General features: G+C 39.2%; 8 protein-coding genes, 1 long non-coding RNA gene and 1 pseudogene across 10 annotated transcripts; 2 read left to right on the top strand and 8 right to left on the bottom strand.

Moving 5' to 3' along the window:
• Positions 1 to 4,553: 4,553 nt before the first annotated feature.
• LOC131332373 (uncharacterized) lies at positions 4,554 to 16,618 on the bottom strand. Its single transcript, XM_058366562.1, has 6 exons — positions 15,728 to 16,618; positions 11,030 to 11,132; positions 9,882 to 9,937; positions 6,942 to 7,106; positions 5,070 to 5,183; positions 4,554 to 4,981 (listed from the first exon to the last, which is right to left on the bottom strand). Exons 1-6 carry the CDS (start codon positions 16,433 to 16,435, stop codon positions 4,889 to 4,891), a joined length of 1,239 nt encoding a protein of 412 aa, XP_058222545.1. The 5' UTR covers positions 16,436 to 16,618; the 3' UTR covers positions 4,554 to 4,888.
• Positions 16,619 to 21,187: 4,569 nt separating this feature from the next.
• LOC131332371 (uncharacterized) lies at positions 21,188 to 47,517 on the bottom strand. Its single transcript, XM_058366557.1, has 9 exons — positions 47,347 to 47,517; positions 46,682 to 46,821; positions 42,817 to 42,923; positions 41,489 to 41,554; positions 39,733 to 39,815; positions 24,910 to 25,020; positions 22,747 to 22,793; positions 21,631 to 21,709; positions 21,188 to 21,532 (listed from the first exon to the last, which is right to left on the bottom strand). The coding sequence occupies exons 1-9, from the start codon at positions 47,419 to 47,421 to the stop codon at positions 21,446 to 21,448; spliced, it is 795 nt and encodes a 264-aa protein (XP_058222540.1). The 5' UTR covers positions 47,422 to 47,517; the 3' UTR covers positions 21,188 to 21,445.
• A 23,548-nt stretch (positions 47,518 to 71,065) lies between these two features.
• LOC131332372 (uncharacterized) lies at positions 71,066 to 73,893 on the bottom strand. Of its 2 annotated transcripts, none has more exons than XM_058366561.1 (2): positions 73,571 to 73,893; positions 71,066 to 71,625 (listed from the first exon to the last, which is right to left on the bottom strand). In XM_058366561.1, the coding sequence occupies exon 2, from the start codon at positions 71,622 to 71,624 to the stop codon at positions 71,193 to 71,195; it is 432 nt and encodes a 143-aa protein (XP_058222544.1). In that variant the 5' UTR covers position 71,625; positions 73,571 to 73,893; the 3' UTR covers positions 71,066 to 71,192. The 2 variants fall into 2 exon arrangements, with proteins under 2 accessions (XP_058222544.1, XP_058222543.1); XM_058366560.1 differs by lacking the exon at positions 73,571 to 73,893 and adding an exon at positions 72,562 to 72,727.
• Positions 73,894 to 77,271: 3,378 nt separating this feature from the next.
• Positions 77,272 to 92,715, bottom strand: LOC131332370 (zeta-carotene desaturase, chloroplastic/chromoplastic). Its single transcript, XM_058366556.1, has 14 exons — positions 92,151 to 92,715; positions 91,426 to 91,550; positions 89,533 to 89,667; positions 87,971 to 88,043; positions 87,705 to 87,778; positions 84,123 to 84,227; positions 83,770 to 84,014; positions 83,567 to 83,654; positions 80,821 to 80,863; positions 80,583 to 80,739; positions 80,288 to 80,416; positions 79,794 to 79,866; positions 78,229 to 78,393; positions 77,272 to 77,740 (listed from the first exon to the last, which is right to left on the bottom strand). Exons 1-14 carry the CDS (start codon positions 92,347 to 92,349, stop codon positions 77,561 to 77,563), a joined length of 1,791 nt encoding a protein of 596 aa, XP_058222539.1. The 5' UTR covers positions 92,350 to 92,715; the 3' UTR covers positions 77,272 to 77,560.
• A 5,717-nt stretch (positions 92,716 to 98,432) lies between these two features.
• Positions 98,433 to 99,859, bottom strand: LOC131332898 (uncharacterized mitochondrial protein AtMg00810-like; annotated as a pseudogene).
• A 2,465-nt stretch (positions 99,860 to 102,324) lies between these two features.
• Positions 102,325 to 106,535, top strand: LOC131332369 (uncharacterized). The gene is made up of 3 exons (XR_009201659.1): positions 102,325 to 102,352; positions 105,613 to 105,677; positions 106,401 to 106,535. It is a non-coding gene; the product is annotated as an uncharacterized LOC131332369 (long non-coding RNA).
• Positions 106,536 to 109,299: 2,764 nt separating this feature from the next.
• On the bottom strand, positions 109,300 to 110,379 carry LOC131332897 (uncharacterized). Its single transcript, XM_058367210.1, has 2 exons — positions 110,014 to 110,379; positions 109,300 to 109,914 (listed from the first exon to the last, which is right to left on the bottom strand). The coding sequence occupies exons 1-2, from the start codon at positions 110,377 to 110,379 to the stop codon at positions 109,300 to 109,302; spliced, it is 981 nt and encodes a 326-aa protein (XP_058223193.1).
• Positions 110,380 to 112,753: 2,374 nt separating this feature from the next.
• Positions 112,754 to 128,055, bottom strand: LOC131332367 (aminopeptidase M1). The gene is made up of 19 exons (XM_058366555.1): positions 127,702 to 128,055; positions 127,454 to 127,590; positions 126,575 to 126,677; positions 121,690 to 121,876; positions 121,514 to 121,607; positions 121,198 to 121,351; positions 121,002 to 121,106; positions 120,812 to 120,928; positions 120,606 to 120,719; positions 118,536 to 118,718; positions 118,082 to 118,379; positions 117,877 to 117,998; positions 117,686 to 117,783; positions 115,843 to 116,020; positions 115,642 to 115,756; positions 115,491 to 115,558; positions 115,296 to 115,370; positions 113,312 to 113,389; positions 112,754 to 113,136 (listed from the first exon to the last, which is right to left on the bottom strand). The coding sequence occupies exons 1-19, from the start codon at positions 127,921 to 127,923 to the stop codon at positions 112,954 to 112,956; spliced, it is 2,631 nt and encodes an 876-aa protein (XP_058222538.1). The 5' UTR covers positions 127,924 to 128,055; the 3' UTR covers positions 112,754 to 112,953.
• A 4,696-nt stretch (positions 128,056 to 132,751) lies between these two features.
• Positions 132,752 to 134,036, top strand: LOC131332896 (uncharacterized). Its single transcript, XM_058367209.1, has 3 exons — positions 132,752 to 132,846; positions 132,931 to 133,335; positions 133,535 to 134,036. Exons 1-3 carry the CDS (start codon positions 132,752 to 132,754, stop codon positions 134,034 to 134,036), a joined length of 1,002 nt encoding a protein of 333 aa, XP_058223192.1.
• A 256-nt stretch (positions 134,037 to 134,292) lies between these two features.
• Positions 134,293 to 135,358, bottom strand: LOC131332895 (uncharacterized). The gene is made up of 3 exons (XM_058367207.1): positions 135,062 to 135,358; positions 134,877 to 134,961; positions 134,293 to 134,735 (listed from the first exon to the last, which is right to left on the bottom strand). The coding sequence occupies exons 1-3, from the start codon at positions 135,356 to 135,358 to the stop codon at positions 134,293 to 134,295; spliced, it is 825 nt and encodes a 274-aa protein (XP_058223190.1).
• Between the last annotated feature and the right edge of the window lie 8,821 nt (positions 135,359 to 144,179).

Raw genomic sequence — 144,179 nt, 5'->3', positions numbered from 1 at the left:
TCTGAACTCTAGCAGGCGGCTGTTTGTAACGGGAATCCTCTTTAAACCAGAACTTTACCCAATCATGCACAGTAACGTTTGAAGCCTCGCTTGCACAATAAATTTTTTTTATATGCCAAAAATAAGTACTTGCAACTTGGAGGAAGAAGCGGCACATTCTTTTTGTCAACACCAGTGAGTTCTCTAGCAGAAGGCACAACCTCGTCATAGAAGATTCCATCAATTGAAAGTCCCCCAGTTAGGCGTAGGTCCCATAGGGAAATAGACACCTCTCCGATTGGTACGTGTAGACTATTTGTTGAGGGACACCAAAGCTCACAAAATGAGCGAATAAGGTTTGTGTTGCGAACATAAGTAAATAAGGATGCAAAGACAGCGTCATATATCTTTGCGCTAGTTAGCATGTCTTTATTCCATGCAAGCACATCTTCTAACCACTCCCAATATCCATCAATGAAAGAAATTTCCCCAAACTGAGGAGTCGTGTTACCCCATTTAGCATCTCCATTGATGATTCGATCGCCTAACAAAAGGAAGTGCTCAGAATCATTGTTCTTCTTGTGTAGAGATGATCGCAGTAATAGTGCATCGTTGGAGATAAAAGTGGACTTCCCATGATTAAATAGTTCTCGAGATGATTCAGTATACCATCGTGAGAGATGGTGTGAATCGGGAGAAAGATCCCAATCTAGTGCAAGAGCTCCAATGGCTGGATCATGAACCCAGAGGTCAACTTGAGTTGCTGGGGCAGCGCCTTCGTAACTGATGGACATAAATTGATGATCATCTATCGAATGATCGTTGAACAAGGCCATCTCTTCACGGAGCAGAGCTCGAAGAAACTGCGGAGCAAAGCTCGAAGAAGCTACGGAGCAGAGCTCGAAGAAATAACAGCAACGGAGCCTTAAAGCTCGAAGAACCGGCGGAGCAGAGCTCGAAGATGCTGCGGAGCAGAGCTCGAAGATGCTGTGCAGCAGAGCTCGAAGAAACGGCGGAGCAGAGCTCGAAGATGCTGCGGAGCAGAGCTCGAAGAAACTGCGGACCAGAGCTTGAAGATGCTGCGGAGCAGAGCTCGAAGAATTAACAGCAACGGAACCTTAAAGCTCGAAGAGGGCAATAGCTGCGGAGTTTAAAACTCGAAGAGACAGTGGTCACGGAGCTTGAAACTCGAAGAAGCAAGCTGCGAAGCACCAAATCTGCAAAAGAAAGACACACGGGAAATTCAGAACATTGTTAAAGGTTAAAGCAGCGTTCAAAGAAAGTAACAGTGTACAAATTCCATGTCAGGCAAATAATTGGGAGTACTGAAAGTGCCTGCGAGGTTTGAAACGTGGAGGCCCGAACCGTTCTGTGTCCAACGCAAAGATTTTCAAAAAACCTGAAGGAGGATATTTGTTAACATTAAATAGGTCCTACAGATCCTTGAACAAATATAGGGTCTGTTCACCTGTTAACAAAGCAAGGCAAAAGCAAGGTACATACTATTGTGAAGTTATGCATGACAACTTACTGTTTCTATTGAAGGAGAAAAGATACAGTTTGTATTGCGCAAAGCAAACATGGGAGAGCAAGATTCAGTGAGTTAAGCTAATTGGAGTATCAAGACTTCAAATTCTGAATTGTCAAAATTAAAGGAGCAACACATCGTTAAAAGAAAGGGGCGCTTGCAAATATTAAAAGACAGCGCATGCTTCCATCGTAATCAAGTCAGGACTTTCAAAAAAAAATATTCGCGATCATGTGGATGTCAAGTCCATATATACTGAATAAATTGCAGTCATTAAAATATGTTTTGATCACTTGAAAACTCATGCCTAGAAGTGACCAAGTCAGGGGAAACAAAATTGGTATTGGCCAAAAGCTAAAGACGAGCACATGCCATGATAAGAAAACGAGGTTTTTGTTTGCCATGCATTCGGTGGAACAAAGCAAGTCAAAAATACAGTGGACAAAATTATTACCAATTGTCCTACTGTGTGTGTGCAAAATTATTAGCTGCATGAGTACATATCTAGTATTTTTGGCTAAGTCACAGTCAGGAGGTCAAGTGCCAGAAGCAAAGTAATTTTAAGCCGAGTGCGCTAAATCGAAACGCACAAGGGATTAAAACAGGGCAACAATGCTCTATTCTGGTCATTCCGAGAAAAAAAAAAAAAAAAAGGACTGGTACCTTCTAATGGGACCAAGTCGATCTCTGAGCGTCTGCAAAAGGACTCACAATCCAAAGATTTTGGTACCTACAAAATAGGAGGCAAAAAAAAAGGATTATGGGTCCGGAAAATCACAAAACGGATAAAGTCATGATATCGTATGCTAAAAAAAAAAAAAACAACAGTGCAAGCGAAACCATGCAAAACCAAAGACCGGAGGACCCATTGGTCGGAGACTATCCTACTACTCCCGCAAAGTTATGAGTTGCACAAGTACATGCCTAGTTTGGACTGGTCATGATCAAAAAGATGAAGGAAAAGCTCTCTGTTGCATGTGCAAAAAAAAATATGGGCCATATATCACAAAAGGAAGGTGCTGGAAAAAGTTCAGAGCAAAGCCATGCTCGTGACGATACAATAAAAAGTACAAGAAGCCAAAGACAGAGAAGAGGGCTTACTGTGTTGACTCAGAAATTCCTTCTTGAAGTATGCACTCGGTTGTGGGGATTTGGTGGTGTTATTCTCCTTAATTTATAGGGCCAGTTCAAGCACACAAAAGGAAATTAAGATCTTGTCAAAGTTCACAAGTTTCCTAATTGAAATTAATTTCTGTCCAAGTAAAAGAAGAGTGAGGCGGTGAAAGGTTAGATGGGATTTGGCTTCGCTAGGTCGTCCCGAACATGAGTTTCTCTGAGTTTGACTCATCAACATGAATTCATTGTGGGTTTGATTCATTGGGCTATCAAATTTTAGTCCACAAATAAGTTGGGCTATCAAAATTTTATCCGCTAAAAAAATTCAAAGTCGTGCAAGACTATGCATGGAGTTTAAGTTCGGCCTACGAGTTCAACTTTTGAAATTCAACTTGACACCAAATGTCAAGCAAAAAAAAACCTCTATTGCCGCGTACACAAATTTTCGGCATCAAATCAAGTCAAGTCAACATTTCGAGACCTACTCACTTTCATACATGAGCAAGTCTCGAGGGGGCATCTGTAGGCATGTGAAATTTCTAGCCTATCACAAATCGCCACGTGTTGCTAGGGCATACAAATTGGCCAATCAAATGTCGCCAAGTGCTTATAAGTCAAAGTCAAAGTTTCATGGACGGGCCAATCAAGTGATGCCAAGTGTCAGTGGTCAAAAGTCAGAGACATGTAAATGGACCAATCAAATGGTGCCACGTGTCAAAATGACACAGTTATTATTTTATCAAGTCCGGCCAATCAAATTAGGGTAATTGGTAAATAATAATATATCTCTTTATATATAATTACCTTTTCTAAAATAAAAAGAAAGGAAAGATAATTATCAAATTATTATTATTCCTTTTTCAATAAAGGAAATAATTAAAGAGATCAATATGGAAGGTTAGGGTTGGAGTCTCCACCCAAACCCTTATAAATAGAGGTGTTTCCTCTCATATTTTTTCCATCTGCACATTGAAGCAAAAAGCTCCAGAGCTCTGAAGATCGAAGCCTTCAAATCCTTCAGAATTCTTCAAGTGTGCATCCAACAAGAAGGTTCTTCGAATCGAAGCCTCGAAGAACATTCAATCCAAGTTATCAACTTCTTTGCAAATCACGGAGAAGATTCCGCCGTTTGATTCGAGATCAAGCACAAAGCCCTCGTTTCAACAATCGAAGAGAAGAATCAGAAGACTTTATTTTCTTTGATTAGAAAATAGATCAGAGATTGTAAACCCTAATATCATACATCAATAAAATTGACTCTTGTTCAACATTTTTCCGTCTTTTTCGCAGACTCGAAATTTGTGTTCAACAATCAGGCATCAACAATTTTGATGGTGCCCAGACCCTATAATGCACTTGGGGATATTTGTGTGTTCTCTAGAACCCATGGGATTAGGCGATGAAATATAAGGACAACTATGCCCAAGGACACCTTTCTGGTATCACTATCCTATTATTGATGAAATTCAACAATTCCAAAACCCGTATTTGGGAGGTAGGATATTGGAAATGCTTTCGCGGCCAAATACTCCTATAGTCAGTAGTTGGACGAAAACACACGAGATGCGTAAACAATATGCCAGAACGAGACTCTCGAGTTCCTAACAAGATGGAGGAGTGAGGACAATTGTTAGAGCCTGCAACGACACCTAAAGAAACATCTGACAATCGGAGTGACTGATTTAATCATCGTCATTAAAAAAAAAAAAGGTTAAAGATAATTGGTTTTCAGCTCTTAAGATGCAAAAGGAAAAAGTCGTCCTACGGTGACAGAAGCTCATGAATTGCTGCCATTGTTTTATCCTCAGAAGAAAATAAAAGAAGATAAAAACCCAGACTTTCGCATCTGAAATAAATGTCAACTCTGTGATTCATCTCAAAACTAGAGTCACATTCCCCATTCTAAAGATAAACAAGGATAGTGATAATGAAAAGAGACCATAGTCCAAATGTTCTGGCTGTAAGCAGAAATGATACTCCTACAAGAAAATAAAAAGTACAGACAAAACCAGTAAGGTACAGAAGCGCACTCACTATGAACTTTCGTGGGCCAAAAATGAGGTACAATTACAATTAAAAGAGACATAGGTTTCGATTCATAATGAACACTATTTCCTGGTGAGTATACAAAAAATTACATTGTAATCAACCTGGCAGAAGTGAGCAATATACAGGGTTTCCACTTCTTACCAAGCCTACTTCTGATCCTAAAAGCAGTTTTTGGCCATACACCTCTTCCTGAAAACCCGTAAGCAAGCAACTAAATCACAGAGGCCGCAAGAGTGGGTAATCTTCAAGCAGTTCTCGCTCCGACAATGTGTCATTTTCATTCTGGGGAGTCCACAAAACCTCAACAGCCTGCATGGAAATCAATTTGATTTAGACAGGGAAGAAAAACACAATCCAGGTGTAACATGAGTCTGGGATTATATAGATCGATTCTCACAAGTGTTCTGCTTGCAGGGATAGAGGCAAGCTTTTGCAAGGCTTCTTTCAAGTCTCGACTGCCATTTACAGCAGGCAGTTTATGCACTCCTTGAGCAGCCACCAAGATTGTTATCTGAAATTTGTTTATCTCCCAAATGATAATTAGAAAGTAACCCTAACTTAAAAAAAACAAAAACAAAAACAAAACAAGACAAAACCTTGGTAGCTGAAAAGAGGAAAAAATTCAATTCTACCACAGAATTATCTAAATCTCTAATGCAAAATATTCTACACAGTAAAAGCAGTAATGGTCCAGTATCTTTAGTGTACACGCCATGTAAAAACCCTAAATGAGGTAGGTTGCCCCACTAAGAACGCAGGCATGGTTTTGAGGACTCGCAGACACCAGGAAAAAGAATGAAAACAAACCTATGAAACCCTAAAAGCTTCATATCTTAAGAAATGTGAAGATTGCAGAGCCCTAAAAGCCTTGGGTCAAAGAAGTTTTTCAATAGACGTGTTTGATCCGAAGTCCTCATTTTGTGAATTTTGTTCAAAGCACATGAAGGCATTGTGCATAGAAAAGTTTTGTTTAGAACGTGTTGTGTATATACTGACTATTATGTATACAACTAACATTTTATAAATGCAATGAAGTCCTGCTTTGGAAATAGGTTGTGTTATGATTTGAATTCAAAAGAGAATGCGATAAAGGCTAATTTACATAACCTAGCCCACTGACTTTGAAAATTAAACAAACACTTTGGGACATGCTATAAAGCAGAAAGGTGTACAAACAAATTGGGCTGGAGGGAGTATAATGCAAAAAAAAGAAAAAGAAAAAGAAAAATCAGTATCACTATCACTATCACATAAGCCAATGCCCTACTAGAAACATGCCATGACTGAAAATTATTGGTAGGAGTTGTTAAGGGGGGAAAACAAAATCAGGAGTTGAGATGCATTTATCAATGCTCACGGATCCAGTAAATATGAAAGAACAAGCTTTGAAAAACAGCATATACAGAAGGGAAAATAAGGAATAACGGTACTTTTTTGTTATTTAAAAACAGAATCTACATAAGCTTTGAAAATAAGGAATAACGCTACTAGTACAACAAGCAATTTGCAACAGGGACAACGTCCAGCTTAAAATCCATTGTCGAACGAGAGAGGCCTCCAATACTAATATACTAACTCGGAGGTCCTATTTTACAAGTCTGGGACAAGCTCTAACAATCCCACATATGAGCAGATCCGAGTACTATTTTACCAATGTAGAACAAGCTCTAACAATGCCACAAATGAGCCGGCCCACCTCACACAAGGTTCAGTAAACATAAGAGTCAGACATAATTTGAGATATAAGATGGTGCACATGTGAAGGAAATAATCATTGCAAAACGAATGTCTAGCCCAAGGCCACTTGAACCCTAGCTTTGACACTATGTTCCAGTATTAACTCAATGATGAAGGGATCAAAAGGTTCGTATACTAGTTTGGGAGGTGTTATTTACTAAAGTGGGAAGAAATCTAACATTCCTACGCATGCAACTCACACACGTGGGGAGGTAAATGGTGGATCCATAATATAGGTATCATAATGAACCAAAAGTTCATGCATGGTGCATTAAAAGGGGATTCGGGGGAAACAATAGTCTTTCCTAACTCTAATATTACATGAAAGCCCATCAAACTCACACCAAACTTGCTAATGAGTGGAGAGGTCATCATGCTCAAATATAAACTTGAGAGGTGCTATTCTTACAAAGATAGTTTAAGCTAACAATAACAATAAACTGGAACGAGTTTAGGTTCTTTTATGAATTGACCTCACTGACCAAGTCAATATCAAGGAATTCCAGAAGAACCATCTCCAAGTCGTACTTACCACAATATACTCGTTGCTGAATCCACTAGCTCTTTGGTTTGTTGTGCTTTTCCTTTTTATGTTGTTCACATTGACTAATGTCTCTTCGTCAAATTTACCACGTTCTTCAATTGAAAGTTGATTGAACCGCTTCTCACCTTCATCTATGCTTCGTTTTACATCCACCTGCACCGCATGTGATTAGCACATGATGCATGTGTATTATTGTGTAATGTGTTCAATACTCCTGATGCATGTGTAAGCAAAAATTTGCAGTCCTGGGAGAATAGAATAACAGATCAAAATGAATGTTTGAGAAAGATTAAAGGGAAAATTTCATTTCAGCCAATGAACTTTCAGCCAAATGCTCATAAGCACCAATACTTCACTTTATTTCAATTAGACACATGTAGATTACAAAACCCCTTGAATTCAGCACCCGCCGTTAAATGCCATCCAGATGAAATGGCACTATTTTCACATGAATTGACATTTTTTACCTTACATTTCTTTATTTTAAGGAAACACCCCCTCCTCTCTCACACGCACAACTCCCCTCTTCGTGCCTCTCTCTCCTCCTCCTCCTCCAAACATCACCATACTCCAAACCCCTCCAAATACCCCATCACAATCAAATCCTAACAACAAACCCACCTCAACCCCGAACCCAAGACCAAAAGATAAATTTGAAGAAGGAGAAGGGAGAGGGAGGGCGGATTGGTTAATTTGAATTGATTACAGCAAATCCTTTCAATTTAATTTAGGATTTTTTTATTTTAGATAGAGAGAGGGTTGGACTGATCCTTGCAAACTTTAGGGTTTTTGGTTGGAGTGAGGAAAATGGAGAGAATAAAGCTATATATGTTGGAAAATGTAATGAATTCGGGCAATTTGATGTAGGTGTACTTTGCCCATGCGATGTGGGACTTCGCTCATCATATGCTCTTCAATATGTGGAATTTAGAAATAAGACTATGTCAGTAGACAGAGAGATAAGCAAAAAAGGAGGAGATTCTCTTAAAAACCATCAGAACCCGGGAAATAAGTACCACAAGAAAAAACTAAGAAATTCTTTGCTACTTGCAAGAAAATCAACCTCAGCTTTGGCGTGTCTAGAATTCCTATGTATGGCATTGTCCTCTTCCCTTATCAAATCTACAGCCTCAATACACAACGTAGGTTCAAACTCCTTTGACCTCTACCTATAGCACTGCATCTTTTCTAGACAGGAATAGCACCCAGCAATCATAGAAAAGAACATGTAATTACGTAAACTTCCAAACCATGCCAAGTCTATCAATTCACAAGCATCCAGGGTTACCTGTAGCTGAATGATATACATGAATACTTATACTGTGCCACCAATCCAAAGGATTAAAAGGATAAAAAGCAGCAGAAAGAAAATGAAGCAGCTGAATTATGAAAAATTGCAATATCAAACTACTCGCGGAAACATCGAGAATATTCTCATGACTTCCCAAACAGTTGAAAAGATGTGTCATCAACGTTCTTCTGTCAATTTATCTCCGTTGAATTAAATAATACTAGAGAAAAGTAACATAAACAAAATAAGGAGGGGGAAAAGGGGGGAAGTCTGCCAGGGCAAGGGGTGTATCTATAAAACTGCAGTATTAAGTGGAAGAAGGCAGACGTGCTCACAACATTTAATCCAGTTACGTTCATACAAGGGAAAAGCGAAGCATCGTTTCAGACTTCTCAAGGCTAGGATCTACCTTAACATTTTTTTTTTGATCAGCAAAGAAAGGAACTGCCTCAACTTGATAACAGGCTTCCAAGGATTTTGAGGGTCCCCACGTCACGTCATTTTGGAGAAAATATGTCCTATTCCAAATTAAGTTACCATTTTGACTCATCATTTCGTTCCCCTTTCCAGACCTGAAGACTGTCAACGAAACACCTCATTTTACCCCAAAACATCAATCCCCTTGAACCATCAGAAACTTACACAAAGAAGAATGCGCATAACAAAGACTGACAAAACCATTCGACCAAAAACCAACGTCTCCATCAACCATGACGTCGTGATTTACACAAGACAATCCTGTATTCTCACAAACCACTCTATTAGAGTGCATTCCAACAATCCCAGTTCATTGGAAGATGCTTTTACTGAAACGTATTTAAACACCAATCCCTCTTACACAACTTCCAATTCCGTTCCACCAAGTCAAAAGTTAGCTAAGAATGAACCAATGTATTTGCTTTCATTAGGTAATGCCTACCAAGGAGATTAATCTCATTACCAATCATATAAACTTTGACCTACCTAACTATCTCGAGGAACCCCTCTACTCCAAAATTCAAATATGGCCTTGCAAGGGAAGCAGAAAGGGCATAGAACAAGAAGTAAATAGTCAGAAACCGCATAGATCAAAGACAACAGACATCGCCATAGCATCAATGGGAATTACAAACAACATACCAAACAGTTTATTTGAGTTACATCCTGCCAGGCATAGATAATTATTTGATGTATATCGACAATAATTAAGAGTTCATTTTCACCTTGGATACTTCCAAGCATTTCATATGTAGCAATGCTAAATCAGGAATAGAGTAACTCCTAGTTTTTGATCAGCACAGACATGCAAGTACAAATCAAATGCATTTTAGTAGGTCAGTACCATGCCACCATGTTGTCAAATGAGTATGTCAGCATCAGTGGACAACCATAAGCAACCCAACATGTCCATATGGACCATATGTTTCTTTAGAAAGCTAGGGAACAATTTTTTTTTTTATACATATATCAGCTATAAAAATCCAAAAAAAAAAAAAAAATGATGGGAGGGTTTGCTAGTTAAGAGATTGAAAATAGACAAATAGTACTTCAAAACCTTGTAGTTAGATGGTTTTGAAATCTTGACAGACTATTAAAATAAAAAAATCTGGAACTGACTACAAAGTTAAAAATGCCAAAAAGGAATGGTGTTTACTTACAGATGAATAACCAGATATACAATAGTCAGGATGCCGAAGCAAAGCAAGTGTTGTCTCTGCAACAACAGTGAAATAATAAGAACCACCTTGTTGGGGCAATCAATTAAGAGAATATAAGTGGCTTGACATATTACATCTTGTAACAAAAATTGATGAAGCCAAACAAGAAAACTAAAGACAAAAACCCATTGAGATTATGTTGTCACACACAATTCAGTGTTGCTATTGTTACCCTTCAACTCATCTGAAAGGTTAAGTGGTCCGATAGAGGGTCAACGAGCGTTCTCATTTGTGACTAAACGTTCCTCCATATGTGGGTATGGTACAAACACATTCAATCTTTGAAAAGCATGGATACCAATATAGGACAGACAAGAAAATCTTTAAAAAGTAGAGTATGGTCGTGGTGAGGATAAGTTTGATTGTAAAATACTTTTACGATTTTATAAAATTGTATTACACGTAAGAACATGAACGGTGCGAAACAGAATTATTTTTCTTATGTCAAAATGCTAATCTTCGGACAATGGGCATTACTTTAGGCCTTAGGGTGCATTTGGTAATGTTCTTGCTTTCTGTTTCTATTTTTACTTTTTTCAAAACAAACGACAAAACATCTATGGTAATTTGTTTTTGTTGTTTATTCGCTCTACACATTTATATAATTTCCATAAATCGTGAAAACAAATAAAAGGTGTTTTGCCTTGCTTCAAAAACAAGGATCGACAGGTCCAAGAGGTAAAACATGCTAATTTCAAAGACAACCTCTCTCTGAAAACGATGCAAACGCCCTCCCCATCTTATATGGTACTCTCTCTGACGATATCCATAAGCAAACCTTCTTTGAGTGTAATTTTTTGTTGAACAACCCATTCTGAGTGTAATTTTTTACCTATCCAAAGAAATAACTAATCTTGTGAAGAATTTTGTTATAACATTTCTACCAAATCACATGCAAGAAACTACAGTATGTGCATAATACATTTTCTTGTATAACAGAAGAAGATGAAAAGAGGTTATATGTAAATTAAACTAAGGCTTGACAGAACCTTTCCAACTTCTATTAAACATCTGTCTCCAAATTACCACACGCACAGAACATGTTAAACTTCAATAACTACAACAGCAGCACTTTTAAGAAGTTTTACCTGTCAATACATAACTCAAACCCTCTGTAGTGGATGTATCAGCACTTTCCGCAATCTTATTCAGATCCCTTTGAAGTGACCGCCCCATACCCAACAACCCAACCTAAAAACAGACAAATGTAAGATGGATTTCAAAGAAATGGCGCTGTTAATTTTAAACATATTGCGATACTGCAAACAAATGATAGTGCTGTCAACACAAGTTATATTTCATAATTTACAGATATTGACTACATCGAAAACATTCAAGCGTTGTCCAATACAGAAACTAACATACTAGAATTCCTCAATAACTGGTAGCCAATATGGCTGAGGAAAGCTGAAAACACTAGGCAGTACCCAAACAAAGGAATAATTCCAAAGTCCAGACTCTAACCTTCCTTCAATACAAAATAACAAGCCCTCAAAACTTTTATTTACGAAACCAATCCCTATAAGAACTGTTATTTCATTCATTTAACCACTACCCTGCTAGGGTTTCCAAATAGGACGTCTGAGATCTGTGAATGACCGAGGAAGATTGTAGAGGTCTAAGGAGGAGTGAAACAGAATACGAAAGGGAGAAACAAAATGCAAATAGTGAAGAAAAATGCAAACAAAGACTTGAACCTAAGAACTCTCACAACCTGAGCTCTAATACCATGTTAAGTTACCAGCAATTTCAAAAGCTTAAGCCCTTGTTCGGTTGCAAACTTGAATTTTTTTTTCCAACTCAAAAAAAACTCATTATCTCTACTTCCAATCATCCCTCAAATTTCTCTCTCCACTCTCCAATCATTATTCTCATCTCTCTATCTCTCTCCACTCATTACTCCTATCTACAATTATTACCCTAATTTCTCTCTCCACTCATTACTCCTATCTACAATTATTACCCCAATTTCTCTCTCCACTCATTACTCAAAAATTTTCAAAACACCATCCAAACAAGGCATAAGCTATTAGGAAATGGGTCCAACAATGTGTATCAAGCTATTCAACATTTTTAAGTCTAGTGAGTCTATGGAAAGCACAAACAGAGGCCGGAGAACGAAGAAGAGAAACAGAGATCGATCTACAGCAGCTATAGTTCTGGTATACGTAGATCTACAGGTGCTTGGAGGGACGTCAACTATACATCTGGGGAGGAGAAGACATAGGGCTGCTACTCCGGAGACCTTCACCGGCTTTCATACCATGTCAACAGAGAGAGTATTACTAAAGAGCTTGTCTACATGATGAACAATGAGGTTACATCTACTAATCTTAACAAAAACCCTAGTAAGGTAAAAAGACTATACTATCCCTGGTATAAAAGATGGATAACAAGACATCATTGAACCTCTAATTTCAAGTCTCCCAAACTTATTGAATAAAAAAGAACTTCAAGAACAAGCTAAGTAAAATTTGAAATACCTACTCCTAATAAGAAACAAAATAACTTAACTCCAAAAGACTTCTTTGAGGGCATGAGGACCTTGGGCTTCCCTTGAGGTTTATAAAAGGGGTAACTATGCTCCATCAACGGTTGCACCATCAGGTAATCCATGCAAACAAATTTCTTCCAACTCTTTCTCCCTAGACACACACATGCCCTAAAAAAAAAATCACACTCCAACCAAGGATGAAGGCAGGATTCCTCCAAAAGAAAATCACCTTTAAGAAATTGATAACCTCTTACATAAGCGCTATAAAAGCTAATAAAACACCATCAATCATTTGATGGCTTAATCTTATTTAGATTATGCTTGGGTTGTGGTTAGGGGGAGAAGATGAAAAACCCTATATACGTTTTCAACGCATACCATATTATCCATCACCAATTGGGTAGCGGTTAGTATTTCATCACATATACCCATATATGTTCTCCATAGGGTTTTATAGATTACGGAAAATCAATTCTTGCTTGTGAAATCAATGGTTCTTTGAAATTCACTCCCGCAATATCATTTCTTCAACGAGAAACTTTTTGGTATACCGGGGATACCAATACCCTTGGTATCCCCTCCGGTCTATTTCTTATTTTCTAGCCATTTTCCGATCACACTTGGATGATCGATTCTGTTCATTTTGTAGAGTTTGGCGAGAACCTGAAACATACCAAAAATCATGTTCATCGTATTTTTGTAGATACACATGATCGGCACACGTGAAAATTGAAGAAAACCCAAACTAGATCCAAAACTACACTGAATTAGAACCCAGTTTTAATTTTTTTTGCAATTTTACTTGTGCCGATCTCGTATCTATTAAAATCCGGTGAACATGATTTTTGATATGAATAAGGTTCTTGTTGAACTCTACAAAATGAACGGAGCCGATCAACCAAATGTGATCGGAAAATGACCGAAAATTTGAAAACAGGCCGGAGGGGATACCAAGGGTGTTGGTATCCCTGGTATACAAAAAAGTTTCTCTTCTTCAACTCCAACATGTTCTATTGTCACATTTTTCTCAGCCAATAACGTTTCTATATCACCCTCACCACCAATCGACGCAAGAAGCAATACTCATCTGCATTGCTACTCACCATTCACCAATAGCTCACTCGCAAGAGAAAGATAATGCAGATTTATGAAATATGCAGAGTAAACAAATCAAATCCCAGCAAGAAGCACTACGTGTCTAAATTGGTACTCATACACTTTCAAGTAAAAAAGTACTGGTAATCAAAATAACTAACATTTATGGCAATAAAAAGCTAATAATGCCACTGAAGGTGATTTATTTCAAAACTTTGATTTTATATTGTAAGTGAAATAGTTGATCTTCAAAGTTTTGAATCTAGAATTGAACACCGACAAGATAAATAGATACCAGCAACAGCAAGTTAAGAAATACAGTCCAACCAAATCAAATTTTATTAAAGCTAGCAATTGGCAAACAACTATGCAAACTAATTCAATCAACTAGGAGATATAGGAGGTAATCGGCCTGAGAAGTATTTATGGTGAGCATTATCCTGCGGGAGAGAATTCTTGCTGGAATTCAATCTTAGTCCAATAAGCTTTTGTCCTATGGTGGGATAATGCAGCTGATCAATTATGTTCTATGGAGTATCCAAGTATGTTGGAGCTTCATATTTATCATGCATCAGAAGATTCTCATAGATGCTGAAGGTATGCTTAGGGTTGTCCTGTGGAAGGGGTCTACGTTAGCCAAACCAGGAGGCAGGAACCAAAGTTCAGTGGGAAGGCTACATGGGTGTCCCAAAAACGGATGGTCGCCTTTGGTTTAGACTGTTGAAAGACTGGAACAGAGCTTCTTTGATGAGACATTTGTGGGCAATATGCAACAAACCTGAAATATATGGGTTAGGTGGGTTCTTTACTTCTTTTGTATGTCATAAGACAGCACTGTGTTTGGCATATGGATATTCCAAGATGCTTCGTGGGCGATAAATAAGATTCTCAGACTTAGAAGGCTTGTCAGCACCTTATTACCTATGACATCGGGGACAACCAATCTACTTTTCTATGTCTACATAACTTGCACCCCTCAGGTCCATTATATGTCAGATATGGGAATAGGGTTGTATATAATATGGGCAGGTCTCTCATTGCTAAGGTATCTTCAATCATTGATAATGCTTGGTGGAAATGGACTAGAAGCAGAAACCAAGTCACTGAGGAAATAATTGACCAAACATCTTCAAGTTTGGTTCCTCAAGTGGAAAGGGAAGACAGAGTTGAATGGATACCTTCAGCTTCAGGTACATATTCCTTGAAGTCTGCTTGGGAGGCAAGTAGAACAGTAAGACCAATGGTACCATGGTATATAGAGGTGGTGTTTTCAAAGCATGTCCAAAGATGGTGCTTCGTAGTGAGAATGGTTGTTCTGGGAAAACTTACAACAAGAGATAGACTAGTTGTCTGGGGAATCACTGCATATGGGTTGCTCTCTGTGTTCACAGGGCATGAAGACTCACATCTTCTTTGAATGCCCTTTTCCTAATTGGCTATTGGAAGGTGAGGTGGTTAGGAGGCCTCGAACTCTGTCGGTTGAGAATGGTTGGATCCATCAGCATTGCAAAGGCTCTAGGGCGAGTCACACAGTGGTAAAGCTGGCCTCCCTTACAGCTGCTGTAAATCAAACTTAGGCGAGAAAGGATTATGAGAACTTTCCAAAGTAAGAGTCTTAATGCTGAGAGAGCCTTGGCAATGATTGGGATGGACTTGAGGGCTTGTATGGCTGCTGGGAGTAATGTTTCACCAAATGCATGGAATATGTAGATTAGAGACTCTTGGGCATTGCACAGCAGGTTCTTGGATGCAAGTCCCCAGGCTGGGCTGCTTTTGTACTCTGGGCATGTAGTAAGTAGTGGCTTAGTTGCTGGTGTTTTGGGTTTGATTGCGTGTCTTTTGTGTTGTCTGTTGTTGTGCTTAGCATTTGCTTGTATTGATCTTTTCCTTGAATGGTTGGGCTCTCAAGGATATTCCCCTTGGCCTTTAGTTTTGGAGTTTTTCGTTGAACGGTTCTGCTATCCACAACTCACTGGGTGCTAAAAAGGTAAAGACTTACAATGCACTTTTTCACAAATATCAATATACCTACAGAGACATCTAAACACCTCTTACAGATTTCGATGCACTTTTTGCCCATTAATCACGTCCCGCTGGGAGGTGATTAGAATTTTCCTTTTATTGAATAAGAACAAACCAACAAGAAAATACTGATAAAATCAAGCAATTAGGTCATGCTCAAGAAACAGTACAGTACCTGCAGCTTGAGAACACTTGTATTCTCAGTAGCAGTGAGAACACTCCCCTCAGACCTGTCCGACAAAAACCCCGAAACCAAAATAAATGCGGCGAAACCCGCCAAAACAAACAAGAAACTCGACCCAGCACCCACCCCAACACCCACTGCCGGCCCCAAAAAAAACCCACCACCTCCACCACTGAACCCAAACGGGGAAGGCGCATAATAGGAAAAAGAATCAGAAAAACCCCGGCGTGGGCCCGCCTCCCGCGTCGTGTAGCTCCTCGACGACGATGAAGAGGACGAAGACGACGACCGAGAGGACGAAAAGGACTTTCCGCCCATCCTCCCACCAGAAGCGGCCAAGGCTGAATTGACGGGATCGTACATGAGCAGCAAGCCCACCAGAACCGCGGCCACGGCGGGCTTGCGGAGGGCTTTCAGAATCGAATTGGAAACAATTTCAAAGTGGTTGTTAGCAGTAGCACGTTGTTTATCCGAAAACAATTGTATAGAACTACTCGTCTTGTTTGAGACGTCGTTATTATTAGCCGGGAACAAGAAGGAGCATTTGACGGTTAGTTTAGAAGAGGCGGTGGTGCGAAATTTGGCTGGAATCTTTGAGGGTTGGAGAGGGGGCGATGAGGGGCGAATTGGGTATGGGTGCAATAGAGGAGGAGTGCATTTGATGGTATTTGTTTGGAGCAAGAAAGGGGTCGTCGCCATGGATTTTGGAAACTGAATCCTTCCTTGGGTTGTTGTGAGATTGGGTTTTGGTTTGCAGAGGATTTGAGGTTGAGATGGGTGAGGATGGGAATGGGAATGGGAATGGGAATATGAATATGAATGTGGAAGGAACCAGAGAAGGAAGGAAGATCTCTCACCTGGGTGTGGCCCCAAGACAGGCTCTGGCCAATCATCTAGCCGTTATTTTCTGGCTTAATAACATCTTGTTCCCTTAAATTATCGCTTTCTTTTTTGTTTAAATTACTCCCTAAGCTATGAAATCGTACACTTTTAGGGATTGTTCCGTTAAATAATTCAAATGGTTTATTTTTTGGTTTTTATTTAAATTTTTTTTTTGCATTTATTAGTTTTTTGTCAACTTTTTGTAGATTAATCCTTCTTCATGACAGGAGGAATTTAAAAAGTATAAAGTTATGATCGAAATCTAAATTATTTTGAATAAAAACAAAAAAATTAGCTTATTTTTATCTTTATTCAAAAAATTTAACTTTCGATCGTAACTTTTCAACTTGGGCCCTTATTCATCTTCGGTCGCTTAATTGCTATTAAAGATATTAGAATATTTTCTGAATGTTATTTCCCTGCAAACATGGATGAGAATGTCTAGATTAATTATTTCCCCGCAAACATGGATGAGAATGTCTAGATTAATATTCCATCCGTCCCAATTTAAGCATCCAGTACGGTTCTACGTGTCATTTTTATTTACTTATATCTTTCAATGTATATTGCTAAAAATATACAATATGAATCTTATTTGATAGATCTCAATTATTTCTATAAAGCAATGATTTTAAAAATATAAAACATAATATATGTTGAGAGATATAAGAGCATCCGCAATGGGAATAATCAAAATCGACAACCAAAATGTGTCACGTCAGCATTTGATTATCCATTTAGTTCATAATCAAACCTAACAAACTTGATCTCCACATTGGTTATTTTTGTATCTCTATAAAAAAAAAACCCCCCATAATATGCACCTATGTCCAATTGCAAACGAGTTCCAATCACGCACCCGACCACACCAAATTAGACGATTCTAATATGAGGTGTTTTTTAATTTTTTAGTTATGAATTTGGTTATTGAGTTTGATTATTGAGTTTTGGTTATTGGTAAAAGTTGTTAAGTTTGGTTATTCAAAGGTCAAAATTTGATCAGTTGCTAAGAGGTTGCTAAGTTTAGTTATTACAATGTGAGCATTTTTTTGAGCAAATATTACTAACTTTAGCAACCTTTTGGTTTTGATTATTACATTGTGGATAAGTCATTGAAAATGACACATAAAATCATAGTGGACATTTAAATTGGGAGGGAGGGAATATTTGTAGACCTGCATTTCTACTAAAATAAGACACTAGGACAGTTTTGATGGTGCAGAGGTACGTATGTAGAGGTATTAACGGGGATAAAAGAGAGGGGCTGAGCCATAAATGACTATCCCTCCAGATGAAGATCTCATCTTGGAGGTAAGAAAACGAGATTAACAACCAGAAATCTTATACTCCCTTTGTTCCATATTGAGAGTCCACCATGAAAAGTCGTATTATTTTTCAAATCAAAAAATCAACTACTTCCGTGTATAATATTTTGAATTTTTTGGTACCAAATTAAAGTACTAATCGAGATCTTTAATACAGTGGGAAATTTTTTTGAAAAATTATGCACGGAAGTTATTAATTTTTTGATTTGAAAAGAAATAAGAAAAAGAAAGTGAGACTATCATTGTGAAACGAAGGTAGTATTAAAAAAAAGAAGTCCTTACAAACGAAATGAAGATCTAAGCTCAAAGTACAATAACTTACAGACTTTCTAAAAAGGAGTAGAGAGAGAAAGTAGAAGGCTAAAGTATGATATAAAATACTCAAACGTACTTTCTATTTATAGAAAATATCCCAAGAGTTTCCCTAGGTTTTCCTTGGAAAACGTCAAACTTGGTAGTCTCAGGCAGGTCAAGCTCTGTCAATACAAAATGGTTTTTTATCAAATTTGGCATTTTAGCTTCTATAGAGGGTAAAACTTATACAGACATGTGTCACGTGGTTCGAAACACCACATGGCATGCCACTCGGGAGGACACATGGGATGAATTCCGAGGTGACAAGTAGAATCACAATGGCGGGACATGTGCCCGAGCTACCAAGCCCGGGTGGCCAAGAAATCGGGTGCCCAAGGATGTGCCAAAATCGGGTGGCCTAGCTTGGGTGACCGAGGGCATGCCAAGCCCGAAGGTACCCCTATCCGCATAACCACCCACAATATGTGACGGCTTACATCAACAAAGTCGAGTTGACGCGAGCTTTCAGCGATGGAGGGGCATTCACAAGCATTATGCCGACATCAACTTTTCAAAAGTTGGGGTTACCCACGAGAAGTCTAGTAAAATAACCCATCACAATAGCGGGCTTCACGGGAGACAAGAAGCAGTCTCTCGGCCATGTCACTGTAGATCTGACAGTGGGGGACATTTGCTCGGCCACAAAGTTTCATGTGATCAAAGGGCTGACCAACTACCATGTTATACTGGGGAGGTCCAACACATGGTCGTTCCTTCGAGCTAACGTCAATGCTTGAAGGGGATTTATGGAGGAAATATAGTGATGGTTAGAGCGTCGAAAAACGCCTTTCGCAGGCCATGAAGCCCATTACCTTGATGCGGTTTTCTTCCCCAACTCACAGAAGGAGGGACGATGATAACCGCAAAGTTTGTCGGTGTAAAGATGCTGCGCTGGGGGCAACATACTCCATAATTAAGCCGCAGATGGAAAACATGTTCCCCGATGCATTAGCCATGATGGGGGCAAATATCAAAGTGCCATAAAAAGAGGTCCTTGGTAAGTATCACCAAGAGGACAGACGGGCCCGTGTGTGTTTGGCGCGAATTATCCCGAGGATGAAACAAAGATTGGCTTGCTCCCATTGCAAAACCAACGAAAACCGGGGAGGAGATCTTATCGCTCTCAACTCTCTCACAATATTGCCTCATCCATGGTGATCTCTACTACCACAGGTCCCAAGGATGGATGAGTCGATTTTGGGACCGATAGAGACGGAGGTAAAACCGAGGCAAGTCCATGAAGACATGCAGTTAAGGGGAGATAGCACTTTATCGAAGGGTCCAAGTGTCCAACACCATGGCTATTGCTGGCCCGAAATGGCCGTGAGCCTTGGCCTGTCCATGATTTATGGTTTTGCCGCGAAGGACAGGCCACGAAGCAATGACCGCAAAGCTAAAGCCACGAGCCATGGCACCATGTTGGGAAATTCTAAGGACAATTTTCCACTGAATCTACATGGGGAGCTATGATGCAAAGGGGTGAGAAAATTCCTCGGGCTCCTATTTGTCTGGTTCCATAGGAATGTTCCTAAATGGGCTTTTATACACTAGTTGGCTTATTTGGGGAAATTGGCAACTAAGGAGAGACTCAGGAGGCGGGGTTAGTATATTGATGCAGGATTTGTGTTATGTTCTCAGAGCGAGGAGTCTCTGTAGCTTATATGGAACTACATAAGCAGATTTAGTATTCAAAGAAGACCAGGGGTTTGGACTTATGAACTTAACAGGGCTTCTGGGTACTGCCATGTTAACTCCTTCAGAATCAATATGTACTAGATCTCCCTGCTGTAGCTCTTTATCAGGTTTGGTTAGACAGGAATGCTAGGATATTTGGGAGAAGCACAACACACTCAGGGGCTGATATCAGCTGTTGAAATCAATGTGAGATTAAGAGCTAGTCCTTGGAAGATGTTTTTCAAAAGAGAGAAACTTATTTACCGCTCCTCGCAATCTCAGCCGTTCAAAAGTGTTTTGGACGATCCGGATTAAAAACAATCTATTAACGGTAATAGATAAAACTACCGTTAATAGATTGTTTTTAATCCGAATCATCCACAACACTTTTGGAAGGCCAAGATTGAGCGCCATAAACCTTATTCATGGCTCATTCGTGAATAAGATTTTCTCTTTCCGAAAATAAGAGGATCAAACCTAGCCAATCTGTTGATTGTTTGCTTGTATTGTTCTAGTAGGGAGTCTAGTTCTGTATGTTGCAAGACGTGTAAGTCCTACCCCTTTGTGATGTTTGCTACTTGCATTTGCTTCTTGTCACAAAATGATTCATTTACCAAAAGAAGGAAAACTATAATTTCTTATGCTAAATAAAATTAAGAAGTACTAAATGTGAACCAAAAATCTTCCGCAAAATGAAAATAAACAAAAATCATTTTAATAGACATATAAAACTTTTTTTTCCCCGCAAAATACAATGTATCAATGAGTTCTTTCAATTTATGAAAAGTTTAAACTTTTTTTTAGCAACAATTCATATCCTTCAAATTCTCATTATGCAAATGGAACAATCTTTTTGGAACGGAAGAAGTACTTCCCAAGTCTTCGTTGAAAGCTCTACTAATGACAATTCCCATGGTGAAGGAGGCAGATTAGGTTTTCCAGGGAATGCTACTGTCTTTCCTTTCATCCTTCCTGTTTTCTGAACTTGATCTTTTTCATTTTTCCTCCCCGTTATGCAAGGTTGGTGACCCTTGGTCCTCTCTGATACAATTTCTCTTTGGCAATCAAGAAAAAAATCTCAATCCTAGTTGTAGTTGCTGAACGGGTGAATATGGCACTAATATTTCACTACTCCTGATAGACCTCCTAACCAACTTGAGACCAGACATTTTTCTTGTACATTTAGTCTAATCGACAAACAACCACAAATCAAAACAAGTGCAAGAACATATTGCCAGTAGGTACTTGCATATATATATTTCCATGACACGATATTCACAATATTGTCTGCTACAGAATTCTATAAAGGAGATCCACAAGGTTATAGCCAAGTAATTCTAAAATAGCAGCAGTCACTAATATGAGTCTGAAAACTGCGAAGAATCAGTGTCAACTTGGAATTGTTGATCTTCTGCAGTATCAAGTATTAACTTGGTCTTGTGAAACTTCCAGGAAGTAAGGGGGGAGACAATTATTACCGATGCACTAGAAAGCTTGGTGTAAATATCTGGCCAATTGCTTGAAGGGCGGAAATGTCCCAACTCTCGGCGTGCCTAACAATCTGTTGAGTACATGGAGTGCATAAGCAATCACCCAAATCCGAGTGAATGTTCTTGAATAAAACAGAGACCGAAGCAAGGGTGGATTCATATTTCTTACTCTGAAATTGTCATCTAATTCGTATACCGTACTCCCATTAACTGAAATAAGTGGCCTCCATGGAAGTCTGAGAAAGGTCCTGCCAATTGAATTTGACAAAATTGAGGGTCTCTCTCACCACGACCTATAGAGTTGTGGTTAAGGAATATATAGGGCAAAATTAGAGATTATTTTAATGCCTATTTGACAAATTTCAAAAATATTTTAAATTATACCAATACACTTTTCACCTTTTTAACTGCAAAATTTTCTGTACAAGTTGAATTCTTCTATCAATTGGTGATGCACACAAATATGAATAGTTCCACAACAGAATAAAGATTTCAACTACATTGATCAAACATTCGTATGCTCCAAGCAGTACCCTTTTGCTATTACCATTGATCAATCATTTCAAATAACAAATGATTTTTTTTCTCTCCTTTGCCTTCCCCTTTTGTGTATTTCATCGTCTTACCTCATTCAATGACTCTAACTTCACGTGTATCCTAGCATCTGATACATGCAATGTGCAACCTAAGCATGTAAAAAAGGTCTCGTTTGTTAACTATAAAAAGAAAAAAGGAGAGTTGGACTAGCTAACGAAAAAGAAAACAAGAAAATCATTCTGTCAAAGTCCTTAAAACATGAAATGAGATATGAGAATACTCCACCAAGTGTTCCTATAATCTAATTCTCTTGGCAACAACTGTGCATAATTTTCTTACTCAGCTATGTTGTGGTACTTTTAGCCTTACTGTCATTCACCAGAAAAAAGTCTCTTACTATAACAGAAACTAGACAAATATAACTTAACTAAGCTACATCAAGTAAAATTGATGTCGAAATATTCAGCTACTTAATCAGGAATATTATGGACTTGTTTCAATCTTAAATATGTTCCTTCATCAAAAGCACGAATGTTAGAGCAAGCCTTCCAACTGTTCTGCATTAGCACATTTCCTTTGCATCTTTGCACGTTCAAAGTAATTTCATCGACGTTTTGGTGTTTCATCAAAACCAACATGTAGAACAACCCACCAACTTATCACCTTATAGCCCCATAAAATTATATAGAAATAGGCAACATGAAGCTGATCTCAAATCAGAAAATAGACTCCAGAACTAGTTACGCACCTTAGTTTCCAGGTTGCTGATACAAAACTTGTTTCAGAATTGCAATCCTGCATATGGAAATGCCCATTGTTAGGCATGATAACGAGCTAGTACTGCATCTGTTCAAGCAAATAACAGCTTTCATAAATAAGACATACACGCCCAGAATGTGCAGAAAAAAAGGTATGCATTGGAAGAGCTCAGCTTTCATACAAGTCCATGGAATGTACTTCAAGAAAAACTTCAGCACAAGAACAAAAGGCAATGAGATGATTGCCCTTCGTCTTATTCAAAAACCTGTCTTGAAAACAAGCTGACTTTTTTCCTTCCAGATCACCCAAAAACTGCGTAAATACTCACCACCCATTGCTTTTATCATCATCCATCACGCTTGGAGTCACATCAAAGGATAACTAAGTCGTCAGTCAAGGAGATTATCTCCTTCCAGATCATAAGGATTGTTTACCATCAGAATGTTTGTCCAGTAGATGTTGAGGCCACCAGTCAGTTTGTTATAATGTGCAACACCTGACCAAATGAACCCATCAACCTTTCCACTTAAATTAGATCTCAACCAAATGAACATTACTTGCCAATTTCTGCATTCATTAATAGCTTTACAGAAAGCTGTTAATGCACCCTCGACTGTTGAAATAGTATAGTTCAACAATGGTCATGATATAACAAGAGCAAGAACGTCGTCTTCCAGAAGAATAAGATGAGGGGGTTGTGAAGTGAAGTCCCACATTGCTCGATCAAATTTTGAAAATCCGAACCGTTCAATGTGTGCAGAACGTAATTTTAAGAGTCCCCGCAAGAAATCAGCAAAAAAAATGACCGGGAAGGGCGTCATCCGAGCAGTTTTTTTTGAACCGTTCAATGAAAACTGCTCGGATGAAGCCCTTCCCGGTCATTTTTTTTTGCTGATTTCTCACGGGGACCCTTAAAATCACGTTCTGATCACTTTGAGCGGCTCGGATCATCGAAATTCAATCGGGAAGGGGAGTCCTGCATTTCAATAAAATGAGGGATCCCTCACCGGAACCTAACTCTATATATATATATATCGGGATGGTTCAAGAGACACCCAAAAAAACACCTAAAAAAATACCCAAAATCTTAATCTCATAGTTTCTGATCAAATTTTTATGATCCGAACAGTTCAATGTGTGCAGAATGTGATTTTAAGGGTGCCCGCGAGAAATTAGCAAAAAAAATGACCGGGAAAGGCTTCATTTGAGCAGTTTTTATTTGAACCGTTCAATAAAAAACTGTTCGGATCAAGCCCTTCCCGGTCATTTTTTTTGCTGATTTCTCACAAGTACCCTTAAAATCATGTTCTGATCACATTGAGCGGCTCGGATCATCAAAATTTGATCGGGAACTACGAGGTGTTTTTTTAGGTGTTTTTTTGGGTGTCGCCGGAACCGCCCCGTATATATATATATATATATATATATATATATATATATATATAGGGGCCGGTTCCCCTCACCCATTTGCAGCTGCTAGTTGTTGTGCTAAAGTTTTTTTTGTAACTGATACTTTACAATGAGATCGCAACAAATGCACCCTCTTTGGCATTGGTGTTGTAAGAGGGTGGTTATGACCCTCGACAAATTCGGAGACAACAAACTTTTCCCTTGACTGGTATTTCACAACAAACAGCTTTGCACCGCAATCCTCTCTAGTTATCCCTTGACGCCGTTCAGTGGGTTCAGTATTTTTTTGGACCCTCGCACCTTCTTTGCAACAAACATACTCCTTCCTAATGATTTAACCGTCCCTGCTCCTCTTGGTAGAATGCATTCATGTACCAAATCCAGATTCTTTAGCATAATTGTTGTAAAAATTATGAACGTCCTCTAAATTGTTAAACTGTTGTGCAATTTTTGGTATCAAATCATATTTAATTTGAGGACTGTAAAATACTTCAGAAGAATTAGCAGATGATTCACACGGTTGAGATGCTTACGGTGAGAATAGGTCTATATCTTCCAAACGCTGCATTCTAAAAACCAAAAGAGAAAACACTAACTAAAAACACCATGTTAAGAGAAAAATAACAGTATGTTTATTTTCCAATCAATCAATATGCATATATATAACCCTAATTTTGTGTGAATAAACCCCAATTTCACAAACCCTAACCCTAATTTCTGTATCATCGAATGAGAGAGAGACCTTGGTGGTGGTCGGGCGTCGATCTTCTTCTGGTTCAATCTCCAGTCTTCGTCGTTCTCTTCTCTCTTTGTCTGGAACGTGAAATGAGAAAGGGGGAAGGAGGGCTGCGGCCTGCGCGTTTTGACCCGTGTTGGATCTTGACTCGGAATAAATTTTTTGAAAAAGTAACTACACTATGCTGTGAAGAACTTTATGAAGAGTTTAGAAAATATATATGGAATTGAGTCCTGAAGAGTTTGAAGCAAGATGGGTAGATGTAGAAAAAGCTAACTTATCCAGCAATGAATGTTTACATGCTGTGTACAAAATTCGTGAGAGATGGATTCATGTACATATGAAACACATTTTCTCTCCCCACATAACTAGTAGTCAAAGAAGTATGATTCCCCAAATAATTCTCTGTGGGATTTTGTGACCTGATTTGATAGGGCACTTTCACGTGTACGGCTTGACGAATTGAATTTGGATCATAAAGATCTCAATGAGAAGCCACTCTTGAAAACATTGTGGGTCATGGAGTCAACAATGAGTGAATTGTATACACAGACAATATTTTACAAGTTTTAAGACGAACTCTTTCAAAATATGACGTCTACGATAACACATGAGAATGAACATCGCTGTTTGTGCAATGTTCAAAGGGTAAAGGAGAGTGGTTCGATGGTTCGTGAGGTTTTCGTAGAGAAGTCATCAAACTATGTCAGTTGCAGTTGTAAAAAATTCGAATGTGATGGAATTTCATGTCGGCACATGTTGGCGTACTTCACTAGAATGCAGATTCTAGATCTCCCTAATTAGTACATGTTGAAGAGGTCGACTAAATCAGCAAAAACTAAGTGAGTTATAGATGATTTGGGTGGGGGCGTGAAAGAAATATGTAACACTTCTTTGTATGTGAGGGGCAATAGTCTCTTCCAATTTGCTTCTAATGTAATTGACGACGTAGTATTAACTAAAGACGAAACTCAACTTTAGCGAGAAAATTTGGAATCAACTTGAAAGAAGCTACTTTTCATGAAGCTTGGAAGGGAAGAAGGCGAAGGGAGTGTTATCCAAGTGCCTATTCTTCTTGAACATAGTTTTACAGAACCACTTCAAGTTAGGGCAAAGGGTTGTGATAAACGATTGAAGGGAGAAAAAGAAAAGGCTGCCAAGAATAGGCGTTGTAATGGTTGTGGGTTAACAAGACAGTTGCATGACAAAAGAAATTGTTCAAAACTTCTCAACATTTAGTGCATGCATCTAAATATCTTCATTTATAAATTAAATGTAGATGGAAAATTGCCAAAAAAGGGGAGTGGAACAAGTAACTGAAGAAGCTTACAGGATCACAAGGGCATTTATAGCAGTACTGGCTAGGGTTTTTGGCATGAGGGCCAGACTTGGTGGGGATGCACAGACCAAATCCACAAGGGCATTTATAGCAGTACTGGCTAGGGTTTTTGGCATGAGGGCCAGACTTGGTGGGGATGCACAAACCAAATCCGCAATCACAAGGCCTCCTCAGCCATCCATATGTGGCATTTGAAAAAGCGGAAGCCATTCAACTGTACATGATATTCCAATGCTACATCTGGATGGCCGAGGAGGCCTTGTGCTTGCAGAAGCCATGTCCATTGTACAATTGACATGGCTTCCACTTTTTCAATCGACACTTTACGATAAAATAGCAACAAATGCACCCTCTTTGATCATTTTTTCACAACAGCCAGTTTTGCACCACAACTCTCTCTAGTTATCCCCTGATGCCGCATAGTGGGTTTATAATTTTTTTCAGTATTTTTTTGGACCTTCACCCATTCTTTGCAACAAACGTACTCCTTCCTAATAATTTCACCGTCCCTACTCCTCTTGCTAGAATGCATTCGTGTACCAAATCCAAATTCTTTAGCATAACTGTTGTAAAAATTATGAACGTCCTCTAAATTGTGAAATTGTAGTGCAATTTTCGGTATCAAGTCAATTTTAACTTGAGGAGTGTAAAGTAGTTTAGAAAAATTAGCAGATGACCTTAGCACAAAGAAGTGTAGAACCCGAACCAATGTTACACAAAAGGTCCTTCTAGCTGAGGGAGTCTCCTCTGTTTTCCACCCCGCTACAGCCCCTAAGTTGTCCGATCCAGGGACTCCCACAATTTCTTATTTCTTCCGCAATCACCTCATAGAAAGGTTGCTCTTGGATCTTGGGGCCAATGTTAACCTTATGCCATAGTCTATGTATGACCAATTTGGGCTAGGGGAGTTGAAGTCCACCTCGGTGAATTTGCAGCTAGCTACCAATCCATTAAGGTCCCGAAGGGTATCATAGAGGATGTGTTGGTCAAGGTTGACCAATTTTCTCTTTCTTGCAGACTTTATCATCCTTGATACAAAGCCTGGCCAAACGTGTACACAATCAACCACCATCATTCTTGGCTGTCCTTTCTTGGCTACGGCCAATGCGGTGATGGATATGTTTTTTGCAAATATGAATGTTAGGCTTAACATTTACAACTCCTTCAAGCACCCTTCCACGGATGAACAATGAGGTGGTGGAGGAAGCCCGTCCCAACATTCTCACCAAGGACCCTTAGAGGCGTGTTTGGCCAATTATGGCCATGAAGAGTACGATTTAGGGCAAAACATTGTGGAGGTCGACTTTTAGTGCTTGATTCTGCACCTCCAACATGGCAAGCAATGTTTGAGCCATTGCCAGCCTTGGCGCACGAGCCTGCGCTTCCTTCCATCGAAGAGCCTCCAAAACTTGAGTTGAAGCCACTTCTGCCAATGAAGATTACGACTTTGGGAAAACCTTTGTGGTTGTCAACTTTTAGTGCTTGAGCCATTGCTGACCTTGGCGCATGAGCCCACACTCCCTTCCATTGAAGAGCCTCCGAAACTTGAGTTGAAGCCACTCCTTGTCAACCTCAAGTATATCTTCTTAGGGCCTGAGGACACCCTACCTGCGATTATTGTGTCTGACAACCGTGCCAGAGGGTCAACTTGTTGAAGTGCTTAGACGACACAAGAGTGCCTTAGGATGGTCAGTAGCGGACCTCAAGGGGATAGATCCCTTCATTTGCATGCATTGTATACATCGTGAAGAAGATGTCAAACCATCTCTTGAGATGCAAAGGAGGTTAAACCCCAACATGAAAGAGGTGGTCATGAAGGAAGTGGTAAAACTGTTAGATGCGGATATTATATATTCCATATTGATAGTAAGTGGGTGTGTCTCCACTCGCATGACCACGAGGTGGCAAGTGTGCATAGATTACTGGAAGTTGAATTCCATGATAATATTCATTGATCAAATCCTAGAATGGTTGGCGGGACAGAGTACCTTTTGCTTTCTTAACGGCTATACTGCCTACAATCAAGTGCTCGTCGACTCCGCGAACCAAGAAAATACCACTTTCACATATTTGTTTGGTACCTTCGCTTATCGGCGGATGCTATTCAGTTTGTTTAATGCGCTTGCAACCTTCCAATGGTGCATGATGGCAATCTTCTCTAACATGGTGGAGAAGTTTCTTGAAGTCCACATGGATGACTTCTTGGTTTTTGGGACATCCTTTGAGAGTTGTCTCCATAATCTAGAGAGGCTTAGAGAGGGAACTTAAACGTAGTATGGAGACTAACTTGGTTCTAAGTTGGGAGAAGAGCCATTTTATGGCTCAAGAGGGGATTGTGCTAGGGAATGTCGTGTCTAAGAGTGGGATTGAAGTTGACCTTATCTCTACGCTTCCTCCCCCCTCTTCGGTTAAGCAAATCTGCTCATTCTTAGGGCATGCGGGGCTTTTTTGCCGCTTCATTTGAGACTTTAGCAAACCTTCTAAAATCCCTTGTGCATCCTCGCCAAGGATGCTCCCTTTGTCTCTGATGAGGCGTGCGAGAGTGCCTTCGTAAAGCTTTGCAATGCGTTGTCTTCTGCCCCGATCATGCAATCACCCATCTGTGGGACTTCCTCGATAAGGTGCCTCACGCCATCTATCTCTATTGAATTACACCACTACGGAGAAGGAGATGCTCGCGGTAGTATTTGCGTTGGACAAGTTTCAATCCTACCTCATTGGGTGGAAGGTTATCGTGTTCTACAGCTACACCGCGTTGCAGTACTTGCTTTTGAAGGACACGAACCTAGGTTGATTAAGAATTTGACTTAGAAATTCAGGACAAGGGTTTTGAAAACTTTGTAGCCGACCACCTCTCGAGGATCTTAATTGACTCCTTACCCTTAAAAGACTTGTTCCCGGACAAGCAATTGGTTGCGTGTCACATAGTCAACCCCCATGGTACGCTTACATTAACAATTACCATGCCACTGGCGTTATCCCCTCCCATTAGTCCAAGCAAGACAAGGACATTTCTTTCGCAGGTTGGAAATTATTTTTGGAAGCATCTGGAATTGTTCAAATATTGCCTTGATTAAGTGATTCGGTGATGTGTCCCCCAGAAGTGAGCAACATAGAATATTGACTTTTTGTCATACTCTTGAGTGTGAGGGACACCTATGAAGCACCGACAATCCTAGAGGCCAGCGTGTCCATGTGTCGGACACGGGGGCACGGAAAAATACGTATGCGACGTGGCGTGTCTAATAAATTTAATTAATTTTTTAGGGGGACACGGGAGGGACATGGCGGGGACATGGGAGGCACACATATGGGACGCGAAAGGGGTTCAATATGCAATTTTTTAAACTTTTGGGGGATAAATGTGTATTACTTCAAATTTTTCCAGTTGAAAGTTAACAAGATATACACACAGTCCGGATCAAGTAAGGACCCCCACATTTTACCTTAAAATGCGGTCCTAGCTGCTGGCCGTTGGATCGTGTTTTCAATGGTCCGGATCTGCGGATGGTTTATGACCGGTCACAATTAACTTTTCCCCAGAAAAAAAATTCCATTAAAATCTGGACCATTGAAAACACGATTCAACGGCCAGCAGCAGGTCCACATTTTAAGATAAAATGCGGGGGTTCGGACTATAACACACACACACACACACACACACTCCAGATCCTATGAGGGATCCTAGATTTTTCGCTTCATGCGGGCCTTTCATCTAAACCGTTGGATCTAATCCAACGGCTCACAAAAGAAACCAGCTCTCGCAGGTAAAAAAAGGGGGCGGGTATGGATAAAAATCAGCTCGTGGGTCATGGGTCACACAAAAACGGATCCCTTTCTTTACCCTTTCATTTCACGCAAGAGAGAGAAGACGAAGAGGTGATTCTAGAACGAAAAAGAAGATCGAAGAAGAAGAACTGGACTGGAGAGAAGAATGAACGATGAAAGACTGGTATCTTTCTCTCTCGATCTGGTTCAAACAAAAATTAGGGCCAAACGGTTCAAACCAGATGGGGCATTTTACTCTATATAGGTCGTCGATTTTAGGCAATAGAAGTAAATTATATACTTTTTCCCCGATCCCGATTTCAATTAGGGTTTGAATGCACTAATTTAAATTTTCCCGCGATTTAGGGCTTGGAATGAGATTGATTTTGGGCTTCAGAAGCTTTAGGTCTCGATTTCGTTTTGACAAACCCAAAAATTAGGTCTTCAAAGCAACATTTTCAAGTTCCCCATTTCGACTATTTTGAATTTGTAATAGTTCAATAAGATACCAGAATGTATATAAAACCCTAATTCTAATTTTGGTTTTAAAAAAACCCTAATTACAATACAAATTCGATTTCATTGTATCTATTGTTTCTAGTTACACATTCTTGAAAAGGGTTCGAACTAGACCAAAGAAGAAACAAAGAAGAAGAAATGGAACAAGAAGATATTTCCAGCGTCAATCCAACCCCCTTGTTTTGACCACCACCACAAAGGTATCTATCTCTGTGTAGTTACCAAACTATGGTGTAGTTATTGTTTTGTCTTTGGATGGTTAGAATGCAGTTTTCGAATGATATACTCACCGTCACCATCTCAACCGTGTGAAGAGTCTGCTAATTCTTCTCAATTACTTTATACTCGTCAAGTTAAAAACGAAGTGATACCAAAAACTAAACAACAATTTGACAACTTAGAGGAGGTTCAAAAGTTTTACAACAATTACGCTAGAGAAGCTGGATTTAGTACGCGAATCCATTCTAGCAAGACGGATAAGAACGGTCAAACCATTAGGAATGAGTATGTTTGTTACAAAGAAGGGGTGATGAAAAATTCTGAGGCCACTACATGGCATCGGGGTTTCACAGGGCGAAGGGTTTGTTGTCTCCCAATTTGTCAAGGGTCATAGCCACCCTCTTACCACGCCAAGGAACGTGCATCTGTTGAAATCTCATCGTCGAGTGTCAGATGCATAAAAGCCCTAACACAACAACTAGCAGTTGCAAATGTGTCCCTGTCAACAAATGAATATTTTAGAGTTGCAAGCCGGGGGTCTTGAAAATGTTAGATAGAATTCATAACCCCTATTTGACAGAATTCATATCATATTAGATAGAATTCACATGCACTATTTGACAGAATTCACACCCCTTAAAAATAGAATTCACCCCCTTATTTGACGGAATTCACATGCCCTATTTTATAGAATTTGTTGTCAGAGATGAGAAAAAGTGTATAGGGTGTTGATGAACCCTAACACAAATAACTATTATTTATATTAAGAGATAACTTGTTACAAGACTTATTTAACCAATGTGGGACAAGACTCATAACAACTACTTAAATATTCCAACACTCCCCCTCAAGCTGGAGAATAGATATCACAAAGTCCCAGCTTGCTACATAACAACTCTAACCGGGGCTTGAACAATGACTTAGTAAATATGTCAGCTAACTGAGCACTTGTAGACACGAAGGGAGTAGCTATCACACCACCAACTAACTTCTCACGCACCAGATGACAATCAACTTCAATATGCTTAGTCCTCTCATGAAATACCGGATTGGATGCAATGTGAATTGCTGCCTGATTATCACAATACATATTCATTGGCAATCGTACGCTAAATCCTATCTCCTCAAGAAAAGATCGCACCCATACAATCTCACATGTCGTGTGGGCCATAGCTCTATACTCTACCTCTGCACTAGACCGTGCAACCACTGTTTGTTTCTTACTCTTCCAGTTGACAAGGTTTCCACCGAGAAAAACACAATATCCTGTAGTGGATCTCCTGTCAGAAGGTCCTCCTGCCCAATCAGAGTCAGTAAAAGCCTCAATACGTAAGTGACTATTAGCTCGATAAAACAAACCACGTCCTGGATGAGCCTTGAGATACTTTACAATTCTAAGAACGGCCTCCTAATGTGGAAAACGAGGAGCAGACATAAACTGACTCACAATACTAACTGCAAACGAGATATCTGGACGTGTAATAGTAAGATAGTTCAATTTACCAACCAAGCGACGATATTGGTCAGGGCTAGAAAACTGCTCCCCCTGATCAACACACAGTTTGACAGTAGGATCCATAGGAGTATCGACAGGCTTTGACCCCAATAAACCAGTCTCATCTAGAATATCGAGCACGTATTTTCTCTGTGATAAACTAATGCCATCTTTAGATCGTGCAACCTCAATACCCAAAAAATATCGCAACCTTCCCAGATCTTTGGTATGAAACTGACTCTGCAGAAATACCTTCAACTCATCAATACCTTTTTGATCATCGCCCGTAATAATAATATCATCCACATAAACAATCAATAATACTTTCCCTCGGTCAGATGAGAGAGAGAGAAAACCGAATGATCAGACTGACAGCGACTCATCCCAAATTTCAAAACTGCATCACTGAACTTGCCAAACCAGGCCCGAGGAGACTGCTTAAGACCATATAGTGCTTTGCGAAGACGACATACCTGATTACACTCCCCCTGAGCAACAAACCCAGGTGGTTGCTCCATATAAACTTCCTCTTGGAGATCCCCATGAAGAAAGGCATTTTTAACATCCAACTGGAATAAAGGCCAACCAAGATTGGCTGCAAGGGAGATAAGAAGGCGGACAAAACCAAGCTTGGCAACTGAAGAAAAAGTTTCAGCATAATCAACACCATAAGTCTGAGTATATCCCTTAGCAACAAGACGAGCTTTGTAACGCTCAACAGACCCATCAGGATGATATTTGACCGTAAAGACCCACCTACAACCAACAGTAGACTTTCCTAGCGGAAGAGGAACCAACTCCCAAGTGCCACTATCATGTAGAGCAGACATCTCAACCTCCATAGCTGTCCGCCACTCGGAAATAGATAAGGCCTCCCGAACAGTATTAGGAACAAAAATAGACGAAACAGAAGTAGTAAAAGCACGAAGGGACGGCGACAAGTGAGCATAAGACACAAAACGATCAATAGGGTGAGAAGTGCAAGACCGAATACCTTTGCGAAGAGCTATAGGAAGACCAGGTGATGATAAAGGTGGAGGTGGAGGTGGAGGTGGAGGCGGAGGCGGAGGTGGTGGTGGCGGTGGTGGAGGTGTCGGTGGTTGTGGAACTAGATCTTGAGACGGAGGAGGCGCGGCGGAAGGTACTGGTGGGGCTGTTAATACTTTCTGCCGACGAACATACACCTGCAAGGGTGGCACAGATGGTACGCAAATAGGAAACACAGACTCAGTCTCAGCAGGAAGGTCAACTGGAGTACGGTGACCTGAGTAAAAGGGTAATGACTCATTAAACGTGACATCAGCACAAACAAAATGACGACATAGAGACGGTGAGTAACACTTATACCCTTTCTGAGTGCGCGAGTATCCCAGGAAAATACACCGAATTGACCGTGGATCAAGTTTGTCCCGGTCAGGATCAAGAGTATGAACATAACAGGTGCACCCGAACACTCGTAGGGGTAATGAGTGGAGAGGCCGACCAGGAAATAAAACCGTATGGGGTATCTGACCGCCTAGGACTCTAGATGGCATACGATTGATCAAATAACATGCTATAAGAACAGCATAACTCCAATAAGACTTAGGAACTTGCATTTGGAATAGCAGAGCACGCATAACCTCTGATAAATGCCTAATCTTGCGTTCGGCAACTCCATTTTGTTGTGGAGTCCGAGCACAAGAGGATTGGTGAATTATACCATGATCATCAAAAAACTTAGAAAGAGAATTATGAAAATATTCACCCGCATTGTCAGAACGAAATATACGAATGCAAGTATCAAACTGAGTTTTGATCTCCGTATAAAATGATTTAAAAATAGAAGACAACTCTGACCTTTCTTTCATGAGATAAAGATACGTGACACGAGAGTAATCATCGACAAAGATAACATAATATTGGAAGCCAAAAACATTAGGGACACGCATTGGGCCCCAAATATCAGAATGAACTAATTGAAAAGGACGGGACACACGACTCTCAACCCTAGGATAAAAAGACACTCTATGATGTTTACTAAACTCACAGATTTCACAGGGCAAAACATCAACACGGCTACATGAAGGTACTAGCAGTTTAAGGTTTTGAAGGGATGGATGACCAAGACGACAATGATGTTGATAGGGTGACACCGAAGACTGTAGGGCAACAGAGCTAGGGTGAACATCGTCGGTAAAGTAATACCGGCCACCACGTTCAATACCACTACCAATTTTCCGCCCCGTCTTGAGATCCTGAAACACACAACCATTGGGAAGGAATGTGACAGAGCAAATTAAAGATTTGGTAAGTTTACTGACAGACATAAGATTTAATGGAAAACGAGGAACATGCAATACGGAATTCAAAGTTAGAGAGGAAGTAACAGAAACAGAACCCAAACCAATAATATCAGTGGTAGACCCATCGGCTAAGGTAACATGAGATGGTTTATCAATAGATTGATGGTCAGAAAAAATAGTAGAAGTACCCGTCATATGATCAAATGCACCAGAATCAATAACCCAAGGAATAGAAAAACGGGAAGATGCAATACAAGCACTAGAAGAACCTGTCTGAGATAGCGTAGCAATGGAGGAACTTGTCTGATGTGACACAAGGCGTTGGTACTCCTCCACAGAAATAGTCACCATAGCAGTAGAGTGAGTAACCTGCCGAACATCTTTGAAATGAGTAACCCGATGAGCCTGAGGAAAACCATGTAGGTCATAGCAGTACTCCACTGTATGATTTGTTCCCCCACAATGAGTACACAGTCTGAAAACACGGCCTCGACTATGGCCACCTCCCCCTGACATGCGGCCCCTAGGACGAAAGCCACAACCACCATGACTAGAATCACGACCACCAAAAACATGGTCAAAAACCCGATCACTGTACCCAGAATCACGACCACAACTACGGCCATGACTGAATGAAGAACTAAAAGCACCAGAAACAGCGGAAGTAGAATCAGATTTCATTGCAAAAATATCTCATACAATGAGAGGCAACTAGTCAACTATCAATAGATCAACCAACCAAATATGTCACCAACTACCGACCAATAAATAATCAACCCACCAATCTAGCAACCGACGAAGAACCACCGAACAACTAATAAGCAATAAAATAGGTCACCAAGCAATGAACATCATCAACTCACAAGACAAGATGATGGCCCAAATAAACAGGATCCGATAGCATTAAAGTCGAGAGAAACAACCACCCAACAACGAATCAGTAACCAATCTCCAATACGAACGAAATAATCAACACTAAACCAACACAACTAAACGGTACCGCAGACCATCCATGAACACCAACCCGCATCGAGAACAACTTGGCACAACCAAGGACGAAGGAGGAACAGATTGTATCTCAGAAAATCACCTTAAATCATATCGCCAAGAGACAAACAGATTGAATAGGGGTTTCTGATCGAAAATGGCAAGATCGACGTGAACAGATGCCGCAATGAACAGTGCGCGTGAACAGTATCTGATGAACAGTATCCGTGAACAGCACGATGAACAGTGACGTGAACAGTGCTGCGATGAACAGTCGCATGAACAGTGTCGTTTTAGGGTTTTGATGAGTGTGGGTAGGTTGTTTTAGGATTCCAAAGGGTTTGGGCAGGTCTCTTCTTTTTTTTTCTTTTTTTTTTTTTTTTGCGTCAAGATGATAGCGGAGGTAGCGGTGATGGTGGGTGGCGTAGGGCGGCAGTGGCTATGGTGGTAGGTTAAGATTAAGCTCTGATACCATGTTGTCAGAGATGAGAAAAAGTGTATAGGGTGTTGATGAACCCTAACACAAATAACTATTATTTATATTAAGAGATAACTTGTTACAAGACTTGTTTAACCAATGTGGGACAAGACTCATAACAACTACTTAAATATTCCAACAGAATTCACACCCCCTAAAAACAAAATTCACACCACCTAAAAATAGAATTCACCCCCTATTTAACAAAATTCACATGCCCTAAAAATCTAAAAATAGAATTCAAAACCCGTATTGGACACAATTCACCCCCTATAAACAGAGTTCACCCCCTTATTTGAAAGAATTCATACTTTTTAAAAATAGAATTCACCTTCTATTTGATAGAATTCGCATGCTCTATTTGACAGAATTCACACCCCTTAAAAAAAAAGAATTCACCCCTATTTGACAGAATTCACACCCTAAAAACATAATTTAACCTCCTAAAAACAAAATTCACATGCCCTATTTGACAGAATTCACACCCCCCTAAAAACCCCCCCTAAAGGCAGAATTCACCTCTTATTTCACACCTAATTTGGAGAATTCACTTGGAATTTTATGAGACCCACGAGGACTTGGAACTTGAGAACCATGGGGACTTCCAACTTCCATTCCACCAGGACTTCCAACTTGAGATCCATCAGAACTTCCAACATGAGATACATGGAACTAATTGAGATTGAGCAACAGTAATGATTTGAACCACAACTCGATGATTTGAATCGCAATCACTGTTTCAATTGTGGTCGATCAACTCCTCTCGCTGCAATCCTTGCTACCGTCGTAAATGAAGTGATCAACTAGTTGTCAGCCGTCATAAACGACGAGCTGAAGAAAAATATTAAAACAAGGGCAAACTTGTAAAAGCACCTTTAAAAAGGGGTCGGACAGGATACCGCTACAAAACAGGGTCCGCAAGGAACAACAACAAGAAAATAGGACCGGCCGGTAATTTCCCGTAAAAATAAATCCTAAGACACCCCAATAAAAAAGCCCAAAATAAAAGATATTATGGAATGAGATACAATTATCTAGTTTCTAGAAGATCTTAAATATCTAGCTTGTAGAAGAGTTCTAGAATATCCTTGGAAAATATCTAGATATTTTGTAAGTAGAAAATCACAAGTAAATCTAGAAACTACCTAGATATTATCTTGTAAGAAAATATCTAGAACCTTCAATGGAGTAGTATTATATGGATGGGTTTTAGCCAATTGGTATTAAGCCACAAAGTTTGAGTTCAAGTGATTCCTTCCCCACTCTTGTCTCAAGTATTCTTCCCTTTTGCAGAAGTCTACTCTAACATAAATACTAAATAATACTTCTCTTCCGACATTCCTCACACTACGCAAAATGTTTTACGCTGCCCTGAAGATTTTTGGTAGTAAGGACGTTGACACTACTGTAAATGATGTGAGTTGCTTTATCGGTTGTGATAGGTCCAAGTTGAATATTATAGTTGCAAATAATGGACTGGTTGCTGGTAATTTGAAATACATATTGTTAGGGAAAGGGTGATTGATTGTTCAAATGTTGGAACTATGATAGATATTACTAGAATGGATAGGATTACAAAAATGACTAGTGAAGCGAAGTTCATTCTGATAGTTGAAAAATTCACCATTTTTATGAAATCGGTTGATGCAAAATTTATTAGGACATACCTTGTATTATAACGGGAAAATGTCAACCGGATTGTGTCTCTAGATGGTTTATCCACAAAATGATATATACGTTGTTGCTACTCAAATTTGGATTATTTTATTATAACCCCTCCGATCTAGGAATATTGTGTATAAACATGGTTCTAAGAAGTTGGTTGTTCACAGTGCGACATTAGTTTCGCATGATATGAAATGGATAGGGCTTATGCCTGCAGATTTGGAGGAGCTTGAGATTTTAGAGGAAGCCACGATGAAACTTACTAATTTTATAACAAAAGACTCCCTAACTTATTGGAGGAGGACTTGACGGAAGGTTGCTAAAGGAGTTGAAACGAATGAGAAATACCGAAAAGAAAGCCGAGATTGAAGTCTTGAGTAGTTTGAGCCACCATTATTTATCTTTTTCCTTTAAGGAAAAAAATAGACACGAAGGATTGGATATAGAGGAGACAATTTCGTCGTTTAAATTTTGCCCCATTCTACATCCAATCCTTAGTGGTAATCGCTTTCTTCAAGAAGAAACATAAACAATGGTGGCTCGATCTTAAGACTTCAATCTCGACTTTCTTTCCGGTATTTCTCATTCGTCTTAACTTCTTAAGCAACCTCTAATGCCTTTCACAAAGTCCTTCTCCAACAAGTTAGAGAGTCTTTTGTTATCAAACTTAGTAAGTTCCATCATGGCTTCCTCTAAAACCACAAGCTCCTCCAAATTTTTAGGCATAAGCCATATCCACTTCATATCATGCGTGACTGTTGTCGTACTGTCAAAAGCCAACTTCTTAGAACCATGTTTAGACCCAAAAAAAAAAAATATTCCTAAACCGGAGGGGCTACAATCAAATAATCCAAAAACGGGTGCAATAACTTACATCTCATTTTGTGAAGAAATCATCTAGAGGCACAATCTAGTTAACCTTTTCCCGTGATAATACTACAAGTTATATCCTCGTAAAATTTTGCAATAACCAATTTCATAAAAATAGTGTAATTTTCAACTACTAGAAAGAACTTCGGCTCAATGGTAATTTTTGAAATCCTATCCATTCTAATGGGAATAGTTATCCTAGTTCCAATGTCTAAGCAATCAATAACCCTTCGCTGATGAACATACATTTCAAATTACCGGCAACCAGTCTTTTATCCGCAGCTAACATATTCAATGTGGACCTATCGCAACCGATAAAGCAACACACATCATTTACAGTAGTGTCAACCACGTCCTTATTACCAAAAATCTTGGGGCAGCGTAAAAGGTTACGCGTAGTGTGATCTTACAATCATTGCGCAAGGCTTTGTAGATTTCAGTTAAAGCATTAGCTACTTGGTCATACTTCTCCAAGGGAAATCTATAATTGTGTGCAAAAAATTTTGAACAATGCAAAAATTTTTGAACAAGGCAAAAAAGCATTCAAGTTGTGGAATATACCTCATATTGGTCGCGCGATGGTAGATTTTGGTCAAAATCCAATTCAATGTAAAAGTTTTCCATCAAATTTGTAACTCTTTAAGAAACCACTAAACAATCGAGAGAAATTACTCTGAAGAGTGCAAATCCATCAATAGGCATATCAGATGGTGGTCTTTTAGTTAGACCCAATTTTTGTTCATAAAGAGCCTCTAGAAACTGGATATTTAAAACTGCTATGGTGAGGAAGGTGAGAAGAGAGATAAGCCCTGTGAATTGAACGAGAGAGGAAGGAGAAAGAGCTGTCAGGATTTCTGAGTGCGACAGTAGCAGTTTAAAGGTTAAATCGGCCACTGGGCTAAAGATTGATTGGGCTCAACAATTATTTATTCACTATACTAAAGAATCATTGGGCTAACAACTATTTATTTATCTGGTAAAGGGTAACAACCATTTATATAATGGGTCAAACACCAATTTATTTGATGAGGAAGAGGGTTCCTCATCTGGTAAAGTGTAACAACCATTTAAATAATGGGTCAAACACCATTTAAATAGTACACGTGTTTATGTGAAATTCCATGAAAGTCAAGTATCACTATGTGATTTTTGAGGAAGGTCAGGGGTTATTTTGAAATTCTCCCATATTGTAATGGAAGACTACCTTCTCAATCTTTTTTAACACAATTGATGGACTGTCAAAGAAAGGCACGAGCAATTTCAAGTTACGGGAATACAATTTTGTACCTGCATTGTCATAACATCAACTTTAATAAATTACTATCCTTTTTATGGGCAACATTACACAATAAAGTTATGAACCTTAGAAACACGCAAATTAGTAAAGGCAAATCTAAGAGCAGGAATCACAAAGAGAACAAAGAAGCTGAGCAAAAAAAGAAGAAGGATTATATGGGATGGATCCCAAACCTTAAGCGTTGGCACTCTGCCGCTCCCATTCCTCAACCTCACTTAGCCATGAAAATTAGACCCTCTTAGCCATTGTTCATCATCCCTAACCTCATAAACTGCTCTCTTCTCACCGATTTTGAGTTTGAGATAGAGAGAGAATCATAAAAAGAGAAGAACGCTTAGAATTGAATCTGCAACCTGAGTGGTTGTCCGGGAAGCCATCCAGCATTCCCTTGAAATAAGGTTTCGACAATTCGACTTAATTTCTCTTAGGTAGTTCCCTCATTTCCTTATTACCCTAGTCATGTACTCCCTCCATCCCAACTTCCTTGCCCCTTTTGGGGAATCTAAATTTTAACGAGACAATGATAGGACATTCATTTGGTATTTACTTTCCCAATTTGCCCTTCCTACTTCAATGCTCCTTTTTTTAAATATTGCCCATAATTTTATCAACATGTTCTATATATCTAACAAGTCATAAGAGAATTTTTCTCTAAAAATCTGGTGCCATATTGAACTGAAAGAGAATTTTCCTCCTAAAATTTTGGTACCAAATCTCAATCTTTTTCTCCTGCATATGAATTAAAAAAATGCACAAATCTCATCCTAAAAATCTGGCACCATATTAAACTGAGAGAATTTTTCTCCTAAAATTTTGGTACCAAATCTCAATATTTTCTCCCTGCATATGAATTCAAAAAATGCACAAATCTCAACCTAAAAAACTAGCACTTTCCATTCAGTTTGAGAAATTCCCTCCTAAAATTTTGGCACCCAATCAAATTCAACCAAAATTAACTTGGCGGGATTGTTTTCAAAGTTTCTCCTATGTATGTACACACACACACCCCACACACAAATAAAGCTTGTGTTGGCCTGTTAGTTATATGTAGAAAAGAGAAGGTAAAATAGTAACGTTATACACAAATTTCCTAGCTGACTTTTCAAAATGGACATTTAATTTAGAACATCCAAAAAAGGAAAGGACCAACAATTTGGGACAGAGGGAGTATTAGGTTTCTGCGTTTTAATGGCTTGATATGCGAAGGACCATGATTATGCATTCTCCCTCCATCGCCGACATATGCTTCCCCCTCTCGAGTTGTCAACGAATGTGAGACTAAAATTTAAAATCCAAACTAATTAGTAGGGCTAACCATAAACTTGAGAGAGATGAGGTGCCTAAGTTCCCGCACTAGGTTCTTTGGTAATGACCTGAGCCTTGAAATCAAACTGCTATTGGTTTGTGAAGTATCCATGTTGTAGACTCGATACACAGGTAATGGTATTGGACATGAGGTCGTTATGCATACTCAGTGTTTTTACAGTGAAAAGGTTTTGGTCTATTCAAAAATTTGGAAGATGACCTTTAAGTTCATTAGCATGGAGAAAGAAGGACAAAGTTCAAGAAATTAAATTTAATTACTCCCCCAATATAAGTAAAACTAAGAACAAACTAACCATTTGACGGGCAAAGTTTGCCATTAGCATGATCAGTCTCTTACCCCGAAACTTTATAGTTGGATCTTCGAACAGACAATCTTCTAAATAAATTGCTGACGTGAAAATTCCTAAACATCGTGAAAATCATCGTGTCACAGTTCACATCAACTTAGTAACTTTAATGACCCCTATGAAAACAAGTTATTAATTTAAGTGCAAAAGAAAGGGCTCCCTTCCAAATAGTCAGACTGTCAAAGTGTATATCACAAAAGAAAATATTTCAAGCCAAGCATTCGACAATACATGAACCATAAAAGGAGTCAGCTATGTAGTACAAACACGGACAAGACACAGACAACATGGCACGGAAATTTTCAAAAAAAATGGGGGAAGCAACATTATTCTCTTCTTCTCTGTATCTATGTGTGTGAGCGTAATGTTATCCTTTTATGCCTTGGATATTTTTTTATTACACTTTGATCCATTTTAAAGTTTTAGTTATTACAATCCTACCACATTTAAAATGTTCTCATAATTGCATTTTTACCCCAGACCGGAGGGTCCCTAAAGTATTCTGAGCGTGTCCATAAAGTGTCGGACCCCAAATATTGCAAAAAAAAAAAAAAACACTTCGAGAGAGAAGTGTCGGACACTTGTCGGGAGCGTGTCCAGGGCGTGTCCATGTCCACTACGTGTCCGACCTGGTATGTTACTTCCAGCGGAGTGTCGGTGCTACATAGGGAGTCAGATATTGATATGTAGAAAACGAGAAAGAAGCGCGAGATGAAAAACAATTGCAATTGTCTGATTGGGTATGTCAGTTTCTACTTTTTCACACAACCAACAAAGGGGGTATATCAGTTTCTACATTTTCCTTTTCAAATCAAAATGCCTTGGAGTTTTATTGCAGTCCGCATTAGTTAAAATCAATTTTGCAATATGCAGGGTGTTACTTGTGTATCTCATTTTTTTAACCACTCTATTAGTGGTATTAATAAACAGATCATGGATCCTCTCATACATTATAATGGTATGAATAGGGTGCCAAAATTAATCATCAATAGGATGTGTTACATACTAGATATCATTCGCGAATGACACAAACAGAATTTATCTGATCCAAAAGTCTGACAGGTTGTCTGTACAACAAATTCATAAACTTCGAGAAATTTTCTTTGATTCCGTGTGAAGAGGAGCTTTAATAATTTAATGCACCTCATCGACCAGAATGCAAATTGTCTTGTACCACAGAAATTATGTCTAAAACTTACCATCTTCTTACTGTTACAGAGTCACACAAGTTTGCAGTACAGAGTTACACAAGTTTTCAGTCTTGAAGATATTGTTACATACAGCTCATCTTAAAGAACATGAAAATATACGCAAGTACCTGTAACAAAATATGAATTTTCATAGTCTAACTTGAGGGTCATCACAACATCATCAATGTTTGAAACTGGAACTTCATTTTCCTCCACAGAGTACTCCGTGTCCAATCTGGAACAGTAACATAAATACATCACAAGGACACAAATCTGCAAAATTGAATACTAGTGCTTTGTATATCGTAGCACGAAAGCAAAGGAACGGTGTCTACTAGTTGCCCAACAGAAGCATTCACCCTCTGGAAATTACTATAGGCAACACAAGACGGTTGCCTGTACAATTGCGATGTATGATAACTTTTCTGAAAGTGGAGTTCTTCCACAAGACATGAAACACAATCCTCAAAAATATGCTATATAGGCTAATAAAGGCGAGAAAGAATGTGGCTGGGGGAGGAGGGTAGGTAAATAACAACTCTCCTAGATGAAACCTTGTAACATTTCTCTAATGCAGGTGCTATCCATTTTTTGTAACAGCAATTCCAGCACCTTATGAATACAACAGGTACATGCTTGTGAATTGCATAATAAAATTCAGAAACAACATGAGAATTCCACCCAACAGTGGGCCACCCGCTACAATTGCAAAGTCATTCACTACATTGAAGGAGTTGCCTCTTGATTTAAGGCTCAAGTCTGTCCGTACCAAAGCACTTTGTTCGGAAGCTAAAGCGTAGATAGAAGGTGTTAGACACCAATCTCAACCAACGGTTCAGTCAGCCTCTACTGGCACTTGTGGGAGTTTCGATTAACTTTTACAGTAGCTAACACAATAGGAAGGGAACAAATAAAGGGGGCTAAGATAAACAACAATCCAAAAGCAAAGAATCAGGCACAAAAAGATGTGATAAATAAGAAAATCATGCTTTCATAAAAACGTATAGAATGCATACATCGGTGCTTCCTTGCGTTAGCACAAATAACATGATATGGAGAACCAGAATCCTAAGACCATGCTTGACAAATTCACAGACAAAAAAAGCAACTAGAAGAATTCTGAACCATGTAGGAAACTCATGAAAAAGAGACAAAAAGAATCCTAAATATGCTCCTACATGCATCAATAATTCAACAACAAATTGTTATTTTGCATTCTTCACGACTTACTTCATTTTTCAAGTTGGATATGGAAGTGATGATAATAACAACAAAAGTCTCATGAGGATTTAAGAGTTTTGGACCCAGTCTGTTTCCTTCATTTTCAGAGACTTTGCCTAGTAATTATCGAGTATATTAGTTGTCTGATTTGTCAAGAGGGATCTCTGTTAAATACAATCTCTTACTTGGTTTAAAATTCAAGTTGATACTTGTACAAAGTGACAGATAATGCAAGAAAATTAAGGAAGAATTACAGAAGGATATGATGTGGATACTGATTTCATTGAGATAATTTCAGAACTTAAATGTGTCGACGATAAACTGGTAAATCATAGACAATCCGAGGACACACAACCAACTTGAGGTCTTGCTTTCTCCCCTTAAAAGGGCCATACAAGTAATGGACTCTAAAGACTGGAGAATTCCTCGATTTTCTTTAAGTATATACACAACCAAGGTTTCGTGCTACATCGGCATGATGAAAAACCAGGAATTTACTGAGTAACTCATCCTTTTTCCTAAAAACTATGTACCAATCGGGAATAATTAGACAATGAAAGACTTTCTGTTCCCTTATTTGTCTAAAAATACAGCTCACCCGCACAAACAGTTTGAACAGAACAATAAAACTTAATCTGGGAATTGCTAAAGCTCATGACGACAGATAGATAAACCTCTTTTGATTGCTAAAAGGCGGAAGTAGGGGCGGATGGAAGAGGGTTCTCGGGCCTGCACAACTCCAAAAATTGTCTTTAATTGCACTAATTTTTCAGGTTAATTTTAAAAAGTTCTATATGATTGGCCCCTACAAATCCCTTGTATATAATAAAAAAAAATCTTAAAACAAGTATATATGTATGGAAACAATTCCCTATAGTTCTAAGTTATCAACAAATTTTTGGTTGCGTATGAAAAATGAAAGGGTGATTCTAAATACAACCAAAAATTTACTGCATACCACCCTTGCTAAATAAAGCACAGATCTTATAAGATTTGGCTACATACAACCCAAAAACTATTCCTAAATTTCCAAGTTTGCCCTTCTATACCTATTCTCCCCCTTCTTCAAAGCAGCAGCCCACCACCACCTCCATAACCGGTGCACAACCACCACCACCACTCTCCTGTTCTCCCCCTTCTTTGTTCTCCCTCCTGTCCCTCTACGTTCTTCTCCACCATGGCACCACCGGTTTGCTCTCTCTGTTCTCCTTTCTTCTCTATCTTCTTCTCCAATCACCCACCGTCGGCAACCTGTTCGAACAATCCATCCCGACATTGTCGGATTCATATGTCTAAAGTTAGATGGATTTTCGGATTCATATATCTGAAAAGTACACATATTTTTGGATTTATATATGTGAAAGATGGATAGATTTTCAGATTCATATATCTGAAAATTGCACATATTTTCGGATTTATATATCTGAAAGTAGTTGGATGGATTTTCAGATTCCTATATCCGAAAATTGCACATATTTTTGAATTTATATATCTGAAAGTTGGACATATTTTCGTATTTATATATCCGAAGAATTTTTGAACTATGTGCGGGAAGCATATACAATGTTCGGATTTTTAAATCGCGAAGTATGTCCACCTTTCATATTTTAAAATCCGAAAATGTGTAATTTTAATATTTTAAAATCCAAACATTGTACATACTTCCTGCACATAGTTCAAAAATTCTATTGATATATAAATCCAAAAATATGTGTGACTTTCAGATATATAAATCCGAAAATATGTGCAATTTTCAGATATATGAATCCAAAATCCATCCAACTTTCGGACATATGAATCCGACAATGTCAGGACAAATGTGCGAACAGGTTGCCGAAGGTGAGTGATGGGAGAAGAAGATGAATAAGGAAGGAGAACATACACACACACATATAGAGAGAGAGAGAGGGAGAGAGAGAGAGAAGGGAGAATGAACTGGTGGTGCCGTGGTAGAGAAGAACATAGAGGGAGGAGAGGGTGAAAAGAGAAAGGGAGAATAGGAGTGGTGGTGGTGGTGGTGTGGCGGTTATGGAGGTGGTGGTGGTGGTGGTGTTGGGTTGCTGCTGTGAAGAACGGGATGTGGTTGTATGTAGAGGAGTGGGTAGTGGTTGTATGGATGTGATTGTTTGGAGTAATTTTAGGGGTATTTTTTTTCAATCCAAATGAGGGCACATATAAACTACTTTAAAACAGGTTGCATTTAGCAAATTCATGGTTGTATTTAGCAATACTCAAATAAAATAACAACTACGTATACACACACACACACACACAAACATAGACCTCCAAAGTAGCAACATGGTAAGTGTGGAATATACTTTTTGTTATCATTGTAGAACTACACGCGGTTCGGCCCCCACTAAAGAAAAATCATGCGTCCGCCACTGCCGCCGAAGTACCCCAAACATGAGGGATTTATTCCTAAAAGCCCCTTTGGATGGAGGGGTTTCATGAGAAAAGAAAAGAAACGATTGTGGTTTCTTATCCAATAACTCATTTGGATTGAACATTTTGATGAGAAATTGAGAGAAAAGTACAAAAAAGAAATATTTTGATTGGTCATTCCCCTTCCTCACCAAATCTCACAAAAAATGTTGAGATTGAGCGAGAAAGGGTTTCCCTTTCTTATGTCATCTTTTTTCACCACCCAAAGAGGCTGTAATATCACGAGTAGTATATCCACCATCTATATACAAATACACTATGTAAAAAGACTGGAAAAATAAGAAACGCGAGTAAATTACATACGGAAAAGTTAAGCTACATGTGTACCTCCCACTGCCGGAGGAGAATATCCTAAGGAGCTCCGTAAGTCCGGTAACAGCAAGTTTCAAGAGCGGTGGAGTTGGATTGGGTCTCTTGCTGTTGCTGTTGGTGGGTGCAGTGGAGCGGCATTGTAAGCTAAGGACTCTCTGCAAAATATCAAATATGATCATTGAGGAAACTACTGGTTGTGCATAACAAGGAAGCATTTACTTGGGCCCCACGCACAACCCTCTGAACACAAAACCAAACACAACCCCGCATGTACCCGTAAGTCCCACGCACACGCACATTTAACACGCGGGATCCACATGTACGTGAGGGATTATGTTTGGTGTCGAAGTTCGAATGGTTGTGCACCTAGCATTTTTTGTATTTATATGTGTATCTTCATATATAGAAAACTTCTAGCGAGGAATCTCACGGGCTATTTGCCATCGAATCTCATCCGATGACCAAGATGCAATCGGATAAGATCCAACGATTGAGATTAGTAGTCTGCGCGCAAGAACGTGCGGATCCCTCACTAGAAGCCTGAGTATATTATTATATATTATTACCTTCTCTCTCTTTTTTTGCTTTTTTTTTTTTTACAACTTTTGTGAGCATGAATGTAGGAGTATAAATTATCCTTAGCGAAGAGAAACATTGATCGAAATGGAGAAACGAGAAACCTTTTTGTGGAAATCTGACTTCATACTGTGCCCTAGGGTTGGATGTGTGCTTCCATAGCAACAGATGCCTGCCATTTCCCCTTCGTCTTCGTGGTCGCTCCCTTCCTCTCGCTTTCTTTCTCTCTCACCCACACGTACGTACACACAACTTAAAAGATCATCCTTCCTTACACCCACGCCCACTTTCTCTATGGCTTATTTTATTTTTCTATAAAATTGTAAATGTTAATAAATTTTTTTTACCTATTTTTTTTAATAAATTATATATTTTTAAAATCTACCCAACAAAATCTATTAAACAAACCTAATATTAATGGTGAAATAATGTAAAACAAAAAAACTATATTTTTGTGGTAGTTTAAACTATCTAAAAATGTTGAAAAATTATTGTTCCAAATTTCAATCTGTTTGAACCGATGGAAAGATTTTAGTTTTCTGATCATTTTATCTTAAATTGTCATGATTAAATTTTGACTATAGGACTCTCGTTGATTAATCCTAAGTCATAGAATCAAATATCTCTTAGGGTTAATCAACGAGAGCTCTAGAGTCAAAATTTAATCATGACCATTTAGGATAAAATGATCAGAAAAATAAAATCTTTTCACCCGTTCAAACGGATTGAAATTTGAAATACTTAATTTTTTAACTATATTTTTGTAATATATAAACTGTCCGAAGAGGTTGAAATCACGTATTTTTTTAAATAAATTTTATATATTTGAAATCTACTCAACGAAACCTATCAAACAAGTCTAATATTGAATATGAAATGATGTGTTTAAATTAAATGATTTTTTTGGGTCCAATATATTATCTCTTTGTTTTTATTTTTTTATTCGTCATTTTTTTTAAACTTCTATATATGAGTTTTCAAGTAAATTATGTATATTAAATCCATTTAAATTTATTTTGTATTTCTCTGAACAGTCAATAATGCAAACTGAAATCAAACTTCATTTAATTATAATAGAGTATATAGAACCAATACATGAACATAAATAAATACAAAAATTTAGTCAATATTTCCGCCAAATTGTGGTCATTGTCCCGGCAGATCTATCTGCATTATTTCGTACCACAATTGGAGGCGTACTTCATAAGGATGAGCCCATCCGTGTGCTTCATTTGATGCATTTGCCCTCCACCATATGATGATGGGTGGTACAGCGTAATGATGGTATAGGAAAACTTACACGAAATGATTGCCATTAACACGGCCAATAGCTATATGTGTGCGCGTTGCGAATAAAACTGGATGTGAGCTCAACGGCAAGTGAGTGAGACAACTCGAAGCAATCATATCAAATGTATGCAGTACAATGTTGTACGTTAATGCGATGACAAGTCTCAATAATATAAAATCTATCCAATGATCCTCTGGTGCCGATGGCTGAAAGCCACGAAGTCTTTATAGCACCTGGGATACATAATTACGTTATGGATAAAGCTGATCGTACAGGACCCAATTTTGTTCAATCTCTTGGATAAGGTCATGTCGTATTTGAGCCCATTCATCTTCAGAATCATAAAGTTGCGCGGCTAACGCCCTGAAGCCACAATAACCGTCGGGTCGAATGTCAACACAGTGAGAAATATAACGCTGATACTGCTGAGGAAATTTCTCAACGAGGTGATCCCTCCCATTGCTCCTTCGCAATGTTGGAATATGTGAGGCCCGAGATTTCTGAAGTGGATACTGTGAAGAAAAGATTCTGTTCATCTCTGCCTGTAGGTCGACCCCTATGTTCTGTGTTGTATGCTGGGGATCGAACTGTGCAACGAGATAGATCCGCCATATCGAGAAACCTGTCCATCATAGACTCTCGACTGTCGGAATCCATTTCATTTAATCTTTCAATAAGCTGAGCTACCCTGTCAGATCGTGGTCCCTCGTCAGTATGCCTCTAGGCGTGCATGGACAACGTACTCCAATGAGGGTAGATAGAGCTTAGCGGAATTGGTCTGTCCACAAAACGGTAAAGTGCAATATCATGAAAGCATGACAATCCGTGTGTCCTTTTGATCTTACAAAAGCAAAGGCCTGCTTTGTTATCAGTGCGTTGTGCCTGCTTATGGATCAAATCCATTGCCTATAATGAAATGCGACCTCTGATTTCACTATAAAGGCCTTCATGTAGATATATGTGTCGTGGAATGTTGAGAGATTTCTGGAACGACTCCTGAATATCCCCGAACTGACTGGTCAACATCCTTTCTATTTTCTGAAAAGATGTTTGAAGCGAGGACATGGTGTCTCCCAAGTATCGTTTGAGCCTCTCTGACCTGCAATTTAATAATACACTATGTTAAATAGGAAAGTTACATAAAGTATTTTTTAATGCAGGACAGTAAATATACAATGACTATAGGAAAATTACCTTTAGCTTGAATTGCTCCCGAGGTGCATAAACTGGTTTATATATGCTGCAACAAATCGCTCTTTGTAAGAACCTAACCATGTATCCCAAAGGTATTGTATGGCATTGGAGTATTGCTCAAACTCTCTACACATGGCATTCCACCTCTGTTGCAAAGACATAGGTGTCGATGAATGAATAAGCAACTGCCATTAGGGGTGTGCACGGGTCGAACGGATCAGGTTCGGCCCCGAACCCGACACCGACGCCAACTGGTCGGTTATCGAATTTTTGGGCCCCGAACCCGAACCGAAGGAGGGGGAATAACCGTCCGCGTAACCAATTTTTTTTGTCGGGTCGGGTCCGACCAAAACCGAAGTAATCTATATAAATTGGTCGGGTTTGGTCGGGTAAGAAAAACATCACCCTAAGCCCTGAACCAAAAATTGATTTTTTTCAAAAAATGAACCTGTACCCGACCGAACCACATGTTCGGCCCCGCCCGAAACCCTTCGGGTCGGGTCCGTCGGGACTCGGATTTTTTGCACACCCCTAACTGCCATGCCTCGGAAAACTCGTCTCACCTCGTACCAAGCATAGGGCAGCACTTCTTCATTACACACTGGTTTATGTGCCAAATACAAAGAATGTGTTGTGCGAAGGGGAAACATATTCCAATGGCGCCAAGAAGTGCCAAATCCCTATCTGAAACAACCACCGATGGCAACGTTGCCCTTTTTTCAACCATCCATCTCTTTAAGGTATCCAACGCCCATATCAGTCGCTCTTTTGTCTCATTATTCAAATATGCAAACATAAGATAGTAAGTTTTCATTATGGATATGATACCCACAACTTCTAAGAGTGGAATCCGATACTCATTACTCTTGTACATCGCATCAATAATCAACACAGACGGAAAATTGACAGATAACTTTAGGCTTTTAGGATGAATCCAAAGAATATCTGTAATTTCGTTGGTGTGTTGATTTATAAGATAGTCATAAATGTATTTTTTTTTGTTTAATTCTTTCAAGATGTACCCAATATGACATAGACCCCCAGTTGCTCTTTTCTTATACAGTGCCTTCATATTGTAAATACTTCTGATTCCTGTACTAATTGACAAGTCTTGTTATATCAAGAAACTAAGAATTTCTCGAGGCGCGGTGCTGCTAGACATGTCACGAACTAATTGCTGTTGGATTGGGGTCAGCCTTGACGGGTACTCATGTCCCTCAAAACTTTCAGCTGGTTCATGATTATGAAAACATTTAACAACCTTCAAACTCCACATGACACCGTCTAGAGGTTGTGGTACACCTCGCAGCTTAAATGGGCAATCACATTTTTTAGTTCCAGTATTCCTTTGCATTGAATGCCCTTCCAGTGGCGGTCTGTACAATCCTCCTCTTTCACAAATAAGAATGTACTTCGGCATCTTTTGCTCTTTATACTAGCAGATTTACCTATGACAATCACAAAATCATTTTCCTTACCAACTCTTCACACCCAATTTACCATGACAGCTCTAGTTTCAAATATCTATAAAAAAAAATGAATACATATAAGCACAATGTTATATCCCGTATATTAAAAATATTTATTCTTGCATTTAAGTTTTAGGTGGCATATAAGTGAGGGTGCGTGCACGTGGAAAGCTGGTATGCTTGAAACATGACAAAATAAGTAACAAATGTAACACCCATAAAATACATTCTATTAATTAAAAGAATTAAATTTTCTACATTCTTGGTTGTGCTACAAGATATGATAATGATTGCTGTTTTGGTATAAAAGTTAATTTACAGGGAAAAAAACACACTCTTCCAAAAAGGATGTGTGTTGTGTAGAACAGCAACATTTCTGATACACTTCCAAAAATGTTCCAATACTACTACAATATGGCTGGTTTAAATATTTCAATTCAGTGTGGCGGATACTTTTTCTGCACTTTTCAGACACTTCTTTAACCCTCCCAATATGTCTTCTGTGATGAAATCTATCATATTCAATTTCCATTGCACCAAAACAAAAAAACAGATAAACTCTGTCATATTATTCCTCTTTTGCATTCTCCAGAACACACAACTTTAAATTTTTCGATTTTCTAATTTAATCAAAGGTACGTTGTCTGTATTTGTATTTTATTATCTTTGAACTAATTAATCAACCATTATCGAATAGTATATGCTCTAATGTGTCCTGCATTTTTAAACTGGATGGGTCCACTTGTCATGTCTGCATGCTACTTAGCTTGGGGGCTTCCGATTGATATTTTCTATCGAGATGCATACAACATTAACAAAAATAAGTAACAAATATGTATAATAACAACAGTAATAACTAACCTGCTCAGTCGTAAATTCAGCTGTATAATCACGCCCAACGTAGGAGCTGCTCTCCCCACAAAGAACATCATTCGCAACATCGTTCCCAACTGACCAACTTTCCGAAAATGAAAAATTGTACTGATCCATAATGTTCTTTTATGACTTACGAAAATGAAATAAAAGTAGAGGAAATTGTGAAAATGTGGTGAATGAGAGTAAGTGTGAATATATAAACCAAGGCATACACAAGTGAATATATAGGCAACTGAATATATAGGCCAATGCTCTGTCGAGTTGTTGCAACAGGCAACAATCCTATCAATGTTGCAGGTTCAACTTTGAACCAAGCACCTGCAACCTTTCTTTGAACCAATGACCTACAATTTTGAACCAAGCACTTGCAAGCAACTTTGAACCAATTATCCGAACCTTTTTTTTTTTTGCTTTATTTAATTAACAATGTTTATACTCTATATTTTTTTCTTTTTTATTTATTTAAAATTATTTTAGTGTTTCGATTTTCAATCCGGTTGAATCAGTGGAAAGATCTTATTTTTTATCATTTTATCTTCAATGGTCATAATAAATTTTTGGCCTCATAGAATCAAATATCTCTTAGGGCTAATCAACGAGAGCCCTAGAGTCAAAATTTAATTATGGTCATTTAGGATAACATAATCAGGAAACTAAAATCTTTCCACAAGTTCAAATGGATTGAAATTTGGAACACTTTTAATTTTTTAACTATATTTTTAAATATATAAACTAGCTAAAAAGGTTAAAAAAAATTAAGTGTTCCAAATTTCAATCCGTTTGAACCGGTGGAGAGATTTTAGTTTCCTGATCATTTTATCCTAAATGGCCATAATTAAATTTTGACTTTAGGGTTCTCGTTGATTAGCCCTAAGAGATATTTGATTCTATGACTTTCTTAGGAGTAATCAACGAGAGCCCTAGAGTCAAAATTTAATTATGACCATTTAGGTTAAAATAATCAGAAAACTAAAATCTTTCCACCAGTTCAAACGGATTGAAATTTGGAACACTTAATTTTTTTAACATTTTTAGACAGTTTATATATTTAAAAATATAGTTAAAAAATTAAGTGTTCCAAATTTCAATCCGTTTGAACTTGTGGAAAGATTTTAGTTTCCTGATCATGTTATCCTAAATGACCATAATTAAATTTTGACTCTAGGGCTCTCGTTGATTAGCTCTAAGAGATATTTGATTCTACGAGGCCAAAAATTCATCAGGACCATTGAAGATAAAATGATAAAAAAATAAGATATTTTCACCAATTCAACCGGATTGAAAATCGAAACATTAAAATAATTTTAAATAAATAAAAAAGAAAAAAGATACATATTATAAACATTATAAATTAAATAAAGAAAAAATAACAGAAAATGGGTTTAGATATTTTTTTGGCCCAAGCAGGGTAATTTTCAGTTTAAGGGGAGGTGGGGTCGGGGGTAAAAGGGAGAAGCAGTCGACCCGGGCGATTAGTAATCTCCTTACCTTAAACAATAAAAATGTGTCATGTCATGCATACGAGAAGTTTTTGGGTGTCATGCGGGCAGTGCCTGCCAGCGATCCGGACCTTCCGAGCGTATTTTGGATGGCTTAGATGTATTCTCTCTCACCCCTCACCCAACCACTCTCTCTCCTCCTTTTTTCTCTCTAAAATCCAGATCTGTGTTTCGGACGAGCCGGATCGCCAACAGAGTATCACGTGTGTGGTACCCAACTGACATCCAAAAAATTTCTCCATACTTAGATAGACATTCAGTTTTGTATTAGTTTGCTTTTGTCCGTTCAAGGATGCCCCGGTGTTATTGTAATTTGCTGTTTTTTTTTTTGAAATGAAATTACTTACAAAAATAAAATTTTAAACCAATCTATCTATCTATCAATATCCTAAAGGAATGTAATTGAACCTCCCAAAGCCTCCAAACTCCAATCCCTAAATTCCTACAATTTTTAGTTTTTAAAAAACAAATAAAACCCCAAGTTACCTTGATTTCCCATTCTCTTTGACAAAAAAAAAAACCCACGTTCCTTTGATTTCCTATTTTCTTTATAAAAAAAAAACACTCAAGCATCCATACCCATTACCCACGTTCACCACAAAATCAGAAGTTCAGAACACCCCCAACTCCGGCATCTAGCTCTCTCTCTCTCTCTCTTAACTCCTCAACTGCCACCACCCCATGCCTCTCTCCCACAACCCCACCTCTCTCTCTCTCTCTCACTCACTCTCATGGGCTATAAATACTTCTCTTCACTACTCCCTCAATTTTTCACAGATCTGCTTCGCTGCCAACCGCCGCCCCACCCCCGCTCTCTCCATCTAGTAGGTCAACTACCCCTCCTTCACTTCTTTTCTCCCTCTTTTCCGCCTTCCCTCATCTAAAATTCTCTCTCTCATATGCGCCTTCCAGGTTCAGAGGCGAGGTTTATAGGTGAGGAGTCAATTGCTGATCACTGGCCTTTAGGGATTTCTTGAATTCAACCAAGTAATTTGATTCAAGAGAATTGATAGATTGGACCCATTCAATTTTTTTCCCCCCAATTTCATTTTCTCTTCAAATTTTCTCCTAAAACTATAGATATAATTGATTGCCTTTTTCGTGTTCGACAGAATGCTTCACTCATCCATTATGTGTGAATTCATTTGGCAGGTTTAAGGTTTTGAGCGAGTTCGGAGGCGAGGGGTCAATTTTAGGCCGGAGTGACCGACTGAAACGATCCCCACAGGTACGATTTCTAGGTTTGTTTTCTCACTCTTTATGATCTCTTGATTCGTTGTATACCACTGTTAAAATGCATAAGAACAGTGAGTTTGTGTGCCGAACAATTCATGTTTATGCATGTTTGGTATTCCTTTGTTTATATTTGTGATACTCATCCAATGGTCGTGTATAGTAGTAGACACTATAAATTGCTCTGTCTTTCTAACTCAATCAGTGTTTAATGATCATTATGGATAGTTTTGTACGTAATTGCCAACAATAAGATAACTTTCGAGAAAGGAAATTGATTCATCCTCTTTGCGAGAAAGAAACGGGTTGAACACTAAAAAATCAGTTTATGTATATATAACAGTCTAATTGAACTAATCATTAGCTCAATTAAAAATGCAACTAAAAGCAATGCAAAAATTATGATTAAAAACCCCGTAAGTAAATACACAATTAAACTGATCATAATTATAAATTAATATATATACGTGTTAATATTGACAATTTATATATAAATTAATATTCGTTAAAACTAACGTTTTTTAGCAACTGATCATAATTATGATCTAAATGGGTATAGCATTCACTATATCATGTCAATTACCTTAATTGACTAATGGGTCATAATCATTGAGTTTTAGCGTTTAGATTAGTACATATCGTGGATTTAATATTTGATATTTGATTGATAGATTGGACCCCAATTCCATTTTTCGGCATTCTGTTTTTTTTTTCCCTTTTTGATTTCATTGTTTAGTTTCGAATTTTAGAGCAGGGTAAGCCATAAAAAAAGGTAGATAGTAGATAGTAAGGTTGAATAAATTGACCATAGCTATCGCAAGAAGTTAAATTGCTTCTTAAACTGGATATTTTTTTTTTAAAGGTTTGGTTAGTTGGAAAATTGTAGGTCATACAGTTACAATTGACTGACTTTTTGTGTTCGACAAAATGATTCACTCATCCTTTATGTGCTAATTCATTTGACAAGTTTAAGGTTTTGACAATTGAAAGCATTTCGGATCTCGCACAGCTCGTTTATGCTAACCTCTACGTATGATTTTCTCTTCATAAATGCTTTATATACCTGTCTTTTGTTGGGTGTTAATTTGTCCTCTCGATTTTAGTTGGCATCACTCCCCCTATTTCAAACAAGAAATGATACAGAAAAAAAATCTATTATGGAGTTTTTTAACCCACTTAGAATCGATACTGAAAACACAAAATGTCATATGGGTTCTTCAACCCCCTTAGAATTGAATAATTGATACAGAAAGTACAATATTTGATATGGGGAAATACAAAATGTGATATAGTTTTTCAAAATGTGATTGTATTGTGGTGTTTACTTTCTGAAAGTATGAATACAGAATAGAAATAATTTTTATTTGTTCTTCAACGCCTTTAGAATTGAATAATAGATACAGAAAGTATAATATCTGATATGGGGAAATACAAATGTGATATAGTTTTTCAAAATGTGATTGTATTGTGGTGTCTACTGCATGATTGTATTGTGGTGTCTACTTTCTGAAAGTAAGAATATAGAATAAAAATAATTTATGTTTGTAGGAATATAGAATAGGAATAATCAAGTGTCCATGGTCCATTGTGCATTTTATAATGTGAGTATTTTACTAAGGCACCAATTTGAAGAACCAAATCACATGCAATGAGCAGTTTCAAACTTTAGTTCATGGTGTGTTCTGCGATTGATAATTGGTAATCAAGGATTGAGGGACAATTGGCCGTAGAACACACCAGTTTCTCAGCAGTTTTTTGATTTGCCACTAAATTTTTGTATGTGTTTGTTTTGCTCCATATTTGTTGAGCCTTGGTATCAGAACTTTAGGTTCAAACCCTTAGCCTTGGGTAGATTGGGTAGCACTAGGTTTCATGAGTATAGGTATTTAATCGTATTGTAAATATACAGCCCTCTCATGCACCAAATTATTATTGTCATTTTTTTTAGTATGAAGATTATACCATTTAAACATTAAATTTTAAAATGTAGGATGTCGAGCTCTTCTTCATCAGGATCATATGGGACGAGTTTCGATACGTATGGCCACTATGCTCAGCGAGGACGTCAGACCAAACCCTGGGATGAACGTGAACACCAAGGGAAACTTAAATGTCAAGCTGAAAAAAGTATCAAGCACGACATGAAGAAGGTAATTGGCGACTCTGCGGTTGTCGAGGAAGGGAAATAGAAGCAACTGGTGTGTCACAGCATAAAGAATCATATCCGGAAGTACCAGAAAGCATATCGGATTCTGAAGGATGATGTGAAGTACAATAAATTGAGAGCATAGATTTTGGCTCAGCCATATATGTGGCCCGTGATCCTCGATCTTCTCCTCCGCTGGTGGCTTGATGGTTATTGAGTCTTCTCCTAGCCTGCATAGGGAGCGCACGACTAAGACCTGGCAGGGGGTTGTCCCGGCAAGGCCCTCCGGCGAGAGGATAAGTATTATGCAAAGAGAGGAGGCAGAAGACAATGAGTGTGAGTATGTAGTCGCATGTACATGTTTAGGGTTACCATCGCTAGGTATTTATAGAGCTCCCTGACTTGCCCTCCAAGCACGGGCACGTGCCAGGCGACGTTACCGTGACATCATCGAACAGATCTGGTAATCGCCTTTGGGAGTGAGCTGGCACTCCCATGTGCGCTCATGATTATCCCTTGGCATAACCGCCTCTGCACATGGGTGGGCACGTGACCGAGCCCAAAAGAACCTGTCGGTTGCCAAGCTTGAGGGGTAGCCGAGCCCGAAGGATATTCGAGCTAGGCGAACCTGACGGTTGCCAAGCTTGAGGGGAAGCCGAGCCCGAAGAGTATTCGGGCTAGGCAAACATCATCCGCGTGGTCGAGCTTGACATAAATCTATTCGTCGTCGGATGGGATGGACAAAGTCAAAGCCGACAACCGGCTCGTGTCACACCCTCGATTTTCAACATAAATATAAAGGGGTTTTCCACAATAAAACCTCACGATTAACCGTACCATGCCCCAAAGAGGGTTTCACGTTTCCATTCTCATAAATTACATTTCTTTGTCCAAATGTTTACGGAAATTACATCATTGGCTCAACGGCCCCCAAAATATACAAAAGTATCAAATGGAGTTACAAATACATCTTCCAAAAATAGGTTTACAAAGATGACTAAGTAACTCTTCAATGTTAGCTTTCAAAACCGTGTCCACATCCAAGCACTCCAAACATGTTGCTACTGCCCTGTGTTAGTACCTGAAAATGATGGAGGGTCTGAGCTACACTAGCCCAGTAGAAAGCTCTAATCTAACAACGTATGCATATGAAATGTAGGAATAGTCACAAAATGAACAATGGCAGCAAGATCAAACGAATGGGTAATAATAGCAGTTTGAATCCAACACTCCATTTTCAAAACCAAACGTGAGTCTTACCGAACGAACTTTGAAAAAAACACCATATGTCAAGACGTGTCTCGTACATGTGTCATGAGCCGAAGCTCTAACTGGGCCAATTAAAGGACCCCAATGTCCTCTGCCAGGCTCTTTACCCTTTCGGGATGTCCTGAAATATCAATTATGAGCTTATAACTCATACCGGGCCAATTAAAGGACCCCGATGTCCTCTGCCAGGCTCTTTACCCTTTCGGAATGTCCTGATATGTTCTCGTCGTGTCCGCAAGATTTTAAAATCCAGTTTCCATCACGTTTATACCGTTCAACCCAACTTTGATTCATAAAACAATTTTAGTAAAATCATGTCCAAACGAACATTTGAGTCATGGGAACGTTCAATGAGGCCTATGAATACAAAAGATCAAGTTAGGGATCGTTTGGGAGGTGTTTGAATGGGTTGGAAGTGATTGAAAACCAAAACGGTGAAGTTTGAAGTAAAACAGTAAAAGCTGGAGATAAGCCAAAGGTATCGATGTCATGGAAAATGGTATCGATACCATTTGGTCCAGAATCATTCCAGACGCAAGGGTATCGATTACAAGGGCCAAAGGTATCGATAACAATAGATTTTCTGGGTTTTGGAGTTCAAAGGTATCGATACCTATGAAGATGGTATCGATAACAACGGGTTTTCTGGGCTTGGTAACGTAAAGGTATCGATAACGATTACAAAAGGTATCGATAACATAGCTGTTCGAGCAGATTTTCTGCAAATTTCAATGGGTTTCTCAACAACAACAACCACAACAATATCAACGACGATCAATGGCAAGAATCAAGCTACAAGAAACAAGTCATAAACATATATTGATTGTTAGAACTCCCTACCTCAAAGATTGAAGAACGAATTCAAAGAATTTCCAAGCCCTAGCCTCAAAATTTGAAACCGAATGGAATACGCCTCCACCAAGCTCGAACCAGCGAAGGACGGGCCACAATCCGCGTAGGAGAGAAGGATTAAAGGCTGGTTTGTAAGGATTTTGGATGATTTGGGTGGAATTTGAATGAGAGTGAAAGTGAGAGATGAGAGCCGAGAGAGGGAGGAGTCGGGAGAGTGAGAGAGTGGAGAATGGAAAAGTTATTCCCTACACCCTCACAATATACACATTACACACACATCACACTTTCACCCCTCCATTGCAACACCTTATCACATTAGCCCCAATTCTCGATAATTCAAATCAATTTCCTCCTTTTATTCCTTATAGAACATTTAAATCAATTTTATAAATTTACGGGTCTTTACAGCTCGTCTCGGCTATCGTCGAGCCTATTGGAGTGTTTGCTGCCCCTTGCGGCAGCTGACGGTGGCAGAAGAGTGGAGGTGGTCCCTGGTGCGATCTCAGTTGTGCTCGGCCTACTACAATAGCCCATCAATCTCAGCCGTCGCCGAGTGCGCGGTTGGGATTGATTTCAAACTTTGGCCGAGTCTTCCAGACGCCGAACATGAGTAACGGTTGCTTGGGCAGAATTTGGCCGAGCCTGAATCACCTTCGACAAACTGCCATGGACAAGAACCAATGGAGGTGCGCCAGGTGTCAATCTCTGGTCGAGTACGGCTGATAGGGGACTGCTGGCACGCGTGCAGCTCTGCAAAGCTAACCTGTCATCACCACGTGTCGAGCGCTTACTAGCTGTTGGTTCGGCGGTGTAATGATGGGCGGGAGATTCGAACTCCCAAACCCTAGCTCTATATATAGCGCTGGGGGTAGAGAGAGAAGTCACGGTCACTTTCTCTCTCTAAACCTCCATTGCCAGAGCTCCACCACGCCTGTTCATCTTCCAGTTTCAATTTCCCAGCAGATTTTCATCAACTCTCGTTGAAATCTTCAGGTATGTGTTCGATATGTCGCTTTTTCTTCATTCCTGCATTCTTTTACGCCCTTTTTCGTTCTTTCCTGGGTTTTTTGGGAGTTTTCTGTTCTAAGTGAACAGTGTGAGGTTTGGAGATGAACGGACTGTTCATCTTCATCTTCAACCTGTTCTTCCGAGCACAAGTCTATAACGACGCCCGTGCTTGGCCATTGTTGGGATTTGCCGAGCCCAGCCTAGGGCGCTGATAGGCCGAGCCCCGTTTCGAGTCTTAGTATCTCCCGAGCTTGAATCTCGAAGAGACAAATAGGGTGGGCCAATAGGGTAGCCGAGCATAGAGATCCCTTGCCTTCTGGCCGACGACGAGGTTTCTCATTATTTTCTTCTTGTTTTTGTTAGGTCTGGCTCACCCAACCATTGTCATCTCTTCCGACTCTGAAAGCTCGGGGGGAGATTCTGGAGATTCATTTTTTCGCGAGTGGTTGGAAAAACACAGACGCCGACACCAAATATCGTCCATTGCCTCAAACATGTCTTCCGACTCCAATGACTCGAATGCCGAACGTGTTTTTGAGTACGGTGCCGACGAGTTCGTAACCGAGCCTGAGATATCGTTCACAACATCGACCCACTCTGAAGCCGAGCCTCATTTGGGGCCAGAGGCAGAATCCAGATTCGTCCCACAGGCCGACACCCCAACCTCTATCCGTTCAGGGCACAGTGAATCCCAATCCAAGGGTAGAGTGGTTGATGATCTCTATGAGAGGGGACAAGTTTGCCCCCATGCCCATTATTTCAGTGGAAATCCTAGGGAGTACCAAAATTTTTGCCGAGAGTACAGTATCCCTGACGATGTTGTAATTAGTCAAGTGGCGAGCAACAGAATAAAGGAGACAAGAGGAGACCATCCCGAGCACATCACCGTCCCTTTGATGGCGATATGTGAGGCTGGGTTAAGGTTTCCTCTCCACCCCTTCTTAAGGGAACTTCTGGTTCGGTTCAACATCGTCCCACATTTCTTTGCCATCAACAGCTACCGGATAGTAATGTCGGTGATTAAGTTGAAGGAGCTTCACAACCTTGAGTTCACTGTCACCGACCTTTTCCATACTTACATTATGTCTAGGCACGGCCAAACCGAGCGTCGGTACTTGTCGACACGTAGCAAGAAGCAACCACTAGTAAATGGTTTGCCCGACACTGACAAATGGGCAAATTTTTATGTTGAAGTGAGTGGTAATTTTGAGTTCGGTGACCAAACCGTACGTAAGTATATGGTGCCGAAGACAAAAGACTTTCGAGGTAACCACACTTCTTTTGCTTTTGCCGACGTCAACTTTTGTCAATGCAGTTGATTTCCTTAATAGTTGATTTCTCCTGCAGATCACCAAGCCATAACAAAGACTCAACAATCTTTGTCTGTTAAGGCGCACGTTGACATCCTTCTGTCTCAGGCTTGTAGAGACGCGCCGACGCTGCTTGGCTACGAACCGTCTTACAAGGGAAAGCTAAGGAGGAGGGGAAAGGAGACTGGTCCGAGCAGAGAGGGTCAGAGCCGAGGGAAGAAGACCGGGCCGTTAGGAGGCAGCAAGCAGCCTAGAGTAAAGTTGCCGACGTTCAGAAAGCCGGCCGAGTTTTGGTTCGGAGAAAGTCAGCAAGCCGAACACCCAGGCATTAACGTTCCATTAAAAACACTTGTGCCCGATCATACCAGTGAAATGGGCCGACGGAACGTCGTCCGTGTCAATATAAGGGATGGCAAAGCGGTCCGCCAGGAATCCGGGTTCGCCGAGCCTGCTGAAAAGAGGCAAAAAGTCACCCATGACTTTTTCCCGACCAAGCCGCCGAGTTCTCATCCGAGCGAGCAGGAGAAGACCGAGTCGTCAGCCGCTGGTGGCTTAAAGGTAGCCGAACAACCTATAGGTTCGGCTGGCCGTGTCGTTGCACAGGAGTTCGCTCCCTCATATGCCTTGGCCGAAGGCAGAATCGTGACGATGGAGGACTCTGTGAAAGTTGAACCAGGGCTGGCCACTGCCATTCTTCAAGGTCTGGCATTGCCGAAGGATATGCAAAAAATTCCTGAGGGCCTCCAGCCGAGCTTGATTCATGCTGGAGCTTACTTTGTTCAGGTATTATCCGACCTTGGACCTTTTACTTCACCATCATTTTTATCCTTCTTTCCATGCCGACGTTCTCTTTGTTTATCAGGCTGGACAGGCCTTGCTCCGCTCATCAAAAGACGCCGAGCTCGTCCTCGCCGAGCGCGCTCGCTTTCATGATGACTTGAAGGTCGAGCGAGAGAAAGTGAGAAGCTACAAGGGAAGTCTTAAGGTGGTGAAGGCGCAGGTCGCCGAGCTGGAGAAGGAAAGAGATGAGATGGAGGAGAGAATGACGAACGCCGAACGCGAGGTGTCCAAAGTTCTGAGGAGGGAGAAGAGAAAAATGAAGGAGGTTGATGGGGCTGCTTATCAAGCTGGCTTTGATAGAGCTGGGGCCGAGTACATGCGGGAGGCTCGGTCCATGGTAAATGATGCCATCAGGATGAGGATCCCCATCGCCTTCCGAACGGGATACAAGGATGGTGTGAAGGCCGCTTGTGGAGTGATGCAGCTAGAGGCGGACATGAACTTGACGAAGTCTATTCCAGCCCCAGTCACTCCCGAGCTCGTCCTTCCTTATACCGAAGAAGAGTGTGCACCTCTCCCTCCCGAGGAATTTCCCGAGAGAAGATGATGTCGAAGATCTTACCGACGACGTTGTTGCAGAAGACTTGATAGGCTTGGAAAAAGATGGTGACGGTGGAAAGAAAACTGCTGCTCAAGCTGAGCAGGAGCCTGTGAACGTTGACAAAGATGCTCTTGCCGAAGGTGGCGCTAAGAGTGGTGGTGCTGATGTCGATGTGGACGCAGCTGGGATTGGAGTTAATAATGAAGAGGCTGCCCAAGGTTGAGGAAAGTTGCACGCGGGTGCCGTTTTTGAGGTAGCCGGTCGCCGTAGATGACTACCTTTTATTTTTCATACTTTTTTTAATTGTGTTTGTTGAACTTTTGGACTGGGCGGATCCGAGTTTGGATTTTGCCGTGCCAGATGTAATGAAGGCAAGAACATTTCGCCGAGCTCGAATGAAATGTCCTTTTTAATGAATGACTTTATCTTTTTGCAATGCTTTCTTGAATTTGTCACTTGCTCGTTTCAAATTTGTTTGAGATTATAGTTATCCGTGGCCCCCACTTTGGTTTGGGTTCGGCTTAGTTTTTAAGGGTGTCGGCCAATCGTTGAAGTTGGCAGCTGTAGGTTGTTGCCGAGCCTGGACCAAAGTAGAGTAGTAGAATGGTGTGGATAGTTTGCCGAGCGTGTTGTTGTTCTCGGTCATTTTGCTAGTTTAGTGGACGATACTTAGGTTTAGTCCGCCAAAGTTTGTTGAGTGCTCTTGCCTGTGGTTTTGGGGCTCGGTCGAGGCGCCAGCCCCTAGCCAAGGTGATTTAAGTGTTGTAATGTTTGTGGGTGGTTTGCTCACCAAAATGTGAGTGTAACCAGGCTGTGGCCAACCTCAGAGTCTTGCCAAGCCGAACCAGAGCCCAAATTCCAGCCATATTGTGTGTCTTTGGGCTCGGTGGACCTGATGTCCGTTTTGCTTCTTTTGGGCAATAATAGTGGCCGAAGCAGAGGCATATGAACCGTTGTGGGTGTGACCGAGGTCAACGTTTGTGGTTGGCTAAGTAAGCCGAGATAGAATAGAAAGGAATTTGGAAGTGTAAATGACAGCCAGATAAAATTTCTTTGATTCCACAAACATGAAGTACAGGTTAAAATGTAAAGACTTGGGCCGAAGCCAAATAAAGAAAAATAGGATAGGCAGTGGCCGAACATGAGGCACACTGTAAGGGTTTCGGCTACATGTATGCCTTCTTGAGGTTCTGTGCGTTCCATGGGTTAGTTAGAACGTTCCCATTCATGTCCTCCAGCACGTAGGCGCCTTCTCCAGCAATCTTGATGACACGAAAAGGGCCCTCCCAGTTGGGTTTGAACTTCTGCTTCTTGCTAGCTTGCACCACCTTTCGCCAGACCAAGTCGTCTGGTTTGAAGGTCTTGGTTCGAACACTTCGGTTGTAGCCTCTTGCCACTTGTTGTTGGTATTCGGCGAGCTTTTAGCTGAGCATCGTCGCGTTTTTCTTCTGCCAGGATCAATTCTTGTTGTACGGCTTCTTCGTTAGTCTTTGGATCGAAGTTCTCAGTCCGCAGAGTGGGGAACTTGGACTCCAGCGGGATTACCGCCTCCATGCCGAATGCCATTGAAAAGGGCGTTTGTCCGGTTGAACGCCGGGGAGTAGAACGGTAAGCCCAGAGGACACGTGGTAATTCCTCAGCCCATTTTCCTCTCTTGGAGTTTAACCGGCGCTTGATCCCGGCGCAGACGGTCTTGTTTGTTGCCTCGGCTTGTCCATTCCCTTGTGGGTATGCAGGAGTAGAGTTGAAGAAGCGTATCCCAAATTCGTCACAGAGGCTAGTCAGGTCTTTACCGACGAATTGGCTTCCGTTGTCTGATACGATAGCGTATGGAACTCCAAATCTGGTAACAATGTTCCGCCAAACAAATCTGCGAACGTCAGCCTCTGTGATTGTTACAAGAGGCTCGGCTTCCACCCATTTGGAGAAGTAGTCTGTTGCGGTGATCAAGAACTTGAATCCACCTGGAGCTGTTGGTAGTTTTCTGACAATATCGAGGCCCCATTGTGCAAAGGGCCAAGGGCTGGTGATGGGAGAGAGGTTTTGGGCAGGCTGCTTTGGAATGGGTGAAAAAAGTTGGCATGGTCGACATTTGCGAACTGTATCTTCGCAGTCTTTCTTCATATTCTTCCAAAAGTATCCCTGGCTTAGTGCTCTTTGGCAAAGTGAACGGCCGCCGGAGTGGCAACCACAACTCCCTGAGTGAAGTTCGGCGAGAATTTCGGGTACCTGTGTTGGGTGGACCACGAGTAGGTATGGGCCGGAGATAGATTTCCTGTAAAGTTGGCCGCTTTCAGAGAGCCAGTAGTGAGCAACTTTGTTCCTGATACGATAAGCTTCCTTCTTGTCTGCCGGCAGAGTATCATTTTTGAGGAACGCAATGATCTCGTCCATCCAGCTTGGGCCCAGTTCAACGTTGAGAACCTTAGGAGTGGTATCAAAGCTTGGGTGGTCCATGTAGCCGAAGCTGATTGTCCGAAATTCGGTTGCTTTCGAAGCTGAGGCAAGGCTAGCGAGTGCGTCGGCATGCGCGTTGTGCTCGCGGTTGATCTGTTCGATTTTGAAATTGGGGAAGTGGGTGATTAGTTTGGCTGCGGTGGCCTGATATTTTGACATCCGCAGATCCCGGGCCTCATAATCGCCCAATATTTGGTTAACGATGAGTTGGGAGTCACAGTAAACAACAAGGTTGGAAATTTCCATCGCAACCGCAGAGCGTAAGCCAGCTAAGAGCGCTTCATATTCAGCTTCGTTGTTGGTGGCGGGGAAGTTGATGCTGATAGCACTTTCGTGTAGTGTTCCACAGGGGGAGACTAGGACGACCCCGGCCCCTGCTCCGTTGCTGTTGGACGCTCCGTCAACATGTAGACGCCACGTGTCACCTTGAAAAAGGTGCTAAGGTTTCGGCAACGATTGATGCTCGTCAATGTTGTGGGTTGGGATGGGTGTGTTGAGAAGTTCAGCGTCTTGTGGAGTAAGCTCAGCAATGAAGTCAGCAAGTACTTGTCCTTTGATTGCCGTCCGTGGTTCAAAACGGATATCGTAGTTTGCTAGCTCAACCGCCCATTTGGAGATCCTATTAGACAAATCAGCCTTTCGGAAGAGGCTTTTAAGGGGATGTTCTGTTAAGACGACGATAGGGTGGGATTGGAAGTAGGGCAGGAGCTTCCTGGCCGCTGAAACAAGAGCAAGGGCTAACTTTTCAAGTGGTAGGTAGTGACTTTGAGTTGGGAGGAGCGTCTTGCTTGTGAAATAGATGGGCTTGTCATCGGCGCCTTCCCGCCGTACAAGTGCAGAACTGGTTGCGCGGGTGGAGACGGCGAGATAGAGGTATAAAGTTTCGAACTCCTTAGGTTTTACCAACAATGGGGCCGAATTTAAGTAATCTTTTAGTTCGGCCAAAGCTGAGTCACAATTCGGGGTCCATTCGAAGTTTCGTCCACTTTTTCCCTTCAAGGCGTTGAAGAATGCGTGGCATTTGTCTGAGGATTTGCTGATGAATCGGTTTAGGGCCACTGCCATCCCGGTGAGCCTTTGTACTTCCTTGATCGTCCTTGGTGGGCGCAAATCTTTAACAGCCTTGATTTGGTTGGGGTCGGCCTCAATACCTCTTCGAGTGACCAGGTGTCCAAGGAATTTCCCAGCGATCACCCCGAACGCGCATTTTTCAGGATTTAGCCGTAGCTTGTGGAGTTTGAGGATGTCGAAGACTTCCGCCAAGTCTCGGAGGTGGTTGGATTCCTTCTTGCTTTTGACGACAAGGTCATCAATGTAGGCCTCCACGGTATGGCTGATTTGTTCATCCAACATCTTGAATATTGCTCTGTTGAACGTTGCCCCTGAATTCTTGAGCCCAAAGGGCATGACGCGGTAGCAAAAGATGCCATGTGGCGTGATAAAAGCAGTTTTCTCCATGTCGTCGGGGTCCATGGCAATTTGGTGGTAGCCACGGTAGGCGTCCAGGAAACTTAGCCGAGCATGGCCTGCCGTTGCGTCCACAAGTTGATCAATCTTTGGCAGTGGGAATCAATCTTTTGGACAAGCGTCGTTGAGATTGGTGTAATCCACCCAGACTCGCCATTTGCCGTTTTTCTTTTTAACGACCACAGTGTTGGACAGCCATGTTGGGTATTGTACTTCTTGGATGGCGTTGGCCTCCAGCAGGCGCTTCACCTCTTCGACGACAGCGTCAGCGTGCTCAGCTGCAGAACGTCGTGCTTTCTGGATGACAAGCTTGGCGTCTTTCTTGATGTTGAGTGAGTGACTGATGAAATTGGGATCGACCCCCGGCATTTCGTTGGGGGTCCAGACAAAAACTTCTACATTCTTCATGAGGTATTGGAACATTTCTTCGCGATCAGTCTCACTGATGGAAGAACTGATCAAGAAGAATCGGGAGCCATCCTCATTGATTGGCATTTGGACGAGATCCTCCTCTGCTTTGTCTTCGGCTTTCTGGCCGACGTCGTCGATTACGGCCACATCGGGGACTTCAACCCATTGTACTTGTTTGGCTTTGGCGGAATTGTGGACGACAGAGACGTAGCATTTTTTGGAGGCTACTTGGTCACCTCGCAAATCTTCTTGTCTTCCTGTGGCGCCGATGAAGCGGACGACCTGGTGGTAGGTGGAAGCAATGGCTTGCATTCCGTGGAGCCAAGTTCGGCCAAGGATGGCGTTGTATGGGCTCGGAACGTTGACGACGATGAATTCGACGGTCAGAGTTTTTGAGCCGACGACGACTGGGAGGAAGATTCGGCCAAGTGGCCAGACAGGTGCACCGTTGAAGCCGATGAGGGGTACGTCGGTAGGTTGTAGGGCTGACTCTGGTAGATCCAACTTCTTGAAAAGGTCGTAATACATGACCTCTGCTGAACTTCCTTGATCGATGAGGACGTGCTTTACGTCGTGGACGCCTATTTGGATGGTGACAACAAGGGCGTCCGAGTGTGGAGTTTGAACATGTTCAAGGTCACGCTCAGTAAAGCTTATCGTCCACTTGGGTACGTCCTGTGGTCGTTGACGCTTGGATCCGTAACCAACTGAGAGTATCTTTTTGGATGTTGAGGCGTGATCGATGTCGGCCTTGAGGGCGGTTTCGGATGCCTTCGTCATTGGACCGTGGATGACGTGTATCAGTGGGCGCTGTTCGTTGGGGTTGGGATTTGTCTGCCGGGCGGGCATTTTTGATCGGTCAATGTATTGATCGAGATGGCCTTGAGCCACCAAACGTTCCAACAAAGCCTTGTAGGGAGCACATGCCGTTGTGTAGTGGCCGAGCTCATTGTGATACGAGCACTTCTTTCTCGGGTTCTGATCCGCTTGGCCGTTGTCCGTGCCGAGCTTGCCTTGCGGCCACTCGAACCATGGTTGCCTCATGATTTCCTTTAGGAAGGACCAGATAGGTTCCTTGAAGTGGGTGGTTTCGGCCACGTAGTCGTGCTCTTTTGGCTGGCGTTTCTTCCCTTCTTTGATGTTGTGTACCTGCTTCTTTGGCTGGGATTGTTGAGTTATGACTGGTGTCTGCAGCTGAGGAACCGTCATCGGCAGACAGGTTGTTAAACTTGGGATCCCCTGAGCGGCTCGGTCCGCGTAGAATTCCTCAAGGGCACAAAATCGTTCTACGACACGCATCGACTCTCCCATGCCGTGTGGAGGTCGAATAGCCAGCTCGTCGAGTATTTTGCTGCCAGATTCTAACACATTTTTGAAGGTGCGCGCGGCCCAGTACTCGTCGATTATGGGGATTTCGTTGAAAAGTTGCTAATAACGCTCGGCGTAGTGTCTGAGTGTTTCGTTTGGCAGCTTCCTCATCTGGGACAAGGACTCAGGTTCTTTGGCTGTCCTGTTACTGGTGATGAAGCGAGTGTTGAATGCGCGTTCTAGGTCGGCCAGGTTCCGTATGGATCCAGCGGGCAGTTTGTTGAACCACTGGAGTCCAAGGGAGCCGAGGCTGGATGGGAACGCTTTGCATTTGATTTCGTCCCTCGTGGTGCATAGCTCAATGGTTTGACGGAAGTGGATAAGGTGGGTGTAGGCTTCGCATGTGGTAGGATCAAACTTCGTAAACTTTGGCAGGTGGAAGTTGGGTTCGGCCGTTGTGTTGATTATGTGGGGTGTGAAGGGAGAAACGCCGAGATCCTTCAGCTGCCGCTCAAAACCAGGGCGTGGTGGCCTGCCGTGCTCATCCGTCTTTGTTCTCTTGGACTCTCTATCTGGAGACTTTTCGCGGTTTCGATGCCGGAGTTTGTCTCGTAAATCAGCTGTCAGCCGGCGATGTTCGTCAACCATTTCTCCTCTGTCCTTACGGGATTTGGTCTCGTTGTTTGGCTCGTCAATACGCACGCCCTTTCCGTTCCGTCGAGCCTGGTTGCTATTGTCGAACTTTTCTGCAGGGATTTCCTCGAGTCATTCAGATACATGGCGTCTGGTCTCCACAGAATCTCGGCTACGGTGGAAAACCGTTGTGCGAGAGAATTCTGCGCGACCAGTCGAGTATGTGCTTGTAAATGACTCGGTATCCCTAGTGGTGGTTCGATCGTGGTGTTCTTTTGAGCGGTATGTTCTAGATGCGGTGGGTTGCTTGTAAAGGATTATCTCTCTGGCGTCCCCCGGTGCCGGGGTGAAGCCTAGGCGGTCTTTTACGGATCCGCGTTGGCCTCCCTCGTTCTGACGCCTTTGTGGTGGTGGTGGAGGTGGCGTTCGCTTTCTCCTACCCCCTCCACCAGATCTGGATGCGGAGGGGGTGGTCTCTTGCTGCATGCGCTGTTTCATTTGGGCCACCTCTGCCCTTAGCGCAGCCAACTCGTTATCGCGTTTGTCGTCGCGACGCTGTAGCAAACGGATATAAGCCGCCTTTACGTCGTCCGCGATTGGTGAGAGACCGGATCCTGGGGCGAGGGACATGGACATGTGCCTCTCATGGGGTGTTGTGGGGATGACATTTCCGCTAGCATCTTTGGTCCCTGAGATGGCTACATCCGTCTGATCTCCGCCCATGGTGAGTGGTTTGGTCATTTTTTCACGGAGGAGTGGGGGGGGGGGTTTGGAGGATGTGAGAGCCGTTTGAATCAGAAGCAATTCACGTCGGGTTCACCAATTGTGTGGCCCGTGATCCTCGATCTTCTCCTCCGCTGGTGGCTTGATGGTTATTGAGTCTTCTCCTAGCCTGCACAAAGAGCGCACGACTAAGACCTGGCCGGGGGTTGTCCCGGTAAGGCCCTCCGGCGAGAGGATAAGTATTATGCAAAGAGAGGAGGCAGAAGACAATGAGTGTGAGTATGTAGTCGCATGTACATGTTTAGGGTTACCATCGCTAGGTATTTATAGAGCTCCCTGACTTGCCCTCCAAGCACGGGCATGTGCCAGGCGACGTTACCGTGACGTCACCGAACAGATCTGGTAACGGCTTTTGGGAGTGAGCTGGCACTCCCATGTGCGCTCATGATTATCCCTTGGCATAACCGCCTCTGCACATGGGTGGGCACGTGACCGAGCCCGGAAGAACCTGTCGATTGCCAAGCTTGAGGGGTAGCCGAGCCCGAAGGATATTCGGGCTAGGCAAACCTGACGGTTGCCAAGCTTGAGGGGAAGCCGAGCTCGAAGAGTATTCGGGCTAGGCAAACATCATCCGCATGGCCGAGCTTGACATAAATCTATTCGTCGTCGGATGGGATGGACAAAGTCAAAGCCGACAACCGGCTCTTCTCGGCTATCGCCGAGCCTATTGGAGTGTTTGCTGCCCCATGCGGCAGCTGACGGTGGCAGAAGAGTGGAGGTGGTCCCTAGTGCGATCTCAGTTGTGCTCGGCCTACTACACCATATGTTTCCTACCGCCAAGCTTTACCTGAGAGCGTGAGATCTCATTATCCGGACCATCGACACCACCCCCGGTCTAAATTGACATATCTTCAGATTCGGAGGACGAAGATCCAGAGGAACCACCATTCGATGAATAGAATCAGGTTGTCTTAGAGCCGGAGGGTAGGATGAAAAATGTCTAGAACTATTGTGTAGCATGACATAGTAGTTTGACTTTATTGTTATTTAATCAGTGAAAGAAAAATTCAAACCATGTTTGCCTTCTTTGAGTTATACATTTTTGTTGTTGTTTACTTGCGTTCTACCCGTTCTATGCATGGGCAAAACTAACCCGTTCTAGCGTTGTGCCCATTCGAACATACTTTTATTAATTGTCCCGTGCATCAAACGTGCACAACGTTAGAACGGGTTAGTTTTGCCCGTGCATAGAACGGGTTGAACGCTAGTAAACAACAACAAAATGTACAACTCAAAGAAAGCAAACATGGTTTGAATTTTTCCTTCACCGATTAAATAACAATAAAGTCAAACTACTATGCCATGCTACACAATAGTTCTAGACATTTTTCATCCTACCCTCCGGCTCTAAGACAACCCAATTCTATTCATCGAATGGTGGTTCCTCTGGATCTTCGTCCTCCGAATCTGAAGATATAGATATGTCAATGTAGACCAAGGGTGGTGCCGATGGTCCGAAGTAATGAGATATCACGCTCTCAGGTGAAGCTTGGCGATAGGAAACATATGGCTGAGCCAAAACCTTTTCTCTCAATTTATTGTACTTCACATTATCCTTCAGAATCCGATATGCTTCTTCGTACTTCCGGATATGATTCTGTTTCCCTTCCTCGATAACCGCGGAGTCCTCAATCACCTTCTTCATGTCGTGCTTGATGCTTTTTTTAGCTTGCCATTTGAGTCTCCCTCGGTGTTCACGTTCATCCCAGGGTTTGATCTGACGTCCTCGCTGAGCATAGCGGTCATACATATCGAAACTTGTACCATATGATCTTGACGAAGAAGAGCACGACATCCTACATTTTAAAATTTAATGTTTAAATGGTATAATCTTCATACTAAAAAAAATGACAATAATAATTTGGTGCATGAGAGGGTTGTATATTTGCAATATGATTAAATACCTATACTCATGAAACCTAGTACTACCTAATCTCCCCAAGGCCGAGGGTTTGAATCTAAAGCTCTGATACCAAGGCTCAACAAATATGGAGCAAAACAAACACACACACAAATTTAGTGGCAATCAAAAAACTGCTGAGAAACTGGTGTGTTTTACGACCAATTATCCCCCAATCCTTAATTACCAATTATCAATCGTAGAACACACCATGAACTAAAGTTTGAAATTGCTCATTGCGTGTGATTTGGTTCTTCAAACTGGTGTCTTAGTAAAATACTCACATTTTTAAAATGCACAATGGACCATGGACACTTGATTATTCCTATTCTCTATTCCTACAAACATAAATTATTTTTATTCTATATTCCTACTTTCAGAAAGTAGACACCACAATACAATCATGCAGTAGACACCACAATACAATCTCATTTTGAAAAACTATATCACATTTTGTATTTCCCCATATCAGATATTGTACTTTATGTATCTATTATTCAATTCTAAGGGGGTTGAAGAACAAACAAAAATTATTTCTATTCTATATTCATACTTTCGGAAAGTAGACACCACAATACAATCATGCAGTAGACACCACAATACAATCACATTTTGAAAAACTATATCACATTTTGTATTTCCCCATATCAGATATTGTACTTTCTGTATCAATTATTCAATTCTAAGGAGGTTGGAGAACCCAAAGATTTTGTTTTTTTCTGTATCATTTCTTGTGTGAAATAAGGGGAGTGATGCCAACTAAAATCGAAAGGACAAATTAACACACAACAAAAGACATGTATATAAAGCATTTATGAAGAGAAAATCATACCTAGAGGTTAGCAGAAATGAGCTGTGCGAGATCCTAAATGCTTTCAATTGTCAAAACCTTAAACTTGTCAAATGAATTCGCACATAAAGGATGAGTGAAGCATTCTCTCGAACATGAAAAGTCAGTCAATTGTAACTGTATGACCTACAATTTTCCAACTAACCAAACCTTTAAAAAAAAATCCAGATTAAGAAGCAATTTAACTTCATGTGATAGTTATGGTCAATTTATTCAACCTTACTATCTACTATCTACCTTTTTTTATGGCTTACCTTGCTCTAAAATTTGAAACTGAACATCGAAATCAAAAAGGGAAAAAAAACAGAATGCCGAAAAATGGATTTGGATCCAATTTATCAACCAAATATCAAATATTAAATCCATGATATGAACTAATCTAAACGCTAAAACTCAATGATTATGACCCGTTAGTCAATTAAGGTAACTGACATGATACAGTGAACCCTATACCCGTTTAGATCATAATTATGATTAGTTGCTTAAAAATGTTAGTTTTAACAGATAATAATTTATATTTAAACTGTCAATATTAACACGTATATATATTAATTTATAATTATGATCAGTTTAATTGTGCATTTACTTACGGGTTTTTTAATCATAATTTTTGCATTGCTTTTAGTTGCATTTTTAATTGAGCTAATGATTAGTTCAATTAGATTGTTATATATACATAAACTGATTTTTTAGCGTTCAACCCGTTTCTTTCTCGTACGAATCAATTTCCTTTCTCGAAAGTTATCTTCTTGTTGGCAATTACGTACAAAACTATCCATAATGATCATTAAACACTGGCTGAGTTAGAAAGATAGAGCAATTTATAGTGTCTACTACTACCCGCGACCATTGGATGAGTATCACAAATATAAACAAAGGAATACCAAACACGCATAAACATGAATTGTTTGGCACACAGACTCACTTTTCTTATGCATTTTAACAATGGTATACAACAAGTCAAGAGATCATAAAGAGTGCGAAAAAAAACCTTAGAAATCGAGCCTGTGAGGGATCGTTTCAATCGGTCACTCCGGCCTAAAATTGACCCCTCGCCTCCGAACTCGCTCAAAACCTTAAACCTGCCAAATGAATTCACACATAATGGATGAGTGAAGCATTCTGTCAAACACGAAAAAGGCAGTCAATTATATTTACAATTTTAGGGAAAAAATTGAAGAGAAAATGGAATTGGGGGGAAAAAAATTGAATGGGTCCAATCTATCAATTCTCTTGAATCAACTTACTTGGTTGAATTCAAGAAATCCCTAAAGACCTGTGATTAGCAATTGACTCCTCATCTTTGAACTTCACCTATGAGATTGTGGGAGAGAGGCGTGGGGTGGTGGCGGTTGAGGAGTTGGGAGAGAGAGAGACAGAGAGAGAGAGAGAGAGAGAGAGAGAGAGAGAGAGAGAGATGCCGGAGTTGGGGGTGTTCTGAACTTCTGATTTTGTGGTGAACGTGGGTAATGGGTTTGGATGCGTGAATGTTTTTTTTTTCAAAGAAAATAGGAAATCAAGGGAACGTGGGGTTTTTTTTTTCCAAAGAGAATGGGAAATCAAGGTAACGTGGGGTTTTATTTGTTTTTTAAAAACTAAAAATCGAAGGAATTTAAGGATTGGAGTTTGGAGGCTTTGGAAGGTCAACTACATTCCCTTAGGATATAGATAGATAGATGCCATCTCTCTCTCGCTCTCTCTTACATACACACAACTTAAAAGATCATCCTTCCTTACTATTGGGTTATTTTCACGTTTATTTCCTTAAACAATAAAAATGTGTCATGTCATGCATACGAGAAGTTTTTGGGTGTCACGCAGGCAGTGCCTGTCAGTGATCCGGACCTTCCGTATTTTGGATGGCTTAGATGTATATTCGCTCTCCCCTCGCTCCACCACTCTCTCTCCTCTTTTTTTCTCTCTAAAATCCAAACCGTCCAAAATACATTTGGACGGTCCGGATCGCCAACAAGTATCACGTGTGTGGTACCCAATCGACACCCAAAAATTTTCTCCATACTTAGACATTCAGTTTTATATTAGTTTGCTTTTGTCCGTTCAAGGATGCCCTGGTGTTATTGTAGTTTGCTTTTTTTTTTTCCGAAATGAAATTACTTACAAAAATTAAACTTTTAAACCAATCTATCTATATGCAAATGTAGCTGAGGTCAAAAGCCACTCAACCCTCAATCTTAAATTCTTAGAATTTTGGGTTTTTTAAAAATAAATTGAGAGAGACAGAGAGAAACGTGAGGGGTGGAGAGAGTAGAAAAAAAACGTGGGGGAGGGGGAGAGATTTTAGGGGAAGGAGTTGAGTTTTTCTAGTACTTTTAAGTATTAGATAAGTAATGATAATTTAAAAATCATATTAGTTTTTCAAGACCTATATTGATTTTTTTAAATTATATTTTTGATCAATTAGAGTTGTGTCCGTTCAACGCACAAGACAATAAAAAATTCACATTGACGTTTTTTTATCAACAAATGGTGTGTCCGGGAATGAATAAAATAACAATGTGATTTTTTTTTCCATACATCGAACGAGGCACACCGCTAGTTCATAAACTAATGAGAGGGTTGCAATGAAGTCCAATTGAAGACAACTACCAAGACGGGGGATGAGGGTTTTTTTTTTTTTTTTTTAACCAGCAGGGGATGAGGTTGAATGGCCTCTTCCACAAGCTGATTTCTTGGGATATAAATTGAGTTTGTTGGGAGTAATTTTTTTTTCCTTTGAAAATGCCATAATTGAAAAGCTTCCAAGCATTTGCCTTCACCCAATATGATTATTGTACCCGCGCGATGCACAAAAAGATATATGTACCTTATAATTGGGTTTTTTTTAATTTCTTCTTTCTTGAATTTTAATTAATTGTCACATGCTCTCAACCCACTATCCCAGGTCTCTCTCTCTCTCTCTCTCTCTCTCTCTCTCTCTCTCTCTCTCTCTCTCTCTCTCTCTCCCTCCCTTAATCTCCTCCCCCTATCTCTTAGTTTCAAAAGATTAACAAAAAGCAAAATTCTTAGAAATAGCAAGAGATTGGGAGTTTGAGGCTTAAGAAGCCCCACTACAATTGCCAATAGAATATATGGAGTGAATTAAAGCAAGCATACGAGGTGGGAAACTGGCTAGCAACAAAAAATTACTCCATCCATCTCAAAATATTTGTTTATTCCACAACACGAGAACTTAAAAATACTATTACAAAATTCTTAAGAAAAATTCAAGATATCAATGAGTTCTTCTAATTCATGAGAAATGTTTGAATATTTTCTCGAAAAAAGTGTAATATTGGTAAATCCTATTTTGCGGACCAAACAAATGTTTTGGGAGGGAGATAGTAAAAGACTTCAGAGAGATAGAACACCTCTAAAGACAAATACCCTCTCACTGTCTCTAGCAAGCAACACCCTTGTTTCTGCTAGGGGTAAGAGCATCCGCATTTGAACTCTTCAAAAATGTTTATATGACAAAAAATGTTGAAAGTGAGACCCAAAAATAGTGTGTTTGTTAGGTAAAGAAATGAAAAATGGGTTCATTTGAGATGGTTAAGGTATTTTTAGAGTGTTGCTAAAGTGTACCAATATATATATATATATCAGTCGGGTTCCGGTAAGGGATCCCGCATTTTTTTAAAATGCGGGACTCCCCTTCCCGATTGAATTTCGATGATCCGAGCCGCTCAAAGTGATCAGAACGTGATTTTAAGGGTCCCCGCGAGAAATCAGCAAAAAAAATGACCGGGAAGGGCTTCATCCGAGCAGTTTTCATTGAACGGTTCAAAAAAAACTGCTCGGATGAAGCCCTTCCCGGTCATTTTTTTTGCTGATTTCTCGCGGGGACCCTTAAAATCACGTTCTGCACACATTGAACGGTTCGGATTTTCAAAATTTGATCGGGAAATGAAAGTCCCTCATTTTAAAAAAATGAGGGATCCCTCACTTGATAATTTGTGATATATATATATATATATATATATATATATATATATATATATATTTGTCTTGTCTGCCACCCATTTATACTTCCCACAGAGCATGGTCGATCTGAGATTTTGACTTTTTCCATTATGGCCCTACATTTTTCCACCATATTACCCTGACCTCAGTTCACTCATATATATATATATATATATATATATATATATTTGTCTTGTCTGCCACCCATTTATACTCCACGCAGACTCGCAGAGCATGGTCGATCTGAGATTTTGCCTTTTTCCATTATGGCCCTACATTTTTCCACCATATTACCCTGACCTCAATTCACTCAGTCACAATAATTCCACCTAAAGTGAGCTAAAGATTCAAATCAATTGATAAAGAGTTTTAGTCCGTTTGGTCCCTCATTCCATTTTGGGATGCTTCAAAATACTAGTCCTATTTGAAACGTCAACGAAAAAGATGGGTGGATCTTCAAATTTACCCTTCATAAATAAGTAAAAATATTACTTTATAAGCGGGATTCAAGGGATAGAAGTAAAAATCAATGCACATTCTGAAAGGAGACATGCATATAATGTTTATCCCCTTAAAAAGTTGAAATTCCCCAAAAAGGACCAACAATGTGGGGCGGAGGGACTAACTCACATTAGCGGGTTCTTCTAGCTCAACGATTGTCTATGTGGTTAGAAACTTCTGGTTTCCCTTGTTAAGTCATCAGTTTTTACAAAAACTTGAGGTGCTGAGAAGTGAGTTCAACATTATATGTCATACTATCAACGGCCTACTGTCACATACAATCGCGTATGGCATGTGGAGATGCAAACATACAGAGAAACACAATGCAAAGGCGCCACAATATGGACACATCAATGCTAGTGATTGACATCAAACGGGATGAGATCTAACATCTAACTACACATGTTACAATCATATGTGGAAATTAAACACGTCATGCATACATATTCCGCCGTATCTGTCCTCTGACTCATCAATTTGAGGCCGTCTGCTAGGGGCTGTACAAAGGAATTGGAATTTATCATACAAGACTCAACTCGTCAGTCATATAAGAAGCCTCTCCTCCGGTAAGCCGTCTGGATTCAGCATCGGCAGCAGCAAGCTTCTTTCGTAATGCCAACAATTCCTCCCCAGCATCACATATGTAAGCAGAGGCTTGTCTGCCAGATAGGGTGGCTCCTTCCATGCTATCTATGTAATCCTGCAGGGAGTAAGCATTTAAAATGTAAGAGAGAGAGAGAGAGAGAGAGAGAGAGAGAGAGAGAGAGAGAGAGAGAGAGAGAGAGAGAGAGAGAGAGAGAGTTTTAAGCATTATAAAGAAAGAAACAAACTATTTTCCACAAAACACTTCTAGTTCAGCATCAATGTATGTTTTCACGAGACCAAAATACAATACATAAGAGTACACCAAAAAGATGTCTCTATCACCAACTACATTTACAAGTACAATGCTATGGTGCCCTAGAAAAGATGGGGTATTTTTACTTGCACGTGCATGATTACAAGACTAATGAAGAATTTTCCCACACAAACAAATAAAAATAGAAAATAGAAACAAGTTTATATTCATAAGCATTTAACATCAGCTGAGAATTGAGATCAGTTTTTTCTAATTGAATTGTAATGTACAGGTTTGATATGTAATATTAGCCATTATCACTATAGCAAGAAGAGGCAGGCAAACATTACCTGCTTTGTATATGAGCCAGCAAGGAAAAAATTCCTCACGGGTGTCTTCTGATCAGGTCTAAATGGATCTTTACCAGGCGCCTCACGGTATAAAGATTGCCCAATTTTGACGACAGACGACCAAGTAATTTCCAAACCTTGGGAAGATGGGAATAAAGCCAAGACCTGATATGGAGTTCATATCCGAAGAAAGATACACACTTAGCTAGTGAATAAATCTAGACAAAAGCTCTTCAAGATTACATGTTGGATTGGTTTCTAACAAAGATTGGGAATCTCATCGTACAAGCTAATGCTTCATGGAACTGAGAGTAATGTCTGTTTGTTAAGCTTAACAAAATCAGCTGAAGTTGTCCATGCTTTTAAAGTAAATGACGGTAATCTCACCCATTTTACTTTGTGCAAATGAAATAAACAGAAAAACGGGAGGCAAATAAGAAATAACCAATCCATATTACATAGATACTTATATTTCAGCCAGTGGACCTATATCCACCTCGGACAAGGTAGTATAAGATACATGTCCGACCCCGTGCCCAGAGTAGACTTTTGGATTTACCATTTTTCAACAATGTAGGAAGCAGCAGCAGCTACAAAATTCAAGAATGATACTAAAGAAAAGCTTCAAGCCTGTTAGGTAGATAGAAATACCCTTCTAGCTCGCACCCTGGGCAAGGTTCATGGTTCGTGCCTCACGCATATGGTTTTTCTTCTTTCTTTTTTTCCACACTCAAGAACCTAATACTAAGGTTCATTTGCGTATCCCAAAATTTATGGGTTTTCAAATTGAATAACTGTTGTCTCTCGGGAATGTAGTTCATCTTTTAGTCCTTCATTCTCTATTTCTCGCTTGTCATGAATAGAACAAGAAGTTCATATTTGAAAAAAGTCCATAAAGGACTAAATTAGGAACACACAAAAAAACTCAAAGTGGCTTAATTGGGGTCTTAGTGGGCTTTTTAACAAATATGAATATTGCGTTTACATTTCCAATTTCTCCATTCCAAATGAACCTGAAAAGTTAAAAAAATATATATATTATTACCATAAATCAATGGATTTCTTCATCCTGACATGGGACACAATACGGACAAAAGACAAATTGACTTCTGTCTTTAGCCCATATCGCTCGTAGCCTTTCTCTTTCCTTCCTTTTTAGCCTACCTCTAAAGTTCTCTGCTGTCACCTAGGCTCGAGACGTGCCTCCTATCGTGCTTTCCTCTCCCTTTGAAGCATAGTTAAGTGTAATACAAAAATAAGCTGATAATGTAGTGTAGTGTCTTTAAATTGGATATCGATGTACTTTAATTTAACCATTTATGTCATAAACTGATAAAAGTTCATCTACCTTTATCTTACACCTACCAAGTTTGCATCACATACTGCACCCTATATTTATTCTACTTCAATCATCAAAAAACTCAGTGCCAGCCTGACTTATAGTTTGTTTCTTCCAAATGCCAAAGTGAAATTATTACCAAAAGAAACGTCGAAGTGGAAAGCACCAACCTAAAGCAATACCATGGAGGGAAAAAAGATTGAGGCGCTCCTTAGATGAAAGTTACCTGTTTTGCAACTCTTTTTATGATTTCATCATTTGGTAATGGCATGTAGGGATCACCAGGTGTAAGCACACATCTGCAAGCAAGAAATTAAGGAAAAGGATAGTGGCTTTTTGCAGGAAAGAAAAAGAATATATAAGAAAGCCCCAAATGCACAGAAGTGGCCCCGGATTATTTATATCAAGTATATGTTTGACACAACTTTGTACTTATTAACCATGAGAGTATTGCTTATCCAACATCTGAAGGATTATAATAGCCGGGTATAGAATAAGAATCAAGATGACCATGTAGGGAGCCACAAAGTATAAGACTCTTGTCAAGGTCAACCTCCTATATTCTGCCTAAGCAAACTAGACCTTCGTCAAAGATAAATAAAAGATATTTCATCTATTCCATTCAGCAGGTGTATCACATGATTAGTTCGTGTTATCTTTCTCTATAGATATAACAGCGGTAGAACAATAACAGAAAGAAAGGAACATGATTTTTCTTACTGGAGCAAAGATCCTTGCCCCTCAATGTAATAGTCTTCTGGGGATGCAAGTGCAAGGTCTGCAAAACATGAGAAATCTGCATCTGGGGTGTAAAGAAGATTATCCAACCCTGCAGCTTGCCTTAGTTGCCTAACAGTTATGAAGGGGGAAATAAACATCAGTCATCAGCAGACATGCAAGCAAGGTAATTCATTTTCCATGATCATGATAAGCCAAGTAAAGCATATTTAATTCCTAAATCCAGGATTCAGAGAATCCCTTTCACAAAACAACTCGTGCAACATGAGAGAATCACCTGGACCGTTCTAAATCCTGCAACTCTGTTACCCAGCCATTATATCTCAGTTGCACTGTTACCACAGGCACTCCAACTAGTTCATAGATATTATCAAAGAATTCCCACTCCCTCCACTTGGGTGGAACTAATCTTTTTATTCCAGGAACATCACATGCTGCCATCAGATGCAGCAGTTCAGTAAGTATGCACTTACATAGTATAGAGTTGAATTATGGAAGGAGAGCCAACCACAAACCTGCAATATAAGCATCAGCTTTCACAATTTTCTTTTGGGTAGCCTGAAAGTTTAAAAAACATACAGTATAAAGTCAATGAGTAAAATAGATCTCCAAAAAACCATCATGTCAAGCCTACCCGTGTCGGAAAGTCAACATGCAAATGCAATGTATCGAATTAACCAGTTACTACACCTTGCGGCCCTGCTTTAATCATAGTATCACCTCTCATATTTTATACATCCCTAGCTGTATTGAGCTCAAATTGATAGATAGTTAATGCTTGTGAAAGGGGACTGCAGAATTGTACCTATTTTAAAGATAAATACTTCAACTATGATTCTTCTCCCTGTTTGTTATTTCATCAAATTATGAGCAAAGCCAGGCCTCGTAGCAAGGTTACACCAACGTGCAAAAAAAAGGTTTCATAGTTCAAAATCAGTCAGAAGGGATGAATTATATTTGCGATACTTTTGTTAACTATGATGATAAGAGGTAAAAAAATGTGAGGTTCTGAATGACTTTTGACATGGATTTATTTAAGTCGAATTTCTGGGATTTTTGTGGGAGGAGAGAGTATCTGGGATTTCCGTGGGAGGAGAGAGAGTTTCTGGGATTTTTGTGTAGAGTTTTCTCCATCTAGGATATTTCCAGATGTCCTTGAACAAGGCATACCGAGAGCTAATTATATAGACCAAGCGGGGAAGTTGGCGCATCAATACATGCGGCCAAGGGGGTCTCGCCAATTGCTCCAATATTTAGACTTCCAATTGAATGTTATTCTTCTCCACTGACATTTGAGTATTAAACTCTCAATTCCACCATTGGCATTTGAACATTGATCTCTCAATTCCTCATTTGAGTCATTTGACTATTCAACTTTCCAATTCCTCCACTGATATTTGAATATCGAACTTTCAAAAGACATTCAAATCTGCACGTACAGGTGAGGCGAGGGCTTCCCTGAACCGGCCCTTGTTGGGTTGCAATGCTCTTGACTGATCTTTTGCGATGTTAACGTGTACGATTGGGGCCCAAAGACAATCAAAATTCTTGTTTCGACGGGAACATAAATATGGTGTGGTACATGACTTTGTTTTTTTCTAATAGTTGATTTGCTGAGTGGTGGGGCGAAATTGGGCGTCAACAGACTTAGAAAAAGCTTATGATAAGGTGTCTAGGTCAGTATATGGTGGGTCTTGGAGAGAAAGGGCACAGAAAAACCGTAAATTGATGTAGTTAAGTACATGTATGAAGGCGATGCCACTCCTATTAGATCCCTAGAAAGTGAAACAAGCAAATTCCCAATGACAAGTAGGATCATACCCAGGGTCCGCTTTGAGTCCTTACCTTTTTGTCTTAATTATGGAAGAATTGACTATACATATTTAAATGATAACCCATTGTATATGCTGTTTACACAGAATATTGTCTTATAGATGAAATTACAAGAGGTGTTAATACTTAATTAGGAACTTGGAGAGAAGCATTTGAGTCAAAATGATTCAGGATCTGTACGAGTAAAATGGACTGTTTGGAATGTAGGTTTAGTGCAGATCAACAAAAAAATAATGTAGGTTTAGTGGCATTCAAAGTGCTAGTGTTGACAAAGTGATCTTCCAAAACCAGGAATTACTAACAATTGAGCATTTTAGTTATTTACATTGTATAGATGGAAAGATTATAGTGCAAGTTGGATATATCAAAAGACGGAGCATTTCAAGAATGTTTTGCGACCACAAGATACCCGCAAAGTTCAAGGGAAATTTCCATCATTCTGCTATCATGCCAACCATGTAATACGGCACGGAGTGTTGGGCTACTAGGAAGCAACATGTGAGTATGATTAGTGTACCACCATGGGTGGTAGCCTAGCGGCTATGGCTCACTCCCACAGGGTTTGCGTGGCCAAGAGGTCACGGGTTCGAGTCGTGCTAACGACGCCCTCTAGAACTTGGTCCTCCTACAAAGCCCGGCTATGGTCCACTAGCCATTGGAGGGGCGGCAGTTGCTATGGCTCTTTAGTCCCTTCTAGGGCTCACCACGGGTCTAGAGTCCCTATGGTCACGCGTAGGGGAGGGTTGCTATGCCCGGTCACCCCCTCCTCCACCCTTTTGACTTAGCACACACAAAAAAAGTATGATTAGTATAGCTAAAATGAGAATATTGGAATGGATGTGTGGTAAGACATTGAGAAAGAGCATTAGAAACAAAAACCTTCACAGAATATTAGGGGTAGAACCGATAGAAGATAGGATGAGAGACAACAGATTAATCATTACGGTGGTGTCAACATGTCCATCCTAGATCGGCCAATGGGGCAGTTAGGAGGAGTGATATCGTTATGGTGGAAGGTAACACCAACTAGAGGGATAGACCAAAATGGACATTAGATGCAGTAGTTCGAAAGGACATATGTTTTTGATGCCCTAGACAAAGCTCAAAGAAAAAAATCCAATTCACGAAACCAAACCCAATTGATGTCTCAGGCTCGGTTTGATTTGGTTATAAGAGGCTAAAAAATGTGAGCTTTCTAATGGACTTGCACATTGATTTGTGTAAGTTGAAATGAATTACATAATATTTTGAAATCGTACAAGCACATGTTAGCAAAATGGTTGGTGACTAAACTGCAATCCGGGGGTTTGATAAGATAGTATAGCAATTCAACTGCATTTGGAGAGCCCAAATGCTCCCGTAATAATAAATTTAGTTCCAAAATACATACAGATATAAAAATGAATAGTTTAGTAACAATAAGTTTACCTTGGACATAGCAATTCCTGTTACATACGTCTCTCCATCAGTAGATCTCTCATGTAGTATCTCTCTGCAACCCCACCTCAGATGGAACCTGTTCTAGCAAAGAAATAGTTTCAGGGGGAGAAATAAGTCAACTACATTGTCCGGAAGAAAAACTGAACAGAAACCTTGTCCTATCATGTCACGTTAAGTTTCTATAGTCACACCTTCCTCCTTTTTCTTCAATATACTTTCTGATGGGGCCACTTAAATAAATGTCCGGAGAACCTTTAAGCATGCGTAATAAGGAAGCCTCTGTTTTGGTAGCAAACAATCCAAATATAGTGAGCATACAACGGGCGCTGATATTATCGCAATCGATAAACCCGAGAGCATAAGCAACAGGATCCCACATTCTCGTTATACTTGCACGGGTGCCACCTTTAGACAAGAACCAATCCGAGAAGCTTATCTGTATTATATGGAGTGTTGTCATTAACAGTATGGACCCCTTAAAAAAATAAGTAACGGAGGAAGCCAGAAGTGATGACCAAATGTTCTAGTAGGAGATTATTCTTACACTATCCAGATTCCGTATATCTCTCATTGCTCCATCTGGATCAACAAGTGCTCGCACCACTGGACTTAAGGCAAGAGCCAAGGCATTTCTTGCTTTATCATAAGGCTGCAGTTGTACAACATGAGGTGGAAATGAGATTCAATGGGAAGATAATCAGTTAATGTTTCCTTCAACATTTGCACATATCCATGACATCAACTGTTCCTCATTTTCATTTTTTTTGCATTTCACATTAAAGCACAACACTAATATCATGTTATGTAGAATGCAGAGGAAAAATGTTAAGGTAGAAAACTTAGCCTAGGATACCAGTAGGGCAAAGATCTCTTATCGGGCTCACTGCCAGTAGCTTCTCATGGCTAAAGGTTAATGAAGATGGGCAAAGCCGAGTTGCAGCTAGTTAGGGGTGTCAAACGGGTGGGTTTGGGTAAACTTGGGCAGGTTATATGGTTTGGGTCTCAATGTGCCATTGACCCTTTTATAACCCAACTAGCTGCATAATTATTATCTTACTTATGACTTATGAGTGAAACTCAGCCTGTCCATTAACCCAATAACACATTAGTACAAAGAATTACATACCAAATACATGGTTACACATGGAAAAAAATGGCCTGGTATTAGTAATTTGGTGTGCAATAGTACTTTTTGAAGTGGCAAAATTAAATTTGGATGTGGCGCAAGTAAATTTGGCGTGCCATTAGTTACTTTGTTGCGCCAGAGATTTATATAGTAACAATAGTGAAGACGGTGTGGTGGTAATAGTTTGTGGTATTGTTGAATAACTTATTGGGAAATATTGTTTTACCCACTAGACCCGTGTAACCACCCATTTCGAAGTTATTTGATTTGAGGCAAATTGGGTAGGACCATTATGACCCAGCTCATAAAATGGTTAGGTTTAACTAAATTTATAGTGGATGGATTTGGGTGGGTTCACAAGTTTGGGTTAAAATTGATGCTACTACAGCTAGTGACCATTGTTTGCAAATTATGGAACAAAATCAGAGTCCAAAAAGTAGCAGGGGCTAGAAAACAATTTATGACTATTCAGTCATGGTTTCAATCTAATGATAGGTGGGGCATTGTCTTTGGATTTTACACTAGTAGCAAAGTATTTGGGTAAAAGTTGAGTCGCCATTTTGATGATGGATTACAAGATCCATGTTTATTTCACGTTAGTTTTAGAAAGAGCCCCTTAGGACTTTCTCTCTGGCTACCGCCCACTCGTATATGTGCACTATTATAGCCGTCTTCTTTTCACTAATTCAATTTCTTATTATCGTTCAAGCCCATTCTCCCATACACAAACTTTGCCGCACCAAGATGTGTGGTGCAAGGTTTCCAAGGGGTTTTAATTATGCAAGGAAAGCTCATGCTCTTTGTGACTGTCAAAGAGCCACAAAGTTTGGTTGGTGGTGCCAGTTGGATAATTAATTCCATGCTGATAGTTTTCTAAAGGATAGTTGTTGACAATGCCGGCCTTTTTAGAGTTTTGGAAGTCAGACAAAAAGCTTACAGTTGGAAAGTTGGGAAAAATAACAAGATTTAAGTTCACAAGTGGAAATTTTCCATGCAGGGAATCAAAGAAAAATAACAAGATTTAAGTTCACAAGTGGAAATTTTCCATGCAGGGAATCAAAGAAAGAAAAAGACAAGCATAACTAGAAGCACAAGAAGATCTAGACATTACATCACCTTAAAATACACAAACAGGATAAGCTGTTGGAAATTTGGAATTGGGAAATTTTCAAAATAGCACCTAACCTTTCGCACAAATCGCACACAGGCACCTGACCTTTTAAAATTATCAAAAAAACACCTGACCTATTTAAAAACCCATCAATTTTACACCCGCCGTTAACTTCCCATCCAAAACAAACGGAAATCCTGAAAATGTGAATTTTGGCACAAACATTGGCAAAACAAGATTAAGGCTCGATTTGGCTTACAAAGTCAATTAATAACTTAATTTTTATCTTTATTCAAAAGAAAAAAACGCATTTGTTAGTTTTGCGTCAAGACAAATCAATAAATCACAAAAATTACTTAATTTTTCAATCCAAACCCATCCTAAATAAGGAATCAAGCGTAATTTAGTAATTAAATACCCATAACTATGCAGCCAAATAAGATTACTCTGTATTAAATAGACAAAGGAAAAGGCAAAAACAAAAAACATATAATAGTCATGAGTAGGTGCGAAAAGTGACAAGTCATGGGTATTTAATTACTAAATTAAGCTTGACTATTCTATATTTTTTGATTTTGCATTTTCCTTTGTTTAATACAGAGTAATCTTATTTGGTTGCATAGTTATGAGTATTTAATTATTAAATTAAGCTTGATTCCTTATTTAGGGTGGATTTGGATTGAAAAGTTAAGTAATTTTTGTGACTTATTGATTCGTCTTGACGCAAAACTAACAAATGTGTTTTTTTTCTTTTGAATAAAGACAAAAATTAAGTTATTAATTGACTTTTAAAGCCAAATCGAGCCTTAATCTTGTTTATGAGTATAATATTGTGTTTTGCAAAAATGAGCCTTAATCTTGTTTTGCCAATAGTCATGCCAAAATATACATTTTCAGCATTTCCGTTTATTTTGGATGGAAAGTTAACGGCGGGTGTAAAATTGATGGGTTTTTAAATAGGTCATGTGTTTTTTTGATAATTTTAAAAGGTCAGGTGCCTGTATGTGATTTGTGCAAAAGGTTAGGTGCTATTTTGAAATTTTCCCTTTGGAATTTTCTATAGAACTTGTTCTCTATTGAATTTCTAAGAGTTCTCAAGCTAATTCAGACAAATAGGAAATCTCAAGTCGTGACTCTTCAAGACTGTTGCCACTAAACACATACAAAAATAAAAATACCCATCAAAATAAGGAACAAACATTAGAAGGAAGACCCTTCTCTTTTCCTCAGACCCTTCAAAATAAGGCACACACCCATGTCCCAACCACAATATAAACCAGGAATCCCTTTTGGGGAGGCGAGATGTTCTCTAGTTAATAGCTAGTAGTCATAAACAAAATGACAATTTGACTCAGAATAGGGCCTGTGGACGACTAATAGAGCCTGCTTCATAACTTTGGGTCAAGAAATACGAGTCAATCCTGAACAATCAAACAATGAAACACACTGAACCAGCTGCTTACCAAATTAAGAAGAAACAGAATAAGACTCAAAAGTTAATTGTTCAAAGCCCATGTTTTCTAGTTAACAGCTAGTGGTCACAAACAAAATGACAATTTGATGCAGAATAGGGCCCGTGGGTGGAATACTACTAAAGCCTGTTTCAGAACTTAGAGGTCAAGAATACATGTGCATGCTAAACTGCCAAACAATGATACATAGCTGAACCAGCTGCTTACCAAATTAAGAAGAAAACAGAATAGGACTCAAAAGTTAATTGTGCAAAGCCCCAAGTGGGCCCAGCCTTTAATGAACTTGAACTTCAACAAGCTCTAGAAATAAAACAAGGCTCGTACACCACACAAAAAATGCTAAATGGGCTCGACACAATTAAATTGGAACACCACTCAAGATTCAGTATCGAATAGAACCAAAATAGTAGACATTACCTTGAGCTGATTTGTAGACAAAAAAGCACGAATTCCATGTATTGGTGCTCCAATTGGAAACCTAAAATCAAGTTCTGCAGCAGGAATTTAAGTTGCATAAGCAATGCTAAAACAACATGGTTTGTCTGGTTGGTACGCAAGACAGGTAGTAGTGTATTACTTTGGTCATTACAAGAAGTTTTAAGATTAAGTCAAAAGGACTGAATAAAAGACTTAAAGGATATAAGAGATGGGGGAACAAATGTCGAGCAACCATCACATCATACCTCCAATTTCACCCCCTTTATTAACAAAAGTGTGAGTATGATCCTTCACAAGCAGATTTTTATCAGCACCAACCTACGTCAAACCACAGAAAAACAATCAAAGATCATTTCTCAAGAAAATCAAAGTGAACTTTAATTTTATAAAGTGAATCAGTAGAGACCACAAGCAGGCTTATTTTGATGTAGAAAAAGTTCCATGGAATCAGCCGGAATGACAACAAATGCAGTGATAATTTTGAACCAGCATATTGACTGCATTGAGGGAATTTACGACTTCCAATACTACAATGCAGATGCTTTTTTTGTTTGAACGCCCTATATTCAAAAGATTCAAAGGGAAACATCCAGATTTCTTACATAGATGGCATCAATAGGGCATTCTGAACACCTTTATTGGAGAATCACCAGCACAACTAATCACTTATGACTTAATATAATCCACGGCCATTAGGATTTACATACCACAAATAAACAAGGAATTGATTTTTTGGAACACCTAGGTCATTAGAGGAGTAAAGCATTTAAAAAGGCTAGTACATGTCAGGGTTCAATTTAAGCTAAGCACCCGTAACAAATGCACTAAATTTCATGCGACAAGTTCCATCTTAAAGCTATATAGTCCAAACTCAAGTAATGGGAGTAACCAACCAAATAATGTGTTTTTTAAATCTTATAAGCTTAGTAGCTGCAGTGGCCTAGGGAATGGGGCTAGGTCCCTTACCGAGGTGCACAGTGCCGGGCTAGACCAAGCTGGTTCCCTAGGTCCGCGACAGGTGCGACCCTACGTAGCATCTAGGAGATCCCTCGGTACGCCGCTTGAATTTACGAGTTGAACCGGGGTCCTTGGCTTCAGGGCCATTCCGGAGTCAAGCATACCCCCCGGTGCCCGAAGGACTGTACTTCGCGTACACCAACATGACGAGGACCCAAACAGTTAGCGGGGTAATCATCATTGGAGCTGACCTGGCCATGTGCTCCGTAACCGCCTTATCCGGTGCGTCACCTATGACGTCACTACCCGAGCGTCTGCAACACGCGCCTTACTTGGGGACCAAGTCAGGTGAGGCCTATAAAAGGGAAGAGAGATCCACCTAAGGAGGTACGCCGTCCTTCTCTACCCTAACCTACTCTCCTTCCTCGACCTGGTTACTGACTCGATCGTCAGAGGGTTACTGGGCTACCCTAGCCCTAGTAACTTGTTGCAGGTGCGGCAGAAAAGAGTGGAGCTATCACGGTGGTAACCAGAGCTCATCAACAGTACAAATCCCAACAAACCGAACCCCGACAGTAACTATAGAGCATGCATCTACATTTTTATGTTCTATAGCCGCTACTAAGCACGGAATCTAATTGTGTACGCACATTGGGATACATTGAAGGCATTAGTAGATATGTAAAGCAGTGACCCACTATTTCAATATCTTAAGGTATGTAAAGCAACCTATACAATGCAAATTTTCTTACCAACAAACAAGATTACGTTATTTACTGATAATCAAAAGAAGATAAAAAATGAACATTAGAATCAGGCACAAGACGAAAAACAAGCACATTGCCTTCACCTTTTTCAACAATCGGAAAAGATTATTGTAGCAACCAAAGAAAACATGAAGTCCCATTTCGATGTGATTTCCACGTTTATCAACAAAAGAACCAACTTTCCCACCAATGAAAGATCTTGACTCGTATATGTCCACCTGAAAAGCCGACGCATTTAGGTAGCATGGTGTTATCAGAAGTCAATAGACTAAGAAATTAGCCAACAAAGCAATTTTGCAAAAGGCGATGTACGTGGACCAGGCAACAACCAATGCATAATGTGCTCAGATTTCCAAAGTTCAAGTTTTTTTTCTTCATATTAGAAGTAATTCCTCAAAACCCCAAGCAAATATTTTCTTCATGCCCATGGCAAGACTAATGTGCTTTATAATGTTGTAAGAATAGATACATGTCACTCAAATGTCCACGGTGTGCCCTGGCCTAATTTTATTTTCCCTCCTTAAACGTCAAGGAGAATTCACCTCCTGGCAAGGGGTGAGTGAGTGATGATTGAGTGGGGTCCAGCCAAGATCGTGACACGATCTAAACGTGGACTTGAGCGTAGGGTCCAAATGGTTTCTTCTATCTATGGACCATGCTACAACTTATTGGGAAAGCTGTAGTATTGGTTCATGTTTTTGCCTAGCTGCTAAGGACTCATAATTTGAAGAACACAGTAATTGTTAGTAGGGACAGCAATGTTCTATTGGAAGAAAAAGATAGGGCAATAACATAAAGAACCACAAGTAAATGAAATTGAACTTATATTGATGGACACAAGTTATACAAACTGTTTGAAGTGAAGGAACAAAAGTAGGCTATGCTACAAAGAAAGAAAAGCTTGCTAATTGTAGGAATCAGGAGCAAATGCAAAGTAATTGAAGTTGGAACTTGAAAGCTGGGAAGCTTGAATATGAAAGTTAGACTCTGAGATGTATGGCGTGGAGCCCTAAGCCTGCCATGAATTCCGTTTTTTATAGCTAATGTACAACTGCTTTTCCCCTGAAACTGGGCGTACTTGGACTCTAAATAGAAGACACCTGTTCCATGTCTCCAGACCACTTCCTTTTTATTTCTGGAGGCTCTCAATATCCGTAGACTTTGGTAAAAATCTGAATTTCCCTTATGGCTGGTACATGACTGTTGGATCCATCAAGAGCTAATTGTTTCTATTTACAAAGGCCTTTCCCCTGGTTTTTTTCCTCCCCCACTAACCACACACAGCTGAAAATAGGTCTCCGGTGACGTGAATGACTTGGTCTAGATACATATTACTGTCGTAATCGCTAAGTTTTCACAACACAAAGAAATATAAAGCATATTCCTTAGAGATATCATGAAAGTCTACCAGGAAGCAATGCATGTCCCTGAGATCTCAACCACCGTGAAATATAGGAGCTTGTTACTGAATATAAGGCATGGCAAATTTGGTGTATCCATGCCCTCTTACAAGTGGTTTCTTGGCCATTTGATCAAATCAATCATATTTAGACCTGACTAAACTTGACTCTCTGTTGACCCACAATTTTGCCCCACATGCCACCACAAGTCATTCTACAATTAATTTTTCACATTATGCCAAAAATAGGTATAAGCAGTTAGCAAATAATATTTGACTACATTGGTGATACATATCAAGGCAGATCCCTTCTGCCATAAATAAACATGTCACCTTCCAAGATGTGTTTGTACATATTACATCTTAGAAAGTCAGAGAATTTCGTGCAATTTGTTGAGTAGCATAATTGCACATATATTTGGTTGACATCACTAATTAAAATTCTAAAAGAGAGAAGAAAGAAAAAGTGCCAGTTTGGTCAAGTAATGACCCAACAGGTCAAAAACATCGCATCAAATGAAAGTTAATGCCTGGACGTGAGCATGCGTCAAATTAGTTAGAAATACAAAGGTTGAACCTCATGGCCTTGATCCAATAGCTCAACTGCAGTTGACATAGCCGCAAGACCAGCTCCAATAATAGCCACTTTCAGTTTTGGTCCCCGATAGTGTTCAGGTTCGGGTGGAAATAACCCTTTTGGAGCTGACAGACAAAACAAAAACATAATTGATACCCCGAATTTTGCACGTCAAGCTAACAATATTCATAGACTTAAAGATGAAACAAGGACATCAAAAGATTCAAAACTTAAGAAACTAGATTTGCTAAACAGAATAGTTGTTACATGACGTCCTTTCAAAAAACATGGACTACTATCCAGTACCCAACTATCGGTGTCATATCTTTCTGGATAGACATTCACAATCAAGGTCCAGAGACCAAGTAGAATATCAGCAGTAAGAAGTTCATTTTTGTATCTTGTCTTCAATCAATACCTATCAAGTTCCCTCCTTCCTATTTTATTGCTTGGTACTTGAATGAATTAGCAATCAAATGCATCACAACTTCCAATACACAACTTTACTACCTAGTAAAACTCCAATTTGCTTCAGTTAGAAACGCACAAACGAATTTCCAACTACAAAAGCCCTACACCCAGATGCAAAATAAACAAAATTAGCAATCACACGCATCACAACTTCTATGCAGAGTTAAAAATAGAATTCTGGATAAAAACTCTAGCAAAAAGCATACAACCATTATACTACTATTAATCTTAAGTAAAAATTGAATAGTAGGTACCATTGACCCTCATGTCCGAGACATTCTGGTCCAAAGAGCAACGAACAACAATCCTCCTCCGAGACTTGTTGAATTGAGTGGTCCCACAAGGACGGAGACCACCAGAGAGCACGGGTCCGGCGACGTCGGCTCGGAGACAGGTTCGGGCTCCGGCGGACGGAAAGCAAAAGGAAGTAGAAGAAGAAGAAGAAGAGGCCATAGAGGGCTGGGAAACAAGACAGTATTCAGTATGCGAAAGATATGATAATTCTGTTGGTGTTAACCAATTGCCGAGATGAGAAGTAGAACATCAATATCCAGCAGCATCAGCACAGAGAGAGAGAGAGTAGAAGAATTTGTCAGGGCATCAACAGTGAGTGAGTGAGGTTAGGCCAGGGAGGAGATGGAAGAAGTTGAGGCTAATTATAGTGCGCCTTTTTATTCAACTCCAGGAGGTTGTTAGTGGTAGTGGAGGGAGAGTTTTCTGAAAATGGACTGGACCGTCCTGTTTTCAAGGGTTTTGGCTCACGACCCCTTTTAATAATCAAAATGGTTCACATTTTAGATTTCGTTTCAGGCATTGATCATCGCAAATATCACGTTGATCAAATACTGGTTGATATAATTTCGAAAGCATTTATTAAGAGACAAAAGAGTCAGTGGGCTTTGATCTGGTGGTGTTGACATTTTTTTGGCCAAGACAATTGCTTTACGAAACCATATCAATTGGAGTTCAATCAACTTGATTTGTATTGTAGTTAATGTTCTTGACGATGTTTAAGAAATGAACAATTTGGATCATTAAAGTTAGCCCAAAAATTGGACCGCCCAATTCATTTTATGGACTAGAGAGGATTTAGTTCCTTTCCGAAACACCAAAAATTAAGGTAGCAAGGGCGGAGCGGCTCCAATGAACAAAATGCACTAATATTTTTCTTAAATATAATTTGATTTTTTTTATCAATATAGTCAGTGTTGAATCAGACATAGCCAAAGTAAACAAAAATTTACTTAAATTTGTGAGTAAATAGATACTATAATTATAATTTAACAAAACAAAATAAATAATGCTCAATAAATTTTTAACCAAAATAAAATGTGTTTATTTTACATAGAGCTTTGTATACAAATATATTTCTTTACAATTTGTCACCAATGAATTAAAATTTTGGAGCCGCCTCAGGTAGAAAGAGAGGGCTGAGGGCTGAACCACACTCATTTTGTACACACTCGCATAAATGTTGGGTGTGGGATCCCAACACTTATGTTTGTATGTGTGCACTTGAGTGTGTAATTAGTTAATCATGGGGGTAGTTATAGATTAATGGGGTTCTTCCAGGCTTATGCTTCTAACTCCAACAAGTCTCACACGGTCCCAACCCAATTAGTTCAGCAAAACCCATGTCCCACGGGTCCTGTCCATATATTTTGTCCAAAATACCCTTAAAACACACGCATTTAATACGCTCCACTCGCGCACCTTAACGTTCCACAATATAAAAATTAATTGTTGCAGTAAACGCAAGTGGAGTGAAGTACAGTTAGTGTTTCATTTATACAAACTTATGCGCTCTTCGAAAGCTTTTCCGATTTGACACGGAATGGTAGTTTTCAATCTCCTTTGAGAGTAGGTGAGAAGTATGAATCGTATGACTCTGAGGCTTTCATGCGATTTCTTGTGGATTGGATGATGAATAAAGCATCAAGAAGTAGGTAGGGTCTTGCCTAGGTTGAAGATGGCGTTCCGCCTATCTATTGAGGGGCTTGAATCGGTGTACTCATCTAGCTTTAAGAAGCAATTCCCTACTTCGGTAGCTCAGTCTTAATCAGTATAGGGGTGAGTCTAGTCCTTAATCAAGCGCTTTCTATCTATTTTTCATATTGAGTGCTCTCAGGGGTGCATGCCTTGACCCCTTTGCGGATGTTCATGCACATAGGTAGGGTTCGATTCCTGTAAACACCCATTTTCTTCTGCAAGTTCTCTAGGATAGAGTAGATTAGGTCTAACGAACAGCAAAAAAAAAAAACATGGTTAAACAATTAACTATATTGTCCAGATTTGATGCGCGCATATGCGTACACATAGGTTGTGCCAACCTATCCGCTTCTCTCTCTCTCACACATGCGGTACTTTTCCTAAACTTGAGGTGTCATTTCTTTTTCTCTCTCCTCTCTCTTCCGTTACTTCTCTCTATCTTTCTTTTTGGGTGTGAGTGTGGGTACAATGGCTCGAACCCTGGACATGGCAAATGACACCACAAGAGTGCCACCACAAGGGAAATCAAAGCTTTGGTGCTCTCTCTCTCTCTCTTTCTCTCTCTCTCTCCAAAATTTCAAATGTTTATAATTTTTATTATAAATGTTTGATTTGAAATATGTGTGCTTTGTTTGATTTGTGATTTGAGTAATGTTTTTGAAAAATGAGTGGAGAGAGAAATGATTGGAGAGAGAGGTAAAAAGTGGAGAGAGATAGAGCGAGAAAGGGAGTAATGATTGAAAAGTTAGAGAGAGAAATGAGAGTAATGATTGAGTTGAGAAATATTTTTGAATAGAGTTGTAATATATGTACTTAAAACCTACTCAACGATATCTATCAAACAAGCCTAATATTCAATGTGAATTTACGTGTAAAAAAATCGCTTTTTAGGTCTAGGATCTTTTTTGTAGTTTTTTTTTTTTTTTTTTGCATTATAAACTTCAAAATCCTATAACTTTCATTAAATATGTATGTTTACCCTGTGAGTTGTTAATTGGCGCTGTGAATTGTTAGTTTAACATGAATAATTTAGAATTTATAGTATTAATTAGGAATTTAGATTGTTCATTGTTAATCTTAACACTATTAATTGCTAAATAACCATTGCTAATTGTTAATGTTCCAGGTACAATACAAAAATTCACTTTTGTGCTTGGAAAATAAGCAATTGAAACATGCAAAAATTTACAATATAAAATTCAGTCACAACAAATTAAAACAAACATTAAAAAACTAAAAAAGTACATAATTTTATATTCAATATTGGTCTCATTAGATAGGTATCTACGAGTAGATTTCAAACATATAAATTGTATAAAAATGAATATATTAAACAAAAGTTACAAACATTTTAAAATTATAAGTTTTGAAATAAAAAGGAGGGGAGAGAGAGAGAGAGAGAGAGAGAGAGAGAAGCGAACGGGTTGGCACAACTCATGTGTGCGCATCATTTCTAGACAATATTGTAAAATTATACTTCACAGGACCTTTAAAGCATTACACTTATAGGGCAACTCATAAACCATAAACTCAAAAAGTAGGACCGGCTGGCCATTATACCTATTGAAAATGACTCTACATCCTCTAAGGAAGAGTCCTCCATTTTGAGTGCTAACCAATAACTTTTCAACCAAGCACGTGTTGTAACTACCCAAATGTGATTTATATTGTAAAATTCACATAATTTTGTCAAACCCGAAAGTAGTAATTTTGTCCTCTCTGACTAAACGGGTATTTTTGTTTAGAGTGTTGGTTAAATTGAAAAGAAAGTTAAACAAAAAACAAAGGCTGTTGATTTTGCCACTCCCTTTTTTGTTAACGTCACTCCCCTGTAAGTGTATTTTTGGTGCAAAAATACACTTGCAGAGGACTGGCGTTAATAAAAAAGGGATTTACAAAATCATTTCCCAAAACAAAATATATACACAATATATCAGCCCCAATCACACACACTCTTTCCTCTTCATGATGTATAATTCAGCACACTCAGCAAGGAATAAATGGTGCGGTCCCCCTCTCGCTCTTCTCTTTATCTCTACCCGTTCAGCCGTAGGTAACAAAAGCTCTCAAATCGAGATGGTGCGTTTTTATCTAATATAGTCTCTAAAGTGTTTGATGGAGCAACAAAATACCAAAGTTTTCATCCCCCTTCTCCTCTCGTCGGCCGCCCCCCGGTCTTTTCCACTTGGGGTAGCTGGTTCGACCTAATGGCAAGGGCGTCCGATGAGGGAGGTGATGATGAGTCCCATGTGGTCACCCATCGTGATTCTACTCTTGGGTAATCACGGGTTAGGCTTAACAGTAAGTGGTGGCTCACGTCTAGTGCATGGATTTAGATCGAGGCTTGATGCTTGGGCGTTCGAGGGTGGTGATGGTTGGCGGCGATTGGTACAATCGTGGTTGGTTTCTTAGGTCGTTTGTGGGAGTCGAATTGACGGTGTCTTAGCGGCCATTGATGGGATTTCGGCTACACACGGGGGCACTTGCCGATGAGGTTGCTTGTTGGCACTATGGTGGTTGGGTCGATATGGGGTGGGTTTTTGGTGGGGTTCTGTGGCGCCGGAGAAGCTGGATGGCGACTTGTGTTGCTGTGAGCATTTTCTGTTTTTGGCTGATTTGGGTTAGGGTTTGGGTACTTTGGTTGGGCTTGCTCCTATGTGGGCTTGCTGATTTGGGCTGATTTGAGCTTATTGTTTTTAATCTGGGCATTTTAGGCCCATAGGGGTTGGGGCTTGTCCCGGTTTTAGGCATCGCCCCATAGGTGTTCGGGCCTTGGACCAATAGGTGTTTTATTTTATCCAACTCTTGGTTGGATTCCCCTCTCCTCTCCCCCAAACTTGATGTACCATTTGTATTTGTCAAGTTCTCTTAATAGTAAAACTTTGTTGCCTATCAAAAAAAAAAGAAAAAGAAAGAAAGATTAGAAGTAAAATCCGACAACTACATCTTGCGCTTTTTTTTTTTGTTAAAAAAGAATATATAGGCCTGGTTCAACTATCTTGTGGATTTTAATGAAAGTCATTGAGATATTTATCTTTATGATCCAAAGCATTTATTGTTCAAATGGCTATTTTACCATCAATTGTGTAAAAGATAAAGGCAACTAAATATAGGTCATGAACCATGGACTTAATTAAGTCCTACTCCTAGATGGTTTAAATCATTAAGTTTTCATCCTCATTTTCAAATAATCTTCAAACTAACCTCCTATTTATTACCTTTCATTTATTACTCCTCATTTATTATCTTACCTACCAATTTTCAAACATGATAAATTTAACTAAGGAACATTTGTTAGCTGGTATGATAAATATTGTTATATTTTTCCTTTGCATTTATGTTGAATTTATCGTATATAATAAATTTACGATAAACGTACAAAAAAAATATCAAATTTATTATATAAGCAAACAAATGTCCCTCACACTAAATTTACCATAAAACACAAAATACACAAGTCGCAAAAATACACAAGTTATGATACACTTAATAACTGAATCTGCCACAATCAAATGTAATAAATTTAAAATATATATATACAGTCCATTTCATATGAGGGGATCCTCATTTCTCCCATTTTCCCATCGAATTTCAATGATCTGAGCCGCTCAATGTGATCAGAATGTGATTTTAAAGATATCCGTGAGAAATGGGGACAAAATGACCGGGAAAGACTTGATTTGAGCAATTTTTATTTAAACCGTTCAATAAAAAATTATTCGAAACTGTTCAAATGAAGCCCTTCCCGGTCATTTTTTTTGCCGATTTCTCGCAAGTATCCTTAAAATCACATTCTAAACACATTGAACGGCTCGCATCATCGAAATTTGATCAGGAAAGGAGGGGTCTGCATTTTAACTGAAATGAGGACCACCTCATTTGAAATAGACCGTATTTATTTTTTGTCGATTTCAAGCCCTTTCCAGTTATGTTTTTGCTGATTTCTCGCGGATACCCTTAAAATCATGTTCTGATCACATTGAGTGGCTCGAATCATTAAAATTTAATTGAGAACTATGAAATATTTTTTTAGATTTTTATATAAATGTTTCTGGAACCGCCCCGATATATATATACACACACACACGCACAAAGATGCGAAATTTAGAAAAAAGATTTTTAACACTTTCCTGATATAAAACTAAGATAACATCAAAAGAACAGAACATAAAATAAGGACAATAATAGCACTACATATGTTAAATATAGTTCTTCTGGAACTATCAGAAACACAATTGATCAGCAGGATCAATCAGATACTTCTGATTCTTACCTTTCATTGCAATTTCCCTTCAGTCTTTATAGGGATGAAATATCAAACGTATAATTAATACGCTATTGTTACAACTGCGTTTCTTATTCATAAACTTAATTCGCTGAAGAATTAATGGCTTCAATCATTGTGAACCTTTTGTCATACATCAGTTTCACAACACTCCCCCTTGGATGACAAAAACTAAACGTATGCCTCGTTAAAACCTTGCCAAGGAAAACCCAATGGGAAAAACCTCTGGCCAAGGAAAAAGAGTACACACGGTATATAATCTTCAAGTCGTTGACTCCCCCTCAACACTGTATGATAAATCTTTGAGTCAACGCATTCCGATATTGGCTACCAGCTTCTTGAACGTTGTAGTTGGTAATGCCTTAAAGAATAAGTCTGCCAGATTGTCGCTAAAGCGTATTTGATGAACATCAATATCACCGTTTTTCTGGAGGTCATGAGTGTAAAAGAATTTTGGCGATATGTGCTTAGTTCTGTCTCCTTTGATATAACCACCTTTGATTTGTGTGATACCTACGGCATTATATTCATACAAAATTGTTGGACAATCCTTGATTGAAGACAATCCGCATTTCTCCCGAATGTGTTGAATCATTGATCTCAACCAAACACATTCACGACTTGTTTCATGAATTGCAATGATTTCAAAGTGATTAGAAGAAGTAGCAGTCAACGTTTGCTTCACAAAATGCCATGAAATGGCAGCACCGCCGCAAGTAAACACATATCCTGTTTGTGATCGGGCTTTATGTGAATCCGATAAATAACCAGCATCTGCATATCCGATTAATTGAAATGTCGATCCTTTTGAATAAAATAAGCCCTAGTCAACCGTTCCTCGAAGGTAACGGAATATGTGTTTAATTCCTTTCCAATGCCGCTGAGTTGGAGCAGAACTGTATTGAGCCAATAAATTGATCGAGAATGCTATATCTGGTCGTGTACAATTTGTCAAATACATAAGTGCACCAATTGCACTCATATATGGTACTTCAGGATCAAGAATATCTTCTCCCTCTTCAAGAGGACGAAAGGGATCCTTGTTAACATCAAGTGATCGAACTACCATGGGAGTACTCAATGGATGCGCTTTATCCATGTAAAATTGCTTCAGGACTTTTTCCGTGTATGCCGACTGATGTACTAGGATACCATTTGGCAAATGCTCGATCTGTAGGCCGAGACAAAATTTCGTTTTGCCAAGATCTTTCATTTCAAACTTCCCTTTTAAATATTCTGCAGTTTTTATAAGCTCTTTCGGAGTTCCTACGAGATTTAAGTCATCGACATAAACCGCAATAATCGCAAATCCAAAGTTTGATTTCTTAGTAAAAATACATGGACAAATTAGATCATTTTCATATCCCTCCCTTAGCAAATAATCACTGAGTCGTTTGTACCACATACGACCAGACTGTTTCAACCCATACAATGATTTTTATAGCTTAAGAGAATAAACACTTCAGGGTTTTGAATTGCATACTTTAGGCATAACATATCCTTCGAGGATCTTCATTGTGCAACAAGTCGTGATTTGTATCGCACAACTTCATTCTTCTCATTGCGCTTTCGTACGAACACCCATTTATATCCTACGGGCTGTATCCCTTCAGGGGTTTGGACTATAGGTCCAAATACTTCCCTTTTTGCAAGAGAATTTAGTTTTGCTTGAATTGCTCCTTTCCACATTAGCCAATCATTCCTATGTCGATGTGGGAAAACGGTGGATCGATGAGCACGTTTTTATGGCAGACGAGTGCTCAATTCAGAGTTGCCACTTGGGTTTGAAGGTCCGACACCCAAGGAATCGAACTTGAAACGCTCGTTGCACTGTTTGATTTTTGAAAAAGGTGAAGGCACCAGTCCATCATAACCATATCTGGGTTCGGGAGCCAGGTTACGAGAGGAGAAGGGTTTTAAGGCACCTCTCTCGCCCAATCCGGAGATCGGTCTCTACTTAGGCATTTGCGATTTTGTTTGATTAATCAATTCTTTAGCCAATTAGGGGCGGGGGAACAGTTTAATGAGATTAAAGCTGTAACAATTTTGCAAGATATGATTACATAGCATGGATGGATGACATGTTAGAAAATAAATGAGATAAAATTCAACACTGTGACTGGCTATTAAAACAATGCCTTTGTATGAATTTGACACGAACAGTGGCCAACTTGCATGCGTGGATCTATGTGCATGCAAGTCTACCATCACGCGACAAACCCATACAATCACGCGCGAGTTGATTCCCCTTCAACAGGTTGAGCTTTATCCCCTTCTGGGTTCTGGAAGGACCAGTGCACACCCAGAACAAACCAAGCAGTTATAAGCAGTTGAAAGCAATTATAATATGCAGTTTAAAGATTGAAAAAGCCCTACAAATTAACAAAACACCCCATAAACAGTGTGAGGACAAAATAATGGCCTAAAGCCAAGCTACCTGTACAAGGCCAACCACTGGTCAGAGGCGCTCTGGCGCGCAAGTGTGGCGCTCCGGCGCGCGATGGTCACGCCTTGGTGCGCGATTGTCGCGCCCTGGCGCAACCAGACCAGTGCTTGGTTTGCATGTTTCTGGGTTCTGGGATAGGTCCAGAATGATCTCAGGGGGAACTCCATAATAGCAGAAACTCATATTGAACTAAGACTAGTAGTTTATACTAAGGAAAGTAGTAAACTAGTTATTAGCATGCTTGCAGAGTGATCTATATAAACAAAAAGACATAAAATAGTAGAAAACCAATCCCCACGCGGTCCTGTGCGTGCAGCAACGGAGTGTAGTGCGTGAGAGTGGGACCGTCGCGCACTGGTCCTACCATGACGATTTTTGAAACCTTGCCAGCTTTAGAGCCAGGACTGGTATTGATTACCAGCCTTGACCCTGCCAGCCCCCCTCAGGGATCAGAATAGAAAACAGTAGGTATGCTATACCTAGATTGGGTTTGAAAGAGAACTTGAACTTTAAGGCTTGATTGAATGGTTGGATGTTTGATAATTAAGGAACAAGGAGATTGTGCTTGATTGGGGTGTGAAAATGGTTGTGGGATGTTGTAACCCTTTTGAAAAACTTGAACCCTTTCAATGGAAGAAGGAGATGGGTATTTATAGGGAGATATGGTGGTAAATTTGGTTGGTGCAAGGAGAGGAGCTCAGCCAATCCACGAGGCTGGTTGAGGGTGCTTGGTGGTTAAGCTTCCTAGCTGATAAAGGTGATAGGGACAGGCTGGACCATCGCGCGTGGGAGTCAGTCTGGCACGCGATGGTTGCGCCCTGGCGCGCGATGATCAACGGTCAAAGCTTGACCGTTGACCACCACCTGGCAGTTTGACCGGCGCGCGCGGGAGTCAGTCTGGCGCGCGATGGTTGCGCCCTGACGCGCATGGTTGTGGCTTGGCATGCGTGTACCACCTACTCACGTGTTGGTCAACGGTCAAGCTTTGACCATTGACCAACACCTGTCAAGTTGACCTACGGGCGCAGGCTTCAAATCAGCTCACGTCATCAGGGTTTTTGGCTTTTGAAGTGGCTTAGGCTTGGTTAGGTTCAAATGGGGTGTCAAACACTCAAAGCTCAAATACATATCATTCCCGAGGTGTTCGTGATCTGTTTCATTATCGGGGAATCAAAAATCGAAAGTAAACTAATCTGGAAGCCCAGATTGGGGTGTCTACAGTCGACATTCCTCGACAGTTTGTGGTTCACTTTCTTCATTACTTCCAGTAATGTTCTCATTACTTCTGGTAATGTCAAGAGCAACTTTAAACGAAAATACGTTATTGACAATGGTTTTGTTTCTATCCAATATTTCTCTCGTATTCATATAGTGTATTGAGATCTCATTATTTGCAAGTACCTGTTTGTAATACCCACCCCGGATATTTCGGTATTTCAATCACTTTTAATTGAACTATGTGTTTTAGGGGTTTAAATCGTAAACAATAGAACTTAAGAGGGTCCTGTATGTGATTAGTGATTGAGCATAAGTTATAACGTGGTTCCGCTAGCATGTGATAAATTTCCTTGTACCCTTATATAGCAAAACATCCTAGGGATATTTATCTTTCTCCATACGTATCTTATTTCTACGTAGAGAGAGAGAGAGAGAGAGAGAGAGAGAGAGGCGGCAGAGGGAAGGAGAAAAAGAAAAAAAACTAAAGTATAGGGCTGTTCTTCACGAAATTATTCAAGGTACCTAAAAAGCTTGTTATGTCACACCCTCGATTTTTAACATAATAATAATAATAACTTTTAAAAGAAAAACCACCGCGGTATACTTATAATAACCCAAAAGACTTTCTCATATTCATTTATTGAGTACGATCCAGTTCGAAAGATTACAACAATGGCACTCCGGCCCCAAAGTTTCAAATTTTAGACAAAGATAAGTTAAATAATTACAATACTTTTAAATCAAGGATTTAAATGAAAATTACAATTTATGTCTTCTCAAAAGAGTTTACAATGATATCTGAGTTGTTTCCTTGATGTTCACTTTCAAAAGGATGAGATGATATGCACGCCAAGTACTCCATGCTAATGCTCTTGAGTTGTACCTGAAAGAATGATAGGTTTGAGCAAAACAGATGCCCAGTAGGAAAATCTCTACAAACTTTATATGCAAATGTGAAGATTTGAACATAAAAGGATGGAGTCGGAGACTATGATAGAGAATGCAACCAACGTAACTTCATGAAGGGAATTTAGGATTCAAGGGACACTTCACTGGTCATTCATCGATCTATTAGCCATCTTTTTCGTGTTCTTATTGACCAATTTCATTTTGTACACTTCTGCGGTTATTAGCTTACATTCCAGGTCTTAAGGACCCCGTACATCTCTTACTGACTTCCAACATGAGCTCAAGTAGTCCTTCCTCAATTAACATACCGAATAGTGAGCTTAAGAACTCTTCTGGGTCTTAGGGCCCCATATATCCACAATACCTTTCCGGGTGCTTGAGACCCCGTACATCCGTTCTACAATCCGGGTACTCATGACCCCGTACGCCAATTCAAGTTCCGGGTATCAAGACCCCGTATGCCAATTCAAGTTCCGGGTATCAAGACCCCGTATGCCAATTACCACTCATCTGTATTACCTTTCATCATATGTGTTTCTCATACTCTGATTTCACGACTGTAGATAAAGGGAGATTGATTTTAAGTGACAATCCACATGCCAATTCATATTTCCATTTTGTTTCCAAACTTGTTATCTTAACTCACTCCTCATACTACACGGCATCAAGTGTCAAGTTCTTGCGTGCGTTTGTGATCTATCCATCCTCCTATCTAACAATCAACTCTATTTCAAAACACACCTTTAGTTTTAACGGGTTCACTCCGTCTATCTTAACATCTTACAATACAACTAGTAGTTAAACGGGCACACCAATAAAGCATTAGGACGGTAACTCACTCCACATGACACTTGTGTTCAACGCAACGAGAGCCTACGAACGAGGATGACCAAGGAATAATTGGAGTGCGAATAACTATGTTTAGAAGTCATTTAGAATGGCTAGAAGTGATCGAAAACCAAAACAGTGAAAAATATAGCAAAACAGGGAAAGCTGAAGATAACCAACATGTATCGATACCAAGGGAAATGGTATCGATACCATTTGGTCCAGAATCATTCCAGACGCAAGGGTATCGATAACAAAGGCTGAAGGTATCGATAACAAATGGTTTTTTGGCTTTTGGAACACAGAGGTATCGATAACAGTGCTATGGGTATCGATAACAATGGGTTTTCTGGGCTTTGGAACACGAAGGTATCGATGACAATTACAAAAGGTATCGATAACATTGTTGTTTGAGCAAATTCTCAGCAGATTTTCATGGGGTTTTCAATAACAAACACATCAACAACCACAACAACGATCAAAAGCACGATTTCATGCACAAAACCAACTTAAGAACATATAAAGAGTGAGAGAAATCCCTACCTCGAGGGTTAAAGCTGAAATCAAAAGATCACCCAAACCCTAGAACTTCAAACTCCGAACCAAGCCGAATACGAACCACCGAGCTCCTACAAACGCGATTTGAGCTTCAATACACGAAGAGATGAAGGTTTGGAGGTTGATTGATGAAGGGAAGGAGTTGATTTGTTGAGTTTTGAGTGAAAATGGGAGAGATAAAGAGAGCGCCGAGAGATATAGAGAGAGTGTGGAGTTGGGATTTTAATCCCCTATTCCTCCACACACCTATATATACTCACACACACACAACTCATATTTGCACTCCCTCCGCTAACAATCCTTGCACATTGAACCCAAATCTCATAAATACATTTTTCACATATTTCTCAATTTCTAATATTAATAAACCCTTTTTATTTTATTTTTATTTTTTTGAAATTACGGGTCTATACATGTTAATTTCTGGTATTTTTTACTGAAGGTTCATTAGTGTGTCTATTGTATCGTGCTAAATTTTCAGAATTTTATAAGAAGTGTAGAAAAAGATAAAAATCATAAACCTAGCTGTGGTTAGGATCCTATTTTTTTAGTAGACAGTTTACAGAGCTGCATCTTTTATCAATTTTTTATAGTTAAGAGATCCTCCTGATTATGGGTTCTTATGAGTCTGAAACATTGATAAGTTGGTGATGTTTTGGTGTTAGAATTACTAAAAAGTATTAAGTATTCGATTTTTAATAAATTTTCGAACACAGACTGTTCTGCTGGAAATTGTGCTTCGCTGCACAGAATTTCTGAGTTTGGAGGTGATTTTGACTAGATTTCTTTATTGTGAAAAATCTAGAAAACATCAGGGATGAACGTTGATGTGTGGTAATGGTGTGTACCAAATTTAGGATTTATTAGATGCATATTCTAAATTTGGCGGATTTTACAAGTTGGTGTGTCCCTGCTGAGTTTTGTATTTGCTGCACTGACACATTTTAGAAAAATAATCATATATTTTAGCTCGGGTATCGGGTTAGCGCACGGGTTGTTGATTCTGAAACTAGACTTGTATGTCTTTTGAAATATGTGAAGTTTGTGGCTTAGTTTATACCAGGTTAAATCAGTTTTTGATTTGAAATTGATAGACTTGTAGAATCTGTGATTTTAGACAGATTTTTGTGTAATTTTAGACGAGCATAACTTTATCGTTTGGACTCCATTTTTAACAAATTTTATATCAAAATTCATGCACCGGAGGTGTAGTTTATAATGGTGGTGGTTTTATGATCTGGTTTTAACCTTATAAGAAGTTATAGGCAGAATACGACAGGTTGGTTGTAGATTTCAAACAAAATATAGGGGTGATATGGTGTTTGAGTGTTACACTTGTTTAGGGACACTTCTAAACCTTTGAGATGGACATGCTAGTATGCGTTAAGCATTTTTAATCTATTGTTGGTGTTATAGATTGTTGTTAGGAGTTAGTTTTGACGTTTAAACGTTCAATAAACTGATATGGTTAACTTGTGGTTAGGTATCAAGCCAATTAATTGGGAGGGGCCGAAACCGTAAGTTTGGCGTACCTCGGTTGATACGAAGGTGAATGTGTTTGATATGGTTCTCCTTAATATAATATTGTTGTGGTGGTGAGTATATATCTTGCTAATCGTAGTTAGTTTTTGATATGGTTATCTTTTATGAAGTATTGTTGTGGTGGTGAGTGTATATCTTACTAATCGTAGTTAGCTTTCGATGTGATTATCTTTTATGAGATATTGTTGTGATGATGAGTGTATATCTTACTAATCGTAGTTAACTTTTGATATGATTATTTTTATGGGATGTTGCTATAGTGGTGGGTGTATATCATGCTAACAGATGATTTAGCAGTTGATATACATGCATGATGATATGTATGCTTGGAGGTTGTATATCATGCTAACTGAGGTTTAGTTATTGATATTCATGTTGTGGGGTGTTGATTGTACCCGCTTAAGGATTGTGGAGAGAGTCACACTATGTCGTGGGTCGTGCCGTCTAATTAACGGGTGAATGGGAATATGGTGTGCGGGACACAATACCTTGGGTACATGGGATGTGGCAGACGTGTCACTGCATGTGATGTAATTACATTCATATTGTTGTGCATTGATTATTATTGCTCAGTTGGGTGGATATGTTGGTTATAACTGTTGTATACATTCAAGTATTTCAGTTATGTTGGTGATGTGCATCCTGGTTGATATTCCTTCGGGTATTTGTGGTATTATGTTGAGCATTTCTATGTCTCACACACTCTGGCTTTTCTTTTTGGTCTGTCAGGTAGCAGGTTGCTTAGAGTGGGTCCATTACCGGTCATTGTGTTAAGGTGTTTTGCTAGCGTCAGGTGAGATTTTGGTTACGTTGTTGTGGAGTGCCTTAACTGGTGCAGAACTTAATTTGTATGAAGTTGTAGCTAAGGATAATCAAAGATTTTAAATTGTATAAGTTGTAATTAACTTTGGTCGATGGCTGGTGTTCTATTTGAGGTTAGCCTTAGCGGTGTGAATGGTCAAGTTTGTTGTAGGTGGTTGATGAAGAAGTTGGTTTATGCAAGTTGTAAGTAAGTTATCGGTAGATGTGTTGAAGTATAGAATTTTTAAAGTACTATAATGCAGATATTATTTTTTGGCTGTGCGATGTCATGGTTGATTGGTCAATACGTTGATTCATTTTATGTTAAGGTGTTAAGTCTTCCGCTGAATGTTTGTTTCTGATAGGTTGTGAGGTGTAGTTTGGTCTTCTGTGTGGAATGCCACGTGGTCGCGCTGACTCAGGCCCACTTTGGGTGCTGTTTGTGGGGCGGGGCGTGACACTGTTCCTCTTCAGGAAACACCTCTTTAGGAGATTCAAACTTACTAGAAAATATTGATAGATTCATTTTTTCATTTGCGTGTCCTATAGGTTTAGCTTCTTCGGGAGCGCTTGCGTTTGTTAGGTTGGTCTCTTTGAGAGTGTCAGCTACTTCTGGGGCATCAATCTCTTTGCCTTGGATTTTTCTCTTTCGGGAAAATTTATCTTTTGCACTGACTGGTCTCCCACGCTTTTGGCGTGTCTTAGATTCATCACCTGTTGTACAAGTGGTCTGTCTAGCAGGAACTTCAATCCGTGCAGGAACGTTAGCAGCTAGTATATGGGATTTAGTTACCCTCTTTGTGTCGGTAAATGCATCCGGTAACCGATTTGCAACACTTTCCCTCTTTCAGTCGGTAAATGCATCCGGTAATCGATTTGCAATACTTTGCAAATGAATGATCCTTTGAACTTCTAGTTCACATTGATTAGTACGCGGATCAAGATGAGATAACATCGAAGCATTCCAGATAATTTCTCGTTGAGCTTCTGGCTGCAACTTATCTCCCCCTGATGGTGGGAATATTAATTCATCAAAATGACAATCCTCAAATCGTGCCTTAAAAACATCACCTGCTAAGGGTTCAAGGTATCTAATGATAGAAGGAGAGTCAAAACCAACATATATACCAAGTCTACGTTGAAGACCCATTTTTGTGCATTGGGGAGGTGTAATGAGCACATACACAGCACAACCAAAAACCCTTAAGTGAGAGATATTCGGTTGTTGACCAAGTACAAGTTGTGTATGCGAATATTTGTGATATGAAGTTGGTCTAACACGGATTAGAGATGCAGCATGTAAGATAGCATGTCCCCAAGTAGAAACTGGTAATTTTATTTTCATAAGTAATGGTCGAGCAATCAACTGAAGTCTTTTAATAAAAGATTCAGCAAAACCCATTTTGGGTATGAATGTGTGCAACAAGATGCTTAACATCAATACCAATTGACATGCAGTAATCATTAAATATTTGAGATGTGAATTCTCTAGCATTGTCAAGACGAATTGTTTTGATTGGGTAGTTTGAAAACTGTAATCACAATCTAATTATTTGGGTTAGTAATTTAGCAAATGTAATATTTCTTGTAGATAATAAACAAGTATGTGACCATCTGGTTGAGGTATCAACTAGAATCATGAAATAGCGAAATGGTCCAGATGGTGGGTGTATCGGGCCACAAATATCCCCTTGAATTCTTTGTAAAAATGATGGGGATTCAACAATGACTTTTGAGATGGATGGTCTAGTTATTAGTTTTTCTTGTGAACAAGCAGTACAGGGATAATTACTGGGCAAAAGAATCTTTTGGTTCTTCAACGAATGCCCTTGTGAATTTTCAACAATACGACGCATCATTATTGAACCTGGATGCCCAAAGCGATCATGCCATAGCATGAAAAGTTTTGGATTAGTACACTTCTGGTGCATAACAGCATACGATTGAATTATTATAATTGTCATATAATATTACCCATAAGAGAATGCAGAAAGTTTTTCCAGTACTAGCTTCTAGCCAGATACGTAAGAAGTGATACGCAAATACTCTTCTTTACCTTCGCTGATGGTTTCAATATGATAACCATTACAACATATATCTTTGAAACTTAACAGATTTCTTCTGCATCTGGTAGAGTACAAAGCATTATCAATACTTAGATTTGTTCCATTTATTAACACAATATTTGCTCTTCCAGAGCTTTCAATTAGGTTTGCAGAACCTGATATTGTATTGACATTCGCTTGTACCTTTGTCAATTGTTTGAAATATTTGTTATCTCAGAGAATAGTATGTATTGTACCATTGTCTACTAAACAAATATCTTCACCAGTTATCTTCGTGTTTGATAGTGCACGATTAGTATCCATGTCCCTATTATATACTCCTTCCGTCCCTTTTTAAATGTTCTGCTTCGTAACTCCAACTTATTAATAAAACATTATCATTAAACCTTACCTCCACTTTTTCCTATTTACCCTCTATGGAGACATCATCATTACACTTTTACTCACTAACTTTTCAAAATTGAATTTACTTTTAGGGACAAAATGAAAAATATACCAACTTTTACCCACTAACTTTACAAAATGGACACTTATTAAGGGATAACTCAAAATAGAATACTGAACCTTAAAAAGGGGACGGAGGGAGTACAAAACACAATTTCAAAAGTTTCACGAATAAATAAAAAAAACACTTTAAAATATTATTATCGAATAAGTGCATCTTGATTAATTTATTACATCATAACATTATTGAGATATAACCTTAGTATGTCTTTATTTTGGATATAAATAGAAACACGAGGTATGCTATAAGCACATAATTATTCTTGTGACCATTCAGAATAGTCACCTTCATCACCAAAGAAATCATCTTTGATTCCACTTGGTCTTGCAATGTACTCAAAAATGTCGAAAGACGGAATGTCAATGGGTTCAAAAGCGTCAACAGATTGGTTCTGACTAATTTGATCGGTAAAGTTTGTTTCAATTTCTTTTCCTTTTTCCTTAAGCGATGCTTGGTAAAGCTCTATCAAATACTTTGGAGTATGACAGGTACGCGACCAATGACCCTTCCCACCGCACCTGTAGCAAGAATCCTCAGAGTTCTTAGAAGGTTTATTCAGCACCCTCTTGCCCTTTTCTTTGGACACTTCCGACCTATTCCACTTATTCCACTTCTGGGGATACTCCGATTTCTTGCCTGATTTCTGAATATATCCTCCACGAACTTGGTAATTATGGCTACCCCGACCACGTCTATGTCCATGACCACGACCTTGTCCATTACTCAGAAAATAGACTCTATTCGTTTCAGGGAATGGTAGAGCACCAGTTGGACGAGACTTGTGATTTCTCAGTAATAGCTCATTGTTTTGTTCAGCGACCAGAAGGCAAGAGATATCTGAGTATTTCTCAAACCCATGCTCTTTGTATTGCTACGGCAGGAGCAAATTATTGGCATGAAAAGTGGAAAAAGTATTTTCAAACATATCTTTTTCAGTAATCTGTTCTCCACATAATTTCAAAATTAAAACTATCTTGAACAGAGTAGAGTTATACTCACTAATAGATTTATAATCTTGCAGCCGTAGATTCAACCAGCGATAACGAGCATTTGGTAGGATTACAGCCTTCTGGTGCCCATACCTTTCCTTCAGATTATTCCACAAACTTAGTGGGTCTTTCACTATAAGGTATTCAGACTTCAAATCCTTGTGGAGATGGTGCCGAATGAAGATCATGGCTTTTGCACGATCCTTCGAGGATGCGTCGTTACCATCGGTAATTGTATTTCCAAGTTCCATAGCATCGAAATGGATTTCCACATCAAGTATCCATGACAAATAATTCCTTCCAGAAATGTCTAGTACCGCGAAATCCAATTTTGTGTAGTTCGACATCGTCTATAAAATTAGAAATATTAATTTAGATGGATGTTGAAATAAAAGACAATCAAGTTAATGGTACAAGTGCAACTAATTAGGAAAAAATGTTTGGCAATAATAAAATGCACAATGCATAATGTGACTTTCACTAATTTGCAAATGAAAAAATTTCTAGCCTCCAACATCTGTAAATTTACATATGCAAAGCAATATAAAAAGGTGGCTGATAATGCCACGATGCATTTGTTTAATGCCACGACTGTGTGCTTTGTCTGACAATTATACCCTCATTTCCTCTTCTGAGTTCTCTCACTGTCTCTCTTACAAAAATTTCTCAAAACTCATACGCAGAGAACCCGATTGTTCCCCTCTCTCATAAGTTCTCTTGCCTTCTTCTATCATCATCGTCAACTCAACAATTATACTAGACTGTACTATAAATTTCTAGGAACCATTGCCTCTACACTCCTCCCATCTCTCATTGTCCCTCTCTGCCGCCACCACAAGACCCATTTTTATCTCATCCTTCATCCCCCAACAGCCCTAACCTCCTTTCCACACTTGTAGATCATATTAAAAATTTCACTCTCCGAACCCTCAATTAAGCTTACAACATATAATCGACCGAGAGATTTTGATTATTTAGAAGCAAATCGAAAAACATAATCCTCCCTCTCCACATTTGAGTGTTTGGTATGGTGGTTCACTAAAGAGGGAGATAAAATTGAGACAACCACTCTGTCCCACTGCCGCCGCCCTATCGGCTGTACAAGACTAGATCGAAGCATTGAATTGAAATGAGAAAGGGAAAAAAAAGAGCCGAGGATAGGAGATGTAAGTGGGTTTGGTAGTGGGAGTATGGGAGAGTAGTATTAGTATAGAGAGAGAAAGGTTAAGATAGTCAGAATGCTGAAAATGTCGTGGCAATAAAAAATAATGTCGTGGCATTATCCCCTTCCTATAAAAATATGTCGATGAAAAAAATTTCTAGCCTCCAACATCTGTAAGTTCACATATGCAAAGCAATATAAAAATATGTCGATGTTAATTTATCACAGATAATGAATGAGATATTAAATGCACATTCTCCACTTAATATAAATTCATTTCGTAGTATAAGTATTACATGTGCTCATAAATAAGTACTTCGAGTACTTTTGTTTTTGATAGTAAATACTTCAGGTATTTATTGTTGTCAAAATTCAATTGACTTCAAGAATTTATTAATAGCAAGAATACTTTGTATATTTATCAGGGAACTACTTCTGGTAAAACATTTTTTCTTTGTTAATAATTTACTTGTAATTTACATATCTTTGTACGCATGTAATAGACAAACATAAATAGTGATAAATACCAACGTGAAATGTAACCAATTACCTTCTCAGTCGGGTAGAGGCTCGTGCTGATAATGTGATATAAAACAAAGATAATAGCAAAAGAACAGAACATAAAATAAGGACAATAATAGCACAACATATGTTAAATATAGTTCTTCTGGAAATATCAGAAACACAATTAATCAGCAGAATCAATCAGATACTTCTGATTCTTACCTTTCATTACAATTTTCCTTCAGTCTTTATAAAGATGAAATATCAAACATATAATTAATACGCTATGTTACAACTGTGTTTCTTATTCGTAAACTTAATTCGCTGAAAAATTAATGACTTCAATCACTGTGAACCTTTTGTCATCCATCAGTTTCACAACATTTCCATTATATTCATTTGCACCACCTTTTTTGTCTTTATTCATGTGAAAATACTAAATTGCCCTTCATATGAAAAGAGTGACTCAAAAGCTAAGAGTAACTTAGTAATTTCACATGGACAAATGACAAAAAGTGCTAACAAAAAAATAGAAGAGTGTGACAATGATTGTTCTAAATTTATCAGAATCAAAGCAACAAAGTGGTAAAAACAAAGGTCGGTCAACCATCAAAAAATCGAGTCAAACGTCACCAACTGAACTCAATCGTCGCTTTATGCGGAGGCGTTTGAACCGATCAATATTTTCCCTACTGCACCAGAAATTCATGGCCAAAACGTCAAAAACCTAGTGAAGCAAGCAACCAAATAATCATTTATTTATTATATACATTAGAGAAAAGAAAAAGTAGCAAGTCGAGTCAAACGTCAGTTGCCGTTGCCGAAGCAGTCGCGGAGAGGTTTTGCATGTTAACCTTAAGTACAAATTGCTTGAGATTAAGCATCCAACGTGCTACAAATCACGAGAATCATCCAGCGAAAGGCCATAAATTTTGGCATCCCATGAATTACTCCATAATCGAATAGCACACGATAAAGAAGCTCATTTACGAACTCCCATAGTAGTAAAGTTCAAAAAACAAAAATCGCTTTAAACATGCATCAAACCAACCAAATGAAAGAAGTCACATGTAAAATGAAATCCTTGATCTCATCCAAAGTGTACAGAACAAAGTGCTTTGTTTGCTCAGGGTCAATTATTACTAATTTACTACGTTGCTCTTATTTTGAAAGTTTTGGTTACCAATAGCGGAAATCCAATCTGAAAAGGCTCTTTTGATATCAAAGTGAGGCAGCCGAACATAAGTGTTTCCTACTATTTCCTGCATGCCAACTCTTGCACAGCTTCTGCTAGATGTTTCTCAGTCTGAATGCTCTGAACCCACTTGGCATTAATGTGAACCCGCTCAAGGCTCTGCTTCAGGGTCCTTGTGATTGAAGGCTTACTACGGCTTGCAAAAAACTCCTCCACTTCTTTTGCTTTCTCATAAGAAGAAAACTAAGAACACAAGGGGGAAAAAAAGCATTTGTGAGGAATCAAACATCAAAATTCTCCCTATAGACCACAAGATGAGTGGTGATGTGACACGGGAATGGCGAAAGGCAATACAAGGAACTGAGAGAGAGAGAGAGAGAGAGAGAGAGAGAGAGAGAGAGAGAGAGAGAGAGAGAACCGGTGACACGATGACGCTGACAAAGCGGGTGATCAGAAATCCAGAACCCCAAGTTTTTGAGATATGATCCCAATTTTCCTGCATCACAATCATTAGGACGAATTACAAGGTAAGTAACAAATTCTAATATTTTTGTAGAACTAATTATCGAATTGGGATGTACTAGTGGTTAGTGGTAACCATCATCTCTAATACACACTTTGTAGCAAGAAGAGCAACAAAGTGAGAAGGAAAACAACGAAAGGGGCAACAAAGTGAGAGGGAAAACAACGAAAGAGTTCAATATGCATCAAAGGTGTTCACATAAAAGCTTTCATTATTTTCTCTTCTATAGTTCTTAATCTTTGTCTTCAAGAAAAGGGTACTTGAGCCCTGACCACTAAGTTGAGAAAACAACCAGGTAATCAGTCTATTAGACCAACAGCGATCTAAGAAGTACGGAAACGGAAACCGACACAGCACACTATTACACACGAACACAACAAAGTTCAACTCAGTTTTGTCCAACGCCAACTATTTCAAACTCTGATTCGCTCCATTATGAGAAAAAATCGAATGTTTATGCTTTTGTTCCTTTTCTTCTTCTTTTGTAACACCAAATCTGATTTCTCTCCAAAAATACATACAAAAAACTCAGCCGTGTGGTGGTTCACTGCACCTTATCTCTTCAGAATGAAAGATGTCTCCATACTCCAGTGACATGTCTAGTTGTGTCAGGCGACAAGTTTGAAATTAACAACCAAAATAAAATCGGACATTTTTGTCGACTAATATACATGCTCAGAGACCTGTCTGGACATATCCGTGTCCCAGCTCGACAATGATAGATGACCTCTTCCAGTGTGTTGGTGTTTCTAAGATGATAAAACCAATCAACATACCAGGTCTAACCATAGCTGCATTTATTCTTGTGGAAAGTGATATGGCTGGATGTGAGCCTCCAAAAATATAGTGGGCACATGGATGGTTGAAGTTCACTATTATGGATTTAAAAGGGTACCAGTCGGCTTAACAATCAGTCAAGCAATAAGTATACTATCGCCAGTATTGGCCACTTTTTAATGGGAGCCAGAAACTGAGCTCATAGTCATAAATCATTTCAATTACTTACAAATACCCAAAAAAAAAAAAAACTCATTGGTAAACATGTTCTAACCTTGTGCATTATGGAATACAATTGATTGTTTGTAGTGGTTTTAATCAATTTTAACATTTCAAACATGATTTATGAAATACTAATAGTCCCCAAACGAAAAAAATGAAGTTATGAATAGAGTTAGAACCTACAACAAATTAAAACCAAATAGCTAACCAAAGACACAAAATAATTACACTTAAACAACTGCAAAAAGTCTCGAGGAGGGTGTACTTCATATTTGCAGATGATTATAATGTTGTGTAAGCTTGTGGTCAGTTGTGATATTGTGCTTGGCTTGGTGCAAGATCCTATAAAGTCTCAGAACAACATGAATATTTGAACGTTTAGAACTAATTCGTGCTCACTTTGTGAAGCTCTCTTTTGGAGTTTTGAAATAATTCATTAAAATGTTATCGGTCCACAATACTGTTACACGGTCTTGGGTAGAACTCAAACCCAAAAGCTACCTATTGAAATGACGGTGCCCTCACGCTTATATTCTTCATATTACTTTGGTACACAAGCGATGTGGGACTTAGCTTCACACCCTCCCTCACGCCCAGCGTTCTCACTTGGCAGTACCTTCAGCGTGCAGGCCAAGGACACGCACCCTACCCATCCTTGGCATACCCGGCTCTGATACCATGTTACACGGTCTTGGGTAGAACTCAACCCCAAAAGCTAGCTATTGAAGTGAGGGTGCCCTCACACTTATATTCTTCATATTACTTTGGTACACAAGCAATGTGGGACTTCGCTTAACAAATACGACAATTTTATTAAGGTTTTGAGACTCGGATATTTTGGGTTAGTGTTTCCTCATGTAAAATCTGGGATCAAGACTACCTTTAACCACCTCCAAGCTGTTTCACGCCCTTCTATACCAACATGAATTCCAAAGACAGCATCTTGGCTGCGAACCTAAATGAAGAAGAAACAACCTCGACACCATCAGGATTCAAGAAATGATGGATTACAATATAAAATTTCAAAATTCCACACTACTTTTGTGAAAATAACGGAGAACAAAAAGAAAGATACCTCAGAGGACAACAAAAAGTTGAGAACTTCAAGCACAACATCTGGATCTGGACAGGATGCTAAAGAACCTACAAACATATGAGAGACCCCAAGTATTAACAAGTCTCTCCCATAATTTTCTGTTTAATTTGTATAACTAAACTGTTATTACCGAGAATTCGAGTTTTCTCCTGACTCTGGTCAGTTTCTCTATAGATCTTTAAAAGCGATTCATAACCTGATCGATTTAATGTGCTGACATTTTGCATCACAGCCACATATGCTGCCTGCCAAAAAAAAAAGGTGCATAAGGGACGTACAACAGAACCATAAATGGAAATAGATGAATTAAACAAATACTGCCTTTAAGTACCCTTCTTGTGTCAGGAGGGAGAAGGGGTGTATGTCTGTCATTCAAGAATGCATCAAAACGCCTCCTTGCTTCATGTTGTGTAACATCATGTCCAAACTGGGCCAGGGCTGTCAAGATCTCACCCCTCAACATGGCATCTAAGTGGCTCTCACCTTGCTTAGGATCCCATCCAAGTTTTCTGGAAAAGAACTTAACTCGTGAGGAGGTTAACAAAGAAAAGAAATAGAAGGTAGAAAAGGATGCAATCGCATTTGAAAATTGCCGAGTTCTTGCCAAATTAAGTCTCAAAAAACAAATTGGATGACTAAGATAATCCATAGAATGCAGCCATCAGACGCATAGTTCAGTCCCTAAATGCATCATAGCAGTCCTGTCAACTACAAAACGTGATAAGAGAAACTGATACAATGAATTTCATAGCAGTTTGTTGATTTCTTTCCAAAATCTGGTGAGGACTTGAGGCTCTTCCTAATATCTTCTATCCATTTCCGTCAACCCTCTACTAAGTCGCACATTTGTCAGTTTACTACTCCAAAATGGTAGCCTGTCATTAAAACATTTCTAGTTAACTAGAACACATACATATAATGGGGATCTTCTCCTCTATTGCCAATGGATCAATAGGCGATTTATCCTTCTCTCTTGGCCCGTGATGTTACGAACGCTGCTACCCACACAGATGATTCATGCACAGATTTTGATGTGGGGCCCACCACAGATCCCACACGAATAATCCGAGCCGTTCATTAAATGTAGAACATTTTTTCAAGGGTTCTTGCAAAAGATCAGCTCAATTTGATACTTATAGGTGCTCGATCCAATCATCTAACTTTTCATTCCGATTACAGGATAATGAAAAGTTAGATAATTGGATCGAGCACCAATAGGTATCGGAATGAGCTGATTTTTCATGTGTGCCCTTGAAAAAATGTTACATTTGAACGACTCGGATCGTTTGTGTCAAAATCTGTGCACGAATCGTCTGCGTAGACAGACTTTCCGGTTTTAGTTATGGTCATGAATTGTACTTCCATATGTTTTCAAAAAAGCTTTTCGGAAATAGACACAAACTAATAATTCACGGAACAGCAATACGCAAATAAGTTTTGTTATTGTGGCCATCATAACTTTAAATGGGACAGGTGTCACCCCTAACCCTCAGCTGGAGGAGATACATCTCTCGTGTATAGCCGGCATGCGGAATATGACATGGAACTATTATCTTTCACCAAAGAAATTCAAATCACCAAACAAATACACAGAAACATAACTCGAAACGGGAACAAAACATGGCTAGAACAGGTGTTGGGCTCCAATCTAACTGACAGAAGGCATGAGTATGACAATCAGTTGATAAATTTGAAGAAACAGAAGGCTAACATAAAATTCAAGGTGTAAAAGAACCATTACACTCCTATCCCCCATGTGACAGGCTCTAATAAATGTACGAAGTACCACTGTAGGACACCCGACACTCAGATAAGAGTAACATTACGCATAAACTCCTTCAGGCAGCTTGTAAACACCAACATCCCAGAATGAGGGATACATACCAGAAATATGAATATCAGGGTGTGTCCCTATGACCTGGACATAGATAATATAAAAATCCAACATTCTGGCATGAAATATGTACCCGAATCCATCTAACATAACTTTTCTCATATGCATGAAAACTATGGTAATTTGTGGAGACATTAATACAACTACCGTCCGGATAACAATGATCCACTAGGCAGCGCAGAATTGCATGGAATTAAACTACTTTGTGTCTTTAGAATCTTAGATTGCCATAAATTCCAAGACGAAACTCATCTAGAAGTTCTTAATTTAAGGAACTAACTCTGCAGGATACTGGAATAAGTTAATAAAGAATAGTTTGACGTCATCCAGCAGTTCAGGAGCTGCATCAGCTGCAATTCTTGCAATTTTGTTACTTATCTGTGGAAGAAAAAATGGAAATTAGGACCTAACTCCCAAGAGATTGTTGAAGGTTTGAAAGAAAAAGACCCTGCATAAGAAGGTGATCATTACACTAATCAAGTTCGACAGAACAGTGTATTCAAGTTCCCCTTTGTAGGCACCCATCAAAGTAAGTAAGGAGGCCAAAGGCAACTGGCAAGCCATACACAAGGCATATGAATCATCCAAAATTCCTGTAGAAAATAATAACTGAATGTTAACAACTCGCCTTGAATGTCAACACAATTTTAAGTACAAGTAATAGCAACAAAATTACCAAATCTATCTGTCGCAGACAAACATTTGGTCTCTATTGCGTATCTAAGTCTGCTCGCAAGTTCATCATCGTATTTCACCCTATAGAAACCCGTCTGGTCGACATTCAGTTTTACCCAAGTTCCTGTCTCTGCAAGCCTGCCTTTGGAAATTGAGCAAACAAGGAAGTCCTTAGTATCTAGACTTTCATATGTTCCTTGCAATAGAAAATTCTTGCGAACATCATATGAGCCACAACATAACGTCATTGGCACAATCCACTGCCCATCACCATGACAACCACTCAACAAGAATTGTGACTGCAATTAAATAGATGCATATCGTCAGAATGTTTTCAAGATTTCTATATATAAAAAATACAGTTGACAAACAAGGTACAAGATCACAGTCAAGAGCAGTCACGTTAAATTATTTTAAACATCAGTAGACAAGCGTAAAAAGTTAGTATAAGGAACCTGCTCAAACTCCAAGTTTTCATCATTGACTTTGACAGTGACAACAGGGTAACCTTTTTGCTTTGTCCATGAATTCATCAGCTGGTTCACAGGTTCACCAGATTCCTCCTCAAGGACAGCCCACAAATCTTCTGTCTTTGCATTTGAACAGGAATATTGCTTTATGTACGAAGCAAGTGCCCTCTAATTGCATCAAGAAATCACCAAAAAAAAAAAAAGATTACTGTCATGAACCATAAATAACAAGAAGATACCAGATTAGACTCAGTAATTCAAGGCCGAAATACAATAAGGGAGAACAACAGAAAAGCGCAGTGAAATTAGCAATAGTTAGCAGTAGTATCACCATTTTCTTCTTCATCAACAGGTGCTCTTACCAGTGTGTGAAACTACCATGATCACCTAAGTCACATGGACTTGGTATCCAAGTCAGCTGCAGGTATACGTCTATCCCAGTCCAGTACTTTAAGTAGCCAAAACTTCGCACACAAAGCATAGCGTAACAGTTTAAGTGCATAAAATGGTTTGCACAAAGTGAAGGAAATAACTAATGAGGAAAGTGCGAACCCTCAAGTCTTCCTCAAACCTGTGGGCAAATATACTATGTGTTGCGGTCGAGAGAGAGCATAAACACATATAGTAAGCGCCTTTGCCTTTTCTATTATTCCTTTGAACTTAAGTTGCTTACCAATCCCTTCAAGCCTGAGGTCAATTGTGTGGGTTGTACATGAGGTCCAAAAAATTTTAGGTCCACATTGATTTTTAACAAATCCATCACGGCCATGTTATTGGAAGCATTGTCCGTGCCTACTTGAATTAAATTTTGCAGCTCAATATCTTCAATAAACTAATAACGTATTCAAAGATACACTCTCCCATGTTCGATGCCTCAGAATCTTCCTTAGAAGAAAGAAAGAAGTCTCATCCTTACAATTAACCCACTAGTTCATTATGCTTCTCCATTTTCGGTCGGTCCAAGCATTGGTCATGATAGAGCAACCCGTTAAAGCCCACTCCTGCTTCAGCAATGGCTCCCTTAGTTGTTATCAGGGTTACCATAATTCGCTCCCAATCGAGGATCGCACACGATCCAGAACGCCCATGGCAGCGATCCAATAACGGAGAAGAAAAGGAGAAACGATGTACATATGATTGGGCAAAAGAAAAAAGATTTAATTACCAAAAAATAATAATAAAGATATATTTATCAAAATTGTTTTCCTTTTTTAAATGTGCAGACGTGAACTTTTTTCCTTTTCTTTTGAATCCAATTTCCAGTGATGCATATCAAGAGGTGGGACTTGGGAGTAATCTGCTGTAGGCGTGGAGAACACTTAATAAGAAAAGTTCAATTTTAAAGGCCAAAGATATATGCTAGAAACAGGTGTCGCAATATGATGAGACTAAAAAAGAGGTTCCACAAGTTGTGGCCACAGGAGAAAGAATCCTCCATTAGGTCTTTTATACGAGTATAGTAAAGTTGTTGTCGTTGTCTTCCTCAAGTCAGAAGACAGACCGAACAAGAAGAAAGTAGGGAACAAAACACGCAGAGAAACGAAGTCGACGAGCGAGATGAAGCGAGAAGACATCAGTTTCGTTGACAGTGACTCGACGGGTAACTTTCCAACCATTACAGCACATCGTTTCTCATTTTCTTCTCCGTTTTTGGATCGCTTCCATGGGCGTTTTGGGAACAGACGTTCCAGATTGCAAATCGCGTGGGGGGGAGTTGGTGTTAAGTGTATAAAAGAGAAGAGAATGAGTACAAAAGAAAAGAGAGAGCTCCTCTAACATGTTTATCCTAACAAAGCAAAACAGAAAATCGTTTCTCCTTTTCTTCTCCGTTATTGGATAGCTGCCATGGGCGTTTTGGGAACGGACTCCAGATTGCAAATCGGGGGGGGGGGGGGGGGGGGGGGGGGGAAGTGTATAAAAGAGAAGAGAATGAGTACAAAAGAAAAGAGAGAGCTCCTCTAACATGTTTATCCTAACAAAGCAAAACAGAAGTACCAGCTGAAGGACCATCTGTGAAAACATTAAGCACAAAGGCAAAGAAACTGAAGGACAAACCTGAAAGCATTCCGGACCAAGATAGCTTTGCAGCATGCGGATAAGAGATGCACCTTTCCTATAGCTAATAGCATCAAATATTTCATCAATCTCGCAAGCATGATTAATCTCCACCTGGAACAAAAAATATGCTCCATATCAAGCTTTTGGATACACAACATTCTGAAGAATAAGTAAAATGCCGAATTCCGGAGTAGAAACAGTGCCTCAATGGGATGCGATTCGGCAAGCCCATCCAACCGAAGACCCTCAGTAATTTCGTCAAGAAACTGTGTCCAAATTTTCCATTCTGGAAACAAGCTATCAGTTGCCAAATAGCTCACCTGGACAAAAAAAAAAACCACTTATACGTGACTTAAGCACAAGAAAAATACACAATGAATCAAAGTAAAATACCCATGTTGCAAAGCCCTCATTCAGCCAAAGATGAGTCCACCATTCCATTGTCACCAGGTTGCCAAACCATTGGTGTGCAAGTTCATGAGCCACAACAGTAGCAACCTAAGCCAGTGGCATTAGAAAGCCAAAATGAATGCACGCCAAATTGGAAAAAAAAAACCACCAATCCAAACTACTTCAGCAATGAAAATACCCTTTGCTTGTTCGAAGCTGCCGAGTGTTTGTCATCATATAGCAAAGCCGTTTCACGATATGTAACTAGACCATAATTTTCCATGGCTCCAGCAGCAAAATCAGGGATTGCAACCATATCTAATTTGGGTAGTGAATATGGCTCAGCAAAGTACCTTCACCACTTTAAATAATGAGCAAAAAATTGGATATATGCAGACATTACCGAAGCACCCCAACAGATAATAACCAAGAAAAACATAATATTGAAGAGCACAGAAAATACTCCTGCAAATGAATAACTACTTTTGATGCAATGAACAGCTAATGCCACATACTTTTTGTAAAAGTCAAGTGTCTTGACAGCAACATCTAAAGCGAATTTCCCTTGATTTTCCTTACCAACTTGGCAGTAAACCCGAACTTTGATCCCTGCGCACCAGAAAATTGTGATAAGGATTACACTGTGCAACACACACACACATAAGAGAGACTGAAAGATGGAGTATGGTACCATCAGATGTATGATCTTCCACATAATCGAACAAACCAATGACAACTGCCACCAAATACGTAGACATGATAGGTGATTCCTCATAGTGAACAGTCTTAATAACGCCATCCCTTTTTTCTTCAACAATTGGCATATTGGAAAGAGCTACAAGCTCAGTTGGCACTTCCAATGTGATCTTGAATGTAGCCTGAGCAACAAGATAAAATATTAAGGGCAAGTATCGCGACATTCACTTCATTTTCCCACAGATGAAAGCACCTGGGGTGAAAGAAACACATTTCAAGCTTCTGTTGTCCTAAAACTGTGTTCTCTTCAACATACTTCCTTCGCAAAGGTTCAGCGTGAAAAGCAGTGTGGAAGTGAAATATCTCACATCTATATATAAAACACAGCAGATTTCTAGAATTGCATAGACACAAACTTTATTTTGCCGATAAAACAAACAACCCAACTATTTGATGCTTTTAATGGCTGAGATTAAATAGGGATTTTGATTCGATGGTCAAGATTAGTTCTCACTGTCCAAAATTCTGCCCAAAGGGTCAAATCACTGTTGACGTTATGTATCATAGATCTCAGCCATTAGATTTTGCAATAACAGCCGTTAGATCTGCTGTGACTGTGTCTGACTAGGAGACGCATTTGAATCTTCTCTTTCTTTGAATGGTCCAGACATTCAGCGGATTAAGTGAATCAGATTAGACTCTGTTTCCACGCTATTATCTCAGGCCTCACGAGACCATTTTCCTTTATGCCGTACCAGTCAATACCGGTCTACGTCTAAATTTATTTTTTCCTTCCAATATCGATCAATACCAGAAATTCCGGACTATTTTAAATTTATTTTTATTTTTAATAAATGAATATAATAATATATTATACAATATTCTTTGATGTGGGTAACTAACACGAATAGCGATAAATTGGAAACAATACACGGTATCTCACCGATACTAGTACGTACGGTAGCAGTAGAAAAATCAGTACTCCAGCCAGTACAATAAACAAAACCTTGGCGTGGAAGATTATCGGCGGTGGGCCCCTGAAGCATTTTTTAGCCTTTGGAAAGGTATAAAGGTCAGTGGCAGGAGCAATTCCTCTAACTTCCGTGGCTATTCACAATCACTTAAAGTCAACAAAAAGTCCATGACTTTGGCTTACATCTTCTAAGTAACCCAATTTAACTTATATAGTTTTTGCATGAGATCATCCTTGGGAAGCTGATCTCCCTTTACTTGGCTTGAGTAAGATTTTAGAGACTGGTTGTTTATGTGCATTCCTTTTGTACATACCCTCCTCACCTAAGTGACCTGACGCTCCTGACCAAGTTTAGTTCGAGACTATTTGCGCATTTTTTTCCTTCTTAATATTTTTTACTCTCTTTGAAGGATTTTGCAGCATAACTTTTATAAGCATGAATGGTGAATCTTCTTCGAAGGCATGATGAACAGAAAAATTCAGAAAATAAGTAGATTGATTTTGCCTATGTAGCACAGACATGAACATACAACACAAAATGGACACGACAATAATGTTCGACCCCGAAATTTCCAAAACTTGGGCAACACAAGGCACATTGAGGACACTCTTAGGAAAATAGATGTGCAATATAAGGGCGGTTACTCACTGAACATGTTTGAAACCTTCTATGTATTTCTTAGTAACAAAAGGGAGATGTTGCTTGATATTTCAAGGATATTTCATTCCACTATTAATATCATGTTGTTCGGAGGTAGGAGCACAAAGGGAGGGAACTTGATATATAACGGTGTTTTGACAACTTACAAGTTGATCAGCTCATCTCTGAGTACCATTGTTGGTATTAAGTTAGTGCTATATGCTTAACATTACTATCGTTCTAACTGCCCTCAAATATATCTAAAGATACATTTAACGGAGAGATGTTCTAATTGCCCATATGTATTTCATTTAAAGCTCTAGGAGTTCTAATGTATGAGTCATACTTTTTGCCTTATCATAGAACAAGGATAACCTGTCTTGACGAGGGAGCTTGAGCTATTTAGAAACAAAGCTTCCTCATGGCTGCAGAAGATAACCTACTAATGATGTTTTCATGTCATCTCCTGATAATAAAAAGGTTATGTAATTTCCATCTTTGTATAGCTCAAAAAATGCAATGCACAGTTCAAGTACTTTGTTGGTTTTTAAGCAGCATGTTGTCTACTAGAGTATGGATTGATCATGACTTCCAAAAAACAAGGGAAAAAAGAGCGTGGTTTGAATGCGTGCAGTCCTTATATGGCTTGATTAGAATTTTATGGTGGTGTAATATTGGCAAGTTCTACAAATGCTGAGCAAGAACATAAAGTGTCCATGTCGGATAGGATTCAACTGAGGACAAACACAGCAGCAAACTCCTATTGGCACTCATTTTCACCACCCATTTGACAGGTTACGAATAACAAATTTGATTTGAGAAAACAAAAATTTCAGTATTCATGCAAAATAGAAAAATAAAAGAGTTCATCTTTCCATGATTTGTTGGTGCTCCGAGATATGAAGTGTGAATGCATGATGTTAGACTTTTTTTCCCCTTGTTGAGGGTAGAGACTATTTTAGTGAAACCCAACGACAAAATTTTGACATTTGAATGATTGTTTTTCGCCCGAGGTGTAATGGAGCTATTTCAGGGAGGTCAATAAGGTAATGGACACTTCTTCTTCTTTTTTACTCTTTTGGGGTTTCTTTTACAGTTTACTGTTTATGGTTTCTTTTTTCTTTCTTTTGAAATGACTTGAGTAATTGCAGTGGCTTGGTCGTGGCTCTGTTTTGATTTCTCATCATCATCCATTCATATTATTCTGAATGTATTATGGTATGTAACTTGGTTTTTAACTATCAGGTTTTGGAAATTTTGCACAAAAATGGCATTGTCCGTCTCTTTATATGTACATTTGGAGTGCAAATTCTTTTGTGAAGCTTTAGTAGTTGCAAAATTAATACAGTGTTTTGTTCTCGGTAATTTAGCAAAGTGTTGATGCTAGTAATGCATTGGCAGCATTGACTCGATTAGTCGATTAAAAAAATAGTACTTTTAATAAGCCTTCAGAAATGGATGATGCGTCTATTTCACTTAGTTGCTTTCTACGGCATCTAGTACCGAATGTTGGGGAGGCTTGTTTTAATCCAACACTTCCCTTACTGACAAGTGGATAAAGATCTGAAGTAAATATCATATCCTTGCTTGAAGCCAAACTACAAAAAATATACTAGAAGGCAACTATTTTTTTTCTCTAGTCTAGATGCACTTGCCAATGTACCTACCCTTGGTGTTGTATATCAGAAAGGTTATTGTTACGGGTCATGTTGTGGTTAGGGGCTAAGAACCCTGTCTTGGTTTTTGTTTGGTTTGGGCTCCAGCAATTATTACTACATATAATTTCCAGAACAAAATTGTTTGTTTGAAACTAATCAAGAAATATAATGCTAGTCTTTTTTAAGTTAATTAGCACTCTTAAGTTTTCTCAGCCTCGGGGTAAGTGGAATGGGTATTTCCTCCCTATGAATCCACTGGGATATTACCCTATGGGATCACATATCCCCTCATCATTAATCTCACTAATTAAACATGGCCTTAGCAATTAACATTACTGTAATTTTGGAGGTCAAGATATTTTAGTGTCTTCTAATATCTGGTGGATTCGAAGTGGCTTTCTTGGGGACATATCGAACAGTATGCCTCTGGCTCTGGCCATCACATCAGATTCTATTGAAGAAGTCAACCAACAGATGAGAAATTCTGCCAAATCCTCCAATCAAGAAATTCGATGAATAGACAACAGCACCCTGGTAGGGTGACTACTACATGAATTGGCATTTATAAAGCTTTTCAATGATGACTTCTTAGAGTCTGACGTTGCGGACTAAGATAAAACAAAACAATAGCTTAACTGGTTGACCATGGGGGACGATGAGATTTTTTGAATCTCTTCTAATTCTCTGTTCATGGAATTTATCCCCCAAGAAGTGAGAAATTAATCATAATGGGTATCCCAAATCCCAATTTTTCTTTAACCACATACACAAACCTTAGTTTGTTCCTTTGGCTTAGGTATTCACATTATTTAGCGTGGGATATTCTCGTCGTACATAACTGTTTGTCTTGGTAAGATAGTGCTTTGATTTGTGTGGTATTAGACAGGTGGTATAGCGTTTACATTCTAATTGCACCGCATTGTTAGGACTATGCCTTGTTCGGTTGTGGGTTTGGAAAATTTTTGGGTTTGGTTTTTGAGTAATGAGTGAGGAGAGAAAATAGGGTAACAATTGGGGATAGAGGTAATGAGTGGAGAGAGATAGAGAGAGAAATGAGATTAATGATTGGATATAGGGGTAATGAGTGGAGAGAGAAATGAAAGTAACGATTGAAAATATAGGTAATGAATGGATTTGGGTTGGAAATTTTTTTCAAACCCACAACCGAACAAGGGCTAAATTTCCATACTTATGTTTGGCTCACAATATGTTGCCATGTGCCTCTAGGCATGGGCATTTGCTAGTCCTTTAATAGTACAAGTCAGGTTCTCGCCATTGGAAATGTATATTGTGTCATTTTATCCAATCTGGTTTTCAGAATAATAACAGTTGCGATGGTAATTAGAAAGTGTGGTTCCTAAAAATCAATTACAGTCATGTTGGGTGCTTTAAGCAATAGAGAGAGAGAGAGAGAGAGAGAGAGTGTGTGTAATAGTAACGGCGGGAGTGAGCTCCCTCATCGTACAATGATGTTTTTAGCCATAAAATCAAATGATGGTTGTGCAAAAAAAGGAAAGGAATTTTTTCTCCGGATCTATGCATCAGGAGATGCCCACAAGTGTGCGCAAGGATAAAAAAAGTATGGAAATAGTATTGAATGAATTGGCACCTTACAAGCAGGTTCATCCCAGCAAGGAAAGCACCTCCTAGCATCAGCTGGTTCAAACTGCGTCACTGCCATGTTCTTCTTCACCGCATTATGCTCATAAGTGCTACAAATGAAGAATTAACATAAAATAAAGGGACATAAAGAGTCAAGTAATACAACATAAAATAAACCATAAACCCTGTGTCTTGTGCGTGCAATTGTGTATGCGCCAAGGTGTCCTTGACCCATTTTCTATTGAGGTGGCAATCACCTGCAAGCAAATGAATATTATAATGACAACATTGCCAACTACCTACGTGGAATTCTCCCTGTATATAACAGAACAAAAAGCACATAATACTGTTATCTGTGTTGTGTGTGTGTGTAAGAAGGATAAACAAACTCCTTAGCTGTTGGCATATAAATTAAAGAACGACCAAAAAACTGATAATGTCGTGTAGATTCTAAAGATATCTGCAAGCCAGTTAAGAGATACCGACTCACTGTGGGGAAAATATAACAAATATCACCAAAAGAAACTTGATTCAAGTGAAGCAAGCAACTCGTCCTTACTTCTTGTCAAGTATACAAAACACTGACTGCAATCATCAACAAAAGTACTAAAGTTTTCACTTTGCCTCCTCTAATTTCAAACAAACTTCAACTCACAAAAATATCAGAGCCTATGAATACCAGAATTTCTGTACTTCGGTCAATTGTTTAAAATGATGTCATGGTCACATCACATGCAACACACATCAGAAAATGACGCATGAGCATATCATGACAATAGACACACACACACACACACACACACACATATATATATATATGATATTATCTATTATACATTCTACCTATAAACACACACAAACACGTATAGGGAAAGAGGCTTTTTACCTTCTGTAGAAGCCTTTCATTTTGTCATTTAAGGTTCCTTCAAAGGCAATGCACAAAACCCCGACTCCAAGCGGGAGATACTCGGAAAACTCCACCACCATGATCTCATCCGCCTCGAACAGCTGAACCTCCAATACCTAATCACAAAAAAAAAAAAAAAAAAAAACTTCTTCTTCTTCAACAACTAATGAATCCATTAAACACAAGATTGCATTAATTCTTAACATGACACATCGATTGGGTGATACCTTGGCGCCGCTGCTGAAGCGCACGCCGTCGCGGCTGACGGTGAGATCCGCCGCGTTGAGGACGATGAACTTGGTTTCGGCGACGACGTCGACTGAGATTTCGACGGTGCCGGCGAATGTGCAACTGGCGAGGTCCGGCTTGAGCTTGATTTCGTAGCGTTTCGGGACCACGGATGTGGGGAGTCTCGGCTGGCCTTTGAACTGCTCGTACTTTTGCTCCATTTTTCGACTCGCTCAACTCGTCTGTCTACGGCGATCGATTAGAACTCTCTCTGTCTATCTGGGAGCGTTGAAGAACAAAAGGAACCTTGAAGTGTTGGAATATAGAGAGGTTGCTTGATTAGAGGTCCATTGTGCATAATTTTTTTTTATAAGCACTCAATTTGGAATATAATCCGTATGAAATACTTTCCACAGTGACAGAACAAAAGGAATCTTAAAGCGTTGGAATATTGAGAGGTTGTTGAGTGTAATTTTGTTCTCATTCTTATTAGTTAAAATGGCGTGAATCCCATCACAAAATACCATCATGACATCACTTCATGGGGAATCCACATCATTTCAATCAATACGGAGGAGGCTAATGTTCATCCTCTTAAGTGAAGATCCACACCATTTCCATTTCAACAACTAATATGGAGGAGAGTAATGTTTACCCTCTTAAGTGAAGATCCACATTATTTCAACCAATAGGTGAGAAGGTAATCTTCACCCTTTTAAGTGGAGAGTGAACAAAACTCAACTCGAGATTGCTTGATTAGTGGTCCACGGTACACAATTCTTTTTTATGGTACCCAAAAAAATCACTTTATGTATTTTATACTGAGGAGTAAGTATTTCAAATGATTTCATATAAAGTGCATCCAATATAGAAATACTTACGACTCCATACGAAATACCTTTCACACTGACTGATAGTAATTATTATACTTACCATTCCTTATAAAAGACTTATTACTGGAATACTTATCACCACATATGAAATACTTTTCATATTGAGTGATAAATATTATACATCTAGAATACTAATGAGCGAATGTATCGGTGGTTGTGCTCCTGATTCGTGGCCCGCCATTTTCTGCTACAACTAATAAAATGAATCTTGAAGCATTGGAATATAGAGATGTTGCTTGATTAGAGGTCTATGGTGCACAATTTCTTTTTTATGGGTACTCAACGTGGAATATATTCCGTACGAAATACTTTTCACTGTGATAAAACAAAAAGAATCTTGAAGCGTTGGAATATAGAGAGGTTGCTTGATTAGAGGTCCATGGTGCACAATTTTTTTTGGGCGCTGCTATTCGCAGCCCTCTATTTACTCCCATAGCCCGTTAAAAATTTTCAATTATACTCGATAGTTAGTTACCGAAATTGAGATATATTTTCAGCGTCCAATTACCGAAATATAATATTTTTTTCAACAGATGTTTACCGAAAATGCATGTTCGGCAGTTGTTTACCGAAAGTTGAACATATTTTCAACATGTAGTTACTGAAATATAATCTTGTTTTCAACAGCAATTTACCGAAATGTTATTTATGATTTTCAACAATCATTTACCGAAATTTAGTGGGCTACGGAAGTAAATAGAGGGCTGCGAATAGCGGCGCCCTTTTTTTTTATGGGCACTCAATGTGGAATATATTCCATACGAAATACTTTTCACTGTGATAGAACAACATGAATCTTGAAGCGTTGGAATATAAAGAGGTTACTTAGTGCAATTTTGTTCTCATTCTAATTGATTGAAATTGCATGAATCCTACTACAAAGTAATATTATACTTACCATGCAATACACTTTTAGGTAAGCATAATGTTCACCCTCTTAAGTGGAGATCTACACTATTTCAACCAATAGAGAGGAGAGTAATGTTCACCCTCTTAAGTGGAGAGTGAACAAAACTCAACTCGACCTTGCTTGATTAGAGGTCCAAGGTAAACAATTTTTTTTTATGGTACCCAAAAAAATCACTTTATGTATTTTATATTGAGGGGTAAGTATTTCAAATGATTTCATACAGAGTGCATTCAATATAGAAATACTTACGACTCCATACGAAATACCTTTCACATTGACTGATAGTAAGTATTATACTTACCGCTCCTTATAAAATACTTATTACTGGAATACTTACCACCACATATGAAATATTTTTCATATTGAGTGATAAATATTATACATCTGAAATACTAATGAGCGCATGTAGATGTGGTTGTGCTCCTGATTCATGGCCCGCCATTTTCTGCTACAACTAATCAAATGAATCTTGAAGCGTTGGAATATAGAGAGGTTGCTTGATTAGAGGTCCATGGTGCACAATTTTTTTATGAGCACTCAATGTGGATTATATTCCATACGAAATACTTTTCACTGTGATAGAACAAAAGGAATCTTGAAGCGTTGGAATATAGAGAGGTTGTTGAGTGCAATTTTGTTCACCCTCCTTAAAAAAAGGTGAACTTTATCATCATTTTTATTGGTTGAAATTGTGTAAATTTCATTACAAAGTAATGTCATACTTACCATGCAATACACTTTTTGGTAACCATGACATCACTTTATGGTGGAATCCACACCATTTTAACCAATAGGGAAGAGGGAAATGTTCACCCTCTTAAGTGGAGATCCACATCATTTCAACCAATAGAGAGAAGGATAATGTTCACCCTCTTAAATGGAGAGTGAACAAAATTCAACTCGAGATTGCTTGATTAAAGGTCCATGGTATGCAAATTTTTTTTATGGTACCCAAAAAAATCACTTTATGTATTTTATATTGACAGGTAAGTATTTCAAATGATTTCATATAGAGTGCACTCAATCTAGAAATACCTTTCACATTGACTGATAGCAAGTATTATACATATACTTACCATTTCTTATAAAATACTTACTACTGGAATATTTACCACCACATATGAAATACTTTTCACATTGAGTGATAAATATTATACATCTGGAATATTTATGAACGCAGGTAGTTGTGGCTGTGCTGCTCCTGATTCGTGGACCGCCATTTTCTGCTACATCTAATCAACTTCCGCTGCCCTATATGCGTAATATCTATATAATAAGACAGGACTGGGTTTGAATCCAAAAGACAACCAATGATCCAAATTTGTCCCATCTATAAATCTAGACCGTTAGTTGTTCAAAATGGCAGCTTGGTAAATACCAAATCCATCCAAGGGTTATCATCATCGCATTTTGGTAACTGGCTAATAAAAAAAAAATCCTACCGATATATTATGATGAAGGAAACAATATGCGGATTTACAACTACAATTCCACATTTTCATCCACAGTATCCGGATGCAATTAACAGGGAATTTGAAGGTTTTTAAAGGAAACATTTCTGGAAATATATAAACCGTGGGATTACTGATTAGAAGGATAAACCACAATTTCTGTCACAATAACAGGAAATTAGAAGGAAACATTTCCGGCTCCTATTTAGGCATTAGGTAAAATATATAAGGAGTCCACAACCTAAAAGGAATATACATTCTATTTAGGAATATGTGAGTGATTGGTTTCCTGTGACTTCTTTATCACATAAGATTTAAATTTTAGAAGATTTAAATTTATCACTACGTTTTAAAAGTCCCCGTTTCTTAGAAGACCAACCTACTGTGTGCAATTGATACCTTCTATTTAGAAGTCCACATTTTTTGGGTTTGTTTGTCGCATGCATAGGTTTTCCATGTCCTCCAACTTTTAAACGACCATTACCAATAGTCAGGTAAGTTTGATGTTTTTTAGTACTCACTAAAGTTCAATTTCTTTCTTGAACGATTTTTAATCATATTGGGTTTCTTTTGCCAAAAACAACATCCTGAACGACCATTACCGATAGTGATGTAAGTTTGATTTTTTCAGTTCTCATGCAAGTTTGATTTTTTTCATGGACGATTTTTACTCATATTGGGTTTCTTTTGCCGTAAATTAGGAGTTTCTTGAATGATTTTTTTCAGTTTTCATGCAAAGGATTCAAACATCGAAGGATTTTTTTCATTTCTCATGCAAGTTCGATTTTCATATTGGGTTTCTTTTGTCGAAAATTGAAAGAAAAAATATGAGTGTGAGAGAATAGTTTTTTTTTTTGACAACCTTGCATGGTCTTTTACGTTAATCCTAACTTTGTTGTTTATTCTACCATCTTCCTACTTTCTATTATTTTGTGTTGGGATGAAATCTATTTAAGCTGAGCGCAAACCGAGATGCGCGCGGGCCAGTCTTTTTAGGATTTCAATCTATTGTATGCTTATGATATAAAAGCAAAGATAGGGCCGCCTCCTTTTGTAACTCTGACATATTTTCATCATAGTGAAACACCTCAGCACCCTGTGGACGTACGCTTAAGCAATCAGCTTAAGTCGAAACCACGTAATCTCTATGTCTTGTTCTTTTCTTGCTTTAGAGCATCCCCAATGGGGATGTATTTTAGAAGAGGTTGTATAGTTATTTTAGATGTAAAAAGTGGTTGAAAGTTGGTTAGATGTAAAATAGAACCCATCCCTATCCAATGGTGAGATGTAAAAAAAAGATGGATAATTAACTAACTTTCAATCCTTCTTAATTTTTCTCAACTTTCTTAATCCTAATTTAAGTACTACTTCCGTTGAAAAATAATTTTGGTATTCGGTAATCGAGAACTTAAAAAAAAAAAAATTCCGGAAAACAAAAAATTACTTCCGTCCCATATTTTTGTTTTTACTTCTCATCTACTTCAGTTACACAATTTACTTCATCCATTTACTCCCATCAATTCTCAACCACGTCATTTAATTGATCCATTTACTCCCCACTCTCAACTACACCATTTACTATAGTCATTTACTCATATCTACTCTCAACTACATCATTTACTTTCACCTACATCATTTACTCTCATCTACTCTCACCTACACCATTTACTTCATTCATTTACTCTTATCTACTCTCAACTACACCATTTACTTACCATCTATATATACTATCCTCCCCATTATTCATTCTCACACTCAAATCTATATACAGTCTCCTCTTTCCAAAAAAATCATCATGAACAGTTTAACCCATAGAATATTACTGGGAGAATTTGACGGATCTTCCTCCGGTGATGATGAGATTGCAATGGTGCAATTGATCATGGCCAGGCAATACCAAAAATTTCAAAGAAGACGCCAACAAGGAGGTCATGTTGGTTCTACAAGCGGTTGAGCCTGGATCCCCCGTGACAGAGTTGCTGCCAACCAACGACTCAATGCTGATTACTTTTGTGAGTATCTGCTCTATGACGAAAAGTTGTTTCAGCAACGTTTTCGAATGAGTCGACCCTTATTTCACAAGATCTTGGGCAAACTCCAACAACATGACGTGACGTTCGTCCAAAGGAATGATGCAACGGGAGCTACAGGTCTTTCTGGTATCCAAAAGATGACAGCAGCTATGAGGATGATGGCATACGGGATGCCTGTTGATAGTGTTGATGAGTATCTCAAGATTGGGGGAAGTACAGCAGTTGAGTCTCTTCAAAGCTTCTGTAGAGGCGTTATCTCTATTTTTGAAGCAGAATACCTGAGAAAACCAAATGAAGCAGATACTGCAAGGCTCCTATATGTGGGCAATCAACGTGGTTTTCCTGGAATGCTAGGCAGCTTGGATTGTATGCATTGGCAGTGGGACAAATGTCCAACTGCTTACCATGGCTTCTTCAGTGGCCGCAGCGGAAAACCCACTATCGTACTTGAAGCAGTTGCATCGTATGATTTGTAGATTTGGCATGCCTGGGTCATTCAACGATATCAACGCGCTTGATCAATCTCATCTCTTTGATGATCTCAATGCCGGTCGTGCCCCTCCAGCCCATTTTGTTGTTAATGGGAGTCAGTACGACACGGGGTACTACCTTGCTGATGGTATCTATCCAAAATGGGCGACTCTCGTCCAAACCATTTCTCAACCACAAAGAAGAAAGAAGCAACACTTTGCGAGGATGCAGGAGGCATGTCGCAAGGATGTTGAAAGGGCATTTGGTGTACTAAAAGCACGTTGGGCAATTGTGAGTGGACCGGCACGATTCTGGAGTGAGGAGGATCTAGGCTACATCATGAAAACATGTGTCATTTTGCATAACATGATAATTGAAGACCAACGTGATCATGATGCTAGTGATGAAATTACTAAACTTCTTTCTTCCAACCCAATTCAAGTATCGAGAGATATCACTCCTGCATTGGTTGATTTCTTTAAAAATAACCGCAGGATTCGATCAAATGAGGCACATCATTTGCTCCGCAATGATCTTATTGAACTCCTATGGGCCCGTAATGGAGATGAAGAATGAGGTTCCCGTGTCTTGTATTTCATTATCGAGTCTTGTATTTCATTTTCGAGTCTTGTATTTCATTATCAAGTCTTGTATTTCATTTTCGAGTCTTGTATTTCATTATCGAGTCTTGTATTTCATTATTGAGTCTTGTACTTCATTAGCTAAACAAAATGCATTTTATTATCGAATAGTACTCAATGATTACATCAAAGTCAAGATTATTACATAATTGCTAAAGACTATTACATATGACAATAAAAAATTATTACAATCAATAATCAGGAAAACCAGGAAAATAACCGTTCGGACTTGAGCTAGCCGTCCATTTAGCCAAGATTTCACCCTTGCGATACTGGTAATAAGCCTTCATTTGGGGGTCTTGAACCAAATCCAAGTCCATTTGCATAATCCTATCTTCCATCTCTTTTTCCTTTATTGCTGCCTTCCTCTCCTCAAGCGCCACCCTTCTCTCATCATTTGTTGTAGTCCTTTCCAAAGCCGCGACTCTTCTTGCTTCCATTTCAGCTCTCCTACTTTCCTTGTCAGATGTAGTTTGGTTGAATTTTTCCATCAAGTTTATCCATTCACGTTCCTCATTTTCTGATTTTTTGGTCTTCAATAATTTTGCCTTTGATGCTTTACATCCCGGAGGCCTCTTTCTTGGAGACTGAACACTACCTCCACTCGTAGGATTGCTATCTTCCAATGTAGTCGCTGTGTTTGGAACTTGAGAGAAATCAGGAGAGTCTAAGTTTGGATTTTGAGAGAAATCAGGAGATAGCGAGACCGAACTTGTATCCATTTGTGAAGATCTTGGGTCGGATCGGGGTGGGGTTAAATCCACCCACTTCATACTGTGTTCTAAGATTGCCCAACAACAATCCAAATTTGCGAAAGGTTTAGTCTCAGTATCTTTGTAATGTCTCTTCACTAGATCAATCTATACAAATAATAACAAAATAATTTAATTAATCATCAAAATAATAATATTAACAAATTCTTATGAAAACAAAATAATATTATTAACAAAATAATAATACCTCATTTTGTTCTGTCATTCCACTTTGATGTTGCCTTTGAATTTGCCTTAAATGTCCACGATATTTGTTGCAAGCTTGCTGGATGACTTGCCATCGAGACTTGATAGAAGCATCCGATCGTACATCGCCTCCTGTGAATTTGGTATATTTTTTTGCAACCCGATCCCATAATTTAGATCTTGGTTGGTTGGTACCAATAATCGGGTCTTGACTAACGCACAAGTAAGCATTACAAATTGCTTCATCTTGATCGGAGTTGAACGATTTTCCTCTCGCACTACGACTTCCTTCTGCCATAATTAATACATGATTTTTTTGGAGGGTGTTTGTGGAGAATGAATAAAATTTTTGTTGTCTAAAATCCTATTAAGACACATTTATAGGCAGGGGAAAAAAATGTACCGTTGCAAATTTTTTTCATCACCAAAACAGCCGTTGGGTCACCAACGATCGGATTTTAATCAAAAATAAAAAATAAAAAAAAGAACCAACGGTCGGATTGGCTAAATTCCAACCCAACCCAACTTTACTCTTTCTCTGCTTTCTCATCTGTTCTTTCTCTCTCTCTCTCTCTCTCTCTCTCTCTTTCTCTCTCTACGAACACAGACGCCTCCCCTCCTCTCAAACTAGACGACCCTTCTCTCTCTCTCTCTCTGGCGTAGAACCCAGCCCTCCTTTCCTTTTCTCTGAACCGAGGGGAAAACATAGACGGAAAGGCACAGCCGGCGGCATGCATATGCGCCGTCCATGGATCGTCAAGAATCGGGGTACGAGACGGTCATCTCCGGATTCCGGCGTGTTCTACCAAATTCCGGCGTGTTCTTCCAATTTCCGACGCCTTTCCGACGAAATCAGGTAACCTCCGGCCGTCCAAAATTCTGGTATTTCAATTGGATTGGATGATGTTTGATGACCTGTAATTTATAGCTGCAGCCAAAAGGAGATGTAAATATACATCTTCCTTTCCATTTGTGCTATTTTCCATCTCCAAAATTGCTATTTTACATCCCCATTGGAGCAGTTTTTTTTACATCTGGGTTGTATTATAAGTATAGCACCTGGTTTTACATCCCCATTGGGGATGCTCGTATATTATTTTTTGTTCTTGGTTTGTTCTTCGATTGTGTGCATTTACTTGTGGGTTTGGACGTTCGAATCCCCAACAACTGGTACCAGGGCTCCGTGTTAGGAGATCTAGGGTTTCACACAATGGTAGAAGGCAAAGTCAAGATCGAAAAGTTCAGTGGTACGAACTATGCCTTCTGAAAGATGTAGATGGAGGATATTCTATATCAGAAGGATCTATATCATCCGATCAGTGGCGTTAAGCCAAAAAGCATAAAGCAAGCAAATTGGAATATTTTGGATCGCAAAGCTTTAGGGACTGTGCGATTAACCCTCGCGCCGTCTGTCGCGTCAAATATTTCCAAAGAAAAGACTACATCAGATTTGTTCAAAGCCCTAGAAAGGATGTACGAAAAGCCTTCAGCAGTGAATAAGGTATATCTTATGAAAAAGTTGTTTAACCTAAAGATGCCTGAAAATTCTAATGTTGCTGAACATCTCAACGAATTTAATATGGTCACGAATCAGCTAGAATCCATGGGTATTAATTTCGATGATGAAATTAGAGCTCTTGTTTTACTATCAAGTTTGCCAGAAAGTTGGAACAGACTTGTCGTGGTTGTAAGCAATTCTTCCGGGACGGAAAAGATAAAACAGGAGGATATTGCTGGTTTGATATTAGGCGAAGAGGCTCGGAGGGAGGGTATCGGGTGAGGATACTACTTCGGGTTCAACGTTGAGTACAGAGGATAGGGGCAGGTCTGCGAATAGGGGAAACAACAAGAACAAAAAATAAGGATAGAGCGGCTTCAAAGAACAGGGGTCGTAATAAATCTCGGGGAGGAGTTTCGAAGACTGAGGAGTGCTTCAATTGTGGTCAAAAAGGGCACTGGAGGCGAGATTGTAAGGCACCGGCAAAACAGCAGAACGGGAAAAATCAAGGGGGTAAGAACACTACCTATGTATCTGATGAGTCTGATAATGATTGCTTGATTTGTTTGCTGGATTCTCGCAGTGAGTCTTGGATTATAGACTCGGGAGCTTCATTCCATGCTACTTCATGCATGGATGTGCTACAGAATTATGTGCAGGAAAACTTTGGAAAGTTTATCTGGGTGATGATGAAGCTTACAACATAATTGGGAAAGGGGATATGTATATGACTCAGACAGACGGGGCAGTACTAAAATTAAAGGATGTTAGATATGTGTCTAGTCTAACAAGGAATCTTATTTCGGTGGGTCAGTTGTCAGAGGGTGGAATGGTCATATCATTTACATCAGACGCTTGGAAGATGAGAAAAGGGGCATTAGTTGTGGCTCGCGGTAAAAAGGAAGGAACCCTATATGTATCTTCAGGTACTTACTGTAGCATCGCAGTGGCAGCATCAACGGTTGATTGTACTACGTGGCATCGTAGGCTGGGTCACATGAGTTAAAAGGGAATGAAAATAATGTTGTCGAAGGGGAAATTGTCGGGTTGTAAGGCACTAGACTTGGACTTCTGTGAGGATTGCATCTTTGGGAAACAAAGGAAAGTTAGCTTTACAAAGGTGGCAAGGACTCTAAAATCAGAGAAGTTTGAGCTGGTTCATACAGACGTGTCGAGACCATCTCAAGTATCTTCTCTTGGTGGCTCACGTTATTTTGTTACTTTCATTAATGACCCTACAAGAAAATTATGGGTTTATTTTCTCAAGCATAAATCTGATGTGTTTGGTGTTTTCAAGAATTGGAAAGCATTAGTTGAGAATGAAATAGGAAAGAAATTGAAGTGTCTGAAATCTGATAATGACGGCGAGTATTGTGATGGTGAGTTTTAGGTTTACTGTGCTACAAATGGGATTCGAAGGTTGAAAACGATCCTAAAGAAGCCAAGGCAGAATGGAGTTGATAAGCGCATGAATAAGACGATCCTAGAGTGCGCAAGGAGCATGAGACTACATGCTGGGTTACCTAAGCAATTCTGGGCTGATGCAGTAAATACAGCGGCGTATTTGATCAATAGGGGACCTTCAGTTCCTTTGAATAATGGATTGCTGGAAGAGGCTTGGACAGATAAAGAGGTAAATTTATTCCATTTACGAGTTTTTGGTTGCATTGCTTATATGCATATAGAACTGGCAGAAATGGGTAAATTTGATGCTAAGTCTCATAAGTGCGTTTTCATAGGCTATGGTATTGATAGCTATGGTTATAGGCTGTATGATTTTGAAAATCAGAAAACACGTAGGAGTGTGGATATGGTATTTAATGAATCTGCCCTGTATAGAAACATGAACAGTCAACTCGAGGAGGTTGAGGAAAATTCAGACCTTGTAGAGTTTGAAGGGATCCTAGACAGCAAAGTCCTGCAGCCTCAGGATATTAATATTGAATCCATTCCACAGGAAAATCCACAGACTCCCCCTCCCAGGAGGTTTACACGTGTTGCTAAACCTCCAATATGTTATTATCCATCTTTATATTATTTGTTGCTAACAGATAATGGTGAACCAGAATGTTTTAAAGAAGCATTGCAAGTTGAGACTAGGGAGGAGTGTGAGCACGCCATGGATGATGAGATGGATTCTCTCTCATCAAACCAGACTTGGGAATTAGTTCAGTTGCCCAAGGGAAAAAGAGCTTTGCACAACAAGTGGGTTTACAAGATTAAGGAAGAATTTGATGGTAGCAAACGGTTCAAGGCAAGGTTGGTAATGATGGGTTTTGAGCAGAAACCAGGTATCGATTTCACTGATTTTTTTTCACCTGTTGTGAAGATTTGTACTATCAGATGTGTTCTTAATATTGCGATTGTTGATAACTTGCACTTAGAGCAGTTAGATGTCAAAACTGCTTTCCTTCATGGGGACTTGGAGGAGGACATCTATATGCATCAGCCAAAAGGTTATGATGTGGAAGAAAAAGAGAATTAAGTGTGCAAGCTTAAGAAGAGCCTATATGGGTTGAAACAGGTTCCAAGACAATGGTATAAAAAGTTTGATACTTTTATGACTAATAGGGATTTCAGTAGGTGTCATGGGGATCACTGTTGTTACTTTAAAACGTTTGGTACATCGTATCTCATACTTTTATTGTATGTAAATGATATGCTTGTTGCAGGTTCAAGCATGGATGAGATTGTGAATCTCAAGGCACAATTGTCCAAAGAATTTGCAATGAAGGATTTGGGTTCTGCGAAGAAAATCCTTGGGATGTGAATTAGTAGGGACAGAGTAAAGGGAAAGTTGAAGTTGTCACAGGAAGAGTATGTTAAAAAGATGCTGAAACGTTTTAACATGGAGAATGCTAAGCCAGTTAGCACACCTTTGACAAGTCACTTCAAGCTTTTGAGGGAAAAATGGGCGGTAACTGATGAAGAAAAGAGCTACATGGCCAAAGTTCCATATGCCTCAGCGGTAGGCAGCTTGATGTATGCTATGGTTAGCACGAGGCCAGACATTGCTCAAGCAGTGGGAGTTGTCACCAGATTTATGGCAAATCCAGGCAAGGAGCATTTGGAGGCAGTCAAGTGGATTTTGTGGTATCTGAGAGGTACTTCTGATTTGGCTTTGTGTTTTGGGGGTTCTGATATTTGTTTGTAAGGATATGTGGATTCGGATATACCAGAGGACATTGACAGCAGAAAGAGCACTACTGGATATGTTTTTACATTGGGGAGTGCAACAGTTGATTGGGTCTCGCAATTACAAAAAATAGTGACTATTTCCACAATAGAGGCGAAGTATGTTGCAGCCACGGAGGCATGCAAGGAGATGGTATAGCTAAGGAGCTTCAAGAAAGAGTTGGGTAAGGAACAAGACAATTGCAAATTGTTCAGCAATAGTTAGAGTGCAATACATCTGGCGAAGAACGCAGCTTTTCATTCGAGGACTAAGCATATTGACATAAAGTATCACTTTATTCGCTCTTTGTTAGAGGATGGACAGTTCACTTTGGAGAAGATTTACACAAGAGATAATCCGGCAGACATGTTTACAAAGATGGTTACTGTGGAGAAGCTGAAATCTTGTTCAGCTTTTATGGGTCTCCAAGCTTGAGTGGGAGGCTGGGTGCTGATGGTGGTAATGATAGTTGATGATTAGCTGAATATCTGAATATGTCTTCAAGTGGGAGATGATCAAGTACATGGCCAGTTGTTTAGGAAAGATCAAAAGAAATATATTTAGAGAATTCTTACGTTGAGCTTAAATTCGAGGTACTGCAAATTTTTTTGGATTGCTATCCTTTTTCACATAGAGCACTCATAATGATTTTGTTATTAAACTTATAAACATTTTAATTAGGTTCATGGCCAATTTTATTTGTTGTTTGGAACATGCATGCTGACTCCTTTATCATTCTTTACAAAATCGATCAGTTAAAAAAGATGTACCACAAAGTTGTTTATATTTAATTAAATACTGTTAGGTGGGATGATATTCGGATTTGTCGCTTCGAATACTGGTTGAGAACTACCAAGTGCTTGATTTCTCTCCGTTTGTAGACGCATGCCAAGGACATAGAGGCTCAACTAAAAAACCTTAAGAAAAAACTAAAACTATTGGAGACGTGGATCTCCCAATATTGCAAACACCACTCCAGTTTTTTTAGGCTAGGAACGTTTTTTTATGTCTTTTAATATCTACCGACATAGGAAAAGAAAGAGTGCAAAACTAATTAACACCCTATTCTTTTTTTTTTTAACGGCAACACCCCATTCTTTTTTTCCTTGATAGTTGTCGAAACAACATTTTTTTTGCATAATTAACATATGGAGTAATTGTAAACCTTTTTTTTAGAACATATGTAGTTATTGACACTCTTTTAAACGTTACCATATATGCATCGATGAAAATATTATGATGTTAATCAAACACACCGCAAACTGGAGTTTTGTGTTCTCTTTTTTTTTTTTTTTTGTTGCCACTCATTTAATATTAAGGGTTTCGATATATATTTTTAAAATGTTTTCTATTGTTATTCTCATGATAACTTTTGACTATTACTCTCTTTTAAATTTCAGATAATTTCTTGGGACTTTAACTAATCATGGACAATCTAAGCGTCTATGACCCTGTGAGTTGAGCCGTTTTATTTTATACCATAGTCGTAATAATCAAATTAATTGTTTCCTATGTATTCGGTGAATTCTTCATTTTCTTATGCAGCTCGACGGTACTTGAAAAAAATATAAGAACTATTTACTCAATTGCATTGCTTAATCTGAATTTATATATTTGATTCATATTTGCTTTATTTTATTTTTTCAGTACAAAAGTTACGTGTCTTCGAGAAAAAAAATGTAATTGTGGTGATTCATGATAAGCAAGAAGTTAATCGTATTGTTATACATGGAGTATGCCTACCAATGCCATTATTACTTTACTCCCTCTGTACTGTAAGGGGTCAACGAATTGATAAAAGGAATGTGGTGCCATACAATACATACCTTTCGAGAAAATATAATTCTCATATCAATGTGGAAGTTTGTGTTGGAATAAGATCTGTTAAGTATATCTACAAGTACATATACAAAGGTCATGATCGTTACATGGTGGTGTTGAAAGATGAATAAACGAGATATAGAATTAAGGTAACTATTATTAGTCACCATTTTACTTTTACAAGAAGGAATTATTGCTCATTAATTATTTTCTTAGGCTATTATTCATGTTCCTAATTGTGCTTTTTAGATGATGTAGATATGCGTTGGTACAAAAACTCTTGGGAGGCAGATAGAGAGACAAATTTCAAGACAATAAGACCTATGTTGAACACCCTTTCCCCCCTACATTTATGTATCAGATTTGACTTTATATAGATTTTTAGATTTTTTATGCATGTTAAAATTGGATTCTATGAATTCAACATGGTATTGGTTTTGAGTTTTATGGTTTGGATTAATATAGTCCAGTGTGTATCCTATCAATGCAATTAACTCAGTATACAGGTAGGAGCTTAACAAATAAAACTTTTTTTGTTGCGAAGTGCTGCAGGCATAGGTAATTAGCATATCAAAGTTTTGCAACAACAAAAATATATTGCATTGAGACTAACATTTTACCTATAGTGTAGCATGTTGTTTGATGAGCTGTACTTGGGTTCTGACTAAGTGTACAATTGATTTTAGGCTGAGTATTCATTTCATTTTTGGGCTAGGTGTTCCAAACAACTAGAATTGGGTGTTCATATATATTTTGGTTGGGTATTCAAAGAAAGGCTAATCAAAAAATATTTAAGCAAAAACATTTTTTTTTTGGGTGTTCATGTGACAATTTTTCTTAAGCTATACAGCTGTCTCTATCAATGTATATATTGCGTTATTATTTGTCGCATAGTTGAATTTGTTGGACAGGCGTTGGTATATTGCACGCAAGTTTAGTATTAATTTGCGTGTGCTGATTGTTTGAGCCGTATATTGCACGTGAGTTTAGTACTATTTGTTTTCGTGTGCTGATTGTTCAAACCGTCCGAATCGATGCCCATGCCTGAACTGTGGTACACTTAAATTTTTGACCTGCTTGAATATTTTTTGCACCTCGATTTGACCTGCACATATATCATATTTTACTTTGTTCCTACCCATTTTTTTCAACATGTCATCCCTTTGCTCATTGTTCGACCTGTAGCTTTAGTTATCTTCAAAATGTGTTGCGTCGTGCCTTCAGGCACGAGCATTCGCTAGTATAAGATATGACTACTTTTGAATCCAATACATAACCAACGGTCCAGATTTATACTCTGCATAAATCTTCACCCTTCAGTCTACAAAATGACATTTTGGTAATTGCCAAATCCGTCCAAGGTTATCATCATCGCATTTTGGTAACCGGCTAATAAAAAAAAAAAATTTTCCTTTTCCGCTTCTCCTCCCTTCCTCTAGATTTACCTCCTCTCTCTTCCTCTTCTTTCTTGCTCTTCCCCTCAAAGGAAACCCATAGTGAAAGCATTTAAGTAAAGTTTTCAAGTCCTTTTATGCATTCATTGACCCTAATTTTTTCCTGTGCAATTAAAGATTGATTAGGGGTTTTTTCGAAAGATTGAAGGAACAGAGAAACTTGAAAACAACCGACTCATACCAGATGTTCACACGCAGCTCCTCGCTCCCCATTACTACTAACCACAAGTCGGACCATTGTACGCCGCCGCAACCACTGACCATTATCCTTTTGTCCCCAGAAAACAACGACGCAGACCCTCTCTCCCTTGCGATCCCCTTTTTCCTAGTGCACCAATTCAGAAACTCGTTGCTTACTCCCAAGGTTTATATTGATTTTGTCGAATCGATTTTAACAATTTGCCTTACAATAGTTTTACCTATACTACTTTCTAGTGGATCGTGAAGAAAGTATTATCGATTGTACTGCCTTTTCCCTGTATTTAAGGTGTTTGAAAAAATGTCTTCCACATGGCAATGGTGCTTTGTCATTGTATGCTTTTTGTTACTACATGATCATGAGTCAGTAGGACTAATATACGTAAGTAAAATTATATAATTTGAAAGTTACAAAAAGTAACAAGATAGAACGTATTTCATTTCGATTGTTCCATGAAGATATTTTTATATTAATTAAATTATCTAAAATTCAAGAGCTCCTAGGTGAACATTATTTTAAGTTAAAAGACAGGTTTCAAAAAGAGTTAGACTGGGTTTAGGCGATTAATGTCTATATGTGTTGATTAGTTTAAGGGTAATGATTTTTTCCATACATTGGAAGCATTGTCTCAACTCACAGTGCTAACACAAAAAATGCCCCTGCATTTTTGTCATGTTTTGTTTTGTTTTCTTCCTCTTTGTCTTGCTTGGTCTCTTGGAGAACTATGTATGTTTTTGTAGTATGAACTGAAAAAAGTGAAGTTATTCTTTCTAACCACTCCCACCCCATAAGAAAAATGAATGGCTGATATTTATTTTCATTCTTGATCTAATTGGGTTTAATGCAAAAGAGTAAGATTATTTTTGGTGGTATATTTTCATAGTTTGTCGCATTTGAACTATTTAAGCCTTAACTTTACATTACATATATCCAAACATAATTATGCATCGAATGAGTCTATTAACGTGTATG

This window comes from Rhododendron vialii, chromosome 7a (genome assembly GCF_030253575.1).
Source record: "Rhododendron vialii isolate Sample 1 chromosome 7a, ASM3025357v1".
Taxonomy (NCBI): Eukaryota; Viridiplantae; Streptophyta; class Magnoliopsida; order Ericales; family Ericaceae; genus Rhododendron; species Rhododendron vialii.
The sequence above is the reverse complement of the archived record's forward strand: the minus strand, read 5'-3'. Positions and strand labels throughout refer to the sequence as shown.

What these genes read in the sequence shown, in the direction of transcription:
- LOC131332897 (XM_058367210.1), bottom strand. Translation starts at nt 110,379, where the DNA reads ATGTCGAACTACACAAAATTGGATTTCGCGGTACTAGACATTTCTGGA. An exon ending in ACTCTACTCTGTTCAAGATA is followed by an intron (nt 109,915 to 110,013) that starts GTTTTAATTTTG and finishes CTCCTGCCGTAG; the next exon opens with CAATACAAAGAGCATGGGTT.
- LOC131332372 (XM_058366561.1), bottom strand. Translation starts at nt 71,624, where the DNA reads ATGTCGTGCTCTTCTTCGTCAAGATCATATGGTACAAGTTTCGATATG.
- LOC131332896 (XM_058367209.1), top strand. Translation starts at nt 132,752, where the DNA reads ATGAACAGTTTAACCCATAGAATATTACTGGGAGAATTTGACGGATCT. An exon ending in GTGCAATTGATCATGGCCAG is followed by an intron (nt 132,847 to 132,930) that starts GCAATACCAAAA and finishes CCCCCGTGACAG; the next exon opens with AGTTGCTGCCAACCAACGAC. An exon ending in AATCAACGTGGTTTTCCTGG is followed by an intron (nt 133,336 to 133,534) that starts AATGCTAGGCAG and finishes TGATGATCTCAA; the next exon opens with TGCCGGTCGTGCCCCTCCAG.
- LOC131332371 (XM_058366557.1), bottom strand. Translation starts at nt 47,421, where the DNA reads ATGGCAGGCATCTGTTGCTATGGAAGCACACATCCAACCCTAGGGCAC. An exon ending in GACGCCCGACCACCACCAAG is followed by an intron (nt 22,794 to 24,909) that starts GTCTCTCTCTCA and finishes TTCCATATGCAG; the next exon opens with GATTGCAATTCTGAAACAAG. An exon ending in TCAGCAACCTGGAAACTAAG is followed by an intron (nt 21,710 to 22,746) that starts GTGCGTAACTAG and finishes TTCAATTGGCAG; the next exon opens with GACCTTTCTCAGACTTCCAT.
- LOC131332370 (XM_058366556.1), bottom strand. Translation starts at nt 92,349, where the DNA reads ATGGCCTCTTCTTCTTCTTCTTCTACTTCCTTTTGCTTTCCGTCCGCC. An exon ending in CTCGGACATGAGGGTCAATG is followed by an intron (nt 91,551 to 92,150) that starts GTACCTACTATT and finishes TTTGTCTGTCAG; the next exon opens with CTCCAAAAGGGTTATTTCCA. An exon ending in AGCTGATGCTTATATTGCAG is followed by an intron (nt 80,740 to 80,820) that starts GTTTGTGGTTGG and finishes ATCTGATGGCAG; the next exon opens with CATGTGATGTTCCTGGAATA.
- LOC131332373 (XM_058366562.1), bottom strand. Translation starts at nt 16,435, where the DNA reads ATGGCGACGACCCCTTTCTTGCTCCAAACAAATACCATCAAATGCACT. An exon ending in CAAGTGTTCTCAAGCTGCAG is followed by an intron (nt 11,133 to 15,727) that starts GTACTGTACTGT and finishes GTCTGTTTTTAG; the next exon opens with GTTGGGTTGTTGGGTATGGG. An exon ending in TCAGCAACGAGTATATTGTG is followed by an intron (nt 5,184 to 6,941) that starts GTAAGTACGACT and finishes AACAAATTTCAG; the next exon opens with ATAACAATCTTGGTGGCTGC.
- LOC131332895 (XM_058367207.1), bottom strand. Translation starts at nt 135,358, where the DNA reads ATGGCAGAAGGAAGTCGTAGTGCGAGAGGAAAATCGTTCAACTCCGAT. An exon ending in GAATGACAGAACAAAATGAG is followed by an intron (nt 134,962 to 135,061) that starts GTATTATTATTT and finishes TTATTTGTATAG; the next exon opens with ATTGATCTAGTGAAGAGACA. An exon ending in TTGGGCAATCTTAGAACACA is followed by an intron (nt 134,736 to 134,876) that starts GTATGAAGTGGG and finishes TTCCAAACACAG; the next exon opens with CGACTACATTGGAAGATAGC.
- LOC131332367 (XM_058366555.1), bottom strand. Translation starts at nt 127,923, where the DNA reads ATGGAGCAAAAGTACGAGCAGTTCAAAGGCCAGCCGAGACTCCCCACA. An exon ending in GCTTCAGCAGCGGCGCCAAG is followed by an intron (nt 127,591 to 127,701) that starts GTATCACCCAAT and finishes TTTTGTGATTAG; the next exon opens with GTATTGGAGGTTCAGCTGTT. An exon ending in GGAAGATCATACATCTGATG is followed by an intron (nt 121,608 to 121,689) that starts GTACCATACTCC and finishes TCTGGTGCGCAG; the next exon opens with GGATCAAAGTTCGGGTTTAC.